General features: G+C 39.4%; 3 protein-coding genes and 1 non-coding gene across 4 annotated transcripts in view; all 4 read right to left on the bottom strand.

Annotated features, from left to right (window-relative positions):
* Positions 1 to 830, bottom strand: part of LOC120538833 — a 30,221-nt gene extending 29,391 nt beyond the window's left edge. Inside the window, exon 1 of the mRNA XM_039768357.1 lies at positions 740 to 830. The gene's annotated coding sequence lies outside the window, so the exon portion shown is untranslated. The remainder of the gene's footprint in view (positions 1 to 739) is intronic.
* Positions 831 to 21,462: 20,632 nt separating this feature from the next.
* LOC120538832 (serine/threonine-protein kinase 10-like) lies at positions 21,463 to 111,200 on the bottom strand. The gene is made up of 18 exons (XM_039768356.1): positions 110,365 to 111,200; positions 79,934 to 80,098; positions 79,501 to 79,549; positions 72,361 to 72,510; positions 71,366 to 71,438; positions 67,649 to 67,843; positions 60,355 to 60,562; positions 56,670 to 58,562; positions 55,471 to 55,503; positions 53,594 to 53,724; positions 46,163 to 46,286; positions 42,525 to 42,704; positions 38,962 to 39,091; positions 35,097 to 35,221; positions 32,997 to 33,182; positions 30,082 to 30,207; positions 25,931 to 26,044; positions 21,463 to 22,483 (listed from the first exon to the last, which is right to left on the bottom strand). Exons 1-18 carry the CDS (start codon positions 110,512 to 110,514, stop codon positions 22,355 to 22,357), a joined length of 4,161 nt encoding a protein of 1,386 aa, XP_039624290.1. The 5' UTR covers positions 110,515 to 111,200; the 3' UTR covers positions 21,463 to 22,354.
* Positions 41,259 to 41,363, bottom strand: LOC120539858. Its single transcript, XR_005635713.1, has one exon. It is a non-coding gene; the product is annotated as a U6 spliceosomal RNA (small nuclear RNA).
* A 12,070-nt stretch (positions 111,201 to 123,270) lies between the features above and the next one.
* Positions 123,271 to 139,812, bottom strand: LOC120538831 (E3 ubiquitin-protein ligase NEURL3). Its single transcript, XM_039768355.1, has 4 exons — positions 139,694 to 139,812; positions 130,323 to 130,853; positions 130,094 to 130,213; positions 123,271 to 123,709 (listed from the first exon to the last, which is right to left on the bottom strand). Exons 1-4 carry the CDS (start codon positions 139,722 to 139,724, stop codon positions 123,516 to 123,518), a joined length of 876 nt encoding a protein of 291 aa, XP_039624289.1. The 5' UTR covers positions 139,725 to 139,812; the 3' UTR covers positions 123,271 to 123,515.
* Between the last annotated feature and the right edge of the window lie 2,628 nt (positions 139,813 to 142,440).

Below are 142,440 nucleotides of genomic sequence, written 5' to 3'. Positions count from 1 at the left end.
ATTGCTTAACGAAGAACGAATGGAATAACTGGTGTGTGTTCTCTAACGAGCTTGCTTTTAATACAAGTTCTACTCGTGACCCTGTAATGGAAAAGCTGGCAAATGTATTTATTTGTATATCTGTATCGTTCCGAAATCAACATAACTCACCGTTAACAGCAAGATGTCTCGATCAACAGAAGCAACGATACGAAATGTATTGGGGAATCTTTAAAATATTACAAGTAAATACACTTTATTATTTTAAAACGGCGCTGACTTAGGATGGAACATATTTAACTGGATTCTCGCTACCAAATGACAACAGTATTCAGATAACGGCATATCAAATTAACTTGGTCGAATGACACAGTTCACCAAACACGGGGGACACGGGCACAAGGCTTCCACGCGCAAATGAGGAGACAGTCAACCGCAGCAGGCGTGACGCTGCCTTAAAATGGCGTTTCGAGACCCTAATGCGAAACCTGGTTTCCCAAATGAGACGCTTTATTTTTGTTTTCTTTGTCCACAATTTATTGTAGCCTACTATCTTCAATATTTGCGCGTGAGGTACATCGTTTCCCATCTTTTTTATATAAGTCACTTACTTGCAAGAGCGCATTTTGCATTGCTGTAGACAACAATAACCCCATATACTGACGACCTGTCAATGTACTTTACTTCGTGTGTGTTTTCCCTAGTCTATTTGCTACGTAACAATGTGTAAGATGTATATAAAAATAAAATAAAAACCTACCTAAGCAACAATGGATCACAAGTGGCAGCTTCGTTAGTCCTTTAATATAAGCTCAAAAAGCATCGATATTCCAGCATTTGCCTTCACTAAACCTCGCCCACTACTCGACCAGCCAATAGGCGGCGGCGCGGCTTTAACCAGTCTCACAAGGGGTTTCCGGTATTCCCTTTTTCGCGTGCACCACACTCATATGACGTTTAATCACTCCCCCTCGCTTTGTTGTTTACTTCGTTTAATCCTGTTAAACATGAGCCTTTTAAAACAGTGTAAATATAATACCTTTTTACATGCTAAGATTCCTGATATTTGTAAATGTAATTCTCTGTAAGCATGAAGGATGAACTGTAATGTGCACTCATCTCAACAGTAGATGATGAAAACCAACTAACGGGACTGGCATCCCGTTATAATGTACGGGCCCGACCGCGCCCACATTTGTGGCTAAAAAAGAGAAGTTGAACGGGCCATAGAGTGACCGAAAACAGGGTGACTGTCTGCAGCTAAACACCTTTGGACCACCGGCTGCATCACAGTTTGCATATCTGCTGCGTATCTCTACCCTATTAACACTTCTTTACCTTTTACAAAGGTTTCTTCAACGGGCGTCGGAGATGCGGATCGAACTAATTAGTCTTACTTATACTTTAAAAATTTTTAATAGAAATTAAAGAGTTTTTTTCCAACATCCAAAGCCGTGCTAGCTTGATTAAAAGCCATGACTAAATTTGTCTGAAACGATTGTAGGCACGAGTGTACAGGTACTGTTGTCTACTGGGATGGACTTGGATTCTCCACCAACCTGAATTGGACAAATGGATTAGAAAATGGATGGATGCAATAAACGCCTCAGAAATTAGCTAATAGCATTAAAAGAAGAAAAAAAAGTTCTATCCATTTCTTCATTCCATCTCAGAATCTATTACTAGGTACAAACTAAAAACAATCTCTGGGCTGGACGTCAGGGCATTGCTACGCACACATCCACACTCGCTCGAATTTGACCGGTTCTTACTGACCAATTAAATCTGCATAGTTTTGCTAAGTGCTAAGAAATCTGAGAAAAGTCTAAAAATCTAAGGAAATGCTAAAAAGTCACAGGGAGCGGACTAGGACCAGTCTAACCAGCATTGGATAGACGGTTTTAGACGGGGGCCAACAGCCCTGTTATGGCCCCTGTGCTGAAGATATACAAATTTAATTAATTACTTACGGTGATGTTCTGTGCCCCCATGAAAAAACACTGGCCCCACCCTGGCCCCCCTGGTAAATTTTGTCTGAAACCACCACTGATTGGGAGCAAGTCAGGAACCAGCCGCGGATATAACACCGAGCGATAACAATCAAATGCCAGCACGCTGGTGTCGGGCCAATTCAGACGCTGTCCATCCATTGCATGGAGTTGAATCTTACCTTTATAGCGTTAGACGATGAGGAAGGAAATCTGACAAATATCAATGGTCATTCCTCGCAGAAAATATGGGTAACAGGCTGAGTTTGTGTGTGTGTTTTGTTTCCTTCTCTGCGCATATTTAGGCGCGGGCCAAAACAACGTCATAAAACAATGAAAAGCTTGTTTTTGAAACGCTTTGTTCTGTTCTCGCTGACTCTACAGTTTTTACTTGTTTCATGGGCGGCTTTTCACATCGATGTCAAATTAAGTTTTAAACGGATGTTCATCTCTATAAATAGAGAAAAAAGATCGACGGTGAACAAATTCACATACTACAAAATTATGTTCGTAATTTGTTTCAAATACTTTACTATTTGCGTTTATGGCAGGATCTACCATCAGGGTGATCTTGATACGCACCCTGTGGCACTGTGCCTTGGCATATGCGAGAAAAAGAAAATGCCAGGAAAAATCGCCGACAGACAGGCACGCAGAGCGATTGAGCAATTACCTATCCATCTCACACCGCTACCACACATCAGTCCTCATGATTATGATCCTATCCAATCAGACATAAACATACTGTAAAGCGCATAACAGTCCCGATTGGCTGATATGGACGGGGCACGATTAGAGCAGGTGTCTAATAGGTTACTTTTATGAGACAGTACATTGTGGTTGTTACTGTGCCCACCTGAAAAGTTTGCGTGAACTGTCTTTCAAAAAAGGAGACAAGAAAAAAAAAAACAGCTGACTGTTTTATTGAAAACTATACTTGAAAAAAGATAAAATAATAATAACGATTTCAGAAAGCCGTAAATGCTATGGCTGAAACAAGTGAGATAGAACTTGTAGGTAAGGAAACGAATGTTGTCACCGCTTCTAACAGATTTAGTAGCAAAGTGATGTCCGATAACACTGACATAGAAGCGAAGAGTCGCTTGGCAGAGGACCCGGTCATCGCAGGAAAGAAGACTCACCAAGCAAACTCAAAACACGGCCGAAGGATTCCCCTTCCAGTGTTTAATTTTATTTTTTGCAAAAAAGCTACCACAGGATTCTCCGTTACATATCATCCTTTTGCTACAAAGTGACATTGCCTGTTTAAAATGTGTAGCTGATATTTGTTAACTGCGCACTTACATTACCGTTATACTGCCCATTTGAAAACAATATACTGCATACTGTACACAAAACCATCGTTATCTAAGCAGGCCAAGAGTATATAAACGGAAGTCAATAGTTCATACGCGAACAGATAGCATACAAGCGTAATCTAATCCAAAATATAAGAACAAATAATATTAGTTCATATGCAAAGCAGCAGTATACATTTGCAAACCGATGCACACAGAAATTGATAATACACGGACACGACCCAATGTAGTTCATACGAATGAAACCAATATTGTACGTGCGAAAATCCATAATGAATGCACACGAATCGATAGGAAATACTAATAAACCAATAGCGTGAACTTCCAAACCAATAGGTAACACACACAAAAATACTGTATATGCCTCTTTGGCCCTTCATACGGGGCAGAGGCAGAAGACAATATTTTATGTAACAAGAAGGACGCTCGCCTGATTAGCAATGCCATATTTTTATTGAAATAAAGTATGTGATGGCAAAAAGGAAAAATTAGTTACTCAAAGATATCAAATGAATAATAACACTTAATGAGTATTTCGGATATGCCAAAATTTTTTGTCTTATTATAGACAGTGATGAGTATCGCAAAACAGATACCAACTAAAAGTTGTGTTTAACTTTTAAGTATAATTTGTTTTCTTACTGTGTTTACTGTGCCATGACCTCTGATGTCGCCAAAGTTCTCAGCTTTTGGGTGCCCACCTAAAACCCAGAAATGCAGCCATCTGTCAAAAGTGACAGAGAATTCAACTTTAAACAGCCATCTCTTTTTACAGCCTGCATGGGAAAGAAAAAGAAGAAATTAACACAGAGAAAATAAAAGGCTCTTAAAAGTAAAGTTGTCAAAATGCTTCTTCAGAGCGATGCCATAAGGAAACAATTTTTGGTTCCCAAAAGGCCCATCTGCATGAAGGTTCCAGAAAAAGCCTTTAGTTATTTAAATCCATAACATGCTCCAGACAGTAATTACTGATGAATAAATGGTAACAGATTTGTATAATACCAACGAGTTTAAAAGGACTCTTGCTATGTACAGTAACACAGGCTAAGTCCAGGTTTCCTTACTCTGTTATTGTCCTGTATAGGTAGCCTACCACACAATGCAGATTTCAGTTTTTCCTTAATATTAGGATGTTTTTCAAAACACAAAGAACCACCTTCACATGCAAAGAACCCTTCCCAGAATGGAACAGAGCTTTATTAAGCAATTGTTCTGTGAAGAATCACACAACACAGTAAGGAACTGTCAAATACCATCAAAGAACTAGTATGTGTAAGGGTGTAATTGCAGATGTGTGAACTAACAAAAAGAAATTTAGATAGATAGATAGATAGATAGATAGATAGATAGATAGATAGATAGATAGATAGATAGATAGATAGAACTTTATTTGTCACCAGTGGCAAATATGGCTTAGTGTGAAGAAGTGAGGCATTGTAAAGAGAGGAAGGATAGGAAGAGTGCGCCCCCTAGTGTGTGACTCAAAATGTAAGTACTTAAAGGCGTTCATTTTCAGATACATTTACACTTCTGTACTTGAATTTACACAGTAAATGACCAAATTCTATGTATTTTCAATAAAAGCTTTTTTTAAATCATTATGATTATTGATCCATTAGGAGATCAGTATAATTTATGCAAAATAGAAAGTGTATTCACAGTAACCATATCAGATTACACGAGCAACAAAAGTTAACTTATTTTGTTACTTGAATTAATATAGGTGAATTTTTCAGTATTTCCATGCTGAATTCAAATATCTGATTAGTCTTTCTCTATCACACAAGCACTTAGTGGCACACAATTCAAATGTGCGATTAACATATCCATCCATTAATTATCCAACCTATCCTAACATAGGGTCAAGGGTCTGCTGGAGCCAATCCAAGCCAACACAGGGCGCAAAGCAGGAACAAATCCCGGGCAGGGCACCGGCCCACTGCAGTACACACAATATTTTAAATAAAAAACACTCTGAATTCAGGGCACAATTAACATATAGTTTTACAATAGCAACTTGCTGGGTGTGCCTCATCTAAAATGTAGGAGTGTAGAATTTTCTAATTGGCCTCAGGAATATCCCTCTTCAGGGTCCAGCAGTAGTCAACAAGCATACAGGGACTCTGCTTATGGTACCTTGGTATCACTTTTTCCATTTCAGAAATGTCCTTATGAAACCATTCGCTATGCTTGTCACTGACCACTCTAAAGATACTTGGGAAAAATCCACACTTTTGAAAATAACGGTTCTTCAATAGAACTTACTGGGTTGTGTGGTTCCATTGCTTACCAAAGCATCATTTCATTCTAGGAGACATTCTTTGAATATGAAGTTGGATCCTTGTGCTTTGAAAAGGCTCTTAATAGGTGAACAAAAAAGAAGCTACCTAGAAGGACACTGCAGATGAAGAATCCTGAAGTGAGCCTGCATTGCTGTGTGCAGCAACAGGCCTTGTGACATTGGGTATTTCACATGTCTGCTGTCATTGTCTATTCATGATTATTTATGGAGCATGTTAGCGATCATAATAAAAGGTTCTTTCTAGAACATTCATGGGAATGATTCTTTTAAAGGCTTTTTGAATAAGCCTTGTGCAACTAATGGATAATTGCATCTGTAGTGCAAAGTTTTATTTATAACATTGGTTTTCCCTTTTCTTGTGAAATACTTAATACCATAAATATAAAATGCAACATTTTTAATTCCAGGTAACAGTATATTTTCCCACCTTAAAATAACATGTGGTTCAGTTAAAAGGCAACTGTTGCAACACAAATACACCTCAATGTGTTTACATGTGCTGTCTGTCCTCGTTATCCACAGTTTGTAAAATGCCATGTAAACCCTTATTCTGGTTATTGGTTTCTGAGAATCCCAGTTAACAGAAGTTAATTTCTCTGCAAGTAACCCCATTATTTGGCCACATAAAGCTCTAAACGGGTTACTGTTAAGGATTTTGAAGTCAGTGTATGTCCGCTGCTCTCTGTCAGCCTGTTTTAGTTAGCTTTGTACATGCTTCTAACAGCCACAGGCAGAAGGCGGTGGAAACAACAACAACAACATTTATTTATATAGCACATTTTCATACAAATAGTAGCTCAAAGTGCTTTACATAATAAAGAATAGAAAAATAAAAGACACAATAAGAAAACAAAATAAGTCAACATTAATTAACATAGAATAAAAGTAAGGTCCAATGGCCAGGGGGGACAGAAAAAACAAAAAAAACTCCAGACGGCTGGAGAAAAAATAAAATCTGTAGGGATTCCAGACCATTAGACTGCCCAGTCCCCTCTGGGCATTCTACCTAACATAAATGAAACAGTCCTCTTTGGATTTAGGGTTCTCACGGAAGGACTTGATGATGATGGTCACGTAGACTTCTGCCTTTTAATCCATCCATCATTGTAGGAGCATCATGAAGCTTTGAGTAGGTGGTGGTGGCGCAGGCCACCACCACAAAGAAACCGGAAAAAGAAACAGAAGAGACAGTAGGGGTCAGTACGGATTTTAGAGCCACCATGAATAGTTATTATGAAGAATTGAACATACAGAGTATCAGTATTAAGTTAAAGTGAAGTTATAAAAAGGCCATGTTAAAGTAATATGTTTTCAGCAGTGTTTTAAACTGCTCTACTGTACTAGCCTGGTGAATTCCTATTGGTAGGCTATTCCAGATTTTAGGTGCATATCAGCAGAAGGCCGCCTCACCACTTCTTTTAAGCTTTTTCCTGAGGCAAATGCTCCAGCAATTGCATTATTCTTTCTTCAGATTAAAATACTCTGTCTTGGTATTTCAGAAACTGATTTATCTGGATGAACTGGACATACAGTGATAAGTCCAGCAGGAGAATCTTTAGAGTAGTAGACTAACACATAAAAGTAACTGGTACTAAGCAGTCCAATTACTTTTTAAAGTACTGAGTAACCTAACATAATACTTATTATACTGAAGTAACAATACTTGCATTATTATTATCCCAGCAGAAGGCAGAAGACAATATTTTATGTAACAAGAAGGACGCTCGCCTGATTAGCAATGCCATATTTTTATTGAAATAAAGTATGTGATGGCAAAAAGGAAAAATTAGTTACTCAGAGATATCAAATGAATAATAACACTTAATGAGTATTTCGGATATGCCAAAAGTTTTTGTCTTATTATAGACAGTGATGAGTATCGCAAAACAGATACCAACTAAAAGTTGTGTTTAACTATTAAATATAATTTGTTTTCTTACTGTGTTTACTGTGCCATGACCTCTGATGTCGCCAAAGTTCTCAGCTTTTGGGTGCCCACCTAAAACCCAGAAATGCAGCCATCTGTCAAAAGTGACAGAGAATTCAACTTTAAACAGCCATCTCTTTTTACAGCCTGCATGGGAAAGAAAAAGAAGAATTTAACACAGAGAAAATAAAAGGCTCTTAAAAGTAAAGTTGTCAAAATGCTTCTTCAGAGCGATGCCATAAGGAAACAATTTTGGTTCCCAAAAGGCCCATCTGCATGAAGGTTCCAGAAAAAGCCTTTAGTTATTTAAATCCATAACATGCTCCAGACAGTATTTACTGATGAATAAATGGTAACAGATTTGTATAATACCAACGAGTTTAAAAGGACTCTTGCTATGTACAGTAACACAGGCTAAGTCCAGGTTTCCTTACTCTGTTATTGTCCTGTATAGGTAGCCTACCACACAATGCAGATTTCAGTTTTTCCTTAATATTAGGATGTTTTTCAAAACACAAAGAACCACCTTCACATGCAAAGAACCCTTCCCAGAATGGAACAGAGCTTTATTAAGCAATTGTTCTGTGAAGAATCACACAACACAGTAAGGAACTGTCAAATACCATCAAAGAACTAGTATGTGTAAGGGTGTAATTGCAGATGTGTGAACTAACAAAAAGAAATTTAGATAGATAGATAGATAGATAGATAGATAGATAGATAGATAGATAGATAGATAGATAGATAGATAGATAGATAGAACTTTATTTGTCACCAGTGGCAAATATGGCTTAGTGTGAAGAAGTGAGGCATTGTAAAGAGAGGAAGGATAGGAAGAGTGCGCCCCCTAGTGTGTGACTCAAAATGTAAGTACTTAAAGGCGTTCATTTTCAGATACATTTACACTTCTGTACTTGAAATTGCACAGTAAATGACCAAATTCTATGTATTTTCAATAAAAGCTTTTTTTAAATCATTATGATTATTGATCCATTAGGAGATCAGTATAATTTATGCAAAATAGAAAGTGTATTCACAGTAACCATATCAGATTACACCGAGCAACAAAAGTTAACTTATTTTGTTACTTGAATTAATATAGGTGAATTTTTCAGTATTTCCATGCTGAATTCAAATATCTGATTAGTCTTTCTCTATCACACAAGCACTTAGTGGCACACAATTCAAATGTGCGATTAACATATCCATCCATTAATTATCCAACCTATCCTAACATAGGGTCAAGGGTCTGCTGGAGCCAATCCAAGCCAACACAGGGCGCAAAGCAGGAACAAATCCCGGGCAGGGCACCGGCCCACTGCAGTACACACAATATTTTAAATAAAAAAACACTCTGAATTCAGGGCACAATTAACATATAGTTTTACAATAGCAACTTGCTGGGTGTGCCTCATCTAAAATGTAGGAGTGTAGAATTTTCTAATTGGCCTCAGGAATATCCCTCTTCAGGGTCCAGCAGTAGTCAACAAGCATACAGGGACTCTACTTATGGTACCTTGGTATCACTTTTTCCATTTCAGAAATGTCCTTATGAAACCATTCGCTATGCTTGTCACTGACCACTCTAAAGATACTTGGGAAAAATCCACACTTTTGAAAATAACGGTTCTTCAATAGAACTTACTGGGTTGTGTGGTTCCATTGCTTACCAAAGCATCATTTCATTCTAGGAGACATTCTTTGAATATGAAGTTGGATCCTTGTGCTTTGAAAAGGCTCTTAATAGGTGAACAAAAAAGAAGCTACCTAGAAGGACACTGCAGATGAAGAATCCTGAAGTGAGCCTGCATTGCTGTGTGCAGCAACAGGCCTTGTGACATTGGGTATTTCACATGTCTGCTGTCATTGTCTATTCATGATTATTTATGGAGCATGTTAGCGATCATAATAAAAGGTTCTTTCTAGAACATTCATGGGAATGATTCTTTTAAAGGCTTTTTGAATAAGCCTTGTGCAACTAATGGATAATTGCATCTGTAGTGCAAAGTTTTATTTATAACATTGGTTTTCCCTTTTCTTGTGAAATACTTAATACCATAAATATAAAATGCAACATTTTTAATTCCAGGTAACAGTATATTTTCCCACCTTAAAATAACATGTGGTTCAGTTAAAAGGCAACTGTTGCAACACAAATACACCTCAATGTGTTTACATGTGCTGTCTGTCCTCGTTATCCACAGTTTGTAAAATGCCATGTAAACCCTTATTCTGGTTATTGGTTTCTGAGAAACCCAGTTAACAGAAGTTAATTTCTCTGCAAGTAACCCCATTATTTGGCCACGTAAAGCTCTAAACGGGTTACTGTTAAGGATTTTGTAGTCAGTGTATGTCCGCTGCTCTCTGTCAGCCTGTTTTAGTTAGCTTTGTACATGCTTCTAACAGCCACAGGCAGAAGGCGGTGGAAACAACAACAACAACATTTATTTATATAGCACATTTTCATACAAACAGTAGCTCAAAGTGCTTTACATAATAAAGAATAGAAAAATAAAAGACACAATAAGAAAACAAAATAAGTCAACATTAATTAACATAGAATAAAAGTAAGGTCCAATGGCCAGGGGGGACAGAAAAAACAAAAAACTCCAGACGGCTGGAGAAAAAATAAAATCTGTAGGGATTCCAGACCATTAGACTGCCCAGTCCCCTCTGGGCGTTCTACCTAACATAAATGAAACAGTCCTCTTTGGATTTAGGGTTCTCACGGAAGGACTTGATGATGATGGTCACGTAGACTTCTGCCTTTTAATCCATCCATCATTGTTGGAGCATCATGAAGCTTTGAGCAGGTGGTGGTGGCGCAGGCCACCACCACAAAGAAACCGGAAAAATAAACAGAAGAGAGAGTTGGGGTCAGTACGGATTTTAGAGCCACCATGAATAGTTATTATGAAGAATTGAACATACAGAGTATCAGTATTAAGTTAAAGTGAAGTTATAAAAAGGCCATGTTAAAGTAATATGTTTTCAGCAGTGTTTTAAACTGCTCTACTGTACTAGCCTGGTGAATTCCTATTGGCAGGCTATTCCAGATTTTAGGTGCATATCAGCAGAAGGCCGCCTCACCACTTCTTTTAAGCTTTTTCCTGAGGCAAATGCTGCAGCAATTGCATTATTCTTTCTTCAGATTAAAATACTCTGTCTTGGTATTTCAGAAACTGATTTATCTGGATGAACTGGACATACAGTGATAAGTCCAGCAGGAGAATCTTTAGAGTAGTAGACTAACACATAAAAGTAACTGGTACTAAGCAGTCCAATTACTTTTTAAAGTACTGAGTAACCTAACCTAATACTTATTATACTGAAGTAACAATACTTGCATTATTATTATCCCAGCAGCACTGGGGGTAAGGCAAGAAGGAGAAAGCTGGAGCAGAAGTTGCAGAACAACAGTATGAAGGAAGTATGGGATGGGATGAAGATTATCACTGGCTGCAGCTCGAAGCGGGGTGCCGCCATCGAGACAGACGTGGAGAGAGCAAACCAAATGAACAACTTCTTTAATAGGTTTGATCACAGTAACCCACTCTCACCTCAGAGTACTGCATCCTCCAACCATCCTTCTGCTGATACCAGCATAGGTGAGACATCCCCACCCACAATTACAGCAGCCCATGTGAGCAGAGAGCTGAAAAGACTTTGTGGTCCAGATGGTGTATCGTCACGATTGCTGATGGTCTGTGCGTTGGAACTGGGGAGTCCTCTACAGCGCATCTTCAACCTGAGCCTGGAACAGGGAGAGTCCCGAGGCTTTGGAAAACATCTTGTATCACTCCTGTCCCAAAGGTATCACGTCCTAGTGAGCTGAATGACTTCCGGCCTGTTGCTCTGACGTCACATCTGATGAAGACCATGGAGCGGCTGCTGCTTCACCACCTGAGGCCACAGGTCCGTCACGCCCTCGACCCTCTGCAGTTCGCATACCAGGAGAAGGTGGGAGCGGAGGATGCCATCATCTATATGCTTCATCGATCCCTCTCCCACCTGGACAGAGGCAGTGGTGCTGTAAGAATTATGTTTTTGGACTTCTCTAGCGCCTTCAACACCATCCAACCTCTGCTCCTTAGGGATAAGCTGACTGAGATGGGAGTAGATTCACACCTTGTGGCATGGATTGTGGACTATCTTACAGACAGACCTCAATATGTGCGTCTTGGGAACTGCAGGTCTGACATTGTGTGCAGCAATACAGGGGCACCTCAGAGGACTGTACTTTCTCCGGTCCTGTTCAATCTATATACATCAGACTTCCAATATGACTCAGAGTCCTGCCACGTGCAAAAGTTCGCTGATGACACTGCTATTGTGGGCTGCATCAGGAGTGGGCAGGAGGAGGAGTACAGAAACTAATCAAGGACTTTGTTAAATGGTGCAACTCAAACCACTTACACCTTAACACCAGCAAGACCAAGGAGCTGGTGGTGGATTTTAGGAGGCCCAGGCCCCTCATGGACCCTGTGATCATCAGAGGTGACTGTGTGCAGAGGGTGCAGACCTTAAATATCTGGGAGTGCAGCTGGATGACAAATTGGACTGGACTGCCAATACTGATGCTCTATGTAAGAAAGCTCAGAGCAGACTATACTTTCTGAGAAGGTTGGCATCCTTCAACATCTGCAGTAAGATGCTGCAGATGTTCTACCAGACGGTTGTGGCGAGTGCCCTCTTCTACGTGGTGGTGTGCTGGGGTGGCAGCATAAAGATGAAAGACGCCTCACGCCTGGACAAACTTGTTAAGAAGGCAGGCTCCATTGTAGGATTAAAGTTGGACAGTTTAACATCTGTGGCAGAGCGACGGGCATTAAGCAAACTCCTGTCAATCATGAAGAATCCACTGCATCCACTTAACAGGATCATCTCCAGGCAGAGGAGTAGCTTCAGTGACAGACTTTTGTCACTGTCCTGTTCCACTGACAGACTGAGGAGATCGTTCCTCCCCCACACTATGCGACTCTTCAATTCCACCCGGGGGAGTAAATGCTAACATTAATTTTATTTTAATTCTTTTCATTTTTATTACTATTTAATTTAATATTGTTTCTTTGTATCAGTATACTGCTGCTGGATTATGTGAATTTCCCGTTGGGATTAATAAAGTATCTATCTATCTATCTATCTATCTTAGAAGGAAATGTAATGGTACACTGATTCATTGCAGGGCTCAATTGGACAGCCAAGCAGATAAACGTTTGTTGTCTGCAATACAGTAACAGAAACATATTAATAAAATAGTAATATTTATAAAGCACAAAACAATTATCACCAGCTTTGGTCTTACTTTCAGATTCATGATGGCCAATGATGATATTTAATTCTTTTTTGCACACTTTAATGATCGTTGGAGTGTTTTGCCAAAGGAGAACTCCAGAAGAGTCCTTGTGCTTATAAATGCAGACATTTAAGAAACCAGACGTCTGCCTTAAATGGGTTGCTCAACTTATCCTATTTATGTGTATGCATGTAAAAGTGCTGAACCAATCTTTTGCAAGTGTGAAACAATGATTGAGGTAGGTGACTAAGATAAGGACAGGAACTGGGGAGTTGGGGAGTTGGGGTGGGTTTATGATGGGTGCTAGTCATTACATTGTGCTAGTCGGGCCCCCAGAGCAAAACATTGCCTAGATCCCCAAAATGGTTAAGCATGGCCCTGAGATAAACGTAATAGTCCAGCATTTCTCAACTGTTTTTTTGAAACCCTAATAAAATTTATTCCTATATTTTTTGCTGCCGATACACTACAACAAGTTTTATTATACCTACTTAACTTTTATTGACATTTATCTAACTCTATATTTATTTTTCTAGTATCAGAATGTAGTTTAAGTTAATTTGTTTTGGCTTCAATAGATGTATTTTTCATATTTTCAATTCTTGTTTTTTTTTTCAAATCTATTCACGCCCCCTTTTTTGTTACACCTCACAGGTTGAGAACCACTGTAATAGTCCAATTATGGAATAAGGATTACAGAAGTGGACTCATTATGATAAAGAGCTGCTGGAAGCTGCAGGGGACAGGAACACACAGGAAAGGAGTAGGAGATAAAAAGAGATGTTAGACCAAAGCTGCAGTGTGTGTGCTTGTCCTTGTCCTTCCTCGTGGCTTAAATTGTTTATTTGGTTCCAGTACTCTTGGCAACGACCTTGGCTCGCCTTTTATGACTTTGCAGACATCAGCTGACACCAGCTCTCAAAATAACTGCTGCCACCCTGCACAGTAGATGCAGGGTCTACTGACCAAACTCAGAGTATTTTGTTCTGCCTTTACCTTCCCAAAGAATAAAGCCCATATAATGCTGGGTTTGATTCTAATGCTGATAAGCTATGGACCACAGTCAGTGCATGTTCCAGGGCTGCAATACCATAACAATGTTTGAAATTATAGTCATGTTGCAACAATGAGGTGCTTTTGAGCCACAACACAGGACAGACGATAATGCAGCCACCTGAGCCAGTAACAAAGGGGGTTATAAAATATCTAGATATACTGTGAATAAGTTGTGTTTGTTTTTCTTCCATTATATCTTCAACTGAATGGCCAATGTGCTATTTTTTTCATATTCATCCTAATAAATGTGCCATCCTTCTTAAAGCATTAAGCAGGTTGCCACAATACTAATATCAACATTCAGGTTTGGTCAGGTTGGGGAGCATGCGCTGGTACAGCATGTTGCCACATCCACCACATGACAAAACAGCTCAGGATCAGAATCACACGCATTCCAGTCCCCCCACCCTCCGGAAATTACCATCTATTTGCCACCTCCAGGTATTACATGGATGGCCCGGTCCAGCTGCTCGGGTCCTCAACAGTGAGGATCCTGCCATTCAGATCACCCCTGGTTGAACTGTGCCCCAATGTCTGTGGTGCCATAATTAAAAATTCCTCACAATGCAGGTAAAGTACAGTACCTCATTCATGACTCATTTGACACAAAGTCAAACCAGCAGTACCCAAGGATTCTCCAAAGAGACACAGTACCAATGGAGTCCAGTCTTCATCTCAGATCACTGGATAGTGCCCATGTCTCGCAACCATATAGCATAAAAGGAAGCACCAGGACTCTGAAGACTTGGACCTTTGTCCTCTTGCAAACACCCCTTTCCCGCAACCTCATGATCCCCCATGCTCTCCCAGTCTGTCTACTGACTTCATCAGAAGAGTCACCAGATACATGAATGTTGCTACTGAGGTATGTAAATCTCTCAACGCAGTCAACATTCTCTCCCCAGATGGACAGATGCTGAAGGCTGTGCCCAAGAGGTCATTAAAGGCCTTGATCTTGTTTTTTTATCCAGAGTGATGGCAAGAGCAAAGTGTGGAGGTGAAAAGGAACTGCCCAAGGTTTAAAGCATACCACCTGCTTTGTTAAACATGGTGGTGGGCAGGGCTGTCTTAACGCATAGGCACGCTGGGGGCCCAGTTGCTTGGGGGCCCCACGAGCATAGTGGCCCCATGCAAATCTATGTATGTTGTGACTTGGTGAGTGGTTGTGTAGGTAGGGGCCTCAGTGCTCTGCTTTGCTCGAGGGTCAATAATGCTGTTAAGACGGCCTGGGTGGTGGGGATGATATGACTTGTGTGTAGCTGCCATAGGTATATAGTTATGATTAAGGAGTTTCCAAACTTAGTCTTTCCACTGTATCACAGACCTTATTTGATGAAACAAGAGGTAAACAATGGTTACATACAATGTTTAATTCTTAATGTGCTTTTACTTTCTTTCTTTTGACTGAATATAAAGCTTTTGAGTGTCTAATTGCTCACAAAGGTACATTAACATTTGAATTAAAATTCCTCTCTGATGATTCCGGTCTCCAGGTGCACTTTGGAATTAATAAACTTGCTATTTTTATAGTCAATAATGAAAAATGAAAGAGGAAACGGGAAAGATCAGTGGCTAGAGTTCCAGTAACATACTGTAGAACTGTGCGTTCGATCAAAACAATGTGCTCATTCAGTAACTTCATTAATACACGGATATCATTTTCAGGATGAAACAGCTTGCTGATAAGAGATATACACTTTTTGAAGAGTGGTGTGCTCAGGTGTGGAGGTCCTACCAGCTACCATATCTTCTTCCATACACACTTTGTTTAACAAAATATTGTGGAAGTCAAACTGAATTATTAACAAATTAACTGACATTGATAGTGCTAACTTTACACAAGATCCAAAAGACCCTGGCCCCATTCAATGGTTTGCAACATTCCTTCTCCTTCCTCACCTCATTCAGTCTACTCTCATCTTCTTCCAAACTTAATTAGCTGATACCATCCTTGAGCTCAACGGTCTGACCATAACCTTGGTGGCTGAGTACTGTGCAGCCCACAGATTTGATTAACCCCTTAGCTTACATTCAACCCCAAAGTACTTTCAAATGCTGCCAAACAGCTTGTATTCTTTCTGACTGTTGGACCAAGAAGTCAGTAACCATTGTGACAGTCATGTATGGGTGGTTCCTTCAGTTGAGTTGGCCTGAAAATAAGTGCTACCAACTTGGAACATGAACCTTTTCCTGGTCTCAGGTGTCTTATCATAGTCTTACCTTGAGCTCATCATAACAGTACTTTGGTGCCTCTGATGTGATTGATCTAATGTGAACTTAACTTCAGCCTAATCCAAATAACCAACATACACTGATTCAAGAAAGATCACCAATTATTGTTTCTGTTGTACACGTTACCCAATACTCAGCATACTTTTCACAGACTATGTTTGGTTCAATTCTGTTAAAATAAAGTTATTTTGCCTACTAGGCAGCACAGTGGACCCACCTGTGCTTCATCCCTGGCTCCATCGTGTTCCTTTTTTGTAATGTCTTTGTTCACTTTGCTTATTTTTGTTAAGTGTTTTAAATGTAAATATGTAATGAGAAGTCTAGCAAAATGACACCTTTTATTGGCTAACTAGAAAGATTACAAGTCCGAGGCAACTCAGGCCCTTCCTTCTTCACACTACATCCATAATCATAACAAGGTACAGCACCCTAGTACTATAAATGTAAATATGTTTACATATGTTAATAGTATGTGTTTTTTTTTTGTAAGTTACCAGAAATGAGATGATGGTGAGTGTTGAACAGGTAGGGATGTTCTAAGAGTATAATGAGAGTTGTATTTGAATCTAAACAAGTGAGGCCAACAGCTTCACTCATATGCTTAACCACTTCCGTTGAGCTCTACTCCATCAGTTTGTTTGTTCTCATGAATTGACTCCCATGATTCCCTGAAAAGAATAGTTCAAAGTGAACACATTGTTTATGATTTGCTAATCACTAGGAAGAAGGTGGGAAGAAAAAGCACCCTATGGTGTCCCGGGCCTTTACTGTATCTGTTATCTGTTTCTGCTTTTCTTTGTGCTTGTTTCCCTTTGGTATGTTATAGGTTTGGACTTCTATTATATTGTGTCTTTTGTAATATTCTCAGTTGATTCCCTGATTATTGGTTTAGCTTTGAACAAATCATACATGCTGCAGTTAAAACAAATCAGAATCACCTTACAGAAAAGGAAGAGGCTGACATCTTTAGCTGCAACATGCAATGCAATTGTGCATAGTCCACAATGTGGCCACTGCACAAGGTGAGATGCGCCAAACAACACCAATCGCAAATGAAGGATCTGACTTATGGCTTTTAATTTTATTTGGTGCCCCCAAATGCCCTGTTACAAATCAAATTTTTGCAACAAAGTGGCCTAGTTTTCTAAAAATGCTTAGCTGATGTTTGTTAACTGCACTATCAGCGTAGTCCGGAAGTACCATCTGTTACATACAGTATATTTTCTCATCTTGGCTGGGGATTTAAATGTTTTATGTCTGTTTTGTTCATTCTTGTTTCTTCTATTTATGTTAATGTTACTTTTGTTGATTATGTGCACTATTCTTTGTTTTTGATTTTGACTATCTACAAGTGCCAGTCATAAAATTAGAATATCATGACAAAGTTGATTTATTTCAGTAATTCCATTCAAAAAGTGAAACTTGTATATTAGATTCATTCATTACACACAGACTGATGTATTTCAAATGTTTATTTCTTTTAATTTTGATGATTAAAACTGACAACTAATGAAAGTCCCAAATTCAGTATCTCGGAAAATTAGAATATAAATTAAGACCAATGCAAAAAAAGGATTTTTAGAAATGTTGGCCAACTGAAAGGTATAAACATGAAAAGTATGAGCCTGTACAGCACTCAGTATTTAGTTGGGGCTCCTTTGGCCTGGATTACTGCAGCAATGCGGCATGGCATGGAGTCGATCAGTCTGTGGCACTGCTCAGGTGTTAAGAGAGCCTATGTTGCTCTGATAGTGGCCTTCAGCTCTTCTGAATTGTTGGGTCTGGTGAATCGCATCTTCATATTCATAATACCCCATAGATTTTAAGGTCAGGTGAGTTTGCTGGCCAATCAAGAACAAGGATACCATGGTTCTTAAACCAGGTAGTGGTAGTTTTGGCATTTTGTGCAGGTGCCAGGTCCTGTTGGAAAATGAAATCTGCATCTCCATAAAGTTCGTCAGCAACAGGAAACATGAAGTGCTCTAAAACTTCCTGGTAGACGGCTGTGTTGACCTTGGACCTCAGAAAACACAATGGACCAATACCAGCAGATGACATGGCACCCCAAACCATCACTGACTGTGGACACTTTACACTGGACCTCAAGCAACGTGGATTCTGTGCCTCTCCTCTCTTCCTCCAGACTCTGGGACCTTGATTTCCAAAGGAAATGCAAAATTTACTTTCATCAGAGAACATAACTTTGGACTACTCAGCAGCAGTCCAGTCGAGATGCTTCTGATGCTGTCTCTTGTTCAAGAGTGGCTTGACACAAGGAATGCGACAGCTGAAACCCATGTCTTGCATACGTCTGTGCCTGGTGGTTCTTGAAGCACTGACTCCAGCTGCAGTCCACTCTTTGTGAATCTCCCCCACAGTTTTGATTGGGTTTTGTTTCAAAATCCACTCCAGGGTACAGTTAGCCCTATTGCTTGTACACTTTTTTTTACCACATCTTGTCTTTCCCTTTGCCTCTCTATTAATGTGCCTGAACACAGAGCTCTGTGAACAGCCAGCCTCTTTAGCAATGACTTTTTGTGTCTTGCCCTTCTTGTGCAAAGTGTCAATGGTCATCTTTTGGACAACTGTCAAGTCAGCAGTCTTCCCCATGATTGTGTAATGAAAAAGAAAAGAAAACATTTTAATAATAACGTAACATGATTGACATTGTCATGAGTGTTGCTGTCATATATATATATATATACATATATATATACACACACACATAAACATATATATACATATACACACATATATACAGTATATATACATACAGTACAGGCCAAAAGTTTGGACACACCTCCTCATTCAATGTGTTTTCTTTATTTTCATGACCATTTACATTGGTAGATTCTCACTGAAGGCATCAAAACTATGAATGAACACATGTGGAGTTATGTACTTAACAAAAAAGGTGAAATAACTGAAAACATGTTTTATATTCTAGTTTCTTCAAAATAGCCACCCTTTGCTCTGATTACTGCTTTGCACACTCTTGGCATTCTCTCAAAATGGTTTTATTTCAGGTGACTACCTATTGAAGCTCATCGAGAGAATGCCAAGAGTGTGCAAAGCAGTAATCAGAGCAAAGGGTGGCTATTTTGAAGAAACTAGAATATAAAACATGTTTTCAGTTATTTCACCTTTTTTTGTTAAGTACATAACTCCACATGTGTTCATTCATAGTTTTGATGCCTTCAGTGAGAATCTACCAATGTAAATGGTCATGAAAATAAAGAAAACACATTGAATGAGGAGGTGTGTCCAAACTTTTGGCCTGTACTATATACATCCACATATATATACATATACTGTATATATATGTGCACAAAACCACGCTTTTATCAAGGCTTCCGTCGGGTAGTCATTTGAAATAAAATTTTCCTCCAATCAGTCATAGCAACGGGCTTTCTTCCGACTGTTACATTTTTGTAGCTCTGATGTGTGCATCAATGTAATCGTTGTACCAGGAAATCATGCATTGAGAGAAGTTCCCCTTTGCTTGGAATGCAGATTGTGATTAAATGCGTTATTTTTTAATGCGCTATGGAGCACATGCATCGAAGCTTCTCAGCTGTGCTTGTGCTAAGAAAAGGAAACATTTTAAAAATAACGTAACACGATTGTCAATGTAACCTTTTGTAAATAGTGCCTGGAGGATTCAGAGTGTGGAGAAACTCTAGAGACAGTGTGTGTATTAACTTGTGGATTTTTTTGTGAGTATTTGGTGGCAGTGTCACAAAGTTGGTTCCGCAAGACTGCATTAGCTGTGGAGCTCAGCTCAGAGCGAAATGAGGTGAAAGGGAGGGGAGATGATGACGTGACTCCCCCACCCGCCTTAATTGTCAATCCCCCCACAAACACAGTCTCTCGGAATTTGCATAAGCACAGCCCCTCACCAGCAATTTTAACTTAGTTACAAAGTGATCAAAACTCTCGTTTATATCCTGCGTCCTCTCATTAAACTTGTATCCCAAATTAGCTGTGGGCATGACAAATGCCAGCGGCAGCCTGTCTATGAGCTTAATTTAAACTTTAGGTTTACACCATGCTTTGTTTTTGAAGTAGCTGCACTCATGAATATGCTTGTATGTGTTTGACCGATGTTGACTTTCTAATTTTGGTCCTGAAGCCAGTCATTTGATCAGGTTTGGGCTGCCGACGCCTTTTGTTGGTACTCGAACTGCTACTGCTAGTGCTAACAGCATACACAGTTTCTGTGTTTGCTATAACATGTTTTGCATTTAGATGGTACCGTAAGGTTGAAGTGCTTGGGTGGTATGGAAACTCCTTTTTGCACAGTTTGCACAAAACCACGCTTTTATCAAGGCTTCCGTAGGGTAGCCTTTTGAAACGAAATTTTCCTCAAATCAGTCCTAGCAACGCGCTTTCTTCAGACTCTAACATTTTTGTAGCTCTGATGTGTGCATCAATGTAATCGGTGTACCAGGAAATCATGCATTGACAAAAGTTCCCCTTTGCTTGGAATGCAAATTGTGATTAAATGCATTATTTTTTAACGCGTTATGGAGCACATGCATCGAAGATTCTCAGCTGTGCTTGTGCTAAGAAAAGGAAACATTTTAAAAATTGTCAATGTAACCTTTTGCAAGTAGTGCCTGGAGGATTCAGAGTGTGGAGAAACTCTAGAGACAGCGTGTGTATTAACTTGTGGATTTTTTTGTGAGTATTTGGTGGCAGCATCACAAAGTTGCTGCTGCAAGATTGCGTTAGCTGCGGAGCTCAGCTCAGAGCGAAATGAGGTGAATGGGAGGGGAGATGATGACGTGACTCCCCCACCCGCCTTAACTGTCAATCCCCCCACAAACACAGTGTCTCGGAATTTGCATAAGCACAGCCCTTCACCAGCAATTTTAACTTAGTACCAAAGTGATCAAAACTCTCGTTTATATCCTGCGTCCTCTCATTAAACTTGTATCCCGCATTAGCCGTGGGCATGACAAACGCCAGCGGCAGCCTGTCTATGAGCTTAATTTAAACTTTAGGTTTACACCATGCTTTGTTTCCGAAGTAGCTGCACTCATGAATATGGTTGTATGTGTCAGTCGCTCACTTCTTATTGTTTTGCTGCCTTCTCAATTGTATAATGCATGTTTTCTTCAGCGCTTTTTGGAGCTCTTACTTGTTTTCTACGTACTGCGTTGACAGTCAGTTCACGTGATTACATGGGAGGCGTGATGATGTCACACGAAACTCCGCCCCCACGGCCATCGAGCTCAACTCCATTACAGTATATGGAGAAAAGTAGTTTGAGTGAGACTGAGTGAGTCAGTCAGTCAGTGAGTGAGGGCTTTGCCTTTTATTAGTATAGATTCAAAACAAACACCTTCTAACTTCTCAAGTGAAATGATAACTTATTTAGGGGCTTTAATGTAATACCCACTCATAAGACAAATTTTCCACTTTTTCAATAAGGGACAAATGTAAACCTTTGCTTCTTCCCTTTACCCATAGATGATCTATCCAGCCATGAATTAAAAAAAGGAGTGTTGTTTAATTTGATTATTAGTCAGCTTCCTGATCAAATACAAGCTTCAAATTTTATTTCTGAGATTAAAAAAATATAGGACATTAAAGGTTTTTCTATTTTTTCCAGGTAGCGCAATGTTAATCTAGCTATTTACAAAAGTGAATTACGAACATTTTTAGTAGGAGATGATGTCACAGACTTGCGGAGGAAATTAACTGAAGTTGACAGTGGGGATGAAAAGGCCATGTTCAGCTCCAATGATCCTCCTGGAGTCGACGAATGTTCTTTGCTCACCTCACTTGCAGTTTCACTAATGCTCTCGGCTGGAGCCGATGCTGCCATGTCCAGTCCTGGCAGGTCCGTACCTTCGCCTGTCTGGGAGGCCGTACCATGAACTTGAGGCAGATTTAGACTTTGATGGGGCTTTTGCTGCCTTATCCTTTTCCTTTTCCTTCTGAGCACTTTGCTTTACACTCATGATTATTTGTACTTGCATGTGTATTATTAAATCCCCTCTGGATAAATAAATACAGGATATCTCAAAATGATATATAAAAAATGGTTAAAATAACACCGCTGCTAATGGAGCCCCCCCTACATGTCCATCTCCAACAATAGATGAGACCAAAATTATGAACATTTTTAAATTTAGTAATCATATCTAAAGTGAGTATTAAAAAAATTGATAATAGGGTGCAGGTGCAGCATATCCAGACTCATATAATGAGACACAAGTTTTGGAGTTAGGTTTGATTTGATGTTTTCTACTCCGAAAAGCTGAGGCTGGGAAAGAAACGGGATAGACTGTAATTGGAGCGGCTCTCATGCTCACTGCTCCGCCGAGACGTTTTTTCTTTAAATTTCCGCCGTCGAGCCAGGTCTTCCTCTAGCACCTGAACAAAAATAAAAAGTGACTAAATTAGTGCACAAGTATAACGTTATAAATCTCAAGATACCTGACTTTTCAAATGTTTATTGCCTCCAAGTTTTTGTGTTGATCTCCAGGGAAAGAATCAAAAGGGAATTGGAGTAGACCATCTTAGCACAGTAGCTGTTCCCGAGGTGCTATATTTTGAGGTAGCCACTCGTCAGGCAGCCAAGAGATGCCTTAGATGTTTCAAACATGTGGAGCTTGTGAAGAAGGCAACCACTACAGTTAAACAGTTGATACAAATGGGTATAACTGTTGTCTTTAATTGAAATACTTTGAACTACTTTCAGATACAACTGAGTGACTGTCTATTTGTTCATATAACTTTCATCACATGCATGAGCTTTAGGGACAACTTCAGGGCTCTTCCAACGCTAATTCTACTCAGATTCATGGTGTGGCTCTGTATATAACTGTCTCTCCTCTTCTTCTTACTGCAAAGCAGAAGATTGATGGCCAAAAACCTTCTGGTGCCGGACCTCCTGAACGCACCCATTCTGCTTGCTCAGCCTCATAATCAGCTGTATTGCCATCTGGATGAGGCAGTTGAGGACTCAGATCTGTGATGACGCTCCACATAAATGCGTGTCATTTGCAATATTATCTTTTTGTTTTTCCACCAGTTATAAAGGGTCACCTGTGGTGCCCCAACTCTTCTTGATCCTTTTGTTGTCTTATTTCTACACTATTAATATAATTGTTAGTTATTTTCAGTTTTTGAATTTTTACTATTAAGCATATTTGCTGTCTTTTATATAACATCCATAGTTTTTCTGTGTTGACCTATGATTGCTCCATCTGCCCTGTGACTCTGCCCTGGGTAGATAGGTTAAGAAAATGGTATTGTGGTTGTCTTTATGACAGAACATACTGCCTTAGAAAGTTAGACAGTATTAATAAAGACCCCCGTCACTCTGCAGGCACTCCTTCTCCATTTTGGAAAACAATACAGTATCATTAGCACTTGTATCATTAGAGCCAAGAAAGTTTTATCCTCAGGTCATAAGGATTTTCATCTCTTCTATGTTTCTTCTATATGTTTATTATCTTATGTGGTATTCACTATTTGGTGTTATACAGTATTCATTGTTTGATGTTGGTATTACAGTCTGTGGGAGTTATTGTACTATTTATACAAGACAACAAAACTTTTGTTTGAACTTAAGGCCACCATTTGACTTATTTTTTTAGTTATCTTTCATCCCATCAGTGGTCACACAGATGATGTCACAAACGTGTGCTTAAGGGGCAGCCAAAGGGCCCAAGTGTAAGTGAAATATCAAGAGATGGGGGTTTGGAACAGAGCACTAACACCTTTCTTCCTCTTCCAACAGACCATCGAAGCATAACTACCGTTTTTCACTCCAGTCCCTTTTCAATAACATCATTTCCAACTCCCCTTTGATGACATCACTTCCGGCTCCACCTGATGACGTCACTTCTGGTCCCCTTCTGATAATGTCACTTTTGGTCTCCTTTTGATGATGTCACTTTCAGCTTCCTCTGATGATTTCATTTCCACTTCCTCCTAATCAGATTTCCTTCCTGCCACCATGACATAAAAGATCTGTTGTATTGTACTTAGCTGTTGAGTGTATTTTCTACAAAACAACCCATACCAGTCCTGTTTGATTACTTGTCATCCCGGACATTATACAGGGAAACTTCCTCAAACGTTTATTTCTGCCTTATTGTCTTTTGTGTCTTCACAATGCTCAGTCCTATCCTGACAGCAAAGTAGGAGTTGTTGCAGCTCTGCTGGCATGCCCATACACTCTAGAAATGTTAAAATTAGTATAACTGCCATGGAGGAAAGATGGGCATCCTGGACAGGAGGAAGGATGATTCCTTGTCCGGCCACAAGGCCATAATGGATGGACCAAGTGAACATGGGCATTCGGAGCAGTTTGTTCCCTCACACGGCATGTGGCAGTGTTCCTCAGGGCTGAACCCAGTTAGGACACCCACAAGGCATGCTGGGAATTGGACTTTGGAAATGACCTGTCAGTGTCCATAGGTGCTGCCAGAGGATGCTATTGGGGGGATGATGCCCTGCTCTTCACATGACCCTAAATTGAAATGGACTACTTGTGTGCGATACAGGAAACAGTTCCCAGGTCTAATTCAAAAGAATAATGATGTACTAAATGTAGTCTGTTATAGAATCCTCTTTGCTATCCCTGGTGAGTTTACTTGTTCACAATTGGTGATGACTGCCACTGACACTTAAGTCCAACTCTAAGATGTCATCTCACTCAGGCCTCGATGTAATAGTACTCGGAATCCCTGCTAGTCTGAATTAACCAAAAATTAGGGGATAATTGTGGCACAGTTAATAGAACTGCCTCTCAGGTTTAGAGTATTTTGTGACCGGTGTTGCTGCCAGTTAGCTGCCCATAATGGCTCTTAACTCTCTGTTAAAAAGTAAACCAATAGCAAAGAAGCTGCCCTTCAGAAACTCCCTCTTAAATAGTATTTCAATGGGAAACAAACACACTCTTACCATCCCTTTTGCAGGATTAGCTGCAGGGTTACAGGCTTACTGCGCAACATGCTTCTCACACGAGGTTTAGAACATTTAAAAGACCAGGGTGCCGGCCCACCTAATGGCTCTCTCTCCTGTCCTTTCTCACTCAGTCTGCATCTGCTCCAGTTGCTGCTTCTGAGTCGTTGAATCTGCTTGATGAGGAGAACTGTGTGTTCTTTTGACCTAGAGAGGGGAGCTGGTCTGCCATGTTTAACAGCTGCAACTTGTGTGCTGTTCTGCTGCTGACAAATCCCTTCTGAATAACGTCTTGTATTTGTACCTGCCAGGTCAGCAATAAAGATTGTGTGCCTTGGAAACCTGATCCTGTCTCCTGTGCAACTCTGTGACCCAAGTCTGACAATGTATATAATTGAAATGGTGAGATTTAACAGGTGAACTTACAGTATAGATTTACTTCTTTGGTTTTAGGAAGTTAATGAATTTATAACTAATGTTTATCTACAGTTTGAATATGGTTGGTGTGGTGGGGCAGTGACTATGGCTGGTGCTTCATGGATTTAGCATTCCTGAATTTGACTCCTGGTTATGATGTTGTCAAGGCAGTGCTTGGACCTTCTCTTCATGTCTGCCAGTTTTTTTGTTTTTGTCCCAAATCTCAATGATACACAATTTACATTAATTGGTGATGCTAAATTGGATTTGTACGGTTGTGTAAATAAGCAGATCCTTAACTCATGCCCAATAGGCATCACCACCTAGAACTCTGATGTGGATTATGTGAGCTTGAGAATGTTATGTTGTCAATTACAGCGTTTGACATACTGTAGGTTAATGCTAAGTTGTGAGCTGAAACTGTTTAGGCCAAACCCAATTCCATCTAACTGGTGTTAAATGATGTATTTAAGGCTGAGTGTTATTTACCTCCTTGCGGCTGGATAAGCGGTCTCTCCATTCTTTCAACTCCATGTTGTGCTCCTCATCTAGAGCTTTCAGTTTCCTCTTTTCAAGTTCCACCAGCATATGTAGCTTTTCATTCTGCAAGCAAAAACACAGATACTGTGTATATTTTCTGTGCTTATAACACTTTTATTCTTTTTATAACAATTGCTCTGTGTTTAGATCAATATTTTAATTCACTTTGTTGCCTTCCTGTCAACAATCAACATCATGTTAAGACATTAAAAACACCATCCTGTATAATAGCATTTTACAATTTATGCCAACTAGCTATTTCTAGGTCTATTTAATTCTAGTAAGGTGGTTGGTATCCACAGCCTATTATAGTTGCAACCCACAAAAGACACAAACTGATCCTAGCCAGGATGCCAGTCCATCACAGCAACACTCACACTCTTAGCTAAATGTTTAACATCACCAATTAACAATTAAAAATTAACTCGAAACTTCCAATTTCAATTTGCTAATTAGACTGAAATGATATCTTTAGACAGCAAGGGTAAACCACAGTACCCAAATAAAACTAAAACATATTAAAACAACTGTAATGATTAATATGATTTTAAACTTACACAAAACTTCTAGTATCTAGGCTATTGATACATCCATTTCCTGACGTTGCTTATCAAATTCAGGTCATAGGTATCCTAAACTGGCATCTTTAAGTGGAAAACAAGACCCTGCTCTGTACTCTGTGCCAGTTCATCACAGTACACAATGACTCACATGCCCATTCAGAACTAATCTACTCTCATTTGTCATTAATACATTTGGGATGTGGAGGGTCTGTGACTAATTATTCGAATTTATTAAAAATAACCTTTTAGAAAATAGTGTTTGGAGAAGAATTAAAATTTCTGTAGCATTCAAACTGTGCAAAACACAACTTACTGTATATATGTACAGATAAGCAGCACAAGCGCCAAGGAGAGCAACTCTTCAGTTTCCACTATGTTGGAATATGGTTTTATTCCTTGAAGGGTGACCAATCAGAGAATGAGATGTATTAACGAGCAGGATCCAATCAGAGAAGGGCTATGTAGTAAGCACAAACCAATCACAGTCTGTGTTTTCAGAAGTGTAGGTTTTTACCTGTGTACATTGTAACACTGAGTCAGTGTTTATATGCTCTGGAGAGCATTTTTAAAAGTCTCCATTTAAAAAACCCTGGGCAGTGTGGACACAAGAGATTAATGTCTGCATTTTTAAACAAAAATTTAGTAGTGTGGACATTGCCTAAAAGGAGGTGAAGACAGAGATATTAATGAAACTGACATGTGAGCAAGCCACCCTACAAAACAGACAAGGCTTTTCGGCCCATTTCGGTGTGCTCAGAGGGGATACAGCTTTTTTGTCTCTTTACATTATATTGTTTTCCCTTTGTTTATCCATCCCTTGTGTTCTGTGGATAATAAACAAACTGTTTTTGTATACTTCGGCAATATACAAGGTGAAGGGATTGTATTAAGAATCCCATTATTGTTACAGCATGTTCATAGGAATTTGCTAGAAATGTTCAAATTATTAAGCAAATAGATCATAGTGAATGTATCTGTCACGAATGAGACACAAGATGTCATTTAAAAAAATGAATAGGCAAGCTATAGGCAGGCAATAATGTCCCAATGTTTTGGGTACTCTTGTTAAAAATGAAAAGTTTGCCAAAGGGTCACATGTTTGAATCAATACAAGAGATGAAGAATACCATAGCTTTGTGGGCACTGCAACAAATTGTGCAACACATTGGGCCATATTGGGCCTACACTTCTTCTGTGGAGAAACACTTATCTTTGACCAGATTTTCATTGTTTAAAAACGGGACACAACTTATTAAAAACTTATAAGAGTGAATGGTGGGCTGGGGGGAATTAACCTTTCAGCTTTGTGCACATTGTTAGGTGTATATAAAATCAAAGAACTGGGGGTAAGTTAGAGTCTGCACTATGTCTGCTGCACAACATACAGTATCTTCATAAAAATGATCAGCCAGTTACAAACGGTGCATTTGCCAATATTCCAATTTTTACACGTGAAGCAAGACATGAGACCAGGGGCCTCATGTATAAATGCTGCGTACGCACAGAAACATTGCGTAAGAACTTTTCCACGTTCAAATCGCGATGTATAAAACCTACACTTGGCGTAAAGCCACGCACTTTTCCACGATACCTCATGCCTTGTCGTACACAAGTTCTCTGCTCGGTTTTGCAGACTGGCGGCACCCAGCGTCAAAGCAATGGTACTGTTCCTGTGTGATTACACCTTATTTTCCTGACGCTGCTTTATAAATACACCGAAACTAACCGCATATTGTTTATTAGTGTAATGCATCTGATTGTAATTAACTTGTAACAATATAATGGTAGAGGGAACAGCCATAGTATTCCAAATACCATAACTGCTTTAGTGTTGTTACTCAAACTGCACCTTCAAGCACACGCTGTCTCAGCCACTGCAAAATGTTTTAAAGCCTTTCCTGTACGGACCTCGCGGTTCAGAAACAGAAACGATATCATTTATAAGGTGAAATTCAGCAAAATATGTTTATTAAATTATACAGATAAAACTTTAACTTCATTTAAATAATCTATATTCTTCACGGGGAGTGTCGTTAAGGATAGAATAATTAAACATGTACTACGAAGATATTTTAATGTTCTTTAAACGTTTTGAAGAATCGGCGCTAAGCTTACAGATGGCTTAACTTCTATTACAGAGCTGATTGTGTGGCGATCGGTTACTTAGGAAAAGAAAAGCACTGACTGCAGTGACGGCTACGCCAATATATATTGAATATAAAACAGAAAGAGAAAATAACAACACAGCTAAAAACACAGCGACAAATTTCGGCAAAAGTTAAATGCTTGTGTCATGAGCACGAGGCGGCTATGCAGCCATCCACTGTGCATAAGCTACCTTACTGACGGGCGGGCGGAAGGAGCCACCGATTCTTCCTCTGCCCAGTGCCACCACAAGCCTAGAGCCTACCCTGATTGTACTGCTGCAGTAAATTATTTCATCGAAGTGAAACACATGTTTAATAACGTGCTTTGCAAAAATACATCTCAGTATTTTAGTTATTCAGAGAACTGTAATATCACGAATGTCATGGATTCTGTGTCCAGTTGGAAGAAGAGAGCCAGTTTAAAAAGCAAGTAGTGATTCACACACATAGGCACATAGAAGATCAAATACAAAACAAAGCATTTAACGTGCTACTTTAATTACGATGTGATTTGAGAAACTGGTTAATTAAACGATTTTAAGATGAAGTTTATGATGTTCTACTTTAATGACAAAATAAACTACGTGATTAAAGTGGAAATGTCGAGATTGAAGTTGACATTTCGTGCTTTTTCACCACTGTGTGCCTTTTTTTCTCTGTACCCTAATAAGCTTTCATATGACACTCAGACAGTGGGCTTACAACTCGGCTTTTCACGGCGACTTTGATATGTGACTTCTTTTTTATTTCCGGCACTGTGCAATTTATGAATGTGAGCTTTCAAGTTTCTCCAACACGCAATGTCACTCGATCAAATTCCTTTTGTTGATTATACCACGGTTTATTTGAACAAATAGTATGTTTTTCATTTGCCTCCACTTGGTATTCGCTGAAATTCTTATATTTTCCCCCGTGCTTTTCCCATTGTCTTTTCACAGAAGGCTGCGCTTAAGGGCGATTTATATTGATTTGCATATTCAAAGAGGCGTAATTCTGGGAGGATTTGGGGCGTTACATAATCCGCGTGCACGAGCGTTAGTTTTCACGCCGATCGGGATTTATGTAACGGAAGGACGTGGAAGTTGGAGTACGCACAGATTCCTGCATCTGGATTTTTCTGTGCGTAAGCACATTTCGGCTTTTGTGCTTACGCCATGTTATAGTGCGAGTTCTACGCACGGCGTTATACATGAGGCCCCAGGTCTGTCTAATCTGAATAACCAGAATCTCATGGTCCAAGGTGTCAGGGGATTTAACACCTAATGGAATAGATTATCTGTATTTGGTGGCATCTTCTTTTATTTCAAAAGATTGAATAATGTTTGGGAACAACATGCAAGACTTGAAGTATTGTTTTGACGGCTTGCATTGTTTGAATTTTAGATTTTACCTGAAGTTGCTGCAGTTCTCTGCTGTTGTTACTGCATTCCTCTTGGAGTGCTTTCATCTGTTTCTCATGGTTTTCCTGTTGACGAGATTTTTCTGCTTTCTGACGAGCTTCTTCTTCTGCCAGGAACTGTGGCACCAGAGAGAGAATATAGGACTTATGTTTTAATAAGCAGCTTCTCTACAGTACATTGTCTTAGAAAAACTGGCACCACTTTAAATGGGTTCACCCCTGAATGATGCAGAATGTTCATGGTTTGTTACTGTAGTTAATCAATTAATCCATAAATAATATAGTACATTTTGCAAGGTGTGCAAAAAGTGCTCTCCAAAGCAAAAACGAGTTCAAGTTCCATGTACTATGTGACTCATTCCATTAATGCTTCCTCTCTTATTGGCTCTTTAGCCATCCAGTATTTAGTTTTTTTTATTCTTCCTGAATGTCATGTTAGATCTGCTCTTGTCAATAAAGAGTTTCACAGATAGTGTCAAGCTCATGCAGTTTGAACAATGCTAGAATCTGGAATAAGAAACAAGCCAAACCAATGGTTTCTAACAAATGCTAATCATAATAAATCTCCTGTAAAATAATGCATTTTCAGTTTTGAAATTTTCTGAAATTTCATTACAAGAAGAAGCCCTCATTCATTACAAGAAGAAGAGAATCTAATCTAATTGAGAACTGTGGAGAGCTGAATCCTGTCATATCAGCATTGGGCACAAAGCATGGAGCATTAATGAACCACATCCACATAGGCCAAACCTTCAGTTTCCAATTAGATTTAACATGCAAGTCTTTGGGACATGGGAGGAATACTGTTACCTGGAGAAAACATCACTTAGACAGGGAGAACATGAAAACTCCACAAAGTCAGCTACCAGACATGAAAATGGACCCCAAGGTACTGGATCCATTAGGCAACAGCACAACCACTGGACCACCATGCCACCCAAATTTGATTTTAAATCATTAGAACAATCTCGACGAGAGCAGGTCATTCAGCCGAACAAAGCTTGCCAGTCCTATCCACTTACTATAATTCTTCTAAAAAAATCAAGTGGAGTTTTAAAAGTCTCTAAAGTCCTACTGTCTACTACACGACTTGCCAGCTTATTCTGAGTGTCTATGATTTTCTGTGTAATAAAAACTTCTTTGAGTTTGTGCAAAAGTTTCCCACTAAGCCCCCATGCTCTTGTTGAACTCATTTTAAAGTCACAGTCTTGATCCACTGTACTAATTACCTTAATAATTTTAAACACTTCAAACATGTCTCCTCTTAATCTTTTTTTCTTAAATTGTAAAAACACAGCTCTTTTAATCTTTCCTCATAATTCATCCCCTGTATCCCTGGAATAAGCCTAGTCGCTCTTCTCTGGACTTTTTCTAACACTGTGATGTACTTTTTGTAGCCTGGAGATCAAAACTGCACACAGTACTCCAGATGAGGCCTCACCAGTGTGTTATAAAGCTTGAGCAGAACCTCCTGCGACTTGTACTCCACGCATCAAGGCGCTATATAACCTGACATTCTGTTAGCCTTCTTAATGGCTTCTGAACACTGTTGAGAAGTCGATACCTTAGAGTCCACTATGACTCCTAAATCCTTCTCATAAGGTGTACTTTTGAATATCAGACCTACCATTGTATATTCAAACCTGACATTTGTACCTCCTACATGTAATACTTTACATCTGCTGACATTAAAGGTCTTCTGCCACAAATCTCCCCAAGCCTTTATCCTGTCCAAGCTCCAGTATAATGTTTCAGTGGATTCTAGATTATTTGTTAATCCACCTAGCTTGGCATCATCTGCAAACTTAACCAGCTTGTTACTTATATTTTTCTTAGCGTTTTCTTCAAGTATAAGAGAATATCTCAGTTATTTATACTCTGTCTAGGCTGCTTTAATGAGCAGTGTGGCCAAGTCATTAAGGTAATGGACTATACTGTATAATATAAGGTTGCTAAGTCAATTCCTGCTTCAGACAGTGTGAGTACCAGTTGTCTGTCGCATACAAGTGCTTAGGAGCATCAAAACAATGTGACCAAGGCAATAATACAGACTACAGCAACCACTAATCACCTCTTCCCTATTCTGTTACTTGTAGGGATGATGATAAAAGTTAAATTATGCATTATTATTTTGTATGCTGTTGAAAGTAATTATTCTTCTTTGTATTGATATTGAGTGTGTGTTTATGCAATAACAGTTGTCAAATGTTGTGTCTTTGTTGATCTCTGTAATAATGTCTCCTGTTTTTGTACTTAACTAATGCAAACAAATTTCCTTCTGGGAATAATAAAGTCTACATATTCCCTGCAGAACAAAGGACGACTCCTATTAATGGTCATAAAATCTCTTCTGGTGCAGTTCTGGTGGATCTGGCCTTTAAGTCTAGGGAGCTACTTAAACACCCAAAATCCCTGCCCACTTTGAACCTCGCTCATGCCAAGATCAGAACTCCATAAAGGAGTTCTTTTTGGGTTTTTGATTTACTTTTGTTTTTGTTATTAAATGGGGTACCTGGCTGGTCTTCAACCCTTTACAGAATTACACTGCGAAAATCATTTAACCTGCCAGTTGTTTTACAATAGAAAGATGGAAACAAATAGATTTTAAGCTGCTTTCAATTAAAGTGTTCATCAAATAAATAAATACGTACAATAGAAATGAATGGAATTGGGTCTAGTGGTTAGGAAAATGACTATTCCATTTTGGTTTCTCTGTCTGTCTTTCTACCCACGCAAGGAAATCAACAGAAAGATATATAAAATGCGCATGAGCACTCGTAACAAAGGTTTTCCAATGAGTCTGACGAGTTTGTTTCTTTGCCATCTCACTTCTCAGAAAGGTATATCTTACAGTAAAAGCAAAACATGAAGCGCAGTCCTCAGAATTCAACTCACTAATCCCATACCTTTGCAATGCGCTGTCTTTGCTCTGTACTGCTGACTCCTTGAATTTTCAGGCTCTCCTTGAAAAGGGCCAGTCGAGCTTTGGCATCATAGCGCTGGTTCTTTGGCAGTCGTGAACGCTCCTGTGCTTGTTGAGTACGCAGCTCATCCACCAGGAACTGATGGTAACGATTTGTCCGTTCCTTCTCCTGTGATATGTAGGGATAATGATGAGTGTCAGTGTTATAAATAGATTTTTACCTTTAATAAGACAAGAATTTTAACAGTCTTGGACAGCTGATGTTGTGTTTCTCCATCATTAAAGTGTTATAGACACTAACAGAAATAAAGGTGCTAAGTAAAAAAATAATAATAAAATTATAATCATATAAAGATGAACACTTGCTGCTAGGCTGTTTATTCAGTTTCTTAACTTGCCGTTACTCCAGCTGCACAAATACTGGAAACATGAGCAACTGAGGGTATTTAGTGCACTCTAGTAAACCATATTTTTAGCCTTTATTCTTCAAAATGGTTTTAAAACTGTTTAAAGTCACACACTTATGCACAACACACAACAGCAGTGTTGATGATCACCATTTATTCCAAACGGCATGAGGCAACCGGCCTGTATTGCATGCTGCTTAGGTAGTGAATCTTACTTAAGTCTGAGCAACTTGATGCCCAGATCTTTAAAGTATAGGATGACTGTTTGTTTTACTCTAATTGATCCATTGGGTAACGAAACATTGCTCATTAGACGCATAACCATACTGTTGTGATTTGGAGTCCCAAACATAACAAAAAGGGAGTGAGGCCTCCTAAATTGACCCACAAAAGTCTTTAGTGGCGAGGCCAGGACTTGTTTGCCTGCCTGGAAAAGCCTCACCCTAGTGGGGCTTAATCCCAATTCCAGTAATCAGTGGCCAAAAGGGATTTTAGCATCAAAATAAACTTTAAGCGTCCCAAAAATATTTCAAAAAGCCCCATAAGTAAGAGGGCAACCATAAACCTCAGCTTGTGAACAATGATTTATTAACAAAAAAGAGAAAAATACAAGGTAATTCTCAAACGAGCAAAACAGATAAAAAAGAATCACTTAAAAGGCAACCCTAAATAAACAAAGTCCTAATATGAAATCCAGAAAAATCGAATCCTTAAGAGAGAGTAAAAAAAAATCAGAAAACACAAGTAACAATAGTCAAAATTGCAAAGATAATGAAATGCTTGGCTACTGAATCTTCTTCAGCTTCTTTTTTATTGTCAGTTATTACATTCTGTGGTTCATTACTGCCATCTTCTGTACTGGAGGAGTTAATGCTCTCTGTATCCTTTTATATAATTCTGGCAATTTAACACTTTATCATTTATCTCTATTCTTTTATTAGATCTTTCTAATATATTTTTTAAACTTATGTATTGGAAACTTAAAGAAGTTAACTACCTTTTCAGCCAGGCTGCTTCTATTTCATATTTGTTTCACTGTAATAAAACATATACAACTGATTTTGCTGCTAAACATTCCTTACAATTCCCATCTGGTATTTTCCCAATTAATTAATTTTAGATTGACTTTTAAGCCACATTGACCTATTCTTGATCTTTTTAAAACAATGCCATCCCTTCTGTGCTGGTCTGTAAAGATATTCCAGTAAACTGAATTTTGAATCTGGAATAGATCATGAGCTGTATTTTCCAATTCCACCTTTCTTCTTTCTGTAATTTTGGGTACTTAAGCCTGCTTTTGGTTCAAATATAAAGCCAGAAGAAGGACTCAGCAGCTATGATATCAGGGTGGCTTTCACCTCTTGGGAAACCATCCAAAGGGTGTTTAAATATAGAGTACACCAATACATAATCATATATGCAATAAAAAACAATAAAGACATGAGAATAATAACTCAAAACTAATAATGAGGCATAAAATACACATAACTCAACCCCAATATGTGACACATCTAGGGGGCTGGGGTGGGAGGAAGATCACCTGTTGTATAGATTGTTTTAGCATGGGAACACAAGCAGGTTATGTTGCATATATAAACAATGGCATAGAGTGAAACATTTATGGAATCATGGCACAGGATAAAATTTGCTCAGACATACCAGGATGCCTTCCTCACCTTTGTATGCTTCTTCAGTAGCTGTTGCCTCTGGAGGGAAAATTGCTCCTTCTCTTGTTGCTTGAACAAATGGTACTTCTCCTGCAGGTGGCGCTGTTCCAGTTCCCAGATCACAGATTCTCGTGCTACGGAGAAAAAGGATATGATAACAAATAAGAATCTGGTAAGTTAAGATTTTCACCTATCTTGGTAGGTCCTAGTGGGAACATCTGTCTAGTGCCAGATGTAATTTAGAAGACCCTAAATTATTTGAGGTATGTGTTCATCATGTTCCATTTAGTATGTGGTGTTATGTTCATCATTTGTGTTGCATTTATTGTTTGTTGTTGGTACAGTATTGTATTTCTTGTCTGAGGGAGACATTCAAGCATGAATTTCAATGTACCATGTCCAATAAGGATGAACCTGAAACATTTTATTTTGGTACAGAGACTGACTTGATGGCATTACACAACTCCTGCAGATGCTCCAGCTACTCATTCATGTTGCAAACCTCCCATTCCACCTCATTCCAGAGGCACTTTATTGAACTGAGATTTAAGTATTGTGCAGGCCATTTGTGTAAACTGAAGCCACTGTCAAATTTGGAACAAGTTTTAGATGATGTCTGTTTTGTGATATGGTGCATTATCATGCAGGTATCCATTTTAAAAATGATAGATGGTGGCCATAAAAGGGAAAGCAATATTAGAAGCACCATATTTGAGCATTTCTAGGATTTCTGTTACCTTGAACAAGTCTGACCATTATCCTCTTTCATTACTAAGATGTTTTTATCACTTGCTGAATGTTTCCAGTTTATTGCACCATTCTTTGTAAAACCCTAGAGTGCATGTAATTCCCAGGACAGCAGATATTTCTATGATTTTGAACCTGCACATCTTATACTAGCAACAATTCCTCCATGGTCAAAATTGCTTAGATTAGCTGTCTAAAACTAACCCTCTTTACTGTATCTGCATGCTACATACTGTATATTGAGTTGCAGTCACCTGAATGTCTGTTTGGAAGAGTAGACTGTGTTCAAGTGTAAGTCTACTAGTATGGTGACCATTGTGTGCCAGGTCTTGATATATTGCACTTGTATTAAAACCAGTTTGTATACCATACAGTAGTGTTTCCCAAACCAAGACCTGTAGCACCACTCTAGATTTTGTTGTTTGTTCCAACCAGTTTATGAAAAAATTACTAATTACTCCCTGTTGGTAAGATGAACCTCCAACTAGAAAACAAAAGACCCTTGAAGACAATGCCAACTCGAATGTCCTATAGAGTAAACACATACAAAATCTTTCCCAAATTCTGCAAAAAAAGTAAATTCAGATCATGAATTTCTGAATTATTTTATGAAATGTAAAAATAACATAATTTGTTCAATTTTATTAGGAACTTGGTTACAGGCTGGAGTTGGATTCTGATTAATAAGGCAGTTGGATGAAAATACATTCAGGGTTTATCTTCAAGTACAGGGCTACTGGCTCACTTTTTTCAGTCTCTATCTTCCTTGATTAAAGTAAATCAGGCACAAGCTATGTTGATATATGCCGATCTGTCAGAGCAGGAAGAAGAGGACCAGTACTGTAGTGCTGCCTTCAGAAGAGGGCAGTATGTGGCTTTAACCAGGCAGCCCATTTAAATTGTCAACTAGCAGAGTTGTCTTAGAAAATATGACTATTCAAAGACTGGAAGGTGGTGAAAGTCTATCTAAGAGGCCACCAGAGGGCACTGTGGCCTGAAGGCCCTGGAAATTGTTTAAAAACGTACTGATCTCCAGCAATGATTCAGCAACGGGATTTAAAGTCATCTCACAGCCAGAGCTTACTTATCATGCAAAAAGTGTAATAATATGATAAAAATAGGTACCGTACTTAAAAAATACTTTAGAACTTACAACAAGTTAAAACTAGCATTAAAAAAATCTCAGAAACTGACTGGTATGCAACCTGGGAGAGTACAGGCGGGCTGAGATGAAAGGCCATTAACAGGCTAGTATAGCCTGAAATAGAAGTGATAAGTAAAATGTATGACAAACCGCCCCCCCACCAGGAGGAAAGCATGGGGCGATGTGGGTTGAGTTGTGCTGAAATAAGATGGGAATGAAGTAGGGAGTCACCTCGATATCCCATTGGTCCGAAAGGTACATCAAGGAAGTTGGACTGAGATAAATACAGATGTCACTCTCTCTTTCTTAGCAGCCATATTCAGACAGGCCATGTTGCCTGTCATTCCATCCAAAGATCAAGTAGGACCTGAGACTAATAAGACAGACAGCCACCTGATAGCCTATTACAAAGCTGTATTATTTTAACCAGCACTGACATTTGTATTCTGTTCATATTTTGGGTATCCTCTTTAATAAAACCCATATGTGCATCCAGGTGTCCGTGTGTGTGTCTTCTGGTGAAGTGTGCATGCACGGAGCCACACGACACGTGTTTAGTCTCTTCCTGTGTATTCCCTGTGTGTGCAGAGAGAGAGACACACACAGGTGCGTGCATGAGAGACACACACACACATACACACAGGCGTGCGAGAGACAGACACACACACAGGCGCGCACGAGACAGACACACACACACAGGCGCGAGGGAGACACACATACACACACACACACGAGAGAGACAGACAGACACACGCAGGCCCGCGAGAGAGACACACACACACAGGCGCGCGTGCATTGTTGCAATGTTACTTTTCCTGGTTGTTTATTAAATTACAGATTTTTCAAATGTTTGTTTTTTTCCCTGTGCTTAAAACTCATTAAAAAAAGTGTTTTTAGCGAGTGGTTCGTAGCGCTATAGCGTGAACTCTTGCAGTGTTAGTTTTCTCTGTTGTTCAAGGTTTTCTCAGTGTTATTCATGTTTTTACATTTAGTTTAGTACTATATTTGTGCTTAAAAACTTAAAAAATATATATTTACATACAGTTCATAAGGTCTGGAACGGATTAATTGTATTTAAATACAATCCTATGGGGGAAATTACTTCGGTTCAGGACCAAATCAGGTTACAACCAGAGTTTTGGAATGAATTATGGTCGTGAACCGAGGTTCCACTGTATTACTGTCAGACAAAATTACAGGCATTTTCCGGAAATACAAACCAGTATTACTGGGAGAGAAAATTAAAGGCACACAATACAGTGACGCATATTACAGCCACATACAAGGTCCTTTGTCATTTAATATAGACTGTTCCTACTAATGTTTATGCACTACTGTTCTAGTGCCCATTATTGTAACAGGCTTAATGTCTAGTATTATCTATAATGCATTTGTCTTTTGCTTGTTCTGGTACTCTGTCTAATTGCTTAAGGTTATAGACTATAAACAAAAGAGGGAAGTGTTAACTACAGAAGCAGTCAGCCCTGACATGGTGGTAAGAGTGTGGGATCTGGGACATTTTGTGAAGGTCTAATGTAATAAAGAGTATAAAGGGGAATATTATCACAACAGAACTCTAACACAACAATTTACTAGTGAATGTAGAGTTTGGGACAAACACTAGACTAGTAGAAGTAGGGGGGATCGAACGATAGTGAGATGGGAGACAAGTCATGTTCATCCGTCCTTGATTTATTTTGTATGTTATCTTTCTTCATTCTGAGAAAGGGGCCACTGAATGAACACCCACTCCTTTAAAGTGAAAACTACTGTAGTTTGTCATGATAGAGATTTTTAGGAGTAGTGGGATGGATCAGTGATCATCAATATGTTCACACCACTCTTTTTTCCACCTAAGGGTTATACTGTTTAGTAGATGTAACTTGTGAACCGGTTTGTTTGCTGCTAATTGGCTTTTTATAAAGTAACTACAGTGCTGAATTTTGTGGAGATTCCTTTTTCAAGGTCCCATACTAGAAATACCTCTTTTAAGCTGCTGAATCTTTGTTAAAGTCTCCCATTCATGGGCTGCAACCTTCTTCTTGTACTCCTTCACTGCTTTTTGCAAAGCCTCATTCAGCTCCTGTTGCTGCCTCTGGAGGAATGTCTGCTCCTGGTGAGGGAGAAAACTAGTATTAGAAGAACCATCAATAATTTTGCAGATTAGAGGTGCCTACACAACCATCAATTTCACCTTATTAGGTAACAACCAGGTTGTCTCAATATGTCATCCTAAAGCTCACTTGCAACGGAGCTGCTAGTTTTAATGCCACAGTCACTTTTAACTGTAATGGCCCTCCTGTTACACTAAATTTTAATATTTGGGTTCTGAAAATGGCTGTGTGGTTCTGAAAGAGGCCAATGAGAATGAAGGTTATGCTTTATTGCAGGTGAAGCATGGTAGATGGCAACCCAAATCAACTCCAGTCCTGTATAGCTGGTTAAGGAGCACAAATGTTCGAAACTGAAGACTGGAATTCCTCATCTGCTGAGCCACACTAAACAGAGTATCAGAAGTTCACAAAACCATTTTACTGGCTATCAACAATCCAATGATGGCAAAAGGAAATCGTATGGTGTGTGTTTTCATAGCATACATTGAATTACTTAATAAAAGCAGAATACTGCTTGAAAGCCAGAGAATATTCTGAACATCAGTAATAATCAGGTGGCCACCATGGAAATAAGTGCAAATAAATGCTAAAGGGCTTTTGAATAAGTTCATGCTCCATGCCATAAGACTTGAAAAATTCTGGAATTCAAGAAGAGTTCCACCATCTTGAGTAGTCTGTTTTTAGAGTCTTGTGTCTGCTACTGCATTTATTTTTCTTTTAATGAGTTTATAACTTGCCTTTCCTTTGAAATAGAATTTCATTGAATTACTGTGTTGTTGTTCTGCAGGAGTCAGTATGGACAGCAGTAGGCATAAGTAATACATACTAATATTGGGCTGAAATTCACTCTTTTGAAGTCAAAAAAGACTGCAAAACTAAGATAAGTAAAGTTCTTGGCAGGCTGGCAATATTTTCAGTTATCACACAGCCTGCAGTGCATTGGTTTGAGCTGTTGCTGGGCGGAACATCTGCGCTTTGGGTGATCACTTAGACTCTCATACGCAGCATGGCAGCCTGCCAGACTTATTATGTAATTTGCTCCATGTTAGCTTAATGCACTATATAATTCCAGTCAATAAGTGTGATGATGGATTTAGTGCAGCTTGTACAGAGCTAGGCTCTCTAGACCTGGAAACATTGTTTGAGCCACAAGTGCAGGATGGGATGTCTATGCCTGTTTATTATGAACATGTTTGCCAGTTTCATACTTTTTTCTTCCCAAAAGATAGTAATGTGGTAACTGCAATATTCTGAGCAAATCTAAAAGAAAGCCATCACATTTCTCTACTAGTTTGAAGAATATTTCCTTCATTTTGCATCAGATTTGACTATATTCCCCCATACATTTTCTGAATACAGTGTTGAGGAATAGGTCAAGGTTTATCCCAGCAGCTCCAGGAATAAGGAGTGAGTGACAGTCCATCATAGGTGACACTCGTTTACAAAAACTTATGTAAGGCCAATTTAGAGTTCTCATTTATCTGTTTAATCTCATTTTACTGTTACGTAGCACACTTAACTCTTACTTAACCATAACTCAATCCTGTGTCTTATGGGTCTTTTTGGACCCAATTCTAACATCTCCTGTTACGTGGTGTCACACTCATGTGCACTGGGGGCACCTTAAAGACTCAGATAATGGTTATTTCCAACTGAAACACAAGAGGGCACTGTTAACTAACACCTTATGTCTGCAACCCTCTGCAGAGTGGCTGTAACATCCTTGACGTCACTTCGGGTGTCCGTCTGCCTGAACCCACCTCTTCCTGCCTGAAGTCCTTATTAACAAGAGCTCTGCCACCTTGAGTAGTCTGTTTGTGAAGACTTACATCTGCTATGATGTTTTTCCTTTTCTTTTAATTCATTTATAACTCGAGTTTTCTTTTAATCATATGGGGTTTGCCTACAGGTGCCCCAACTCCTCACAGCTGTCTGTGTTCTTTTTTATAGTGGATATTAAATATCCAACCCTAGTTTATAATTATTACTAATTTTTGGCTGACACCTTTGTATGACATTGTTGTTACATTGCTTACATTTCTTTTGCTGTTCCAATTGGAACAGAGGCCAGGTGAAGTGAGTTAGTCATGGCAACCCAGTGTCAGCAGCGGGATTTAAATTCACATCCTCAGTGAGGTCTGAAGTCCAAACGTACTTCCTGTCTGAACAAAGAGGAGCACTTTCACAGTTTTGTATATCATTCTTGCATCAGGGGTCATGCTAATTTTCTCAGTATCTCTCCAGCTTTAGTGTTTGAACTGCTTGTTTATCTGACCATCTTAACTTGTAGTACCAATTATACTAACTTTCAGAAAAGATGATTTGTAGAATGTTTTTATGGGTTGTGAACATATGAAGTACCTTATATACAGTTGAATTTCTTTGTGGCAGTGAGGCAAGTGAAGATTCAAGATTGGTTATTTGTCACATACACGATTATACAAGTACAACACATAGTGAAATGTGCCCTGAATCGGCCATGAGACCGTGTAATGAAGTTAACAAACACATATATTAGATTTAATTTAATTTAATTTAATTTAAAAGGGTAGAACAGAGATGATACAATATATAGAAAAAGTACATATCCATATAAGATTTACAACTATAAACAATCCCTGGACAGCTTGCAAATTTAATAAAATAGAATATCTATGTACTGTAAGTGTAGTGTGCTAGTTTGCTTGTTAATGTTAATAGTCTTAAGTGACATGGTGGCAACTGATCTAAAAGAATTTCTTTAGCATAAATACAGATCAAATCATAACAAAATAGGTAAAAGTATCACAAAATCTGTATTAAAAAAATTACCAAATGGCAAATTCATAAATAGCATTGAAACAATAATGTCAGTCACAAAGGTAGGAAGGCAAAATGCTTGAGCACCTTCCTTTATATTTGTTTCATATCTATGCTATGTGACTTCTACATATTAAACTATATAAAAAAGGTAGGTGTCAGAAGTAAGCAAGGAAGGAAATAACAGACATAGATATTAAGTGGTTTGGAGGAATCAGAATTCATTGTGTCCATAAAGATAACTAAATCTGAGAGTTTCAGGGTTTGGGTGCTATATGTTTCAACTCCATTCCATTGAAGTTTATTTAATGCTAGAATTGATCTGACAGGTTAGATTAGGGTGCTAATTTTCTAGAAAGAAGGAATGACACCTTATAATTTTTGTGGCAAGGTAGGTGACTCTCTTTATTGTACAGAATATTTATAAAACATTTAAGACAACCCAGACTTGATTCTTAGTAAGGTAAATTTTAGCAGTGTCTTATTTCAAGAGATATTTAATTGTAAATCAATATGAGACACAAACTGTATCGTTATTACATACAAGCACACTACAATTATTTACATTTCACTTTTTTTCTAACTTGCACAATGCTGACTTTTGAAAATCTTGTTTAAATGACTTTAACAAACCTCTTTAGAGTTGGCCTTGAAGCCCTGAACATGGCGGGTGTATTCTTTCTCTTGGATCGATTTGAGCCGACGGGCCTCATCTCGCAGCCTTACAGTATGCTCTTGCTCCAGGCGTTCAATGGTCTGCCGGAAACTTTGCTCCACCTTCTCAATTTCATGGTCATAGTATTGCTTCTTACTCTGTCCCATTAGAAAGAGTGACACCATAGTTATAACATGAAGAGCAAGGAGAACCTGCACCACTGTTTACAAGATTAGTGGAGTGATCAGTAGCATCACAGAAAGTGCACTTACGGTGAAGGAGCTCAAGAACTAAGGGACACAAAATGGACAAGGCCAGAGAAAACCTCTAGCAGGAATGCTAGCCAAGAAAATTATGTTTGAATACCCAGATGAGGAGAGGAAAAGCAAAGTGTAACAGACCCAACAGTGTTACTGTGAAAGTGAACACCAGGAAAAAGTTCAAAACATGAGAGAGACGGCATTGTGGCAGACCACACTCACCTATCAACAACACAAGGAAGTCCATAATGAATCAGAGAAAAGACAATAAAAACACAAAGAAATCAGGTACTTAAGTAAGCTGAGAAGTCAAATGAATAAGCAGCCCTGTCTGAAAATCTCAAGGCTTGTGCTGCGAAGGAAAAATACTGATAGCTGCAGTGTTGTGTCATCCAACATTACACTGGTACTGTAAGTGCTGTGCAGAGTGGATGCAGAACCTCTGCATTTTTACCAGTTGATTCTGGGGTCTATCAGGGGTGTGTTGTTGCTCCTACTCTGTTGGGCAAGGTCGTGAGGTCCAGTGGCTGTGGGACATCTGTTTGCAAAGAAAGATTCACGGATCTTGACTTTGCCGACAATGCTGTGATCTTTGTGGTGTCCATGGTGGCTCTGATTGGGGCTTTTGAGAGACTAAGCGAGGAGTCTGAGTGTCTGGACTTGCCAGTGTCCTGGATTAAAACCAAGGTCCAGGCCTTTAATGACCCCTTGGGCACAGCAATCAGCAATGTGTCTGTCTGCGGAGAGAGTGCCGACGGCATCAAGAGGCTTACTTACCTTGGCCGTGACATTCATGTCTCTGGTGAAACTTCCTATGAAGTCAGTAGATGGAGGGGTCATGAGGTCACTGGAAAGTTGTGTTGGTACTCCCAATATCTTTGGAAAAGGACAAAGGTCCAAGTCTTTAAAGTCCTGGTGCTTCCTGTTTTGCTATATGGCTGTGAGACATGAACACTATCCAATGACCTGAGATGAAAACTGGACTCCTTTGGAACTGTGTGTCTTCAAAGAATCCTTGGGTACCGCTGCTTTGACTTTCCATCAAATGAGTGGTTGCTCATGGAGTCCCAAATGAGGTGCATTACTTGCATTGTGAGGAAGCGTCAGTTACAGCACTTTGGCCATGTGGTGTGATTCCCAGACGGGGATCCAGCTCACAGGATTCTCACTGTTGAGGACCTGAGTGGCTGGAACAGGCCAAGGGGATGCCCACATAACACCTGTCTATGGCAAATAGAGGGTCATTTCCGGAAGGTTGGGACTGGACTGTGTGTCTGCCTGGGGGCTTGCCAACCAGAATCCCGAGCTGTTTAGTCATGTGGCGGGTGCGGCAACATGCTGTACCTGTGCATGCTCACCGACCGGACCTAACCTGACCTGACCTGTATCCATATACCGTACACCCCCAAAATTCACGGGGGTTATGTTCCTAGAGCACCCGCGAATTGTGAAAAACCGCTACTTTTGGATGTGGTTAAAAAATGCCTTTTAAATGGCTATTTTTATAGTTTAAACCCTAAATACAGTATGCCCCTAAAGCACTTTAATTTCGTTGCTTAATACATTAATACATTACCTAAAAAATGACCTTAATACATTACCTAAAAACAGAATGTAAAGGTAAACCCGTATGCTGTACAGTACTGTACTGCTATGTCTCCTGCGGTGCTAAATGTAAAATACTAATGTTACCGCTATACATACTGTAATTCATGCAAGCGCGTTTTCTTTGGTATGCGCTATCGTTTTCTTTGTTATAAGTAGAGTAAATACATAATAATTTCATTTAATTAAAATACAGTAAAATGTACGGTTACTCACCAATGATGAATGATATTGATGATGATGATGAAGTCCTTAGGTGGCGCCCCTTTTTCAGGTGCTTCAGGAGGAGTCGTATCTTTGGACGGGTCTTCTTCTGCTGAGGTTTCGTGCTGGCTTTTCTTTATAGGTTTCAGGAACATTGTGATGGGAAGTTGCTACAGTTTCTTCTGTAGCGAACTGCTGGTACAATTTCCATGCTTTCCAATGGATGATGTTACCATCCAAGGGGGTGTTTTTCTTCCTGCAGTCAGTGATCCACAATGCTAAGGCAGATTCCATCCTGACGATATTTTTATCCCTAACGGTCGTAACCTTTTTGGTACTATAACAGAAACGTATAGATACGGTACTCTGGATTGCTGCCTCGTTCTTCTTTATGTAGCGTACAGTGCTTTGATTAATGCCATAGTGGCATGCTACTGCAGCATAACTTTTTAGTTCCTGGAGCAAATCCAGTAGTTGAATCTTCTCCTGGAGTGTTTTAAACTGCTTCTGGCGCTTAAGCTCAGAGCCAGAAGCCTTAGAAGGCGCAGGGCGTTTCGGCGACATCTTGTGCATTTAAGAATAACAAAATGGAAAACACGAGGACACTCAGCTGGAGTTGCGTCACAGGGCAACACTCAATTAGGAGCAAGGAGAAATGAATAACGCTCTCGGATTGGCTACTTTCACCATCCCAAACCGTGTTTCTCTCAGAGGTTGTTTCCTGTTCTCTCTACAGGACAGTATTGCCATGAAAAAAGCCATAAAAATTGCTTAGGATATTTGGGCTTTCTGCTAACAATTAATAGTTAGGATCTAAGGAAAAATCTGCGAATGACTGAGTCTGCGAACCCTGAACCATGACTTTGCGAGGGTCTACTGTAGTCAAAAAGCACCAAGCATTACAAAGAACCAAGGATTTGGTTTCCCACAAACTTATTCATAAGTAGGACAAAAACATGGCTGAAACTTTCTTTGCACGTTGTGGAAGAGTTAGAAAAGTCCCCAGATCATGACCATCAGAAATGCCTGGTGCACACCACTGTAGGGTCTGGTGTGAGTGTACTAGATGTTTAAACCTGGCCAATCTGCTAGTTTCCATGTAAATGTAACACTTATCTCCAGGTGCAATAGTGCAATATAATAAATAAATAAATAAATAAATAAATAAATAAATAAATAAATAAATAAATAAATAAATAAGGCTTTTTATGGTTCCTTTGTAAATCACCCACTAAGGGTGCTCACTATGAAAGATGCCACATGAGGTACCGTTTAAAAACAGAGAAACAGGAAATATCAAAATAGAAAAAAAAGACTTATGTTCATTGCAAATGCTTACATTTTCTGTCAAATATATTAACCACTAAGTCACAAAGCCTACAAAAAGACGAAATTAAAAATAAAAGGAGGATCAAGGAACGAGAAAGCCTGTCAGAGTCAAAAGTGAAGACCTCCAGAGTAATGGCTACCAAGCAGAAATATTCAGAATATGAGTGCACTGAACAGTGGCAAGTTTATGCCTTCTGTGCCAGTAGAGTGGACCTTACCGTCATCTCTTGCTCAATGTGCCGGATCATCTGCTCCCGTTGTTGCTGCATGCGTTGTTCCATTTGTGACTGCTCTCGCTGCTCCTCTTTCTGCATCATTCGAAGCTCACGTAACTCCTGCCGTCTGATGAGATGATTATAAAGAATCATTCATACAGTAAAGTAGAAGTTTTTAAAGATTCTGCAGGTAAATTTATCATAAAATTTTGAGCTTAAATTATATGTATTTAAAGTTAACTTCTTGTTATTTAATATGGGTAGTATGGTGGCACACTGCCACCTTACAGCTTTAGCGTTCTGGTTTGAATCCCAGCGCAGTAACTTTCTTTGTGGAGATAGCATGTTCTCCTTGTGTGCATGTCGTGTCTTCTCTGAGCACTCTACTTTCCTCTCACATCCTGAAAATTGTGTGTTATGTTAATTGGATTGGAAATATTTTGTGTGGCTGTTTAAGAAGCGTAGTGCACAGTTCTACTAGGTCATGAAGGAAAGCTTCAAAGTGAAACACATTAGTGAATGATTAAGCATAGCCAGCAAGGATACATGTGTGTGTGCTCTGCCACACTTACACGTATGTACAATGGAAACTTCTGTGTGCTTTGCAACTCTTCAAATGTGATGCTAAGTTATATACATTATATCCCAAACATCTCATCTTTAGTAGTAAAAGAACAGTTAAGGAGGAGGTCAAGTTCATCAGGAATAGTAAAGGGGAATTAAAAGATACAGACAATGAAATAGCAGATGCCCTAAACTTACATTTTTCTGAGGTGTTTACAAGTGAGCAAGTGGATAACCTGCCAGAGGTAAACGCAACTACTAAGGAGGTACTGAGGGATTTGGAAATTGTAGAGGGAGAAGTGCTGCTCAGATTAAATAAGATAAAATCAAACAAATCACCAGGCCCAGATAATATTTATCCTCGTGTTCTTAAGGAGGCTAGTGAGTACATATATAAACCCTTGACACACATTTTTAGGAAGTCACTGTGCACTGGAGAGATTCCAAAGGACTGGAAAATGGCAAATATCATCCCATTATATAAAAAGGGTGACAGGGCAGATCCAAGCAACTATAGGCCAGTAAGCTTAACAAGCATCACAGGAAAATTAATGGAAGGAATTATTAAGGATAAGATTGAGCAACACATGACAAGGACAGGAGTTATTCTGAACAGTCAGCATGGGTTCAGAAGGGGGAGGTCGTGTTTTACTAACATGTTGGAATTCTATGAGGAGGCAACAAAAGGATACGATCAAAGTGGAGCTTATGATATTATTTATCTGGACTTTCAGAAAGCATTTGATAAGGTGCCACATGAGAGGTTGGGCATCAAGTTAAAAGAAGTGGGAATTCAGGGTGATGTTTTTAGATGGGTGCAGAATTGGCTCAGACACAGGAAGCAGAGGGTGATGGTGCGAGGAACCTCATCAGAACTGGCCGATGTTAAGAGTGGTGTTCCACAGGGGTCAGTGCTAGGGCGCTGCTATTTTTAATATATATAAATGATTTAGATAGGAATATAAGTAACAAGCTGGTTAAGTTTGCAGATGATACCAAGATAGGTGGATTAGCAGATAATTTGGAATCCGTTATATCATTACAGAAGGACTTGGATAGCATACAGGCTTGGGCAGATTTGTGGCAGATGAAATTTAATGTCAGTAAATGTAAAGTATTACACATAGGAAGTAAAAATATTAGGTTTGAATACACAATGGGCGGTCGAAAAATCGAGAGTACACCTTATGAGAAGGATTTAGGAGTCATAGTGGACTCCAAGCTATCAACTTCCAGACAGTGTTCAGAAGCCATTAAGAAGGCTAACAGAATGTTAGGTTATATAGCACGATCTGTGGAGTACAAGTCCAAGGAGGTTATGCTCAACCTTTATAATGCACTGGTGAGGCCTCATCTTGAGTACTGTGTGCAGTTTTGGTCTCCAGGCTACAAAAAGGACATAGCAGCACTAGAAAAGGTCCAGAGAAGAGCGACTAGGCTGATTCCAGGTCTACAGGGGTTGAATTATGAGGAAAGATTAAAAGAGCTGGGCCTTTACAGTTTAAGCAAAAGAAGATTAAGAGGTGACATGATTGAAGTGTTTAAAATTATGAAGGGAATTAGTACAGTGGATCGAGACTTGTATTTTAAAATGAGCTCATCAAGAACACGGGGACACAGTTGGAAACTTGTTAAGGGTAAATTTCGCACAAACATTAGGAAGTTTTTCTTTACACAAAGAACGATAGACACTTGGAATAAGTTACCAAGTAGTGTGGTAGACAGTAAGACGTTAGGGACTTTCAAAACTCGACTTGATGTTTTCTTGGAGGAAGCAAGTGGATAGGACTGGCGAGCTTTGTTGGGCTGAATGGCCTGTTCTCGTCTAGATTGTTCTAATTCTAATTCTAATTCTAACATTCATCCATCCTCTACCAAACCCATAAGGTTTGTACATGACTATGTTTTACCTACACTTACTGTATATATTGAAAAAAATATTAATGCTTAATTCTAAGATAAACTGGAACCTGCAAAAGCATTTAACTGTGTATTTTATCTCCACCCATCCTTTCATTTTTTTTACTGTGGGGAACCTTAATCTATAACAATAGCCTTGGGCACAAGGCAGAAAACAGACCTTGATGGCTGTTAATCCTAGACAACAGTCAAACTCTCAAAGCTAATTCTCACCATATTTCTATTAGTCTATTGCACATCCCTTTAAGATGTTGAAGAAGGTCAGAGTACTTTGAGAAAACCATGCTGACTCAGAGACAATGTGCAGATTCCACTGATATTAACTAATTTGGGGTTTTACAGCTCTGAGCCAGCTTAACTAAACATTGTGCTCCCACAGCCACATTAAAAAGATGTCTTATTTCTGAAAATGCAGATCTGACTTAGGCACAGGTTTCAGTTCCAGGAACACAACTGTTATAAATGTTCAGGACTAACACAGTTCAGGAAAGACCAAACAGTAAGTTAACATGGTAACATTTTTCATTTATATTAATTAGTTTCTACTTTGGTCATGACATATTTGAACAAATCTGTATCCTCATATGTGATAGTTCTGTATTAAGTGAGTGGTATCATCTATTCTTGCATTTTACCTTGTAGTTTGTACTGCTGTATTGTATCATTGCATATAAGCAGCTCCAAATCTACCAAGTCAAATTACTGTACATTAAGTACTGCTGAATAAAAGTGATTCTCATTTTGAGGTGGCAATGATAGATTGGCCATCTAGTTCTGTGAAAGGGATAACTTGTGTTCTGTTTTCTGTGTTGTATTTATCCCATTTTTTGACAACCATTGCACTCTCTAAATCATCTTTCCCAAGATTTTTTCCATTTTTTTTCCCTACAAGGGTTTTTTTGGATTTTTTTCTTGTTTTCTTAGGGAGTCAAGGCTGGGTGAGCTGCTAAAAAACAGGGCCTATTAAAGCCCATTGAAGAATTTCTTGTGTGATTTTGGGCTATACAAGAAATAAATTATTGTTGTGTGCCAGCTACCCACATAGGCGAATTGGGATTTTCTTTTTTTGTTGTATAAGGTGCCACTAGTGTTTTATCAGCGTAAGGCATTCTTATTTCTTTTGCTTAAGCAACTAAAATTAGGAAAATGTATTTGGTTGGGAACATCTTTCAGAAGAAATATTGGCTGATTTTAAAACAATTATGCATATACAGTATATCTTTGCTATGTGATACAGTATCTGCCAAATAATGCAAAAAGTACATGACACGTGTTTCACCTACTGTACTCCCATCTTCATCTTGTCAGATTAGCAAACCAGCCGCCATGGCGCAATTTAAGAGGCTTCGCCTCAGGTGCTGACATCTGAGGTTTGTATCCCCTAAGGGTGTACACCTGAAGAGCACCAATAAGGGCGAAACACGAGTCGTGTACTCTTTGTATTGTCTGACAGAAACTGTATCACATATCTATGAGCTTCTTCTCGCAACTGAGAGGACGTGGAGGATGTCTATCAACTAGCTGACCAACCACAAACATTCCCTGGTAGGTAACCACCTAAATAATCAGACTGCAATTCAGAACTTCAGAACGGTTCTTAGAAGACAGCCAACATCATTTCCTCTTCAGGTTCTCAAGAACCCACCTCCTTCTGATGTAATTTGCGGTTCCCAGAATACTCTTCTTCCATTACATCACTTCCCATCTGCTGAATATATATGGCAACCAGTTTGTTTTGAGCTCATGTATGTAAAGACCATATCTAACCCAACTTTGGAACCCCAAACCTTTAACATCATTTTGTGCATTCTTTTATAATATTTACAAGGGACGTTCAAAAAGTTTACACATTTTTATATTTTTGTTGGAAATGGTGAAGGTGGGAGGAGTAGTAATTGGGCATTAAAATGTTGGTAAGACACTGGGAAAATTGCATCGCAAACGAAGGTGACTATTTAGAAAAGTGATGTCATTTGTTTTTTAATTCTTAATAAATAGAGTTTATAAAGTGCAGAAACCTTTTGAATGTCCCTCGTATATTATACAAAGAATATATATATATATATATATATATGAGGTGAGACACAAAAATAACCAGACCGAGCTTGGGGCTTTCCTGGAAAACCATCTGTAGGTCGGCAGGACGTGAATCATAGAACTATATCCCCTCCTACTCGCCCTCTCAACCGCCAACCGGCTGGGCATATCCTGTGAATAGCCCAGTCGGTAATTTGCACAATTGCTACATGAGTTGCCACTATAATATCTGGTGAAAAAAGCAAACAGTGAGAAAAGACAATGTTCACAATCATCCTCCCTATTCACCCGATGTAGCTCTCTGTGATTTTTACTTGTTCCCGAAAATCAAAAGTGACCTGAAGGGAACACATTTTTCTTCAATGGATGTAGTGAAGAAAAAAACGCAAGCCTGTTGAAGAGCCTCAAGCAAGAAGACTTCCAGCACTGTTTCAACCAATGGAAGATACGTATAGAGCAGTGTAGAGACCGGGAGGGGGAGTATATAGAAGGTGACATTGTTTAGAATACTGTAATTCATCACAGAAATATATGCTGTATTTTTTACCAATACGGTTATTTTTGTGTCTCACCTCAGTATATATATATATATATATATACTGTATATATATATATATAGTATATATATAATATATAAATGTAATATACATAGTTAAAAAATACTGTATGCATATTTTATACACTAGCATTCAAAAGTTTGAACACACACAAAAACTGATAACACTGAGCTGCATCATCTGTATGAAAATGTGCTATATAAATAAATGCTCCTGTTGTTTTTTCCAAGATATCATTAAATTTACTTAAAATACAGGAAAGACATTACTAGTGTTTCTAATGGCTACTGCTGCTTGAAATGATTTTTAATTCATCATTCCAATGTAACTGCAAAGACCTATTTTCAGCAGCAATTCCTTCAGTGGCCTAATAGTGAACTCCCTTAGTTTGTCCTTAATTCGTCATGTTTAAATGCTAAACGGTTATGAGATAATTTTTTCTTGCGGTAGCATCGCTGGAACATTCCTTTCAATAAAACAAGTAAATGGTCTCACTTGGTGTTGCAAGATACTGACATTCATAAAGCTCAGATCTGGGTTCAGAAATGGCCAAAATGACATGGCTTTCTCTAAAAGCACAGACTATTGTTGTTTTTCAAAATGAAGGTTACTCCATGTCACAGACTGCCAAGAAGTTAAAGATTTCATACAAAGGTATCTATTACTGCTTTAGAAGTTCAGGGTGAGCTGGATCTAACCAGGACAGAAAAAGATGGGGAAGGTCCAGATAGCAGAGGTGGGTAGTAACGAGTTACATTTAATCTGTTACATTTACTTGAGTAACTTTTAAAAAAAAAAAATTGTACTTCTACGAGTAGTTTTACTGCACCATACTTTTTTACTTTTACTTGAGTACATTTATGAAGTAACGCTACTCTTACTCCGCTACATTGAGCAACACTCGACTTTTTACTTTTTTCCATTTACACATTTATATACGCTATATATTTTAGTCAGAGAAAAGTCACCAGTACTGTACTGAATGACTGTTTCACTAATCAGACATGGCAACAATAATCACATGACTCTGTTTCACTAATCAGACGTAGCCATGCAATCACATGACCACACACAAACTTTCTGGGTCTGCAAAGTGTAAGAGACATTTTAGTCATACAGGGCTCCTGATCACTGCTAAATGGTCACAGCTTCACTGCAGGAACTTTGAGAGCCTGCTGAAGCTTAAACATCTCTTCACTGAATGAAGAACAAGTACGTTTTAACCAAACATGCACAGACAGTCATGGTAAAGTGAGAGTTCTTGTACGTGCACAAGCTACCTTGTTCTAATGTTATTTTCTATCAGCTGTGCTATTTGGAGGGCAAGTGCATATGCAGTATTATACTGTCAATGTACAGTGTATCTTGTCACTGTAAGTAGTTTGCACTGTTCAGACATACATGTTACCTACTGTAGGTATTGGCTTCAAAACCTTTGTTGTGAAAAACTGAAATTTGGAACTTTGTGTTATTTGTGCATCTTTATTTTGTAAAGATGTTATTTATTTTTACTCATTTTTTATTTTGTTATTTGGAAATAGCAGAATTTGCACATTATTTTATATTTTTGCCTGTCTTATTACATTTCTAAAAAATAAATCATTTATTATGATCAAACAGTTACTCGGTACTTCAGAAGTCTTTTCATCAAATACTGTTTAACTCTTACTTGAGTAGTTTTTTGGATGACTACTTTTTACTTCTACTTGAGTAATATTATTTTGAAGTAACGCTACTCTTACTTGAGTACAATTTTTGGCTACTCTACCCACCTCTGCCAGATAGGCAGCTGCATAAGAGGATAAGGACATCAGAGTCTGTCATTTGAGAAACAAACATCTTACAGGTCCTCAGTTGGCTTTTTCCTTAAATGTACATCAAATACCAGTGTCATCTGCAACAGTCATGTGTGAATAATAAATTAATAATCAGTCATTTCAAGCAGTAATAGCCATTGGTCCATTAGAATTGTATTCACTGTATTTTTAAATCAATGCAATGGTTCCTTGATAAAAATGGAATCAATTTCTATCCAAAAAGTGGACATTTCTGGGAGATTCCAAACTTTTGAACACTTAGCTATATATGGGGTTCAACAGTATCACATTTACATGCCTTTCTGTTATTCATGCTATATTACTAATACTATATCTAAAGCTCAAATCTAGGTTCAAAAATGACCAAAATGAAACAGCTTTCTGAATAGTAATTACTATTGTGTGATGGTATCTTAGAAGAAAGTGCAGGAATAAAGTGAAATTAATTCAATTGATAATATCAAAATGGCTGTGTATTGCTAGTTGGACTGGCAAAGTGTGACTTTCTAAATCAACTTGGTGCTCCGATGTCCTCTCACCTGATCCATCTCATTTGCTCTCCCTTCCTGTCATTTTCAAGGACAATTTTGGAGGTGGTGACACTCACTTCCTTCCCATTCACAACAAATTTCCGGGTCTTCTTCACAGTCTTCCTGTGTATTGTCCCCTCCTTTAAGATGAAGATAAAAAAAAATCACATATCAGTGCCTGATATCAATTTATAATTTGAATGAAGCAAATTGCAAAATGGCAAAAGAACGAATGGATGAGTTTAACGTTGAGGTAGAACTTGTAAGTTGTGTTACAAGATGCACTGCAGAGATACCTTGTCATCTGAAGAAAACAAAAATGAAATGGATCACCCATGTGGCCTAAAGTGGATTTAATTGTCATTCTTATTTCGATAATACAAGCAGCAGTAGGCACAAGGCAGGGTCAAGTTTCAAAAATGAGATAAGGAAGCCTGCACAGTGGGATTTAGTGAGTGCACTAGTTAGTTTGGTATGGTGCTTAGTGCTCTAGAATGGGTGTGCAGTGTCTGTCCTGGAGGGCCACAGTGGCTGCAGGTTTTTGTTCCAACCCATTTTATTCATCAGAAGTCAGTTACTGCTGATGAAGCACTTATTGCTCAAGTGACATTGTGATGCTTCATTTAAGGTCCACCACACTTAATTGCTTATTTTAATCACGCCTTGACAAACTGGTGAGGACGGTAGGCTCTATTGTAGGCACGGAGCTGGACAGTTTGCCATCCATGGCAGAGCGACAGGTGCTGAGCAGGCTCCTGTCAATCATGGAGAATCCACTGCATCCACTGAACAGAATCATCTCCAGACAGAGGAGCAGCTTCAGCGACAGACTGCTGTCACCGTCCTGCTCCACTGACAGACTGAGGAGATCGTTCTTCCTTCACACTATGAGACTCTTCAATTCCACCTGGGAAGGTGGGGTGTAAACGTTAACATTATACAAAGTTATTGTCTGTTTTACCTGCATTTTTATCACTCTTTAATTTAATATTTTTTTATCAGTAGGCTGCTACTGGAGTATGTGATTTTCCCCTTGGGATTAATAAAGTATCTATCTATCTATCTATCTATCTATCTATCTATCTATCTATCTATCTATCTATCTATCTAAACAGCTGCATTCAGTGTTTTAATGGCTCCTTATTAGCAATAAGATGCAAATGATAAAGGAGCCTGCAGTTCTCCATTTAACTTGTTTCCATTTACACCTGTGTGGATTCATTATGAACTATTTAGTTTAATAAAACACTTAAGAGAAAATGTGAAAGACTGAAAATTATACATTTTAGGCTTCAAATCATTTCGATGATATCCTTGGAAAGGAAAAAAATCGACTATATAAGAACTTAACATTGCAGACTAACAAGCCATGAAATTAAATAAGATCTGAAATTGGCAAGGATTGGTTTCTAATTAAGCAATTGGGTTGAAATGAAAACATGTAGCCACTGCAGCCCCCCAGAACTGATGTTGCCCACCCCTTCCTATAATGACCAGCAAATCACTAATATATGGAGTGGTGGATGAGAGAGCCAGAAAGATTTTTTTTATTGTGTTGATCAGATCTTTGAGATAAGCATTCATCCATCAGAACTTTACATATTCCCCAAAATATGGTACCCTACCCTGCAGCCCCTTCTTCAATCCATCCATACATCAATTTTCCAACTATCCTCATCTAATACTAGGCTGCAGGGAGCCAAAGCATATTCCAGCATCAACAAGAAACATTCTGGAGCCAACTCTGGACTGGGTCTCAAGTCCACCCCATGTCTAAAACTACCTCAAATATTTTGATTGTCAAAAAGAAAATGGAAAGAAATGTAATCAGATTAGGAACTTTGTCAGAAATGCTTCAGCTATTAGAGACATGAAAATGTACTCACCCCTTCAGACACTGCTTCAGATACTGCTGTTTTCTGGAAAAGGTAACAGAAATATCATTAAGAAAAGATGAATGAGCACATTTAGTAAGACCATCTTTGTGGGAAAGCCTGCACTGATGACCCCTGATACCATGTATGTGAAAACGTTTCAGCTGGAGGGTGAGTGTGAAGCCTGAGGAGGAGGTGAGGAAGGAAAAGGCAGGAAATTGACACAGAACTAATTTTTTTGTGTTAGGTAGGCTAAAACTGGAAGTTATTTTTTATTTTTGTCTATAATTTTGCTACTTTGTTTCTTGCCAAATTTCCCCCATCCTTATATCAAGAATTGCTTTGATAAATCATCTCTTTTTTATAATTTATGGTTCTCTGGAGTTTTTTCTGGATTCTTTGATATCAAGAACCCCCCCTACAATTTATGCTAGAAACAGTAGATACACTATACAATTAGATACAAAGGAAAAACTCACATAAAAGTAAAGATATCAAAGTAAATAACTAAAATAATAAAAGGTGTAAGAGATGGCCGGCAGCTCAACCCGGCCGGAATGCCCCGAGAATGGAAGGAAGGGGGAAGGCAGCTACTTTTGGACACTGCCTTCCCCAAGACACTAAATGGCAGCTCCCCTGGCGTATAGTGGTGCCCCAAAATCTTCACAGGGTGTCTTGGGACTTCTCAGCCATGTTGGGTGCCATGGGTGCCGCCAGGGGGTGCTGTGGAAGGACCGGGGGAGTCATGTTTCCTTTATAGCCTGGAAGTACTAGGAAGTCACGAGGACAGGAGCCCCGAAGCACTCCAGGGCTGATTAAAGAACTTTAGTTCTCTGTCTGACCCTGACTATTTAAAGAACTGCTGAAGACCCAGCAAGAGAGACAGAGTCGGGTGGAGGTGGACAAAGCTTTCTGGGAGGTGTGGAGGAGAAAATAGAGAGAGAGATTTGTTTATTGTGCTTATTAACGTGCTTGTTTACTGTGGCTGTGGTGCTGGGGGAGGACTATTGCAGAAGAAAAGAATTAAAAATACTTCTTCGTGCTTAAAACCTGTGTCCTGTGCATCTGTCTGTTGGGTTTAAAGGGGCAACAACGCCCCCTAGTGTCCACAAAGGATTAAATTCACTAGTTTTGTCAGCGCTTACATGTTTCCCAGCTATGCCACAGTTTCATAAAATTATGTGCCAGATGTTTTATTTTAAAAGTATTACCTTCAGATACAGCCCGGATTCATCTGTCATGGGCCCAGGGAAGTGTCCATTTTCATCAAGGCCCTTTTGTCCTTCTACTTTCCCTCCTGATTCAGGAGGGCAGTGGGATCCTTCTGGGTCCAAATGACCATTTTCAGTGAACCTTTCCTGAAATTCTTTGTTTTTCTCTTCTTCCTCTAGTTGGACTTCATTCTCCATGTTGACTGGAGCCTGACAGACAAAATTCACTCTTTTAACCAGCGTCTCTCCCTTTCCAGACCCATCTTCTAGGCAAGTTTCTCGTATATCTGTATGCTCCTCCTCTTGAGCCTCCTTTACTTTCAGGGGAATTCTGTCTGTATTTACTTTAACATTTAAAATGTCAGTAGGATCACATGTGTCTATCAGTTCTGTGATATCATTTTCAGTACTTTTGGTTACTTTGGAGATGTTTGGAGATTCAGCCATGCTCTTTGAGTTGTCCTGTGTTTCCTCATTATCTTCCTCCTCCTGATGATTGCTTTTCTTAAACTTTTTCTGGGTGACCATGCTCTCTGGCTCAGACTCAGCCTCCATTTCCCTTTTACGAATGCTTATCTTTGCTGGTGTGACTGCCTCCTCTGATGTCTGTCCTCTCTGCACTACCGAGCCTGTGCTATACCAGGTTGCCTTCATTTTACTCATTTCACCCTTTGCTCCCAAGTCAAGTTGGCTCTGCTGTCTAGATGCTGTCATCAAATCTTTATCTTGTTTATTGACTGCCAAGTTCAGGTAAGTCAGTCTGTTCAGTGTCCAGATTAAATCATGCTTTGCAAAAGAAATGTCAGGCAGAGACAATGGTTCCTCTTTAGCGTTGTCCTCACTGGAAGATCTGTCTGAATGAGAGATGCATTGGCCCTCAGCAGTGAAGCTTCCTTCATGGATGTCAGTGGCCTCCCCAATAGGACAGCTACTCTGTGGTAGTCCTTCTTCTTGAACCACCACGGAGGGATCTTCCATTGCTGACCTTGGGGTTTCCTCTGTGCTTTCTCCATTGCTTGATTGGGATAAAGAAATGGATTTTTCTTTGACTTCTGTCTGTAGCACATGGTCATTGGCCTCAGAATTAAGGTCATCCATCTTATTATTTGTTTGTGCCTCTTTACTCTCTGTCTCGGAGCTTTCATCTTTTGAGACCTGATCAGGTACTTGCATTGTGCAGCTCATTAAGCCATCTGTATGGCCAGGTCTTAACTCTGCTGTTATTTCCTCTGAAGTGGTTAGGGTGGCCTCCTCTGGTGTCTCTGGCAGTAAAGCTTTGTAGCTTTGTTCTTGGTCGGACAACTCAATAGTGGCCTTACAGATGTCTGGGTATTGGCCAATGTTTTCTTTCATTTCGGACAACTCAATAGTGGCCTTACAGATGTCTGGGTATTGGCCAATGTTTTCTTTCATTTCGGGGACATCAGCCTCTATTTTACAGGTCAATTCTTCAGCAGCATGTGCTTTCCAGTAGTAAGATTTGCATTTCTGCCATCTTCCCGAAGACTTTCGCAGGAAGGATATGGGATCTGAACGCCGCCACAGCTTCTTTAAACTTGCCAATGGAAGGCCAGTTTCTTGTGGAGTCGTATTGCTCTCCTTTAAGCTGGGCTCATTTTTTTCTTCTTGTTGTTCTGTCTGATCTGTTTCAGCTGTGTCAAGGAGTACTAAATGTTTGGCCTCCATATCTGTACATGTGCAACCAGCATCGGATGGGTTGGTAATTGTCCCAGTTTCTTGGATTTTTGGGCCATCCTGCACCTCCAGGACCATTTCAACATTCACAGCATCTTTACTGGACTCAGAGTTTTGTTGGTCTGCCATCTCTGTTAAGGATTCTTCAAGACTTTCATCTCTGAGATTAGCGACACAAGGCTCACAGTTGGAAGTGATCTAGGTTTAAGTCAATAGAGAAATAAAAAAAATCTTAAGTAATGTATATTTACTTTTATTTTAAATATTTTATATAATTTTCTGGCCTCAGAAATCTAAGTATATACAGTATTTAAATAAACTGTTACTTTGTTGTGTCCTTATATTCAAAGAAATATTCAAAATGAAACAGTAATATGTCAATATACAGTTTTGTTTTTTTACCTAATACAATATATCGTTTTCACCAATTACTTATCAAGATCTGAGGTGAATGTTTTTGTGCAAATTTTGCCATTTTACTCCATTATTTTTGTGCTTGTTTGGACCCTTTACTTCTTTTTCTTTATGTTTTGGTGCTCACAGCATTATGAACCCACCAAAGTTGCTATTTTGTCACCATTATCATTATATGCATGCATGGATTCCAACAGGTAACATCACAGTCAACGTTTTATTTAAAGCTGGTGGCAAGAAGAACAGGTTGTGAAGGAATTGCTCCTATTGCAAAGAACTTCTAGTGGTTGTGTATGTCAGATTTGCTGACTGATGATCAAGTCACCCAGCCACATCAGTTTACATGACTGTCAGGTTTAGCGATTGTGTGCTGACCTTCCAGAATGGTCGCATTCACCTCTTTTTGTGATAGACAATAGCACTCTATCTTTTGGAGATGGCAGTGGACAAAGGGTTAACAGGTATGGGAAGTTCAGTCGCAATCTCTTTTTCTTTTCTTTTTCTCTTTTTTCCATTCTGGTATGTAAAACACGAAACATCAGACAGACTCCTCTTCTATTTGCAAGGTCCAAAATTTCCATGTTCCTTATCACTCGTCACTGTCTTACTTGTACTTCCAGATGAGTATTCATTGTTTGTCAGGTCTTAGGCCACCTCTACAACTAAAGAACGAGTCGTGGACTAGTTGGACTGACTTGCTGGGCATGTCACATTACATGGCTGGCTTTCATGGGAGTAGACCATGGACTGCCACAAACTCACTACAATTATATGAGTAAAAACAATGAGTGAAAAGTCGCCAAGCGTAACATGGCCCTGAGTTTGAAAATAATAATTTAGCACTTGGGAGAAAAGTTTTCTGACATTGGTAAGCTCATTGGTGTGCTTCATAGAAAGGTTTAAGACATATGGAAATCTACAGCAGGTGTGAAACTAAGGCATATGCACCACAGAGAGAACAGGGTCTGAGGAGCACAGTGGTTGGAGTACATGGTTTACTCAGATGTGAAGCGTCCATGAAATCTGGCATGGGTGATACTGTATCTAAATGGATTCAGGATCAAGCGTTTGGAAGGGGCACTGTATGGTCCTAGAATTAAAAAACATAGTTTTTAAGTAGATTATCAGAATATAAGACATAGTCTAAATACACAGTAAGATCGTAAACAGGAAATTGAGCAGCACTTTCAGAACCAAAAATCATTAAGCTGAAATGAAAATCAAACAGGAACTAGCTGAAGCCACTAACATAAAGGGGACCAGAGGTTAAGTAAACGCTAAATGCTTTTAGGGGATATAGCCACACACTTAGATAGAAAATGGCTATTTTTGTAATGAGCACTAAGGTTGCGATCTGCATGACCACATCCATAACAACCGTCTAGCATCATCACAACTAAGTCGCTAAATGGCATCTAAAAACTAACAATAAAATTCAACGTTAAGAAATACATTTCAAAAATGTTAAAAAGAAATAAATACCTTTGAGAAGGGAAAATGCTAATTAATAAGATGAAGAAAATGAAAGAATGAAGCCATCTCATAATAAATACAGGTCAGGTGTGCTAATACATACAAGGGTATCATCCGCCTCTTCCTCACACTGCTCCTCTTCTTCAAATTCTTCCATCACCTCAGCTTTGGCCTCAGCAATGAGCTCTAGGAGAGGTCCATTCCCATTCACACTGGACACAAAGGAGTGTTCCAGCAGCTGCTTGGCTGTCCACCTCAAGTCTGCGTTCTTCTGAAGTACTTTCTTCAGGAAGTCTTTAAAATCTGCAGACCTGCAGGTCAAGAAGAACACAACAAGAATTCAGCAAAAAGAAAAGAAGTTTTTATCAATGTGTCCACTCTGCACCTTTTATTTATTCTTTGTGCGTTTTTCTTGTCACTGAACATACATTATAATGTTATGAAAAGTTTGGATGAAGATGTGTGTTTGGAAATATCTTTAAGAAAAGAATATTAATCGATAACGAACACCAATAAGTGTACAGCACAAGGAATAAGGATTTATGTGTTTAATGTTGATGGCTTTGCATGGGAGTTTGTGGGACTTTGAAGGTCATTTTAAGTCAGACATGAAGACGGTTCACTGAAGTCAGGGTGAGGCTTTTGTCTTTTAATTGCTTTGAAGACAATTGTTAAATTCTGAATTGGGGGAAGGATGGCATGTCGAGGAATGACATGGAAATTGTATGTAAATAATATCAATTTTGTTTTATTTTCTTATTTTCATTCATATTTCATTTTTTTTGTTTATGCTTCTTTTGTTGAGCGTTTCGAGTCTGAAATCACTGATTTCCTTGACTTGTTACAGGGTTTGTTAGAGATTTTGGCAGACTTGTTGTATGAATTTATCTGATCTTTGGTAAGAGAAAAGTTGAAACCAACAAGGGACTGATTTTCTTCAGTAACTTATTTACTTATATCATTTACTTGATTTTGGACTATAGCAACACTAGAGTTTTGCTATGGTATTTAATACTCACTATTGATCTCTTCTCCTTGATATCCTAATAATGCCTAAGGTTTTATTCTTTTTCTCCTTAAGGTTCTTAGCTAGTCTCCATTATTCTAAATTATACCACTATAGACTATTGTTTGTTATGGCCAGATCTAAATTGTGGCAGGATAATGAAAAATTATTATTATTCACATCTAAGGATACACCTTTTACTATCTATCATCACCCAATCTGTTTATTACTTTTGGCCATGTCTTTCACACAAATCAATATTTTGGCAATCAATGGTTCCAAATATCCCCAAGACCTCTGCTATTTAGAATTGTTGTAGTGTGAATTTTGTATATAAATTGATATTTGTTTGCCTTTATTTGTAAGTCAGACAAAGCAAATGTAATATTAGTGTTTTATTTTATTGATATACTTTCATGTCTAATCCAAGAGTCTTTAGGACTGATTCAGAAAGTGAATTTGGGGAGAAACGACTAAACCAGTTTGGCCAGTGATTCTCTGCAGGACTCTCTCAATCAACCCCCACAGGAAAGCCAAACTACCTAGCTGGCAAACTTCACTCAGCAAATGGTCTTTGGGGGAAGGTATGAAAATAAGCCAGTAAGTGAGTGAGGTGTCACACCAGAATTGACCTAAAGTTGGCTGTTTGGTTTTGAATCAGAAGCCATTCTGTTTCATAATGCACTATTGGCCATAGGATTTGAATTGAAAATGTATAAATGTGCCTCCTTTACCTCTCTCTCTCTCACACACCATCACAATGAAGGAACATCTCACACGCTTGAACTGAAAAGAAGACCACAATGAAAAGCACAACTCGGCAGCCATATTGAGACAGGCATGCGGCCTTTCCTGAAGAAAGCCATAAAATGATGACTTAACTAGAGACATTTAAATTTGTATAAGTGCTACAACTTGATGGACTTCATTTTCCAGCTGCCCTGAAGGGTATTGCCCTCATTGGATGTCTGCAATGGGTGCAGGCGCTGCTTGGGACAAGAAGAGCTGGCGGGAACTTTAAAAGAGAGCCAGCTAAACAGAGAAGGAGCATCATTGTTTTTTGTCATCACTGTTGCCGTTTGCCTGTGTGGATATTATGTGGTTCTCCTGCATTACTGTTGTTTTGGATTTAAGTTTTGTCTCATGCCCATCAGCATTGTCTTCGTCAGAAGGAGCGCTCCCACGAATCTCAACACGAAATGCTTAAGAAACGGTAGGACAAGCTTTATATTCACCTCTACAGTTTACAGGATCTGTCGTCCAAACCCCCCCCCCACCACCACCCCAGCTTCATTTGCATCCGTTGTGTGGGACTGATTCATGGATATTGTTGTAAGTGTTTTTGTTGTGCATTGAATTTGTTATCGCCAAAGGGAAAGGGGAGGGTTTTCTGATTTTTAGTTGTTTATATTTGATTTCCTTTTAATATATTATTCATTTGTTTATTTGATTTAGTGGATTTGTGGATGTCTATGAGTGAGAGTGGATTGAGCCAAGGATGGGTGTGTTCCTGGAATCCCCACCAAAAAAATAAATAAATCACCGTCCCATTGATGGTGTGAATCTGAGCGTCACCGGACCGCTACAAAGTAACTAACAAGTGTGCCACCTGAAGCTACACATCAGCATTTATCAGGTTGTATGGTTGCCAATATTCGAATGTACTTTGCTTATTGTTATTATTTTACAAATAATATCAATAATTTATTATTTAAAGTTGTAACTTAACTCCTGCTTGTGTTTTACTCTATGTAATTACCCTAGGTTATAGATGTAGAAGAGAAGGTGTGCAGAAGTTATAAAGTATAATACCTTATAAACAGTGGTAAGTCTATGGGATTTGAGGCATTCTGACAAATACTACACAATAAAGAATACAAAAGAGGAAAGCACAGTAATGTAGAACTTTACCAAGACAAAACAAGAATAGACCCCAATTCCAAGTCTATTGCTATACTTGCTTCTCTCCTTTCTTGTTTTTTTCACCTTGTTCTTTATTTAGGTTTTTCTTATTTGTAAACTGGCTTTCACTCTCAGTATAAACCTGACCTCAGGGCTAAAGGTTCTTCAATCACTGCTTCCTGTCAAATTACATGCTATTCCAGCAAACGTTCCTGACTAGAAATTTTAGTTCTCAAGTATCTCAGGGATATCCAGATGGTACAAACTGAGACAGAGATATGGATCACTTGGGTGGGAGAAAGCAGCATTGCTCCCCTTGGATGCTGGAGGATAAGCAAACCAGCAGATACCAAAATGAGATGTGAAGATCATTAGGAAAGATTAAAGGATTGATTAGCCAATAAAATACTGCACATAGCCCTACTGCGATAAGAGAAATGATTAAACTGTCCTGGAGATGCTGCTTTCTCTGGATAACTGAAGGCTCTGAGTGAATGAACACCTACAGTAGAGCCCATAGACAGTACTCTAGTCTGGAATCCATGATGTACAAGTAATAATAATTTCGGGGCTTGACCAGAAATTCATCTGAGACAGTGTTTAAAGTCACCATAAACCCAAAGGTTCATGAGCCTTCATTTGCAAGGAAATATGAGGCAGGTTTCTTAAACTTGGTGTTCCGAAACACAAATGTCTTAAAATTACCTCAAAATGCCTTCTAGAGGAGGAAAAGCCATCATAACCCTGCTAGTCACAAAAGGGCAAACACAGGATCTTCATCAATAAAAGATTAATTTTCAGCACAAATGCTGAACTAAGTTTAGATGGGAACAAAAGGCAAAATGAGTTGTCTGAAAAAACAAGGCAATCCAAGACAAAGAAGTTCCAAAACACAAATACCCAGTGAGCACAGTGGTCAAAATCCAGAAAATCAATAATCAAAAAGAAGCAATAAATCACCAGAAAAGTCACTATTGCTAGCAGATGCAAATGAACTGCGACGGACTATGGGTTTTCCCGACCTTTATTAGTCCTTGAGAGTGATAATCAGATGGCACTGCCTCTTGGGGAACCACTCACAAAACACATTAAACATAGCAGAAGATACATAGACACATAGACATTAAATGATTAACAATCTTAACATAAACAAAATAATAAAAAATGAACCAAAAAGAGGCATTTGAACCCCAGCCGCTAGAGCCCTGTCAGAAACATGACAGTAGGGGCTCAGCTCATCATGAATCTGGAATATGACAGATGTTTGCTTACTTTTTTTTCTCCTTCAATTTCTTTCTCTATTTGTTTAGATTTTTATGTAATCTTTGTGGTATGGGAGTTTATTATATTACTTTAATTTTGAGAATTGTTTTTTATTAAGGAGGTAACATTTCAGTATGTATAATTTGCTATCTTGGTTTACAGATGCACAACACTGTTTTGAGTTTCAGTGGTTAGGGAGTGAGGATGGGTTCCTAGGATTGTCTAAGTGTTTGGACTATACAGTATAAAAGTCATATCAAAAGAGTTGAGCAAGTATTATTACAACATTTGGAGGTATTCTTGACAATGATTCTTTGGGTTTCATTTGGCTTTGGTGTACGTATCTTTTGCTCTTCCATGTTTTCACTTTTGCCAGTTGTGTGACTTCATTTTAGGTTTCGTCTATCTTCTGGTCCTGTAAACATCTTCCCATTTTCTGCTTTGGCAGTCAGTACATGACTATTGTAAGGAAGAGACATCAGTGCCTTGTGGTACTTTGAAGGAGGCCAGTGATTGAAACATTACATCTAACAGACAGAGATCAACCCTTGTTAAAGTAGGCCTAGAAAACCAGCAAGGGTTTTTTTTTTTTTTTGCTTAATGCATTTTATTGGTCCTTTGCTTCTTCCTTTGTTTATCGTTCACTTAGTTTGAGTTATTTAATAACATGAATATTTTTATATGATTGCCTTCTTGGCATCACTCTAGACAAGAGATTCATTATTCAAGGCAGGGCTGACAGCAGAGAAAATTAAACTCATTTTAGTTGGCAATGGAGGAAGTAATTTATTTACCTATGTCGCTGAGAAAATCCCCGAGAATGCTAATGCTTATGCTTAGAGTATTATGGAGATGTTCTGTTAGGTTTATGAACTAAACATATGATTGTTCCACTATTCTAAACTTTGCTGATGACTTACCACATCCGACTCCTTTCTTTCATGCTTCATCCAGTAAAGCCTTTCAGATGCCCACAGTATTTTTTTTCTGGGATTCCAGAGTATCCAAAGTTCCACTACACACCTCCCACCCAACACGTTGGTATCTCGTACATTGCGTGACTTTGTCATCCTCCATAGGTCAGTTTGTGATATTCCACTTGTCTCAACACTCCAGTTTGGACTTGAAAGCATTCACATTTGTCTTGCAGTACTGCTTTACACATTTAAACCATTTAAAGCTGACTTCTTTATAGATATTCATTCTCTTGTGATGTCAATCATCTCCTGATTAGATTTACTTTGTTCTTTGGCATTTTGATTTGTCACCTGGGTATTTGGCTGTACGCAAAGTCTTCTTTATTTTTTTTTTATAAAAATGTATTTATTTATTTTTTGATTTGCCGGGTTATTTTTGTGGTTGTTGTGTTGTATTTTTACTCGCTTTGCAATGGAATGGCCTGCACTGGATTGATTAAAGTCAAGCACACTTAAGTTATTAAATTAAATCTAATGATTTTTCTTACACTCATATAAGTTCTCACACATTCCTGTTTATCATGGCATCGGAGAGTGGTAAAAGCATGGTTGGTCACAGGAGTAAGGGTGGTGACATGTTGCCAAGTTGGCCATGCAAGGAAGAATTTCCCCGCACTCTGCACATGTAACAGTACTACTACAACTACATAAGAAATTTGACAAATGAGAGGAGACAAAACAAGAGGATAAACTATTTAGTTAATAGATAATTTGTCCCAATATCTCATTCAGAATTTCTTCTTAAAGCCAGTACTATAAACTACTACTAATTGGACCTGTCATGTTGAGTTCTGAATTGACCACATGGATGGAATTTGACAGTCATCTGTCTGTTAATCAGGTGTGAAACACATATGGCATTAAAGCTTCCTTACGAATAGTAAAGCATCCCGCATATTGTCCTAGATTGTCATATCTGTCCAAGAACCTAGTGCCAAAATAATTTAGCAGTCAAAAAATAAATAGAGAAAGCTATGCTTCTCAACACTGGACAAGGAAGTTGTCAAGTCTGCCAACAAGGTGAAGGAGTAATGGAGTTCAGGGTCCAAAGGTAATGCAGAAGTTCAGGCGTTCTCAGTCCTAGGCCTACAGAGGGATGCAGTCATTGCAGGCTTTTTATTGTTAAGGACAATCTCCTAATTAGAAAGTACATCTTTCTGTGTAGGACATGACACTTACAGTAATTAGATGTTCTGTTCTTTATCCTTCACAAATTCCTTCTAGCCCGTATCTGCATGTTTTTAGAAAATCAACAAAATAAGGTTTGTGAAAAGGAGTAAATTTGATCCCTTGTATTCTTTTAGTAAGTGAACCCCTGGGATGGGTTCGTACGGTGTGCACAACTTCAAGACACCTATTAGTTTACTTTGTACAAAATATGGTCTGTAAAATTTCCTAAAAATGAGGGCAAAAATAGGGGGAATCAGCAACAGCTTGATATTTGGCATAACTAGACATCAAAACAAGTCAAACGATAAATTATATTTGGGAGTTTTCTCATACTGGTGAGTCAAGAGGTTAGACAAAAAAAAATTGAGTGATTTCTAAACATTCATAAGTAGCTCTAATAAGTAGTTTCCCAAGAGATTTGTGTGTGGCATCCTAATGACCAGTAGGCCCAAAGTTGTTGGAATACAAAAGTGAAGTTGCTCCATTGATATTGTAAGTAAATGTGCACAAACATTATTAGTTGTGTGATTAGGGTGTAGCTGTCTTTCCCGAAGATCTGAGTCGAAATTGGGAGTCTTAATAGACAGTATAGTGTAAAAACAAATGCTTATTTATCAGAACTATGGTGATACTGCCACTTCAAAACCTAGATTCTACACATGGTCCATCCTTTTACACAATGCCTTGCTCTAATTCTGTACATCTTGAATTATTACTAGTTAACAATAAGATTTATTATGAATGATGTAAAGCCAAACCACACTGTACAAAAAAAAACAATAGACTGCATCATGGCCTCCACTGTCCCATCCCCAAACCCATGGCTGCACTAATACAACAAGCACTGTGCTCTCCTTTGCTATCTATGGCAGTGTTGTAATAGCACCGTCATGCCCTTCAACCCTATGAAACTGCTGCAGCACACACAGCACCCCTTTTCATGCTCCCGTAATTAAGCAGAAAGACAATGAAGGTAACATTTCACTTTCCATAATCACGTGCCTGAGTCCGATTTTAAAAATGGCCAGTGCTGAACAGGGGACGAGCAGTAGGAAGTAAAAAGACATAAAGGCGCTTACCATAGATGTGGCAGTTTCAAGGATGGGGGTTCAGACTTGGTGATCTTCAACAGCACTCTCATGGGGTTGAGCTCATGGAATGGTGGCTCCATTTCTGCTGCCTCAATTAGAGTGATCCCCAGGGACCAGATGTCAGCCTTGGTAGTGTAAGGAATATCTTTTGATGTCTCACACTGGATCACCTCGGGGGCCATCCTGATCAAAGTGAAGTAAATATTTATTAGATGAAAATTTTAGACAATCTAACCTTTGCCTTAAGAGGAATGCAAAGGCAGTGCCTAGAGTTTTAGCTGCACAGGAAATCCAACTTGCGAAAGATGACACTGTGGTGTCCAAAGTGACACCCAACAAGAATGGTGAGGTTACATGCTCTTTCTTGTGTTTAAACGTATTCTCTTTTGTGTGCTCCAGTTTTGCTCTCATGTCCCACAGGCAAGCAGGCAAGGATAATTTGTGATTTAAAATTGAAAGGATATGGATGTTGGAATGAGCATGAGTGTGTTCAACAGCGGCCCAATGGCCCAGTCCAGGGCTGCTGATGTACGTTCTGTTCCTTAGGACTCTTAAAAAAATAATCTTTGTGCTATAATAACATATTGTAGTCCACACGATCCAAGGGTCTGCCTAGAACCTTGTTGGAGATGTTGTATGAGCAAGCAGCATTAACATAAATAAAAGATGAAGATGGGCATTATAGCAGAGATTTTGAAAATATGAAACAAAATGCATTTACATGTGTTAGTCGTTACTAGTTAACCAACTGATCATCATCTCCATCTCATCCTGGGGCCACACTGTGTTCCAGAGAATTCAGTGGCCTCACATATTGCCATTTCATCTTTTTTTCATCACTGTCAACATATGGGGCTGTTAATGTACACATCATGACAAAAAAATTCAAACTAGAGGGAATTTAACAAGACTCTCCAGGTGTCTTATTTATTTGAGAATATCAATATCAACTAAAAACTTTTTGTGAACTTTCAAAATGCCAAAGACCTTTGCAAAAGGGCAAAATCATTTACATTTACATATTTAGTTGATGCTTTTATCCAAGGTGACCTACAACATTGGAGATACAACTGGTTATGTTTGTTTTCTTTTCTTTTTGTTTCATTCTTATTTTGCAGCTTCCTGAAAATTACATTATGCTGGCTAGACCCAGGTCACATACTAGTTGGTCACTCACATAGACAGTAACCCAGATGCCAATCAAATGGCACTGTTTTATTGCACAAAGTGGAAAATACCACAGAATGAGAGGATGTGGGAAGAAGTTGTTGAGTTCACATGGAGAACTGAAGGCAGATCTCTTAGAAATTCACATTCCCCTTTATGGCTGCAGCAGCTGCAGCACTAATAATAGTAATAATAATAATAAATTCATTACATTTATATAGCACCTTTCAAAGTGGGGAGCCACTTCAACCACCACTAATGTTTAGCAACCACCTGGATGATGTGACAACAGCCATTATGCACTCACCACACGTTAGCTATTAGGTGGTGAAGGGGCGAGAATTAGTTAACCAATCATAAACGGGAGATGATTAGGGGCCAAAATAACCTGTCTTTAATGTTTTCACTCAGTCCTCTAAGAAGTCCTCATACCATACCTCACATTACTGTCATCCATGTATTCATTTGAAGAACCTGCCTTTTCTTGTGTATTTCCAGGTTTCAGTGAGTACAAGAGGGAAAGCAACCTTGGACAATACACCAACCACGGATGGGACACACTCATATATTCGCTCAAATTGGGTTTATGTAAACATATCGATTAATCTAGGATGGGATATAAACCAGAGCAGTTGGAAAAAATACATTTGGATGGGAAACACATAAATGTTATACAAACAGTAACCTGGATGGAGTTTGAGTTCATTGTCCTGTGACAAGCAGCAGTGCTACTACACTCTCAATGTTTGACATGGTCGACCACTAGATCGTCTTTGCCATCTTGGCATCACTGGGACTTCCTTTGAGTAGTATGAGTCCCACCTTTTAGGCAGATCCTACCATGTGTCCCGGAGATATGTCAAAAGTATACTAGGCTATCACCAGGATGTCCCAAGGATCAGTGCAGAGTCCTCTCCTTTCCTCATTATTTACCTCGTCACTAATCCCTATCATCCTGTTCCATGGTGTCTCTTATTAGCGCCATGCTGAAGATGTGCAGCTCTAACTGTTTTTTCAGCCAGAGCACCACACAGTATCATATATCTCACTAATATTGCAACCTGGATAAAGGGACACCATCTTCAGGTCAACCTGGCAAAGACAGAGCTTCTTGTTATTGTAGCTAATCCGTCAATTTAACACTTCATCATTGTTCAGCTTGGCTAATTATCACTAACAATTACCAAGTCAGTTCTCAATCTTGGGGTGATAATCGAAGACCAGTTGCCCTTCAGGGACCATGTAACTATAGTTTCTCAGTCTTGCAGATTCAAGTTATACATCATTTGCAAGATCAGACCATATTTGACAGAGTAAGTGCAAATGTTAAATGAAAAAGAAATGGACTTGCCACTAATGACTCAGAGTCCTGCCACATGCAAAAGTTCGCTGATGACACTGCTATTGTGGGCTGCATCAGGAGTGGGCAGGAGGAGGAGTACAGGAAGCTAATCAAAGACTTTGTTAAATGGTGCGACTCAAACCACTTACATCTTAACACCAGCAAAACCAAGGAGCTGGTGGTGGATTTTAGGAGGCCCAGGCCCCTCATGAACCCTGTGATCATCAGAGGTGACTGTGTGCAGAGGGTGCAGACCTATAAATATCTGGGAGTGCAGCTGGACGATAAATTGGAATGGACTGCCAATGCTGATGCTCTATGTAAGAAAGGTCAGAGCCGACTATACTTTCTTAGAAGGTTGGCATCCTTCAACATCTGCAATAAGATGCTGCAGATGTTCTACCAGACGGTTGTGGTGAGTGCCCTCTTCTACGTAGTGGTGTGCTGGGAAGGCAGAATAAAGAAGAAAGACTCCTCACGCCTGGACAAACTTGTTAAGAAGGCAGGCTCTATTGTAGGAGTAAAGTTGGACAGTTTAACATTTGTAGCAGAGCGACGGGCATTAAGCAAACTCCTGTCAATCATGAAGAATCCACTGCATCCACTGAACAGTATCATCTCCAGACAGAGGAGTAGCTTCAGTGACAGACTTTTGTCACCGTCCTGCTCCACTGACAGACTGAGGAGATCGTTCCTCCCCCACACCATGCGACTCTTCAATTCCACCCGGGGGAGTAAATGCTAACATTACTCAAAGTTATTGTCTGCTTTTACATGCATTTTTATTACTATTTGATTTAATATTGTTTTTTGTATCAGTATACTGCTGCTGGATTATGTGAATTTCCCGTTGGGATTAATAAAGTATCTATCTATCTATCTATCTATCTATCTATCTATCTATCTATCTATCTATCTATCTATCTATCTATCTATCTATCTATCTATCTACCTAATGGGTGCATGTCCCTCCATTGTCCATCTATCAGCAAACCCACCAGATGGGATAACAGTCACAGGGCACCCAACCACAAAGCCAATTTAGAGCAGACATCAAATCTATGACTCATATCTTTAAGATATGAAAGAAAAGCCCACAGGATAGAGAGGAAAACAATTTGTACTCATGACTCTAAAACTGCCATTAAGTGATTCTCTGAAGCATTAAACATAATTCAAAAATAAAGCATACATACCAGTAGGGGGTGCCAATGAATGTAGCTCTTTTTTGGAAAGTGCTGGCATTTTTAGCTGACACCCCAAAATCAGCTGTGAAACAAAGGATAAAGTTAGTGCTTCTTTAATTTAAGATTCAATGTTTTATTAAGTGTTTAAAATAATAATGAGGTTTTCATATTCTAAGGTGTGACTTTTTTTCTCAGATCTCTAGAACAGGGTTTCTTCGTTTTTTAGTCACAACCCAATATTGTACTTCTTGTTGTTTTCAAGACTCATCTCTCTCATCTGAGCTTTGGGAGCATGATCAAGGATGACTATGGGGAAAATGTTGATTGCTTAATCAACCTGCGGGAACCCACTGCTACCCACTTTGCAAAACATCTGTGACCCATTCCCATTAATACAATAGTGACTTGCCACCAAATCCAAAGTTTAAGAAACCCTGCTCAAGAAATATTTTGGCATTTTCTGACAATGGACATTACAAAGATCTCTCAAGGTCAGACTAGCCTAGAACTCAAGAACAAACAGGCAAAAACATTGAGAAGATTAAGAGAATTGTGAGGTCAGAAAAATCTGTCAAGTAGTCTGGAAGCCAAATAAACATTTTCTAAGATTTCTTCAGTTTAGAGTAAGACCAATTTTAGAGTAAGGGTCAAAAATACAATGTTTGTCCATCTGCAGTTCAAAGACCAATGTCACTTGTAGGGAGCATGTGTTCCATCATGGCAATGAACACATAATATGACATAACCATGAGAATAAATGATTGAATCAAACAAATAGTGTCCTGTGGTACAAACAGTATGAAGATACATAAGAGGCTCAGTGCCTTCTCAATAAGGAAATGTCAGCTTTAACATTTTCCTGCTGGCGTAGACTTAATGTTAATGTATTATAGTTTAAATCACAAAATAACTGGCTCAGAGTCAATTACAGATAGACATTAGAATTGGAATCATATAATGTGATGCAACGGGACTTTTCTGTGCCAACATTGACATTCACTCACCTAGTTTAACATCTCCTTCCAAGGTGAGTAAGATGTTTCCTGCTTTCAGGTCTCGATGGATGATCTTGTTGTTGTGAATGTAGTCCAGGGCCTGGAGGGTCTGCTGGCACACCACTTGAATCTGAGGCTCACTTAACCCTCTTTCCAGCTCTGTGATGGCATATGAGATACAAACACAAATGGCTTTGGTATTACAATGAGACTATGAGACACTGGGAGATCTCTATCTAAATGACTGAAGAGAAATGTACACTATGTACTGTTTGTATGCAAGCACACACATTCACACACAAACACTAGTACAGTCATTCAAACACATATCCTGTATATAAACTTGATTAGGCCCACAGTTCTTCTTAAACCTTTTTTTCTTCTGACCAAATCTTGCCTTTATTAGTGTGTTTGATACCTATGATGATCTTGGAGCCATTTGGAGAATCTCTACCAATCGTTGGAATGTGGGTGGGTCCGCTTTGGAGACTCACAACACAAAAGCAGCAATTCACAACCCAAACCTTTAAGAAACTCTGGATTAGGGATACATGTTCACAAGCAATCACAACTCAGTGCATACCTTTGCAATTTTACTACTTAAATCAAATGCACGCATGCACTGGCAAAATGTCAACAACAACACATGCACATATGAAAACAACCCACATGCATTTATACACTTGTAAACATACACACACATTTACACATATGTATCAGATATGAATATGTGAGTACATCATACTGAAATTTCACAAATAGTACTCACACATACCTGTACACATGTACCACCATGCATACAAATACATACATAACCATGTGAATGTATACTCACTCATGTACTCATACATTTGCTGGCATACACATATATACTGTACACATTTATAAACACATGTATGCACACATCCACACATACATTGACATGCAGTACATACTAGCAAATGCAGACGCACATACATTTAAATATACTAAATTTCACTAAATTCACACACATACTGTACATACACACATTCAAACACATATATGAACATACTGAAACAAGTTTGCACACATGCAACAGTTTGAACACACATTAAAATTTACTTTTACATGCTGTCTGTTTGCAAGTGATTATCTATTTTATATATATAAAAGGGAACACCTCTTAATTCTTTGGATTTTTATTTATCATTGGCTGAGCTTTCAAAGTAGTAACTTCCTGTTAATATACTGTATAATATGCCTTATGGAAACAGTAGTATTTTAGCAGTGACATTAAGTTTATTGGATTAACAAAACATATGCAGTATGCATCATAACAAAATTATACAGGTGCATAAATTTGGGCACCCTGACAGAGATATTACATCAATACTTAGTTGAGCCTCCTTTTGCAAATCTAACGGCCTCTAGTCACCTCCTATAGCCTTTGATGAGTGTCTGGATTCTGGATGGAGGTATTTTTGACCATTCTTCCATACAAAATCTCTAAAGTTCAGTTAAATTTGATGGCTGCCGAGCATGGACAGCCTGCTTCAAATCATCCTATAGATTGTTGATGATATTTGAAGTCAGGGGACTGTGACGGCCATTCCAGAACATTGTACTTCTCCCTCTGCATGAATGCCTTTGTAGATTTCGAACTGTGTTTTGGGTCATTGTCTTGTTGGAATATCCAACCCCTGCATAACTTCAACTTTGTGACTGATGCTTGAACATTATCCTGAAGAATTTGTTGAGATTGGGTTGAATTCATCCGACCCTCAATTTTAACAGGGGGCCCAGTCCCTGAACTAGCCACACAGCCCCATGGCATGATGGAACCTCCACCAAATTTGACAGTAGGTAGCAGGTGTTTTTCTTGGAATGCGGTGTTCTTCTTCCAACATACAAAGCACTTTTTGTTATGACCAAATGACTCAATTTTTGTCTCATCAGTCCAAAGCACTTTGTTCCAAAATGAATCTAGCTTGTCTAAATAAGCATTTGCATACAATAAGCGACTCTGTTTGTGGTGTGAGTGCAGAAAGGGCTTCTTTCTCATCACCCTGCCATACAGATGTTCTTTGTGCAAATTGTGCTGAATTGTAGAATGATGTACAGATACATCATCTGCAGCAAGATGTTCTTGCAGGTCTTTGGAAGTGATCTGTGGGTTGTCTGTAACCATTTTCACAATCCTGCTCATATGCCGCTCCTGTATTTTTCTTGGCCTGCCAGACCTGTTGGGTTTAACAGCATCTTTGCCTGTGGCCTTCCATTTCCTGATTACATTCCTTACAGTTGAAATTGACAGTTTAAACCTCTGAGATAGCTTTTTGTAGCCTTCCCCTAAACCACGAGACTGAACAATCTTTGCTTTCAGATCTTTTGAGAGTTGCTTTGAGGATCCCATGCTGTCACTCTTCAGAGGAGAGTCAAAGGGAAGCACAACTTGCAATTGACCACCTTAAATACCTTTTCTCATGATTGGACACACCTGTCTATGAAGTTCAAGGCTTAACGAGCTAATCCGACCAATTTGGTGTTGCAAGTAATCAGCATTGAGCAGTTACATGCATTCAAATCAGCAAAATTACAAGGGGACCCACATTTGTGCACAGCCAGTTTTTCATATTTGATTTAGTTTCATACAACTAAATACTGCTTCACTTAAAATCTTTGTTCTGAAAACACTCCAGTACTTAGATGTTTCTAGGAAATGAAAGACATATCACTGTTATCTTTTTTGTTGAAAGTAGAGTCAATTATTATGCAGGCTGAGAGGGGTTCCCAAACTTTTCATATGACTGTATGTGTGTGTATATATATATACATCATACCGACCATGGAAGGACTAGGGGAAGAGAGTATTTTCAAGATTGTTTCTCCTCTGGACAGAGAGAAGGCAGCCCCGCATGGAAGCTCAACTCTGCTAGGGCCCATGACCACCGCCAGGGGTCCCCTGGACGTTTTCAGGGCCCTATTTGGCAGCACTTCTACCACTTCCAGAAGTGCTGCTGGAAGAATCTCGTTGGGCACCTGGAGTCCTTCCGGGTGCCTTATAAAAGGAGCCAGCCACTGCCACTCAATGGCCAGAGTCGGGAGGATGTGGACGAAGCTCGTAAGGAGGAATGGCGGTGGAAAGACTGGCTGAGAGAAGGCACTGTGTCTCACTATGCTGGGGCTATTATGTTAATATGGGGAGCACAGAAAAGCACTCCCCGACCGTAAATAAAACCTTGTGCTGTGTGGAGAAACTTGTGTCCAGCCTGTCTGTGCTGGGCTTAGGATGGCTGTACACGCCCCCAAGCTTCACAATATATGTATATATACATATATAGAGAGATAAACTCCTGTAGAATAATCTCTTGTGTTTGTTCCAACCTATTCAGCAATAAAGTTAATCTTCTTGGAAACCCTGTCCTTGTTTAACAAGTGAGGGTCACTGACATTTTTCCCTCCTCATCTTTTCTGACTGTTTTTTCACTAGTTTTGCATTTGGCTATGGTCAGTGTCGCTACTGGTAGCATGAGGCGATACCTGGACCCTACAGAGGTTGCACAGGTAGTCCAACTTCTCCAGGATGGCACATCAATACGTGCCATTGCCAGAAGATTTGTTGTGTCTCCCAGCACAGTCTCAAGGGCATGGAGGAGATTCCAGGAGACAGACAGTTACTCTAGGAGAGCTGGACAAGCCTGTAGAAGGTCCTTAACAAATCAGCTGGACCGGTATCTACTCCTTTGGGCAAGGAGGTAAAGGATGAGCACTGCCAGAGCCCTACAAAATGACCTCTAGCAGGCCACTGGTGTAAATTTGTTATGACCAAACAATCAGAAACAGACTTTATGAGGGTGGCCTGAGGGCCCGATGTCCTCTAATGGGCCCTGTGCTCAATGCCCAGCACCGTGGAACTCAATGGGCATTTGCCATAGAATACCAGAATTGGCAGGTTCACTACTGGGACCCTGTGCTTTTCACAGATGAGAGCAGGTTCACCCTGAGCACATGTGACAAACGTGAAAGGGTCTGGAGAAGCCGTGGAGAATGTTATGCTGCCTGTAACATCGTTCAGCATGACCAGTTTAATGGTGGGTCAGTGATGTTCTGAGGAGACATATCCATGGAGGGACACACAGACCTCTACAGGCTAGACAACTTGACCTTCATTAGGTATTGAGATGAAACCCTTGGGCCTATTGTCAGACCCTATGCTGGTGCCTCCAGGTGCACGACAATGCCAGCCTCATGTGGTGAGAGTATGCAGGCAGTTCCTTGAGGATGAAGGAATTGATACCATTAACTGGCCCCCATGCTCTTCTGTCCTAAGTCCAATAGAACACCTCTGGGACATTATGTTTCAGTCCATCTGACCCCGCTAGGTTGCACCTCAGACTGTCCAGGAGCTCAGTGATGATCTGGTCCAGATCTGGGAGGAGATCCCCCAGGACACCATCTGGCATCTCATTCAGAGCATGTCCCACCGAGGTTATCAGGAATGCAAACAAGATTGTGGGGGACTATACAAACTACTGAGTACGATTTGGAGTTGCTGCAATGAAATTTCGGCAAAATGGACTAGCCTGCCGCATCATTTTTTCACTTTGATTTTTGGGGTGTCTTCGAAATTCAGCCCTCTGTAGGTTGATAATTTTCATTTCCATCAAATGATGTGGCATCCTTTCATTCCTAACACATTACTATATCAGTCCATATCAGTATAGATATCCAGCAGGATTTTTTTCTCATTGAGATCTGATGTGTTTTCAAAGTGTTCCTTTAGTTTTTCTGAGCAGTTTATTGTATTGTAACATGCATGCACATTGGAATCAGCTTAATGGCTCTGGTGATGGTAATTTCCTGGTGCCCCAGGGGTTAATGCTTTGTGCTAATGCCTTTTCTCTTCCTCCCTCTGCAGACTGGAAGATTGACAGCTACAGTGCATTCGGAAAGTATTCACAGCGCATCACTTTTTCCACATTTTTTTATGTTACAGCCTTCTTCTAAAATGGATTAAATTCATTTTTTTCCTCAGAATTCTACACACAACACCCCATAATGACAACGTGAAAAAGCTTACTTGAGGTTTTTGCAAATTTATTAAAAATAAACAAACTGAGAAATCACATGTACATAAGTATTCACAGCCTTTGCTCAATACTTTGTCGATGCACCTTTGGCAGCAATTACAGCCTCAAGTATTTTTGAATATGATGCCACAAACTTGGCACACCTATCCTTAGCCAGATCCGCCCACTCCTCTTTGCAGCACCTCTCAAGCTCCATCAAGTTGGATGGGAAGCGTCGGTGCACAGCCATTTTATGATCTCTCCAGAGATGTTCATTCGGATTCAAGTCTGGGCTCTGGCTGGGCCACTCAAGGACATTCACAGAGTTGTCCTGAAGCCACTCCTTTGTTATCTTGGCTGTGTGCTTAGGGTCGTTGTCCTGCTGAAAGATGAACTGTCGCCCCAGTCTGAGGTCAAGAGCGCTCTGGAGCAGGTTTTTATCCAGGATGTCTCTGTACATTGCTGCAGTCATCTTTCCCTTTATCCTGATTAGTCTCCCAGTTCCTGCCGCTGAAAAACATCCCCACAGAAGGATGCTGCCACCACCATGCTTCACTGTAGGGATGGTATTGGCCTGGTGATGAGCGGTGCCTGGTTTCCTCCAAACGTGATGCCTGCCATTCACACCAAAGAGTTCAATCTTTGTCTCATCAGACCAGAGAATTTTGCTTCTCATAGTCTGAGAGTCCTTCAGGTGCCTTTTGGCAAACTCCAGGTGGTCTGTCATGTGCCTTTTACTAAGGAGTGGCTTCCGTCTGGCCATTCTACCATACAGGATGGATTGGTGGATTGCTGCAGAGATGGTTGTCCTTCTGGAAGTTTCTCCTCTCCACAGAGGACCTCTGGAGCTCTGACAGAGTGACCATCGGGTTCTTGGTCACCTCCCTGACTAAGGCCTTTCTCCCCCGATCACTCAGTTAAGATGGCTGGCCAGCTCTAGAAAGAGTCCTGGTGGTTTCAAACTTCTTCCACTTATGGATGATGGAGGCCACTGTGCTCATTGGGACCTTTAAAGCAGCAGAAATTTTTCTGTAACATTCCCTAGATTTGTGCCTCGAGACAATCCTGTCTCGGAGGTCTACAGACAATTCCTTTGACTTCATGCTTGGTTTGTGCTCTGACATGAACTGTTAGCTGTAGGACCTTATATAGACAGGTGTGTGCCTTTCCAAATCATGTCCAGTCAACTGAATTTACCACAGGTGGACTCCAATTAAGCTGCAGAAACATCTCAAGGATGATCAGGAGAAACAGGATGCACCTGAGCTCAATTTTGAGCTTCATTGCAAAGGCTGTGAATACTTATGTACATGTGCTTTCTCAATTTTTTTTTATTTTTAATAAATTTGCAAAAATCTCAAGTAAACTTTTTTCACATTGTCATTAATGGGGTGTTGTGTGTAGAATTCTGAGGAAAAAAATGAATTTAATCCATTTTGGAATAAGGCTGGAACATAAAAAATTTGGAAAAAGTGATGCACTGTAAATACTTCCCGGATGCACTGTATACCCTTGATGTCCATCCACCTGGACCCTCATCTTTCTGCCACAAGGACTCATAACATTTTGGTTCAGTTCTGTTCTGGACTTGCGTCTGAAAAGATGTTATCAATCTTGCTCTATCAAGAGTTATTTACTTGGTTGTTTTTCAAATTATACGGGGTCATGGTGCTGCCCAAAACTTTTTCCTGTCCTATCCCTTTTAATATATATATATATATATATATATATATATTAACATGTATATATGTTATTTATTAACAGTTACTTTAAGTTTACCAGCTCTTTAACACAAATAGCCTGCTCCTCCAAACAGCCAGTCTTGTAGCTCAACCTCAAAATATACTGTACAGTATAACATACAAACATGCTCAGGTTGATTAATTGTTGCATTAGCCTTGCATACCTAATAAAGTGGCCAATGAGTGTTTATTTGTTTAAAATGTATTTTTGTACATTCACATCACAGGCAAGTTAAGTGACTTGCTTAGAGTTTCACAATAAGTGAGATTTGAGGATGGAACTTGCAGTCTTTTTATTTTATAGTCCACTTCCATAACCATTGTAGGACATACAACATATTGAAATTAAATAATATATTTAACAGCAACACACTTACCCAACATTATTGCATCTAATGCTCCTCCTGGACAAAACTCAATCATAATCTGTAGGACAAAAGAACAATTAAGCTTTGAAGTGGAAAGTTTTTCCAATACTTTAGCATAATGGATGAATCAGAAAAAATAACACCCACCAGTCCAACATTCCCCTACAAACAGGCTCACTTTTTTTCTTTCATAAAGCTACAATAAAATAATTGATGCCCATTTTCACATACTAACTTTAAAGGAAGGAAGCATTTTAATGCCAGACTCATCAAGGTTAAATATTGCATTAAAGTGGGGGTATTGCATTAAACCCCACTTGTTGACACTCATTATGGTTCTTCCTTTAGACTTGTTTGACCCTACTTTTTCATATCTGCTAGTTTAGTTCCATTACCTCTCTCAAGTTCGATTAAAGTTTGATTAAATGTCTTCTCCACTCACCCAAAGCTTGCTTTCAAAAAAGAGTGCACCCAACAATTTGACGATGTTACTGTAACAACACAGTGCCAGGATATCAATTTCTATGACATGGTCCTCTAGCTCTTCTTCACTTTTCACCTCAATCACTTTGGCAGCTGCCAGGACTCCTGATGACTTTTTGCGCACCTATGCAAAAGAGAGAGCAGATACATTCTTATGTAGCATACTGAAACACCTCACTCCAAGAGTCTAAGGAACTGAATGCATTAATAGATGTGTGTTTATCCACAGAGCTCCATCTAGCAGTAAAGAATCCTTAATTCTGCTGTAAACAGGACTTACAAAAGGGACTGACTCGAGCATTTCTGCTGCCCTAGATGAAGCTCTAAATGGCACCCCATTAATCTCCTTGCTTTGGCAGAAACATCACTGCCAGACCTGTAGCTACAAATCTAGAGAACGAGAGAGGAGCTAGGACTGGGAAGAATGAAATATTAATACAAAACAGTGGATTGACAGTTGGAAAGTGTTGAGGGGGACATTAATTATTTATGGGAATGTCTGCTTACAAGACTCTGTCAGAAAACTCTGAGCTGTGCCATTCCAGAAAACATTTAGGAATTGGGCTCTATTGACATGCTTTCTTTCTTTCTTTCTTTCTTTCTTTCTTTCTTTCTTTCTTTCTTTCTAAAAAAAAGCAATTATATTATACAGTCAAATTTTCACTTTAACCATATGAGAGATTTGTAGCTCTCCATGTAAACCTCTACTCTACAGATAACTAATGATAATGGTGACAGTCTAGTGTGGTGTATGGCCGGCCATTTATCCCGGCCAATACCCCCAAGCCGCCAGGTTGAGCCCTCCTTGCAGTATGGAGGTTCCCCGAAGAGCAGCAGGGCATCATGGACATTGCAGTTTTTATACACAGCCCTGCTGGATGCCATGGGAGCCACTAGGAGACGCTGCAGTGAGGAACAGTGTTTATTTACGCCCCAGAAGTACGTCCGAGTCACATGGACAAGGGGAATGACATGCTTCGGGGTGAAGAAAAGGATTTTTTATCTGACCCGGAAGTGATAGGAGATCACATGGACTGGGGATTGGAACACTTCCTGGGTCAGGGACAATAAAAGGATTGTGGGAGCTCCCAGACGGCGAGCTGAGCTGGGTGGTAGGAGGGCAACGCGTCTGGGAGTGGTGGATTTCTTATTATTGATTGTGATTGGTGAATTAATGAGTATTGTAGAGGAGAGGGTGCTTTGTGCACTGTTGATAATAAATAAAGTCAACATTTGGACTTTTATCTGGTGTCTGGGGATTTGGACAAGGGTTCAAGGCATCGATAGCGCCCCCTATCTGTCACACTAGTTATACTTATTTCAAAGCTTTCATAGCTCTAAAAAGTTTTACATTTCATTTTGGTCACTGAAATGAATGGATAAACTTGATACAATGACAAAATTCAATGAAACTGAAGTATAATTGTTCTCTTTAATTATTTACCCATGATTCCTGTTTGCTGATTGTTCATTAATGTATGCAAAACTTGGGGGCTTTGCTCCCTGCTCGCTTCGCCCTGTGCCAGCGCTAGCCTCTTTGTGGTTCTCTCGCTCACGGATGGGGATGCAGATGTACAATTTACTAGATATTTTACATTACAGCAAGGAATTAACCATATTATATTAATACATAATAATTTGAATGTAAATTATGTTTCATGTTGCGCTAGAGTTATCCATTGCGTAATACAATTTTATTCTGTTTGGGTTTGAAATTAACACTCAAAAACTTTTTAAACTTACACTTTCACTGCACAACTTAAATTAAAACAATTTTTTGAATAAAATTTTTGTCAATATCGTATTGAATTACGATTCTTTATTTGGACTTTCATCGTGACAACACAACGTATAACTGCACATGATTGAATTTTGTTTCTTGCTCTCTATTGAGTAAAACGACTTTTTCAAATGTTTTGCTCTGAGATTTGTAAATTGAATATGCAAAAGCTATTCTAATGGGAAACTGTTAATGTTTTAATATGAATGGCATATCAAGACCTCCTTTATTGTCTAATGTTATCCCCTGAAGATGTACTACATTACCTTTCTTGGATACATCCTTTATTCTACAGTAATTTGTGCAGTGGACGACCGGACGGTGCTAACGGTTGTAGATATTCTTCGGAATATTGTAAGTTGATGTTTTCATGTTCGTCATTTTTGGCGTTAATTCGTTTGATTTCATCATTTCTTGGTGCTAGGATTGCCCTTTTTACAGTTGATAACCCTTTGTGATGAAATGTCTTGTCATTTACACGAATGAGAGGTGAGAGTACTGTGTGCGTGGTTTTCTATGGTTGAGAGGATGGCGTGACTTGAAAACAACTCATAGCCAAAGTCTCAACTCATGGGACTTGAAAAAATCTTCCAAAAAGTCTTGTTTCGTCACAGGATTATTTTATCATAATTGAGAGAAATGCAATATAACTTTCCAATCAATATACAACCTCGCAGAGCTGTTCCAGTGACATTATTGTTATTATGATTTCTCTTTTTGGATTATTATCATTTACAAAAAACAGAAATAAAGCAAAATGCTTAAAAGAGCAAAAAAGATGTGCCTAAAAAGGCAATCCAAGGCAAACAAGTCCCAATATGCAAATCCAAAGGCAATCCAAGAAAACAAAGCAAGAAAATCCAGAAACCATCAATAATAAATGAAAAATCATTACTTAGAGAAAACATCCAATACAAGCTCAATGGCCTGCTGCTGAATCCTTTCTCTATGAGACTCAACAAGCCTCGGTTAGAATCCGGCAGCAGTGACATCAGGGTGGCCCCGCCTCCTGGGACTCCATCCACAGACTGCAAAAAGTTACAACACATTTAAGGATGCAGAACACACACAATAAATGATAAGCGAAACTAACAGAAATAAAATTCTGTAACACCACAAAATCCAACTATAGGCTCACCACCCTAAACAAGCTGCTAGGGCACAAAGAACTGAAAATCAGTAAAACTGATAAGGTCATCGGGGAAAATATGATTTTTAATTAGAAACAGTAAAGGATAAGCGAAGAGCAAATGGTTATGTTAGGCATGGCATGGACTACTCACCCTGCATGATACAGTCATCAGTCATATGTGAGCTGTAACCACAAGGGGGCACCACTGAGCCTCAACCCACGACACAAGAATGCCCAGCATGATTCTGGGTTCAAACAAAAGAGTTTTATTCATCTCCAACACCTTCTTTAAATAAGCACCAGTTACAATACTGAATTATAAATCATCTCTTTCCACCTCCAGTAGAGTGTCACCCGCTGCCTCCCAACTCTTACTCAACAAAGTGTGACTGTGGGGTCCCTTTTCAATCAAACTTGGGAACTGCTTCTGGTGTCACACTCAGGTCTTCCCCCAACAGCACCATCTGGCAGCCCCAAATGATCCTGACATGGCTGCATTTCTAGACTCCAATTCCCTTGCAACCCTGTGCATGTCCTAACTGGGTTCAGCCATGTGGAACACTGCCACCTTTCAAGTGGGGGAATGAACTGATCCCAGTATGCCTATTTGCCCAGTCCATCCATTATTGCATCCTGGCCAGGATGCCTGTCTTTCCTCCATGACACCTACAGTGCTCAAGCATGTTCAGTCCTATTCACATGCATACATGGCCCCAATGCATAGTTTTACCCACTGATAATTTGCAATAAATCTTTACCCATTCACAAAAATAATATGGCAACCACAATGTAAACCTAGAAAAGAGCTGCACTGCTGACTCTTGCTGTACTATGAAACTATGAAGAAAAGAAAAAGGAGTAACCAGACACACAAATATTTTAGAAGGTGCGGACAAAAAGTCTGTCTATATCACAGACAAAGTTGGATATGTATAATCAATGTAATTTACTACTGTGTGTGTTTATTTTGGGTTCTTCCACTAAACATTTTTCTCATTGGCAATTTAGTTGCCTGTATGCTGCTTTATGATAAGTTGAAATCAAAAAGGTGAAAATGAACACGACAGCAGCTTTATCCAATGTTCGAAGTCCGGGCACTACTACAACATACTGAAATACAATATCAATCAGTTGTCACTGCTGTTTTAATTGTTCTCTTCAAAGTCAAATTCATCTGGCTGACCTGTTGAAGTAACTGATACTTTTAATCATGGTGTTAATTTCTTTTCATTGTTCTTTTCATAGACATTGTGATCTGTAACAAGAGTAAGGAGCAGGTTCAGGAGACTCTGCAGAGGTGGAGATGTGCTCTAGAGAGGAGATGAATGAAGGTCAGTAGGAACAAGACAGAATACATGTGTGTAAAGGAGAGGGAAATCAGTGGAATGGTGAGGATGCAGGGAGCAGAATTGGTGAAGGTGGAGGAGTTTAAATACTTGGGATCAACGGTACAGAGCTATGGGGATTGTGGAAGAAAGGTGAAAAAGAGAGTGCAGGCAGGGTGGAATGGGTGGAGAAGAGTGTCAGGAGTGATTTGTGACAGACGGGAATCAGCAAGAGTGAAAAGGAAGGCCTACAGGATGGTGGTGAGACCAGCTATGTTATATGGATTGGAGACGGTGACACTGACCAAAAAACAGGAGACAGAGCTGGAGGTGGCAGAGTTAAAGATGCTAAGATTTGCATTGGGCCTGACGAGGATGAACAGGATTAGAAATGAGGACATTACAGGGTGAGCTCAAGTTGGACAGTTTGGAGACAAAGTCAGAGAGAAGTGAGATTGCTGGATATATTGGGAGAAAGATTTTAAGGATGGAGCTGCCAGGTAAGAGGAAAAGAGGAAGGCCTAAGAGGAGGTTTATGGATGCTGTAAGAGAGGACATGAAAGCGGTGGGTATAACAGAGAAAGATGCAAAGGACAGGAAGATATGAATTAAGCTGATCTGCTGTGTCGACCCCTAATGGGAACAACTAGAAGAAGAAGAAGTTGAATTTCTTTTCATGTTGTATTACAGATGGATGACATGAAAGGGCGTTGTGACCTTTGCTACACAATGAATTTTAGGAAAATTAAAGGCGATGTTCAGAAATTGGCTTGTGAAACTACTTATACTACAAGACAGTTGGATGAAGTTTCTGACATGACAGAAATTCTTCTGATTCTATGACAGGCCAGCCATACAATGTAATCAGGCATTGCAATCTCTCTCATTCTGCATGTAAAATGACAGTTGATAAAGCTGAAATTTGGGTTAAAGTTCTTTCAGAAGTAATGATTCGATGTACAGCCTGTTGTGATATGGTGAGGGAAGGTTGCCCAGCAAGCTCTTGGCTTCTCTTAGGTTATGGAGCCCCTTGCAAAGGTAGCTATCTCAGTGAGAAAATATCAGTAGGGATAACCCTTGAGGAGGATCTTGGATTTTACTAGGGCATTCTGCAGTGTAGCCCTTTCAGTGGGAGCAATCTGAAGATGGATCAACACATTCGCACATCCCAGAAGTGACACCTTGCAAGCGAGTGACTTCCAACCCCTGGTTAGGTAATGAAGCCGTTGGGTTGTTTTTGCTTTGCAGTTGAAGTTATCTTTACTGACTAAACCTGAAACAGACAGGCCCATGTGAATCAAGACTAAATATTTCTAGTTGTCCGCCAATATATAAAGAATCTTAAAGGTTAATTTGCCTTTTATGAACACTTTTAGGCCACTTTTATAATACTTTATTATATGTGAGGACATCAGGTTTATGCTTTATGTAATACAACATAATTGTGAATGTTCATTGATCAACAGCCTTTTGACACGTAATTTGTAATCCCTTCCTGAATAAACTAATAATAATTGATATTAAATATACCTGATTGGTGATTATCATACGTTATCCACTATATCTTATGGATTTCACTGCATAAAGAAGACAGCAGTAGAAAGATCATATTAAAGCGCCTTCTGTGGGAGGTGACTGTGATATCCCGTATAGTGGGAAAGTTGTCCCAATCTACACTCTGGACATCTAAAAATTCACGAGACAAGAAGGATCAGCGGAGAGAGGAGACACAGATCCAAAATTGAAGGGTGAAAAAATCTATTCTTAGTACCTTCTTACGGTACTTAATTGTAACTTTATAAGTAATTATACTTTCTTTTCTCAGATTCTTTTGATTGGCTGAGGACAGCAACACTTTTACCATTTTGGTCTCCAGCCGTGCTGCTGTGCAGTTCTGTATCAGCATTGCAACATACAGTGTTCTAACTACCTGTATTAAATAATAATAATATTTCTCTGTTGTCTGTATTAAATAAATATTTTCAAATGATTTTACTTTTACAGAATTTATTTTAACTTGTATTAAATAGTTTTCAAATGATTTTACATTTGTTTTCCTCAGAACCCATTAAAATCCTTGCTTTATGTTTTTAACTAATGTCTATACTTTTATATAATATATTGGTATGAGTGTGTGGGGTGCCTGTATAAATTTATATATATAGTAATATAGAGGGAGATTTTAAGAGTGCCCTGTATTTGTAATTTTCTAATCTGGCAACCCTAATTTAGGATAAAAGTGTACCGTAAACACGGGGATGGGGGCGTGGAAAGTGGGTAGAGTCAAAAGAGATGCAGCTGAAAGGGGAGTCATATTACGGGCCTCATAATGTCTCAGGTTACTTAATCTGTCTGAGGCCTAAAATTGTCCTGACTACAGCTGGGCCTTATATCGCCCGCAATAGGCAGGCTGCAAGGACACTGGCATGTGAAACTGAACACCTGCGGAGGAGCCCGTATTGGCCATTATACCAGCTCCTCTGAGATGGCCCCTTATTCACGTAGCAGCGTCTTTAACATATAAACAGTAAGTGCCCTTCCTTTACGCTGGCGTACTTTTACCGTTAAAAACAATAATGTTCGGTTTAGTGTTACTTTAATTTAAATTGGTAATGCACGGTGGCCTGCACTTCCACAGTGACTTCCCCTTATAGACTCAGTTCAATATGTTCCTCACACTGTAAGAGGTGAGTAGGATAGGCTTTAATTCATGGGAAAAATTAAACATCTTTGAACCTGAGGAGTAAGCTAAAAACTGATTGGTTTCAGTTTTCAATATTATAAACCAAGATCCAGGCTTTTAATGACCTCTTGGGCACAGCTATTGTCAGTGTGTCTGTCTGCAGAGAGTGTTGGCTGCGTGGAGAGGTTTACTTGCTTCGTCAGTGACATTCATGTCTCTGGTGACTCTTCCTATGAATTAAGCAGGTGAATTGGGAAAGCATGGGGGGTCATGAGGTCGCTAGAAAGGGGTGTGTGGCGCTCCCGATATCCATGCAAAAGGACGAAGGTCCAAGTCTTTGGAGTTCTGGTGCTTCCTGTCTTGCTATATGGTTGCGAGACATGGATGCTATCCAGTGACCTGAGATGAAGACTGGACACCTTCAGTACTGTATCTCTTTGGAGAATCCTTGGGTACTTATGGTTTGACTTTGTGTTGAATGAGCGGTTACTCATGGAGATCCCAAAAGAGGCACATTACCTGCATTGTGAGGGAGCATCAGTTACAACACTACAGCCATGTGGCGCATTTCCCAGAGGGTGATCCGGTTTACTGCGGCTGAACCAGGCCGAGGTGACGCCCACGTTACACTTGGCTGTGGTAGTTTCAGAGGGTGGGACTGATCTGCGTCCGCCTGGGGAGGTTGCCAACCAGGATCACAAGCTGTTTGTTCATGTGGTGGGCACTGCAACGTGCTGTACCAGTGCATGCTCCCCAGCATGACCTGACCTGTATTTAGCCAAATGCACGGACTGAGGTGTTGACAGAACTTAGTGTTAGTTCATGTCCTGTGCATTCTTAGATATTTATTTATTTATTTTATTTTATTTTCTTTGGATGTAGAAAAATATTCTTGATACATGAATGTTAGGTGTGTGTCACCATTGCCTTGTTCCTAAGTAATTCCTATGAGACTGGCACCATCTAACTGTATAAAAGAATATGGTGTGAGTGTTAGTAAATGTTCCTTATTCGAATCATTAATTATAATGGAAAAACTCTTACTGTGTTTTCATAATAAATAAAAAAATCAATCTGTGAATTTCAGGTTCCTCAAATTGGCCCATTTTTCAATATGGGGAAGTACCTCAAACCAGTTTGGCAAGTGTTTCTCTGCTAAAGTCTCTTTCTCAACCCCCTGCAGGAAAGCCAGGCTGCCTAACTGCCAAGCTTTACCTTAACATATGGTCTTGGAGGGGTGGCAAGTGTTAAGATGTTCTATTCCCCCATTGGTCTGAAGTATGGCTGTTTGGAACAGGCTTGTATCAGAAGCCTTTAAGTACCATGATGTCCTATTGGCTCTAGGGGTTGGACAGAAAATCTATAAATTTGCCTGCTTTACCCAGCTTTCCCTCTCTTACCAAACTGATGCATGAACTGAAAAGGACAACACAATGAAGAGCACAGCTTGGCAGCCATATTGAGATAGGTATGTGGCCTGTTCTAAAGAGAGCTGACCACCAATGATGCCTTAACTAGAGACATTTTAAATAACTAACAAGTCTGTGTGCCACCTGAAACTACACATCAGCATTTAGCAGGTTGTATGGTTGCCAATATTCAAGTGTACTTTGCATATTATTATTTATGAATATTATCAATAATACATTATTTAAAGTGTAACTTAACTCCTGCTTGTCTTTTACTATACCTAATTGCCTGAGGTTATAGATGTAGAAGGGAATGTGGGGAGAAGTTATATGGTACAATACCTTATAAACAGTGGTAACTGTGTGGAATTTGAGGTATTCTGACAAAGGCTACATATTAATAATACAAAAGGGGAAAGTAGAGTAATATATTTCTCTACCTAGACAAAACACTAACAAAAGATGGAAAAAGTTAATGTGTGAATTCATCATCCTGTTAAGTTCATGTCTGGTTGGTCCGGTCCAAGCTCCTTTATCTTATTTTTTTTCTTCAAGTGAACAAATTATCTTTGAACCCTGAAGTTCCTCTTGAAGTTTCCATCAAAGTCTTGCTCACTCATTTGTAGTTACGTAATGTTATGGGCGAGTGTGAACTGTGAACAACTGATGTTGTCGTAACATCGTGAGTCAAATTAGATAAAAAGAAAACTTAAACAATTCTATTTCGCTGCCAATAAATGTGAGAGTGTTCTGAAAGCAACCAATTAAAGGGAAGCCTCAGGTCATCTGCTTGCCAAAAGTTCAAGGAATTTCTCATTTGGCCAGCATTCTTCACTCTGGAATATAAGGTATTCATACCTTAATGAATTATTTTATTCACACAGAAACTAAACAAATACAAGTTGGAATTAATTTTTAATGAATGTTCAGACGCGCTGACATCCAGCATGCTCATTTAATTTTTTTTCATGATTATTTCACATTACCTAATTAATGTAAGTAAAGCTTTTAAAATATCTGGGGAGATGGCAGCCAGCACCCCACATTACAAACTACCAATGCTCCTGGTTCTTAGTTCTTTCTTTATTACATCTGGGAAGTCCATCTCACCATTAAGCTCATAACAGACATTTTTTTTTATTACACAGGCTTGAAACTTCTTAATTATTTACTTGCTATTTATTCATTTATTCATTTTCAAAATGTACTGGGGTATGATAACAGTAAACTGTCATTCTTTCATAAAGTTAGATATAACATCCGGCAGGACTCAGTTCTAGAACCAGTTCTTACTTCTATCTTTTACCTTTACGAGATGCATCCATTATTTACTAAACCCATCTAATGTATTAATAGGGTCACTTGAAGCCAGTGCCAATCCCAGAAGGGACATGGCAAAAAGGAAGAGCAAGTGAGCATGAAATGTGTTGCTGAGGCTGCTGATATGAAGAAGAACAGCAGCACCATCTGCTGAACCTCAAATACTGGATACAGAATGCACATGCGGCTAAGATATGCTCCTGTCCTCACAACAAAGTGATTATGATGATCACAAAATACAGTGCTTCTTACTGTCATGGCGCCTAAAAGAATCTGAGTGGAGACATCTCGTGAAACATCTAGCCAAACACAGGAGGATGAAAAATGATAAGAGGTAAGCTTGAATATTGAGCCAGTGAGCAGCTGGGTAATGTTATGGCTCATTGATATGCTGGACATACTCCACGATACAGAATGACAGCGACAGAGAAATGTATGCCCGCAAATGAGGAGACTTTCGCCCACATGTAAACCTTACTTGTAAATTCTTCCATCAATGTTTGGTTGAAGAGCACTGCTTAGAACAGTTACATCAGAGATATGCTCACTGAGGGGTACTGTTGCTTCATACTAAAAAAAAAAATGTCTGGTCAAATGGACATGTTCAGCTTGCTCAATAAGATGTGCTTTTACCTGAGGACCAGAAGTCCACGTGTTTCTTAGTTTACTATAATAAGATAGGCATTAATTTAAATTATATTCACTACTGATAATCTAATTAACATTGTGTTTCTAAGAACCACAGATGAGATGGCCCAGCATCCACCTTCTGTCTGCACATCTTAAAACTGAGGTAAGTTAACATTACTGTCAAATTGGAAATGACACGTGCCATGCCAGTATTTTAACTCGTGTTTCTTAGTGTATTACAATAAAACAGGTATTAATCTATATTTTATGCACCAACTGTTAATCTAGTAAACACTATATTTCTTTTCACTGTTCTAATAGTATAGTTATTATTTATTATTATTAACCATAATCTTTATACAGTATATAATATACTACTGTGGCTGTTCGTTTGTCTGTCCAGGATTTTAAACCACCTGCAGCTCGCAAACCGTTTGAACTATTGACCTGAAATTTGGTACACTTACACTACGTGGTGTCTACTATCTGCTTTCGAGGTGATGATTGACCTCCAAGGTTATTCCTTTTTTTATTTTTATTTTATTTTATTGTAGAATCAACTCTCGGCAGCAGCTAGCAGTGTGGTCATGTGACGTATGCTTATGGGCGCCATTTTCATCCCTACCATCTTCGCTGTCACTTCCCTTACCTTTTCATATCTTAAATCATTCTGGAGACAGATTGAAGACTTAAGTGCCAGCTTAAGTGAAAAATTAAGGAAAACTTACTGAGTAATTGCAACACAAACACCGACTTAATTGGTTTTAACGTGAAAAGATGCAGGCGAAAGAGGAAAAAAGGTAGGCTGCTAGGGTGGAGAAAAGAAGAGGTGCTCAGGAAGCAGCAAGCACATCAACCTCTGAGCAAACGAATGGTAAACGTACAGAGAAAGAGGATGAGAACTAGGAATGCTCAAGTCAAGTGAATCCATTCCACGTTATCGTGCAGTGCTCCGTTACTGGTGTATAATATGTAGAAAATCAAGCACAAAACTCTCATTTGTTCATTAAACAGATTAGAGAAAGACAAAAACGTCTTATTCACATAATAAGCTGTTTTATGTTTTTTATTAAAAAAATTAGGTTATGTATTTTAGTAAATTCTTGTTTTTCAATGCATTGAAGAGTTGTGACATGTTACATGTTTTTCAAACATAAAAGTAAAAAATTAACTGTATTTTATAAAATGACAATTCTACTACTTCTACTCAGGCAAGCTCCCTCATACACTCATAACAGTCTCTAGTCAACCAAACATTCATTGAATTATCCATGGAGAAAAACTCCATAATTACAATCCTGCTGTTCTGGAGCAATGACCACTGTGCTAGGCACTGCACCACCATAATGCACACAAGTTGTCTTAGTGGATGTAAAGTCTGAAGAGAGTGAGACAATACTGACAGCTCTTAACTTCAAAAAATAGAAATTTGGCTTTGCTGTATTCAAACAAATGCTATCTATGGTGAAAATCTAACTCTGAGTCATCACATTTCAACACTATCTAGCCTTCTTTCTCAATGTTTAAAAGGCAGAGAAATTAATGTGTTTGCTTATTATGTAAAAACTAGTTTATGCATCTGTAAAGAGCAGAATTGGTTGCTGCACAACTTTACTGATATACTGTTTAAATTCCCTTTCTACTGCTGAGTTAATTTACAATATATGATGACAGCTAGAATTAGGAAGTACTAAAGTTCACTTGAAATAAATCACAGCATTAACTTCCAGTAAATTTCAAAGCAGTTCTGAAAATCATACAAAGTTATTAATGGCATAGCCAACTTCTTATATTAAATCTATATAATATATAAAAGTCAATATATTTGTATGTATGTTCCAGCATCACTTCCGAACGGCTGGAGCAATTTTAATGAAACTTGCTACACCTGTTCCTCATTGGTTGACTAAAAATACTGTAGGGCGAAATCAACCCTAACCCACACCCCTCTGGATAGGGTGGGGGGTGATCTTGCGGTCTTGTATGCATGTTATCAGCCAGTTGACACTCGGAATGACCACCAGAGGGCGAACTGGAGGTGACTGCCAGCATCCTTTATGTTTAAGCAGCACTGCGCCCCTGTTGCTTTTGGAATTAAATAGAGTTGGCCAGTTCCGATCATCAAGTGGATGGTAACATACATATAAAATCGCAACTTTTTAAAGTTGTGTTTTTTTTTTTAATTACTAGGGGGCTTTGCCCCCTGCACACTTTGCTTGCCAACCCCCATTTTTGTTTTTCCGGATACACGCTTTTAAGATTTTTTTTTCTTTGAATTGTTGCTATCTCATTAGTTTTACTTTTATTTCAAAACTTCTGTAAAAACAATATTTTGAAATCTCAACGTGCTGAAACTTTTTAATGAGGTCAGTGAGACATGTGTTTAATGACTTTGTACCGTAATTCAGGATAGGTTTCTCTGTTTGGAATTTCAGCACAGACAAAACAATGTACATCATCAGCAGTTAATCATTTTTGTTGCAAAGTAACCAATAAATGCATGTGAGGTAAACTCCGTTTTTGAAATTCTGTTGACTTAAACTTCAAAGCCTTACAATATGTACATACTTCTCACATATCACCTATGTCCATATATTCCATCTCTATTCACCTTTTCATTATTTCTCCGAGTAATAATTTCTCTGTCTTTGCGCTAATGCGATGTTTACTTTCTTTGTTTTTTTCTGCTTTCATATTCTGTATCTTGTTCTGCATGTGTTTTGCTCCTACATTTTTTTTTGAGTCTTTTGAATTTCAGTTTTCACATCTCTAACCTGCTCTGCATGTGTTTGGCCCCCTTGTTTTTTAACCTCTTTATGACGTTTTACTTTGTTCTACTCTGTCCTTTATTTCTGACCTCGCTTTGTCCTACTTTTGTTTCAATGACCCCTGGTCTGTGGTGATTATTTTCCCTTTTACAAGTAATAATTTCCTTTTGTTTGCGCTACTGCAATCTTTACTTTCTTTTTTTTATACTTTCTAATTTTCCTACTTTCATATTCTTTAACTTTCTCCACATGTGTATTGCACCAAGGTTTTTTTTTTTGAGCCTTTTGAATTCCACTTCTTTCATAATCTCTAACCTGCTCTGCATGTGTATAGCGCCAACTTCAGGACTGGACGTGCTTTTTTTTCAAATCCACTTGATATGGGCTGATAATTACTTTCTTATTCTTTTTCTTTTTTGTCTCTCCAACGCTTTTGAGTCTCTTTTCTCCACGCTGCTTTCTTCTTCACTTAGTCGTCGACATTTCATTTATAACGTACTGTCCTTATACGCTTTATATGCGCTGAGAGCCCTGGATCCGTGTGTGCTCAAAGCTTAAACATGACTGAGTGTGTTGCTGCCCATGCTGTTATTTGGTTGTAAGTAGGGCGTGTCTTGCAAGAATCTCATGTTCTACGTCCCGCGAGACGGTCCTGGGTCAATCTCTTGGCACAAAGTCTCATGTTTAAGGTCCCCGCGAGATGCTCTGTGGCCAATCTGTTTAGTCTTGCGGGTCTTTTAAATGTCTACTGTGATCTTAACATGTTTCTCTCCAGGATTTTTTTTATAATAGAAAAGAAACAATTAAAAAAAATAACACTTTATTTTCCTCCCGGGCAACGCTGGGTATTTCAGCTAGTGACCTATAAAAGTGCAACACAGGATGGATGGGCATCCCGAACAGGAGAGGGGAAGGTTCCTTACCTCGATGGGAGGCTCCAAGTGGACAGAAAGGCATCCTGGCTAAGAGAGAGAAAGGTGACGCACCCAAACAAGACTCACCAGGGGGGTGGACAGATGTCCCAGATAAAGGAGAGGAAGATTCCTTATCTGAACGGGAATCCCCAGGCAGATGATCAGGTTTCCTGGCAGGATATATTTGGAGTACCTTCCCTGACCAGGATAAAAGCGCAGGGCAGGGAAGGAAGGACTACAACTGGGGGTTGTTTATTTCCCCAGGAAGAATAATGGCAGCGGCCCTGGATATCAGTACCTGGTCGGAAACCAGTAAGGCATTCCTGCTGGGTGCTGCAAAAGGGCGCTGCAAGGAGTTACACTCCCTACTATCGGGAACTGTATAACTATTGTAACAAAGGGTGCTATATTGCGCCCGACCCGAAACAGACTGGACACGGAAGCATGTATAAAGACCAAGAAAGTTTTATATTTCTTCACCTGGAGGGCACGTCTTCCCCGTAATCCCCCCAGCCACAACACAGTCCTAATTACTAAACACTAAAGTCCAAACAGTCTTCGCTTCTACCACCACTCCTCCAGGAAACCTTGTCCTCCTCCACCCAACTCTGGCCCCTGAGTGGTGGCTGCTGGCTCCTTTATAGGGAACCCAGAAGTGCTCCAGGTGTTTGATTGCCAACCTCCGACTGCACTTCCGGGTGTGACGAATATGCTGCCCAGACCAGCTCAGGAGTCCCAGCTGCAGCACCCCCTGGCGGCGCCTCCGGAACCCAACAGGGCTGCACAAAACTCCAAACCCCATGAAGCCCTGGGGGAGTTCAAGGTGCCGCTGTAACCCAGGGAGGCTGCCATCTAGCGTCCAGGGGGAGATACTGGGTTACCCATCGTTGCTTCCCCGGAAGATATGCTACAGGGGTGTCCCAGCCGGGCATGGGCCCTGGCCACTTGCCACACTGAACTGCACTGCCTTGTCCAGGTGAGTCGGAGCTGGGAGGAAGGAAGGCAACACTTGACTGGAAGAGAGCAGAGAGGAGAGAGAAAGAGAGAGAGGTACAAGGTATTTGAAATAAAAAACCCTTAATTTGAACCTGGGGTAGTCTTGTGTGTTTGTGTTCTGGGTTTGGGGCTCACTGGCACCCCCTCACCTTCACACCTATTAATGCCTATTCTCCTGAGTGCTCTCCTGTGTCAAATGCAGGCTAGTCTTCCACAGCCAGACATATAATATTACGCCTGTAGACAACCATGGGTGAATTTTGTTTAGAAGTGGGAACAATCAGACGATCCACTGATTGTCAAATTTCTAAACTAATATGGCTCCTCATGAATGTGGTGCTGTTCACAGTTATGCTAATAGTGCAGAAGTTGAGGTAAGGTTGAAAGAACTGGCAGCTTCACTAGTAAAATATGAAATGTAAAATATGGATTTTGTGATAAACTGCCATTGATAACAACGAGCCACAGGAGATGCAGATTAGGTACTCAAAACATGTGACTTTGTAAATTTGACTAAGGACATTGATACAATTCCAGCAGAACCACAAATTAGGTTACCCAGCATCCACCTCCTAAGTGCACATCTAAATGAATAACTAAGTTAACAATATTGTCGAACAGGAAATGACACATGCCATTCCAGAGTTTTAATACGCAGTATGTCTACAGACCACAACGCTTATCTAAACTCGCTTGCTGTTATTATGTCATATAGTGATGTAATTGCCAAAATGACAGATATCATAGCAGACAGTTCTAAAAAGCGTGGGGTCAAGTACCAGTGATGGTCTGTGTGTGTCTGTCTCATTTGTTGCCACACTCACTGCACTATAAAAAAACTTAAGCTTCAGTTAACCTGAGCTCCTGAATTGATTTTAGAAATTCTAGTTTTTTTATTTTCTCTCTCCATCAAGACATGTATTCTCATTTGACAATCACATCTGGCTCCTTGAGATGAAATGCACGTATACATAAATAAAACTACTTTGGTTACAGGACCTACAAATTCTGAAATGGATTACCCTGACAGTATTAGCAAATATCCCTTTGATGTTAGCCTCCAAATTAAGGAGGGAAATGTATTATTTTAGCATGGTGCACCACTGGGGGAGTTGTAGTATTATTTTTCGTAGTAGTAGTAGTAATATACTATATGGAGGAAAAATCTGTGGACATCCCTCCAGATCATTGACTTTAGTTGTTTCTTCTGCACCCATTATTACTAGGTTCATAAAATCAAGTAGTACGTAGCCATGTAATATCCATTGACATAATTTGCAATAGAATGGGACATACTTAAAAGCTCAGTGACTTCAAATGTGTCATTGTTATTTGATGCCATCTTTGTCACAAGTTAGTATGTGAAATGTATGCTCTACTAGACCTGTCCTGGTTGACTGTAAGTTCTGTCATTGTGAATTTGTAGCATCAAGTAGCAACAGCAAGCTCAGTCATGAAATGGTGGACCATGCAAACTCATAGAGTGGAAAAGTCGAATGCTGCAACACATAGTGCATAAAGACTCTGTTGCATCACTCAGAACAGAGTTCCAAACTGCCTCTAGAAGCAACATCAACTCAACAAATGTGCATTAGGAGTTTCATGAGATAGATTTCTATGGCTGAGCAGCTGCATACAAGCCTAAGAAGACTTGTGTGCAATGCCATATGTTGGCTGGAGTGAGGTAAAGCCATTGGACTCTGGAGCAGTGGACATATGTTCTCTGGAGTGATTAATCACACTATCTGGCAGCCTGATAGACCAGTGTTTCCCAAACTTTTTTCTGTGGTGGCACATTTTTTTGTAACCAAAAACATCCCAAGGCACACCACTCTTATACTAACCACAAACATGTCATATCTCATACACATACTCAACTGTCCAAAGGGGCAGGACTCTCACTTACCTTTTCTATCAAAAGTTCCTGAGCCTCCCAACTCAACCAATTACTTAACTTCTAATAAATTGATGGAACCCTTTCCATTTGGTTTCAGGGTGCAGCAGAGCTGTGAAACTGCTCTGCTTTGGATAACCAATGATTTGCTTATGGCAGCAGACTCTGGACAAACCAGCATATTAATTCTGTTAGACCTCAGTGCAGCATTTGACATGACATTCTGCTGTCCAGAATGGAGAACATCCTGGGTATCTATGGCACTGCTAAGTCCGTTATGACTGACAGACAAGAGTTTGTTAGCCTTGGCACCAGCAGGTCCAGCTCAGCACCGGTCAGGGGTCTGTCCTTGGCCATCTGCTCCCCTTGGCCATATCGTTGGTAGCTTTGGACTGGGTTATCATTTTTAACCAGATAATACTCAACTCTATTTCAATGTTAAAAGTGAAACTTCATCATAGTTTTCTTAGCTCATAACTTGCTGCAGTGAAATTAAAACCTGGATGGAGCAGAACTCTTTAGAATTAAACTGCAGCAAAACTGAACTCCTGCGAATTAAAAAAAGGAGCTCCTTTTCAGTCACTCTTGACGGTGATTTCATCAGACCTTCTTCTGATGCAAGGAATCTTGGTGTCATTTTTGATTCCTCCCTTTGTTATTCCACCCACATAACCTTTCTTACTTCCACCTTCATTATATATCCCATGTTCACTCATTCCTCTCCTTTTCCAATGCTGAGAAACTTGTCCAATGCTTTTTTTACATCCCGCATCGATTATTATTACTCCCTACTGGCGGGTGCCACTTCTAATCTTATATCACAGTTCCAGCTGATTCAAAATTCTGCTGCTAGAGTCCTAACATGGACCAGCAACAGCGAGCAAATGACAGCCATCCTGCTTCAACACCACTGGCTCCCTGTGTCTTACAGAATTAAATATAAAATTCTATTATTAACCGACAAAACTTTAAATGGCAGACTACATCAGTGACTTTTTCCATCAGTAGGCTACTGTTCACCCACTAATGTCCTCTGATTCTGGGAATCTCGTTGTGCCTCATATTAACCTGCATCTATGGGTGACAAGGCCTTCAGTTTTATATGGCCCAGACTTGGAGTGACCTCATGTAATTAATTAGATCAGCTGACTCCATTCGTTCTTTTAAAAGCCAACTTAAAACTCATCTGTTCAGGAAAGGTTTTAACTGAACCTGACATTCTGCCCTCTCTTTCAGTCTTCCTCTCTGTCCAGATGTTCAGTATAATTAATTAAAATTAAAAATGAGCATGAGCAGTTTGGTGGTGGGTTAATGATTGTCTGGGGAGGCATATCCATGGAGGGTCACACAGACCGCTACAGGCTTGACAAAGGCACCTTGGCTGCCATTAAGTATCAGGATGAAATCCTTGGACCCATTGTCAGACCCTATGCTGGTACAGTGGCTCCTGGTGCACGACAATTCCTGGCCTCATGTGGTGAGAGTATGCAGGCAGTTTCTGGAGGATGAAGGAATTGATACCATTGACTGGCCACCACACTTTCCTGACCTAAATCCAATAGAACACCTCTGGGACATTATGTTTTGGTCCATCCAATGCCACCAGGTTGCACCTCACCCTGTCCAGGAGCTCAGTGATGCCCTGGTCCAGATCTGGGAGGAGATCCCCCACAACACCATCTGTCATCTCATTAGAAGCATGCACCGATGTTGTCAGGCATGTATACAAGAACACAGGGGCCATACAAAGTGCTGCGTACAATTTTGAGTTGCTGCAATTAAATTTTGACAAAATGGACTAGCCTGCAACATAATTTTTTCACTCTGATTTTTGGGGCGTCTTTGAATTCAGGGCTCTGTAGGTTGATCATTTTCATTTCCATCAAATGATGTGGCATCCTTTCGTTCCTAACACATTACCCAGTCTATATCAGTATAGATATCCAGGAGGATTTCTTTTTCCCATTGAGATCTGATGTGTTTTCAAAGTGTTCCTTTAACTTTTTTGAGCAGTTTATATATATATATATATATATATATTGTGGAAGCTGGCCCAAACAGACAGGCGGACACGTTCATCTCACCCACAATCACGTTTATATACAATAAAGTCACAAAAGTGCACCACAAAACCCCCAAAGTCCCCAAAAGTCCTGGCCACACAATGCCTTCTTCAGATTGCCTCCTTCTCTCCTCTTCAGCTCAGTCCACTCCACTCCAGACTTTCGCACTGAATGAAGGGAGGCGGCCCCTTTTATTATCACCTGGATGTGCTCCAGGTGGGCTCCGGCAATCACCCACCGACACGCCCCTGTGTGGCGGAAGTGCTGGCTGCATCCCCAGAAGCACTCTGGGTGTCCCTGCTCTTCTTCCCCCCAGCAATTCCTGGTGTGGCGTAAGTGCTGAGATCCAGGGCTCCCAAGTCATGGGAACGCCCCCTGGCGGCGACCACGGGCCCCTACAAGGTGGAGCTTCAAAGCTCTGTGCCCGTGGCCCCCAAAGCAACCAGGATGGCGGCCCCCACGTGATCCAGGGTGCGCGTAGACCCTCCTCCGGTCCCTCAAGGTGTCCCGACTGGGTCATTGCCCCTGGCATTCCTAACAATATATATATATATATATATATATATATATATACATGTATTGTCGCGGATGCCAGGGGTGACGACCCGGCCGGAAGTGGCCGTGTGCCCATCAGGGATCACGTGGGGGCCGCCTTCCTGGTTGCTTTGGGGGCCACGGGTTCAGGGCATGGAAGCCTCACCCTGTAGGGGCCAGTGGTCACCGCCAGGAGGCGCCCCAATGCCGTGGGGACCTGTTGCCCCAGCACTTCCGCCACACCAGGAAGTGCTTTGGGGAAGATTTAGGATGACACCCGGAGAGCTGCCGGGAGGACAGCCGGCACTTCCGCCACGCTGGGGCGTGGCCAAGAGAGGAATGCCGGGAACACCTGGTGCTCATCCGGGAACTGGATAAAAGGGGGCGTCTCCATTCATTCAGGGCTGGAGTCGGGAGGCGGAAGGACAAAGAGCGAGGAGTGTGGAGGCAGCCCGATGAAAAGGCATTTGTGTGGCCAGGACTGTGTGTTGGGGTTTGAGGTGCACGGGACTGAGTCATTGTGACAAAAATAATTGTAAATATTGTAAATAAACGTGTGGTGGTGATTAGGAACATGTCCGCCTGTCCGTGTCCGGGTCAGCTATGCAAAAGATCATCAAAAGACACAGATTTAGTTGCCAGTTTAAATAGATACTGTAACTATAGATTACCTAACACAAGTGTAGCAATAATACAAGGGGTTTGATTGTCAATTTTTTTAAAGAAACGTTAAAAGCAATACTGTACATAAAGACTACTAATACATCTCAACTTCTGCTTATTTTTTGAAATGGCTCCCCTCAAGAGACATATTTTTCTGAGACAATCTTGTAAACAGACATTGCTATAGCTTGGCATTTTCAAATTGTGATGTCAAGGTCGTAAATACTTTGCTGTCTCCAGGTCTGAATGTACAGGTTCTGACTATGATGATTCCTCTCCAAACAGAGGGGGTGGCAGGGCACCATTTACAACTTCGCCGAGGGGAGCAAAAGCTGACTTTACTGTTAGCTAAATGAACGAGCTTGAATGGTTTCCTCTCGGTTGTTAAATCTCTTACGTTCTCATGTTTTTAAGAGACTCTTTCTCCTTGCTTAAATAAGTACAGGACAAACATGAATATTTGATGTGCATTTTTAAACAAAATTATGTTTATTGTGCTCTTAAATTGAATGGACCCAAATCAGAAAGTTATTGATGTTTTTGTAACTGACAATGTTCTAAAGTGTTGCCAATTTGTAATTTGTAATATCTACTAGACATTTTGGAAAATTAATATAATTTTGTTGTGCAATTCCTTGATGGTGGTCCTTTTTAGAGTAATTATTTTTCACAGGCAACCAATCAGATTTTCTTGATATGTTTCAGATTTTGCACAGCAGTACAGTGCTTTCCCATGCAATGCACAATATCATGCAGGAACAAAGTAAAGCGACTTACCAGTGATTGGTTAGAGCAAGTTCTAGCACATCATAACAGAGGTACTTTTTGGTGAGCGTGTGCTTCAGCCTCATCATCATCTTTCATGTTGGCAGGAAGCAGTGCTTTGTATTCTGAGCAGTTTGAGAGAGGATATTAAACAAACCACAGAGCTGAATTTGTGGCTTTTCAGCAGCTTGTATTTCAGTTAATGAACATCAATAGGTAATGGAGAAGGTAGCTGCCTGAAGTCTGTGCATTTGCTTAAATGCTCTGTTGTGTTTAGTGTAACAAAAGGACAACCATGTCAGAGACCACTGTAAAGAATGAAATCTGGTGTGGACATATTCTAATAGCTTTATAGTGCCTCTTATAGACAACAAACAGAAAGGAAATGGATTCCTACTGAAGAATGCAGGTCTGCATTAATACAGTATGGAATCATGGGACCCATTTACATATTACAAGGTTATGTGAATCCATACATCCCACAAGATATAAGTCTGTCTAATAAAACTGCTTTTGAAAATGCCCATTCTGAAGTAGGATTATTGAGGGCTACAGATGCAATGGGTGGAAGGCAGGACTCAACTTTAAATGCAATGCCAGTCCATGACAGATCAAACCCATTCATACTAGGCCAAATTAGAGTTGTCAATCAACCTTAACATACATGTCTCTGCTCTCAGAAAACATTTCCATAAATACTCATTTAAAGCTTGGTAGAGAGCAGCATTGTCTTGGCAGTTATGATGTGTCGTATGGGGAAATCCTGCAAATAGGGCATGAATGTTTTACTCGACTCAGAGATGTGACGTGCCGTTTTGGAGAGTCAGTGTCAAATATTTTTTTCATTCATACCATCCTAAAACAGTGTGCAAGTTCCCAAAAGTTAATACGTTGAACGAGACATAGAATACTGCACTTAAGATAAATAAGCCAAAGATATTCATTTTACTGCAAGGCCTAAATGAATTTAGCAAAATTGCCTTTCAACAGGAAGACTTTAAACCTATGATGAAGCATGATGTTGAGTGATTGGAGTTAACTTGGTCAGATGTAAATATCACAATATATCACAGATAGATAAATGGATAGATAGATATTCATTTTAGTATAGTCGGCAAGATCACAACATTAGATAGATAGATAGATAGATAGATAGATAGATAGATAGATAGATAGATAGATAGATAGATAGATAGATAGATAGGAAAGGCACTATATAATAGATAGATAGATAGATAGATAGATAGATAGATAGATAGATAGATAGATAGATAGATAGATAGATAGATAGATAGATAGATAGATAGATAGATAGATAGATAGAAACTCCTATGGACCAAAAGGGAACTTATTTTAAGTTTCGAATCACAAGCTGAACTATAAGACGACACTGCATGAGCAATAGGTGGCTTTTTGATTTTGTAAGTGGTAAGTGTATGTCAGAGGTAGATGTTGAAGAAACTGGAAATCATCTCAGCTGATGACAGACACCCATTACATGCAGAACTTTCCTGCAGTAAAACAAGAAGCATAATCACTTTGCAGACTCATACAAACCTATCCAGAAATTCCTTTCTTCCTAGTGTTATACCACTTTTTAATAAAGAGTATCAAAAAAAATACAAATTCTAGAAGTGTGGAGTTTTTCTTGTCTGATGTGTAACTGCTTTAAGTTTCACTGTTTCACCATGAAATTGTTAGAAGAAGTTAGTAAAGTGCTGCTCTTTCAAATGATGCAGATGTTTCAGAATGTTTGTGTATCCTTTAACTTGTTTGTCGGTGCTTTTACTTTTGCCTGTTATTGGATACAGCTGAGAAGGCAAATTTCATATTTTCTTGTGTAAACCATTCTCTTTGGAACCATTTCTTGAACTATTCTATTTGGAGAAGGTAGCTGACCCACCCTTTTCAAAGAAGGAATTAACTTTCCTAGGGCCTGGAAGCTACTCTTAATTAAGTTTTAGAGTAGTGGGAACTGAGCTACCTCTAAGATCCATTCTTCCAAGATGCAGTTCTGGGCCAGTAGTTGATGCCAGTCTGAGAAGTATCTTTACTTCAAGAAATAGCTTCACTGCCCGACCTCTCCTGCCAGCAAGTGTCAGGCTTTTCCCAGTGAGGTTTCAGAGGACGCAGCAGAAAATTCAACAGTGTGCTGTGCACACCACAGACAAAGAACCTCGTGGCCAAGACAAAAGTGAACTCCACCAGAAGCAACGCTCTTTACTTAAACCTGAGAAACAGCACTTAATATCTTCCTTAAAGGCCTGATATCATAAAATTGTCTATCTGTGCCAGGGTAAATGAGAACTCTAAGAAGCTAGTAAACAGCCAGATAAGGGCCTGCTTTTTAAATACTGTGTAATAAGCTCATAACAGTGTCAGGTAAATGTCTAGTTTTTACATCAAGTTATTGAAAAACTTGAAAACAGCAGCTTTAAATCACAGCATTTTTTACCCCATTCACACCCAACAAGGACAAGCTGAACTAAAGAGTGTGTACAACCAGCCAAAAACAACAAAGTGCAGAGAGTCTTCTCTGTGTTACGTGTCTGCTTGTCTCTCTTGCATTCTGTTTTTGCTGTTGAGATGTAAGCAGTTAGCATATTTCTGTTATCCTCTAGTTTATTAATAAATTATACAATTCTGTTTCTGGGAACAGTTAACATGATATAAGTCTATTACTCATAATCCCAACTATGAGACATAAAGTAGGAGCCTTACATAATTGTCTAATGAATTATTTGCATTACCAAAGGAAGAAAAATTATAAATGACTAACTTCAATCAATTCTACTCACCAACAATTTCCTCTGAGTTTTCTCCAAAGCTTTCAATGATCCCCCAAGTGGCCAAAAAACAAATTGCATGTGTAAGTAAAAAAGGCCGTGATAGGCATTTTTATTTAATGTGGCTACCCGGAAGGACTACTGCACATATGGGGTCAAGGAAATTAGAAACAAACTGTAGTCACATTACTCTAGCATAACATTTATATTTTTATTTATTTACTTAGTGACTTACCAAAGAGATCAACATAATCAAGTAGACATCAGTCTGGGGGATTGAGATCAAGCGTTACAGGACAAGAGTACAAAATTGAACATCACAAGTGAAGAGCTCAGAACAAAATACAAGCAAGTTACAATTCCTAGGTTACAAAAACCTAACAGCTGTGATGGAACCCGGGGCGTCAACGAGCCCCAAACCCACAAACACGATCACACCAAGAGTCCCGGGTTCAAATAAAGGAGTGTTTATTCAACACACTTCCACAAAGTAACAAAAAATTTAAAGCACCAATATCCGTTCTCTCTCTCTCTCTTTCTCTACAGTTCACCTCTCCTTTCACCACCGCACTGCCATCCTCCAATTGAGTGTTGTTCCATGTCCTCCCAGCTCCGACAAGCATGTGTGGTCCCTTTTATTGAGGACCCTGGAGTACTTCTGGTACCATGGCCACTGCCTGATGGGGAGTGCGTCTCCTGACACACCCCCTTTGCGGCAACCATGGTACCCAACAAGGCTGTGTTGCTGGACAACATCTGTCAGCATTCCCTGCTGGTTCCCAAATGGGCACCTGCTGCCATCTAGCATCCTGGAGGAATAAAGAGTTCCCAATGACACCTTCCAATTGGCTGTCCATCCTTCCACTCTGGCCATTACTTCTTGGTCTGGCTTCTTCCTTTCTCCTGGTCGGGATGCCCATCTGTCTGCTCTGAGCCTCCCGTCTGGGTAAGGAACCATCCCCTTCTCTGGTCTGGATGCCCGTCCAACCCATGTGGCACTGATACAGCTAATATCAGTTAGACAGAAATTCACCAGACAAGAGTCATCAAATGCTTCTTGAACACACTGAGAGATGACCATGTGAGAACTACACAAGAAAAGAGTCTAGATTAAGATTTGATGCTTTGCAGAGGTGACATCATCTAATGCTATTCATTAGCAAACACGTGTGGACAAGAAGGGGCATAGAACCTCACCAGTTTCTTCATAAACATAGGGGGAGACTCACTGACTACTCTTTAAGCAAATAATGTGGATTTGTGCTAAAAATGTGTCACTACAAGGAGCCAATGGACTGCTCTGAAAAGAAGAGTGACATGAGTCCCTCTCAGACATTCCACTACATTTTGAATCATCTGCAGCAGCTTGGTAACACTTGCTGGTACTTCCGTTAGCAGAGAGTTGCAGTACTCCACACATGACAATACCAAAACCTGGATCAGGACTTGTGCCACGTATTCTGTCAAATACAGTCTGATCTTCAGAATATTGTATAAAGTGAATCTACAAGACTAAGCAAACCTTAGCAACTTCACCTATGAAGGACACCACACTGAAGTTGTGTGCAGACTTCACCAAGCCAAAATAAACAGAGATGTAGTGTAGAATAGATGGATGAGTTGGGATAACAAGAAGGTCCATCATTGCCATTTTTAGCTGGAGATGATTATCATTCATTCAGTTTCAATATTAGTGAGACATGCAGATATTCTAACTGATACCATGTGGTTCTTTGGAGGGAACAACAGATATAGTTCTGTATTATCAGCATAGCACTAATGAGAAAAACCATAGGACATGATGATAGGGCCTAGTGAGAAGGTATAAAGAGAGAAGAGGAGAGTGTCCCGTGCCAATCCCTGCATGGGGTACCCTTGACACCTCTCCTTGCCAGGACAGAGATTATGATCTTCCCAAGATGTTGGACTCAGACTACCTGAGGCTGTTTCAATGAAGCCAAAGTCAGAGAGTGTGGAAAGGAGGATTTATGATTGACCACGTCAAAGGCAGAGGAGAGATCTAATGGGATAAAGACAAATGACATGTTTGTACTTCCAGCCAGTCAGGTGTGTCAACAATGGTACATAGAGCCATCTTGGAGGAATGGCCTCACTTGATACCTTACTGATTAGGCTTCATAAAACCTTAAAGCTTTTAAAAAACATTTAACTGAAAAATTGGGTAATCCTGTACACAGAATGAGATATTTGATGATCTTGGCAATTCAATAGGCTGAATGTACTGAACTGCATCAAGTTGCTTGTGGAATTTATTATGTTTTCAGACAAACTGTCAATGTTAAACCTAACCAATGTGGATATTGATGCAGTGTGGAAAATCATATATTTTTGAACTGGAAACTGGTCATATTAAATTTTAATTATTTCTCCCAAACAAACATGGATGAACTGAGTTTACAGGACTTTAATTAGAGACAGTGCAACCATGCTCTATTGTACATTCTTCCTGTATAATATAAGTAATTTATGCATCTGTTCCAGTCGGTTTCTTTTTCAATAAGTTTATGACCTGGGAATGGGAAATAAGCACAGATGCCACAGAACCTGTTTTATTTAATTTATAACCTTGCAGCGGATGGATGCCGTAGGAATAGGAATTACAGAATTAGTTTATAGCTTGAGAAAGGAAAGAGTATGGAGGTACTTAAAAGACTAATCAGAGGGACCAAAAAACACAAACGACAGAAGGCCAACGACACAGGAAACAACATCAGAGATCAAGAGATGTGATTTGGACGTCAGAAAACGCAACCGTGTGAATAACAACATTACTAAATCAGAAGCCACACAGAACAATATCCACTCCTAGACATTTCAGATTTTCAGTAAACTTTTCTAAGACTGTTTTTTCCAGACTTGTTTACCTATTTTATTTTCTTCTATTTGCTATTGTTATACACTAATAAATACCATATTTCTTTTAAATGTTCTATACTTTGCCTTTTGTCAAGAGTGATTGAAATGATAAGAGGGCACCTAGTGTGGGGAAGACTGCTGCTATTTTGCCCGTAGGGTTTATCAAGGCTATTGAGATTGCTCTTCAATAATTAGAACTGAGTTAAAAGTAAAACATAGTTTGGTTAGTAAGTTGCTTATAACCAAAAGAGTTGCACTTTTATGTGTGTTGTGATGACACCCACATGTTGGTTAGGGCAGGTGATAGTGAGTCCCAATGTAAAGAATCCTATGCAGAATATTATGAAGTGACTGGCAATTGTCAATACCCAAGACTTTGTCTGGATATGATCGCTATTGTGTGTGTTAATCGTCAAGGGTTGGGATAAACAAACCTAATAGACATTCCTGGTAAGTCACACAAACCTCACGATAATACACCCTTCAATAGTTTTGTGTAACATCCAGGAGTTGAACCCATCATGGCTACAATAAACTTTGTCCTTTTGCACTGAAGAGAAGAAAATGGTGTGTGGGATAAAGGTTTAAGTCATGTGTTCGCAAAAGCTCTATACTCACGACTCAGGCAAGGAGCTTTTGTCAGTCTGTTCTGTAGCCTAGCCTTATTAAATTCAAATACATATCACCAATTCATTTTGGAGAAAACCCTTGCAACTACTGGGCCTAAAACTGAACTAAAAGTTTAAAAGTAAGTGGCAGACAAAGTTTTTTCATCAGAATTAAACCAAAAGGCCATATCCTAAAATTCTGATATATGTTTGTCTCACTGTGAAAAGCCTTTTTAAGGTGTTTATCAGTACATTGTCAACTAACCCAACCCCAGAACAATGGGAGTCAAAAGACTGTTTGGTATTGTAAAGAAATTCTAATTGTGGGACAAATGGAGAAATGGCATTTATATTTCAAACGTCTGATTATGTTTTTAAGCTGTTGTAGGCAGCATAGTGTTACAGTGGCTAGCATTGCTGCTTCACACACCGCAGAAGACTGGTTTCAAATTTTGGCGTGGTCACTCTCCATTGTCTTTATTGTCTTTTCTGTCTCTTTGTGTTTCCTGAGATATGTGGGTTATGTTAATTGACAACCCTAAACCAACCTGCTGTTAGGGTTTTGTGCCCTGTCATAGGTTGGCACACCTTCTAGGTTGGCTGCTGCTTTTATATCTGGTTCTGCTAGGATATCCCTTCGCTTGATATGATCCAGAAAGGGATTAAATGAGTTTCTGAAATGGAGAGATCAATATAGTTACTTTATTTTCCATTTGGCCTAAATGGCACCATTACTCGATCTGTTCTTAACTCTATTTTTCTTTTTGTAAAAACTTGATTGCTTTGTATGAAGTGTAATAAAATTAATAAAAAAAATAAAATAAATAAATAAATAAATAAATAAATAAATGGCACCATTACATTTGAATTATTTTGTAACAGTCTGAGCATTACTTCATCAGGAAAATTCTTAAGAATGTAACACAAATCAAATAAATGATGGAGCTTCATCTACATCTTGTTTAGTTTTCAAGGTCAGGAATATTTTTAAAATTTGGAAAATGAATAGAGTATGTATTTTGTAATATATATGCTGATGTCAGAAGTGTGCTATTATCTTCTGACCCTTTAGCTCTCTGTACAACATTTTGATCCACCATTGAGATGAAAGGTTTAACAACCTTTGGCCTTCCGATTTTCATTATAGGATCAATGATTTGACAATGAAGTAATCAATCAGTCTGTATTAAATCAGTATGATGCCTAAAGGAACAAAAAACCATCAATGGCAGCTAAACTGCATGACATGAGGGCATGATTTTATTGGGGAACTCTGTCCTTTATGAATGAACAGATTACCATGACATGGTTTGATGCCATTCAGGAATGTGCCACGTGCATGGATGTGGACTAAAAGGTTTTTCACTAATCTGTGGCCACCTGTTCTCTAACACGATGAGGACACCTGCAGATATATGAAAGATATGTGAATATGTACAAACATATATAGTTTTAAAGTCACTGTCTGAGGTGGCTGGACATCCTGAGCATCCTTTGCACTACCATTAAAGCAGAAGTTTTCTCTCGACAGAAAGGCAAAGCAAGATGCTATATATCATTCCTTCATATTATAGGTAGATTCAAGCCTTGTACTTCTTAGACCACCTTCCCCCACTTATATTACAAACGTTAGTGCCTTTCACCTTGAGTGGCATTCCATCCATCCATCCATTAACTAGCCTGCTGATCCTGGGAAGAGTTGCAGGGAAACTGGAGCCTATCCCAGCAATCACAGGGTACACAGCAGGAATAATACACTCACACTGCAATTAATTTAAGAATGCCAATCTAACTAACCTGCATGTCTTTGAATTGTAGGGACAAACCTGTGCTCCTGGAGGAAACCCACATAGATATGGGGAGAACATAGAAACTCCATGCAGGCAACACCTGGGATGTGAACCCCATCTCTTTACGGCAAGGCGGCAGCACTGCCACTGCACCACTGAGAGCCTTTCCAAAATGATTCAATCAAAATACAACATGACAGTGGACGATTACGAGGAGGTTGCATTGCTGACACTCTAATGGATGGCTCTAGAGATGCGGATGAGTTGAGAATGGCTTAGCAGGTCTTTAGATGAGTCCAATAGTATGAGTTAGAATACTCAGATTGAGTAGTGGTACTGATTGTGGTCATTAATTGTCAGTCCATTTAAATTTCTAGTAAGTCGAGAGGTGCATTTCAGTTCTCAATCTTCTATTTCTGACTCTTGAGTCCTTCCAAGAGAACCCTAAATACAAGGAGGACTGTTTCATTTATGTTAGGTAGAGTGCCCAGAGGGGACTGGGCGGTCCTGTGGCCTGGAACCCCTGCAGATTTTATTTTTTCTCTCCAGCCATCTGGAGTTTTTTTTTTTTGTTTGTTTGTTTTTTCTGTCCTCCCTGGCCATCGGACCTTACTCTTATTCTATGTTAATTAGTGTTGTCTTATTCTAATTCTTACTTTGTTTTTTATTTCTCTTTTCTTCATCATGTAAAGCACTTTGAGCTACATTATTTGCATGAAAATGTGTGATATAAATAAATGTTGTTGTTGTTGAGTGTAGCGGCTAAGACCATGGACTTCAAACCACACAGTTGACATTGAATGCCTTCCTCTGGCTCTCTTTGTGACTCAAAGTAAGTCACATGATTTGACCAGCCTGGCCTCAAAATGTACAAAATGAATATAAATAATTACAAAGTGTTGTGATCTTGCAAGCTCCTTGAGCACAATGACTTGCAAAGCATTAGGTTCTCTTAGGCTGGCAGAATAATTGTTGTGCCTGAGGGTATATTCCATTAGGAGAGCCATCTAATCACAGTCCATCACCTAAAAGAATCACAACATCAAGTGACAGGGACAAGTACAGACGAGCTCGAGTAAGCAAACGGGAAATGCCTGTGGTTTCTGAATCACCTGCTCCTTGCAGTTTCATACCTGCTACAGCCTGAGGCAGAAGTGTAACACTCATGTAGGAGGAAATACATTCTGAGCCTTGCATGACCAGTGAGACTTCATATCTCATATCATATCATATAATGTTGAAGAGTTATGCAAAGTTCCCTATGGCTAGTTCCCATTGTCTACTGCAGATACCTTTTTTTTAAGCCTTAATGGTAGAAATATTTTACAGAAAAACAACAAGAAAGGGATAATTCTAGCAACAGGCCACAGTGCATGAAAGCCACTACATATAGGCTTGTGTCGTGAGACTCTTTGGTTTTGGAAAACTGAAAAGTAGAAGCTCAAATCCTTACCTTGTAGACTTTCCCAAAGGCTCCATCTCCCAGCTCACCCAATGTCTCCCATTCTAACTGAGGGTCTTCATCACGTTGGACATTCTCATAGTTTTTTATTTTTTTTTTTTCTCCTCGGAATTTAAACAACTTCATCAGCAAAGACGCCATGGACTCCACTAATGCACTCCCTGTGATCTCCCCTTCTTATATCCCACTTTTTACACCAGCAAACCATGCATAGACAGTTACTTTGACCTTGGAAACAGGCAGACAGCGATGTCAAGTTGAACTGGCTTCCCTAATAGTCTGTTGCAATACTTACTAAGTATTTAAATGAGTCCCAGCACCAACAGTGAATCCCTGTGCAGACTGTGACCAGTACCAAAGGGATACAGAAAGGAGGATGATCATTAGCAGAGTGAGTTCAGTCAAAACAAATTCAAATTAGCCAAAGCAGAGAGATCAGTGCCAGGTTCCAGTGTCTCAGTAAGCCATTCACCAGATGAAGGATGCAGCAAGCTATGAAATGAAGGAATTGGCAGCTGGCATGGACACCATCATGAGGTAGATCTGTTATTTTTTTGTCCAGGTGACGCCCCTCTCTTCAGCCAGCTTAACAGCAGGTACCATCAAAGGCACGGTCAGCTCTAAGGTAGCATCCGGCAGTGACAGGAACTTTTTTCTTTTTCATCTCTCTCTCTCTTTCACCCTATGTCTTTCTTCTCCTTTCGTTTTTGTGCAAAAAAACAAAAGTGAAGGCCAGGTTTGCCGATGACGAACTTCTCAGTGATGACTGGAGCCAATGTAGGACGCTTTGTCTGAATGCCTCGTCTTCCTCTCCCTCCCCCCTTTTGCATCTCTCTCTGCACACTGTGACAGGAAGAAGCTTGGTTTCAGAGAACAAGCTGCTTACTCAACATCTGAGACTGCAGAGGTGGTGCTGGGGGCCACATGGTGTGGCGAATTCTATCAGGTGATATGATAAGGGGACATATGCTGGGTTTTTGGATTGAGTTCTACCACTAATTTATTAATTTATTGATTGATTTGGTTGATTTGTACAGTTGCTTTTGATGCTATAGCAAGCACTGTGCCAGCACGTAGTGATTAGATGGGAAATAAATTATTTGCTATGTTTTTTTGACTAAAAAGGATGGATGAATGTGAGCTGATAGAGTTAAATTGGAATGATTGACTATATTCCTCATAGATTATATCCAGCAGTCCTTTGGACTTTCTCCTGTGCTGTTTTATCTATTCTGCAATATGATAACTGCATGGTCTGAACATATTCTAGATGAAATGCTTTGTACAGTTTGAAGTTAATGTTTTGAGGAACCATAGAAGTTCGGGAACTCGGCCCATTTGTAATTCCTGGTACCTTTTTAGCTCCTACTCCAGGGTATGTATGTTTTGTTCAACCAGGAACTATTGTGGGTGGGGCTTGTGTGATGAGTTGTACTGAATGGTTGACCACAAGCACTGATGCCATCTTGCAAAACTGTTAGTTTGAACTTTGGAGAGTTATCAGTGAAGGTGGAGCGCCAACTTCAAACTGCATCACTCTTTATAGCTGCCTCTCTGGTTTGCTATGCCATGTTCTGCTGTGAAGCAATAATCTTGTGTGAGAAGTTATGAGTGATTCAAAGTAATAAGGAGCAGGAGGTCCCCTGTGAATTCTGGATCATGTTGCAATTTTACACAGCATTATTCTTCATATCCACTTCCCTGATGCCCTACGGTACACACTGCATCAAAACAATAGGGGGTGTCCCTGTGAATTCCCGAATGCATCTCGCTTCGCATTGTATGGCTCTTCTTTGCACATCACATACTTTGCATAAAGATTACAGTTCCTGTTGCGTGATAGGAATGCGACACACAAAAGTGGCCAGGGACCACTGGTGACCCAGGGTCTGCATCACACAGAACTCATTGGTTCCTATTGATGTATCTTAAGAACCAGTTTATAATTATAGGGCCATTCATCCTTTGAATCTCCAACACCTCTTGTTCTTCATAACATCCCAAAGACATATGGACTAAGCTAGTTGGCAACGCTTAACTGGCCTTTTAGAGAGAGCGTAGGTGTGTGAGTATATGCTGAAAATCACAGCTGCTCAGTTCTGGGTTCATTCTTGCAGACCACCTGCTGCAGGGATAGACTGGAAATCCATTTAAGCATACAACTGGATCAAGCCACTTTAATAGATGGATGGAGGCCCAATGATGGATTTATTCATAGAAAACAATCTCCACCCATCCATTTTCCAACCCGCTGAATCCAAACACAGGTGTTTGCTGGAGCCAATCCCAGCCATCACAGGGCACAAACTAATCCCAGGCAGGGTGCCAACCCACCGCAGGACACACACAAACACACACTTGGGCCAATTTAGAATCGCCAATCCACCTAACCTGCATGTCTTTGGAAGGAAACCAGAGCGCCCGGAGGAAACCCACGCAGACACGGGGAGAACATGCAAACTCCATGCAGGGAGGACCCAGGAAGTGAGCCCGGGTCTCCTAACTGCGAGGCAGCAGCGCTACCACTGCGCCACCGTGCCACCTACAAAACAATTTGACAGACCTAATTTAAGAAACAAAACCATCTCACTCTGTGTGCACTGACTCATAGCAATTTATAAAGTGGGAAACAGCTAATGAAGTTAAGAGCACAGTTAAAAGCAGGAACTGGCCAGCAGCTATAAATGACCTAACATTAAAGTCTTCCAGAACCAAAAAGGTGGAAATGGATGGGTGACTCTCGGGAGCGACTGTAAAAACTTGGCAAACACCACACTGCTTTTTTGTTCTCTTCTATGAACATTGATTTCTTTGAAGAAATATGATAGCGATTGGTTTCAGTGTCTGCGCAGCAGAATAAGACAAGCTGTGGGACAATGTGTTTACTTCTTACAGATTTCCAGCTAACAGAATCTTTGGTTTTCTCTGCATTTGTGTCTTGCACCCCTGTATGAGGTAGGAATCAGCTCTGTAGTACATTTTTATAGTCCTTAGTAATGTCATCATTTATGACATTTCTGAAAAAAACATTAAGGGACCTTAATGAATGTAAGAATGTTGATTAACAGTAGGACATAAGGTCTATCTTTAGATATTTGGATAGCCAAGCTGTTAAGGAATCAAAAGAGCTTAATGGACTAATTTTGTGAAACATTTTTAAAACACAATGTTTTTGAATACAAAAATACTCAATAAGTACATGAAAATATGAACACATCTACAGACTTAACAATAAAATGACCTCTTAATGTACATAAATATTAATAATCTAAAAATATAAAATACCAAGTGTTGTCTGTCTGTCATGCAAAAACTTACAAACCACTGGGACTTTAACCTTAAAAATTGGTCTTCATTTCCTTCTCACAGCAAGTGGCGGGATGGCCAAGCACATTGGCTCACAGAAAAAGAACCGTGACATCTGCTGATAGTTAAGCACTTTGTGCAGGCCGACTGATTGTTTCCATTTTAAGTACAAGTCATACACTCCAAGATCAAAAGAAAGTCATGCATGAGCAAAGAATTGGAGGTGCTGGCTACCTGAGCCATGTAGTTACACTTCAAGTCCTTCTGCCGCGGCATGAACATGCAACATGGATGACAAGAAAAGAACATTTGAAGCATTTGAAATCTGACGACAGTGAAGCACATTGCTTTGTTTTCACCACAAACATAAACAATACATTAAAAAGACAGCCATACACACTATTAGGGCACAAAAAGGTGGTGACACCCTCCACAGACTGACCTGGGGTACTGAGTTTTGTAAGAAGCAAATAAAAGTACTGAAGGTCCAAGTGTTTCTTGTTTAAATCAAATATTATTATGATTATTGGAAAGATAAAGAAAAAACGATGTTCTAGTCTATGCCAGTAACATCTTTTCTTGGATATTTTGTCATCCAGCCAATTCTTGGGCACTGCAAGAAATACACATAAGTGCCGATGTTGGATAGCTGTGTTGACAAATCGAATCTGGCCAATTGTGGGCATGGGTGTGAGTGTGACATTTGACGGACCACCGTAGCATCCCATTCAAGGCGGATTTCTTCTTGGCATCCAATGTTGCTGGGACAGACTTTGACTTTTGGCAAAACCCATTTTGTATAAAGTGGAGTCAGATACAGAATGAATGGAAAATGCAAATGTTTTAGAAAATTGAATCATAAAAAGCAGCATTTTATTTCATTCTGTGTACCATAGCATACAATTTTCAAATACACTTATTCCGACTGAGGGTCCAGGAGGGCTAGACACAGTCCCAGCAGTATTGGGTGTACAGAACCTCTGAACATTGCAGGCCCACTCATGCACACAACCACACTAAAACTTGAAATGATCAATTAACCTAATATGGAGTACCGTGACAAAAGTCTTACAGACAATCAAATATGGAAGTTTAACTCAGGATGCTGGATCTGTTAAGCAGCATCAGTAACCTCTAAGCCACCATTAATTTACCACTTCCTATGTTTTTAATGTAGCATAATTTTCAAGCACAGCCCAGCAGATGGAGCTAGAGATCAGTTTTAAGGATTTTTTTCATCCCTTCCTAATCCTAGTTTTAATATAATGTCTACAGACAGTTACTGAAACATGCGTCCACAGATATTTAATGAAGGACAGGGACATTTTTTTCTGAATCTACTTCTACACCCAAATTGTGCCTGACTTTCAATCTGCAGTTGTAACAGAAAAGGTATGTGAACACATCATGTTTCGGAAGGTCTCTATCATTTCACTGCAGTGGGCTGGTGCCCTGCAAGGGATTGTTTCCTGCCTTGCGCCCTGTGTTGGCTGGGATTGGCTCCAGCAGACCCCCATGACCCTGTAATTAGGATATAGCAGGTTGGATAGTAGATGAATGGATCTATCATTTCATGCCTTGTCTTGTGTTAACTGTTTGCATGTGTTTTGCTTTGCTTCTCATATCTTGCATTTAATGATAATGACTGCTTGGCTGACTCGGGCGTATAAGGTTCAGTCACCTTGCCAAGGTTAAGTAAAAAGAGACAGGAAGCAGTTTACTTTTTTATAGGTGAGTTCTGACAATATCTGTAACCCTTGGGGGTGGATCAGATGCATTACATTGATAAGCTATGTGATCGGAAAAGATTTTAGGAATGCTACCCAATGATGTGATTCAGAAGTCCTCCTTGAACTCATTTGCTTGAGAGGAAAATCCAAAGTTCAGAGCTGTCTGCTGTTTCAGGAGATGCAGTAGCCCTGGGTAAAGGTGAAGGTCTGCCTGTGAGAAAGGAAACATGTTGTGGAATAGAGTGAACTAGACATGCTCATTGACCCAAAAAGGAAAATGGTGAGAATATTTTAAGAATGGTCAGCCTTAATTTGTGAAGGTGGAGATGGTTCTGGAGTACTTGGGCAGTGAGCTGAGAATGTTTTCTTTTGTGTATACTGTAGTTGGATTCCATAATTGTTATCATTTCTTACTAGCTTTGGAACCATGAATGCTACTTCTTTATATTTCCTATCTTAGTGTGGTGTCACAGATAGATGGTTAATCCCATCCCAATGGATGGCTTTTTGAATAATTGATTCAGTAGGAGTGTTTTGGAGGGGACTGGGTTTTTACAGACTTTGCTGCAAATATCCAAATTATTTCAAGAGAGAGAACCACTGACAGTGTTCAATAATGTTATAAAGATGATTCAGACGTGTTTCATTCAAAGCTGACTTAAAATTATTTCAAATCACAATACTATATGGGCATCAGAACCTAAAATTATAACTACCTTACTCTAACTACCAAAAGTTATTAACACTGTCCGGAATTGTTCTCTTGCTACGATATTCTGAACAAAGACTCAGCATGTGTATTTCATCCTGTTGCATCATTGCTTACCTCTGATGCACTTAGAGATAGAATGTAAATGAGTAATTGCATAGAGTCTGTCCAAACTCTGAACTGAAGAGCAGTACTGAGCACACACATAGTCACTCATGCATTCATCCATTTTCTTAATATGCTTATTGCAATCAAGGCTTGCAAGAGGTAAGCTCCATACTAGCAGCACTGAGGACTTGGCAGGGATCAAAACCAGACTGAAGAGGTATCATTCGTTCAATCTCTGGACCTGCTCACTCCAATATGGCATCTTGGAGAATCAGATGCTTTCCAGCAGCACTGGGTTCACTGCAAAAAATGCATATGCAAAAACTAGAAAACAATGTTGTATTGCTTTTTTGTATCAAGCAAAATTTATTTGACAAGATTTCTTAAAATACGCTAAAATAATCTTAATTACAAATTTCTTTATAAGTCAATAAATCTTACAATAAGGAAAACAAGATCTAATGGCTTGATATAAAAACTTTTCATTTGCTTAGATTTCATTTTTTCTGTGATTAACGTAGAAACCATTGTCAGGGTTCAATGTCTGGGTGGAATACTGGAATACCCTTCATTTAATTCTTTCAGATGAGACCCTGGTAGTTCGTAACCGGGATTCAAGTCAGGGAAGGTTGGGGAGCATGCACTGGTACAGGGCGTTGCCGCACCCACCACATGATGAAACAGCTTGTGATCCTGGTTGGCAACCCCCCCCGGCAGACACGCAGTCCATTCCCCCCCACCTGGAAATGACCCTGTATCTGCCACAGCCAGGTGTTACATAGACATCCCCTTGGCCTGGTTCAGCCATTCAGGTCTTCAACAATGAGGATCCTGCGAGCCAGATCAAGCCATGTGGTCATAGTGCCGTAACTGACGCTCTCTCATAATGCAAGTAATGTGCCTCATTCAGGACTCCATGAGCAACCACTCATTCGACACAAAGTCATACCAGTGGTACCCAAGGATTCTCTGAAAAGACAGTACCAAAGGAGTGCAACCTTCGTCTCAGGTCACTGAACAGCATCCATGTCACAACCATATAGCATAACAGGAAGCACCAGGACTCTAAAGACTTGGACCTTCGGTCCCTTGGGTGGCTCACAGCTATTTGGAGGATCAGCCTCAAGAATCATGTACCCAGAAATATCCAGCATCCTAGCCGGAGGATTAGCTTTAAACAGCTGCTCAAAGTAGCCAGCCCAGCGGGTCACAACTGCATTGTCATCCATAAGGACCATTCCATTAGCTTCCCTGACTGCGACTCTCTGAGGAACAGATTTGGATGTGAGTAATGCTTTGATTCTTCTGTAAGCAGGACATGAGTTGTTAGATCACAGTTGGTGTGTCATTTGCTAACAAACGCCTGTTTATCTGCCCTCAGAGCACTTGCAGCCATCCTTCTCAGTTCCCGGTACAGACCAGAGTTGTCATCAAGCCGTGCGCTACGACTCTTCTCGGTGATATCCAGAGTGCCCTGTGAGATGAAACACCTCCTTCAGGGAATACCAACACAACCCTCAGCAACCTTCAGGGTCTTGTTATGGAAGGTCCAAGTCCATAAGTTTTTCACACAAACTACGTGCAAACTTGTCAGAAACAGCCTGATCTTGGAGTCTGGCCAGGTCCAGCCTCATTTTCCAAGTAGATGCTAACCTACTGGACCTAAGCTGGATCTTCAGAGTAGCAACAACGAGTATGTGGTCAGAATTCACAAACTGAGCAAGTGAGAGACATTAAACAGATCTTTTTATTGAAAGGTGGGTACAAAGTTTATTGTGCAAAAAGGCAGGTCAACAATTAAATGATCAAATAGTTGAAGAGAATAAAATGGGTAAAATTCAACAAATAATAATTTTTTCTTTAAAATTAGTCCCTGTTTAAAATGAACTGTCCATCATGGGAGAGTACACACACCACCATACAGCAAGTTCACAGACTCCAGAAGAGGCAACCCCTAACGAACATTACTAGAACTTTATTCCTGTGTTGTGTTCCAAGTGGGGCTCCATACATCCCACTTCACGAATGCTCAGATGTATTCCTGGTGGGGACCTGCTGCCACAGCCTCACTTGCTCTCCTTCTTTCAGCGCTTGTAAGTCCATCAACAGCCACAACTCCGCAATTCCTTTTTTACTTATTTACAGTTTAACAACAGGCAAGGTGAGAGGTGGGGATGGAAACCAAGAACCAGTATCTAGAAGGGACCATAAATCATATATTTTTGTCCATAATCTATTAACTTATATGTGAACACTGCTGATTTATTTTCATACTAATATATTACATAAAATATATGATTAATGGCCTTTTTGGCCCCTCATATGTTATCAGTGGATAGAAGACTGCTAGAAATAGCCTTTATCAGCAGCATATACGAGGTGAGTACTCTGCTGGCATAGATTGGAAGATGGCTACTGGGAATACCTTGGAGGTCCACCTGAGTGCCTACTAGCACATTGGAGTGGGCAAGCCTTGTGCTTTCAACCCTAAGATCACATCCGTCATTTTCCTCATTCTAAACAAAACTGTTCTTTTTCCAAAAGCTGACTCCCCTTCACTGCTCCTGTTGCTCTTTAAAGCTCTTCCATCCTCATAACCCCTACCAGCTCCACCTGCTCCATCAGAGGGTAGTTTTGCAATTATTCCCTTCATCTGAAACTGCTAAGGGCATTGCACCTGCAGCATAACACGCACCTCCATACAAACACAGTTAAAAATCACGTCAAGGTCCCGTGCCATCACTTGGCCTTCTGTTCTTCAAAGTCATATTCTTTGTAATGAGACAATTAACTTAACCCAAATTTTTATCATAATGAAATATTCTGGATTAAAAGGTGTTAGTGAAGCCAGCTAGGGGAATTTACCCTATGGTCTCTGTGTGGATCTCAATGCCCCAGTGCAGTCACGGGGACACTGTGCTGAAAAAATGGTGCCAATCTTTGAATAACCTTGACTCAATGTGGGCATAGAAGATCTCTGGGCATCCCACCCAATGTCCTGCCTAAAAATCCCAACACAGCCTTGCTATTCTGGCCCACTGACTCTAACTGGCTAACTATCTCACTCTCATTCTGGTAGGCCAGACAGGAATTCCCACATTTCCGTGAAGGTGTTTAGTAGATTCACTTACTCAAAGTCATTTCCAAATGAAGAGCACTGAAGAATAGAGCCGTCTATTCATCCATCAGGTTTCTGGACCTCACAGAGCATGGATTTGAGTTTGGCTCATTCCTCAGTCATTGTTTGCATTTATATATTCTCAACTTTTTCATGTAATAATAGTAATTAATTACATTTATATAGCACTTTTCTAGCAATTCAGAGTGCTTTAGATAGACAAGGGGGAGCCAGTGTAAACCTGGGTGAAGTGAAAAGCAGCACTTCTTACGCTAACCTGAGCCCTGCCTTGGTGCACCGAGGCTCTCTGTCGGTCTGTTTGGCAGACACCAGTCCTGTCACAACTTGGCTGACCCTGCCAGCGGTCAGCGCTCTTACATTCTGACTCAGGTCACTCGCTTCTTCTTCTTTGGACTGCCTGCTGCAGGTGGTTGAGTGAATGAGCACATGCAGGGCTGTCTTTAAAATATGGGCACTGGCTGGGGTCCCCAGGAGTAAAGGGGCCCACAATGTTTCTGATGCCTATGTATGTTTCTGTTTTGCTATCAAAACAGGGCCCCCAACATACTACTTTGCCCGGGGGCCTATGATGCTGTCTCAGGCAGCAGCTGTTTCACTCCTGCGCCTTCTCAAAAATGTCAGCTGCTCATAAAACACTGATAAGAAGTACAAACCGGAAAGGAGAGCTGCAGAAATAATAAGAGGAGGTGTGTTAAATTCCCCGCTTATCTTCTCCATGCTCAGAGACAGCCTCGTGAGTTCAAGGCAGAGCTGCAGTTTCCCGTAAATGACCCACCTTGAGGAGGTCAGGGATTGTAAAATGTCTTTCACGGTTATGTTTTGACTGCACCATACATCACATGACTCAGAATGAAAGAAAATGACACAGGTAAAACAAATAAATAACTACATCTTTATTTACAGTATATTATTGTATATTGTATATTGTATTGTATATTATTACAGTATTTACAGAAAACATTGACATTTTGCAGGTTCGGCAGCTGTGGGTTTGTGTCCATGTGCCAGCATAAGAGCGATTCAGCTGAACTGAAGTACGCCATCTATTTGGCTTCTCAGTCTGTGTGATCATCTGAGTTTCACATTGAGAGCACCCAGTATAAAGTGGGTAATGCCAGACAAAAGAGCACAAAATGATTAATGTGTGTGCATGTGATCTGACAACGTCAACTTCGACAGACATCTCAAGGGCCACGGCCTCTTAAAGCCTTCTCATTCCAGCCATTAGCAAAATCAGTGGTTCATGGTGTCCCTGCAGGAGTTTTTTTTCCAGTCATCTTGTTTTTCAATTGTATTCCTAGCCTAATTAAGTAAGCTGTTATTTTCTCTGTTTCTGCATTTTGAGGTCATTGCAGAAATTACAAAACTGTTTGGTAAATTTTATTAAGATGTATTTACTGTATATAGGTTCTTTTTTTAAGATTTTCATCATTTTCATGCTACTTTTCCTTGTGTTCTGCTTATTTAATGCACTGTTTATGAATGAGCACTTCATGGGTCTGACGCTGAAATACTTGCAGCCTTTCTTTGCATGCACGTCTTCTCTCTTGGTTGTTAACTATCATTATTAAGATACAATTAAGAGAGTTAATTACCCAGAAAAAGAGAAAGTTAATATATATATATATTTATTTTTTTTTAATTTTAAACTCTATATTAAAAATACAAATTTCTAAATGTCTCATAAATATAGAAATCACACTGTGGTGTTTTTATGAATGCAGAATAAGAGAAGACAGGGAGAAAAAAAATAAAAAGACCAGCTAATTAGACAAGATCAATTTGAGGCAAAATGGTCGCTGATTGTGGAACTGATTGAAGCACGGGGTCCCAAGGGCCGAGATGGAGAATCATCAGTCTTAACGATGGCTGTGACCTGGAGGATTTGGGCACAAGATAGAAATTAACCCTGGATGGGATGTTATTTTTCCAACAATATGCTAATACCCCAGGACTGAGACCCTTAACAGCATGTGTTTTCTTAAGATGAACAACTAATTTGAGTCAACTCTCATCGTTTCAGATTGAGGGATGGCATGTCACCTGTTCTGTATTTGGGATTTCCAGTGGTGAAGCTACATACTTAACTTGCAGGAGGAGAAGTGTGTCCTATAAAATATTTTATAATGAATGAGTAACTAAGCTGGAGTAGCTGGGACCATGGAATGATGCCCTACCAAAGGGGTTTCCATGTTTTGTCGTGCCCAGCCAGACTGCAAGTTTTTTGATCAAGCCAATTTCACATTCAGTGAGTCATTTTTGTCTATAATTGATTTTATTGTTTAATTAGCTGACCTTTCTCCTACTCTTATTTTGTATTCAGAAAAGTGCAGTAGTGTACAAGTCAATTTTACAAGAAATGAAGAATTGTTCCCATAGCCTTAAATGTTTAACTTTGTTTTGTTGTTTTCTTTTTAATTCACCTTCTTCTGTGGCATTTGATCTTGTAAATGTATCCACATACTATAATGATCCATGGAGAGGACACAGGTGCAAATAACACAGAATGCTAAAGGACTACAGCTGTTTCATTGTTATACACTTGTGTATTTATTAGCAAACAATGGCTTTAAAAACCTGAACATTAAAAAATAAGGAATTTTAAATAGCAAGTTAAGTATAAATTAATCCCTGTTTAATAAAGAAATGCTTGCTTTATCTAGTAAACATTTAACATAACTAGTTTACATTTCTGGAGTAAGACAATAAAACACAGACGCAGGGAAATGGCAGCTTGCTTAATGGAGTAATGGGGAAAATGCCAGGACTGAACTTGTAAAGCCCTGCACTAGTATGTCATATGGCATGTCCGCCCCGTGTTTATACAGCGTTCCAACAAGCACAACCCAAAGACGTGTTAGCATGTTGGGTTTGTGTGCTCTGCAGTGGACCCAAGTACTGTCCAGGGTTGGTTCTGCCAGGGTAACCTAAGTATGCCCCTATTGAAAAAGCAGGTAGACAGATAAGGCCCGCATAATATTTTTACTTTGTGTCCTCCCCCACCATAGCCTATATCAATCGGAGAGGAGCAAAACCTTTAGATTTGTCAAACATTTCGATCTCCGATTTTTGACGGATCTCAACGTTTTAGGATCCCCAGATACCAAAAACATCAACATCTCAGTGATAGGTGTGTGTCTGTTTCTTGAGGATAGTCTTGAGCTAACTCAAAACTTAAGCTTGCTATGAGATGATGATGTGCTGATTAGTTTTTGACCCAAATTGTGCAAGACAAAATTATGAATTCTTCTCGTCAGTTGCTATCGTAATGACCTATTTTATGATCAGAAAGATCAGCATCAGAGAGGTAAATAATTATTGAAATGTTATTTTTCTTTGACTTGAAATGTTATGTCAAATATTTATTCCAATAATGTCATTATGAGACAAAGATGACTAGGGTCAAGTATGTTCGAATGTGGCAAACAGGTGAATGCAAATTTTCCCCAAACTCTCCAGCCTAATAAAACTTTGAGCCGATTGACTCCCAATAGTCCATTCTTGCCTTTAACACCAGGACTAGAAATTATTCCATGTTGTTATGATGCCATACAAGATGTCATACAAGATTTAAAACTTACAGTCATTATTAAAGTGCACAAGGGACGAAGAACAGGGGTGATTTAAAATTTCTAGCTTGGTTTCTTGACCTCTGTTCATCCTCACATTACCAATGACACACTTGGAAATGTTAAAAGGTGAAAATCTGCTCTGGAGAAGAGCGAGTGGCTGAGGAAAAACTGAAACCTTCTCATTGCTCCACCATATCTGACTGATACAGACTGGCTATGATGGCCCTACCAACTTCGCATTTATGGGTTATCTTCATAGTAATTCCCCTGAGAGTCTATTATCACCAAATGAATGATTTCCAGTTCTTGTGTCTGTCTCTTTTTTCAAATAGCTCAACATGAGTCCAGTGAAATCAAACCTTAGATTTAGTTGACAATCAAAGAACAGACTCTTTGCCTTGTAACTTCCATTCCTTGCCTTTTTTCTTCTATTGAAGAATTCAGGAATACTCATCTCATTCTCCCAAATGGGACTCCTTGACAGGTTTCTAACCATCCTTCAAAGGCATGCAGATTATCTTCTGGAGAATCCTAACATTCAGGTAAGGAGTTGCTGACTAGCAGACATGGTGTTCGCCTCAAACCACAAACGACTTTGAGGAAGATGGGCATCTTTGGGAGATTGTCAAAATGACCTGACGACACAGCGGACACACACCAAACCTTTCCTTGATGATGAGAGCACACGAGGTGCACATGCATTGGTGGCCACATGTGAGAACAGTGTCAGCAGCCATTGAGAAGCACACTAAGCAGTCTTCATCTTCTTGATCTAAAGAAAAGGCAGAAAATGATGCAATCAGCATATGATATTCTTCTTTCCATCATCCATAACTTTATGATTTTAGTATTATAATCTGAACACATTAACTCTTAAAACCACTGTAACACCAAGAGGAGCCAGAGAAAACTTGTGGTGCCCAAAGGCTGTGATACGTCTGCAAAAACATGATATGCATGCTTAGAACCTTAATAAAGTTCTAAAATATCTTTCTTCCCTTGTGAAAAACCAATGGGTTTATGATTTCCCTTTTAGATAGATAGATTATACTTTATTTGTCCACGAGGGGAAGTTAAATTTAAGCTACACATCTAAATGCACCTGCAGCGACCCACACCAGACCTCTTAGATAGGACTGGCACAGCACTGGCATTAAAACTCAGTGGTAACTTTGGCAAAGTGGAAAAGTATAGATGACTTGGATCAACCTTAGCAGTGGATGGAGCGTTAGATCTAGAAATAAAATGTACTGTAGAATACAATCAGAGAAGATAGACAGAGACATGTGAAGGACACGGAGGCTGGTTATTTTAAATGTTCTTATGTCTGCTTGACCAATATGGTTAAAACAACAGTCTGTCATAAATAATGAGAACAGGTGAAGGAGTTATTTGGGTACAGGCAGCCTGTCTGGCAGTTGATCACATCTGACAAGAATTCTATGCATACGTAGATATGTGAGTGGTTATAATAATGAGGATCCGTCACAAAGCCAGAGGTGTCTCCATGCTGCCAAACTTTCCTGCCGGATGGGCATATAGTCTCAGCATTTCCCCACTTGAAGAACTTGCCTTCTCTCTGGTCTTGATATGTATGTATAAATGATTATGCATTGTATTTTTGTGAGAAGGAAAGTTATCTTTTACAATAAGTGAAATACATATATGTTCAAAAAGTTTCCACACTTTTATATTTTCATTGGAAACGGTGAAGGTGTGTCTGAGTGTGTCATATGACTGTCTGGCATGCCGGCTGCCCTTGTATAAGAGTTTAGTATTAGAGTTGTTATGCTGTGGTGAAGATGGCTGTGAATCTTATAAATTGCACCAAAGAGGAACAGCGTTCTGTTATACATCTTTTGTGGGCAGAAGGTGTGCCAAGAACACAAATTCATCTCCACATGTGTGCTCAGTATGGGGATAAAGTTCTCTCTTGTAGTGTCATCTGTGAGTGGACTGAAATGTTGGAAAATGGCCGCACTAGTGTGACAGATGCAGAGTGCTCTGGACGTCCAGCTATAGCCACGACCACAAGGAATGAAGAGAGAACCCTGACGTGAAAGCAACGGTGCATCAGTGGCTACGCACTCAACCGAAAACATTTTTTGCTGATGTCATTAAAAGTCGCAAAGGAAGGTGACTATGTCATGTTTTTAATAAATAGATATTAATAAATAGAGTTAAAAAAAGTGCAGAGACTTTTTGAACGTCTCTTATATCTCTTTTTGTACAATATTTCTCTCGTCTGATTATTTCTGACATGGTTACAATAGGGATGGATATTGGCTCTAGTGTGTGCATTAAGAAAGGACACATCCCGGATGAAAGAGCACCCACTGCTGGATACACAGCGGTATAGTCAAAGTTGTGGAAATCTCAAAGAGAATCCAGGAAAGAAGGTCTAGTGATACAGCATGTCATGAAAAGAGAGGTAAACAATGGAGGGAGGTGTGGGGACATGAAAGAAAAGGATGACAAAAGAGAACATGATTGAACTTTGTGACCAGAGACCAGGCAAGGACATATACAACAGATGCAAGTGGAGGAGGCTGGTCCAATTTAGCAGCATCTGATGAAAATGGGAAAAGCTTTAAAAGAAGAAGATAATTTGAGTAAAGGCTGACAGACAAGGTTTGTAGAAGTTGCTGTTCACTGAATTGTAAATGTGATGTTAGTGTGTCATATAATAGGCAAACACTGAGATGGCACTGTTAGTAGGTGTAACATTAAGTGAAAGAACAAATTCCAAAAAGGCATTATTCATTGTGGAGTGTACAGCAGACGTTCTGTGAAGCACATGGGAGAATTTAAAATTGAGCAGTTGAAAACGAGTCAACACCATTTGTTGGCCAGGAGGTTTAAAAAGAGAGGCGTGTACTTTTCTCGTGGCTGTGGTTCTGAGTAGTACAGTAGCAGCGATACGGCATGCTGGGTACACCAATATTGACGACTCCTGTTTATATCTTGTTTATTGAAAGTCTCTTCAGGTTTTCCTAAATTCTGCCTGCTAGTTACTTTGTTCTGCTGCCACCCACTGGAACCCACAGCTACAAACATGACACTCAAATGTATTTGGCTTCCTAAAACTGACATTTTTTATTACTATAAATTGAGCTTTTGGCCCCACATTATGCGTATTCCAAGGACAGCTACCAAGCAGCATTTGAAAAAAAATACAAAATGGATCAAGTGAATTTTGGAGATATACAGTATATATATTCAAACCACGAGCTTGAGGCTGTCTCTTTTATTATAAGTGGATTGTCTGATTTACTTGCACTGACTTTTTTCAGTTTTTTTTTTTTATTTTGCCTTAAGGGCTTTTTTGTAAAATAAAATGTTATCTGTCTCATGGCATGAGCCTCTGACATATTTCATGTGCATTGCTTACAGATTTCATCAGGAAGCTATTTGCTTTCAAATTCAAACAATAACATGAAAGCCTAATGGGGTAGAGTTTCATTTTCGTAATGACTGCATTGAATTAATTTTCTTAATGTAGCATTCAGACCTGGATGGGATATCTGTGTGTCACTGAGCACACACGGTTTATTTAGTGTTTTCACTCAATCAAAGTTGTATGTCTTTGGGATGGGGAAGGAAATGAGAGAAGAATGGGAAGAGTATTCAAATTCCACAAAGAAAAAGACTATGGCTGACAAACGACCCCAAGTCCAGGAAGATGTCAGGCCATGAAAAGACAAAAGCTGTCCACTCTCCTGGCCTCTTTTTCTGTTGTCTTCTCATATCACCTTGAAGCCACTGACTTTCTCTTTCTCTCTTCCTCGTCTGACTAGTGGTTCTCTAAAGCTTCTCCTTAAACACACCTCAGGCCTGAACCTAACTGTGTTGCTCTTTTCATTATACAAATAAGTATCATGTAAAGGCTGATTGTTCCCCTATTGTTTGGTTTTGGTTATTCTCTATGTACTCTTGCTCCTTTTAAAATTCCAAGGTTGTGTAGGTTAACAACATAAGAAATTTGAAAAATGAGAGGACACCATTCAGTCCATCAAAGCTGCTTGTTTAGTTAATAGGTAAACTGTCCCAATATCTCATTCAGATTCTTCTTAAAGATTCTCAAAGTTTATGTTTCAACTGCATGTCTTGATAGTTTGTTCTAGAGTTTTGCAGCTCTTTGTGTAAATAATTCAGACGTGAGCTTTGTGCCTTAGGAACCAAATTACCTGAACTATTCTATAACATATCAGTGATTATTTACCGCTCTGATGCTGATCTTTCTGATCATACAGTATAATAGGTCATTACAATAGCAATTGATGAGAAGAATGTATAATTAATCGCAGTATTACGGTAGTTTATGGTTGCCTCTCTCTTTTGCACGACTTGGCTCAAAAACTAATCCACACATCATCATCTCATAACAGGCTTCAGTTTCAAGTTTGGTATTTTTCTGTCCAGCGTTTTTAGTTCTAGACCATCCTCAACAAACTGTGACACACACCCATCATCGAGATATCGATGTTTTCGGTATCAAGGGGCCCAAGAACGTCAAGATCCGTTGAACACCGGAGATCAAACTTTTTGACAATTCTAAAGCTTTCTCTCCACCCTCATAGATGATAGGTTATGGTCGTGAAGGGCACAAAGCAGTAACGTACTTCCACTTAATTTCCATTGGTATCCTCAAGCATACGATTCACCCTTAAACTAAAAGTTGTTGCTAGATTTACTTTATCAATGTCAATTGTAAAGACTTGGATTTGGTCTCCACTTAGTCTTCTCTGCACAAGTCTAAGCAGCTTTAGTTCTCTGAGTCTGTCAGAGAGGACATGTCCTTATGTTTTGGGATGCACCTGGTTGCTTTCCTGTAGTGTGGAGACCAGAACTGCATACAGTACTTGTGATGTAGCGGGTCCACGGCTCAGAATAAAAGGCCAGTTTTTAAATAAATAATCGCCACACTCTCGGCTTAAAGAGGGGGCATGGTAGTGTGGCCGGAGCAGTTCCTGGACGCAACGTGAGGTGGGCATTTCCTTGCTTATGTGAACAGGTGAGGAATCGTTTGCATCTGTAATTGAAACCAGGAACTGCTTATCGCCACACCTGTGCCACATCCTCGTAATAAATAGAAGAAGCGCAAGGCGGAAGGGAGAATGGTAAAAGAAAGGAAGAGCAGACAAAAAGAAAGGAAGAGGCAGAGAGCAAGAGAGCAGCATTGGGGGAAAGAGACTGCACGAGCAAGCCAGATGGAGCAAGTGATTGGCACTCGTGGGACAGGATTGTGTCCACTGAATTAATAGAGTGGGTACAATCAGGGACAAGTCCGCCCTAGAGTGCGAGAAGGAAGACGGGAGGACAACCGACCCCGGGCAGCCAGGCATACGCCGGAGGAGGCAGCCAGAACGGGGGTCGGTAGTATGAGGACCGCGGTGGCTGAAGTCTCTCCAATTGAGCATACCTTGAAAGAGCTGGAGAGACTGGGAAGGAGCTTAGCTTGGCTGGTGTGACTTCAAACAGCCAATCTTGTTTTAGCCATGTATTAAACATCTGGGATTTTTTACCTTTTTATTAAATTATTTTTTTAATATCGTTTTGATTGCACTGCACTGTTTATTTGGACACTGTGTTGATTCTGTTGTTTTTAATAAAAGCACTTTGCACCTTATTGCACTATTCCCTTGCTTTGTGATGTCTTCACTGTTCAGCTCATCTGGTTACATTAATGAAGGTGTCAGGTTCAATAGAGATGGGAGCCTGGAGCAGAACACACATCTTCACAGTACTCCAGATGTGGTCTGACTAGTGCATTAAACCCAAACAGCTTTTGTTGGCTGGGAAACGAATCTGAATCAGATTCTGGACAGCTATTCCAGTGGTTCTCAACCTGTGGGGCGGGCCCCCCTAGGGGTGTATGAAGTAACAAAAAGGGGGGCGTGAAGATGTGAAAAAATAAAACAAGAATCAAAAATATGAAAAATACGTCTATTGAAACCAAAACAAATTAACTTAAACTACATTCTGATACAAAAAAAAATAAATATAGAGTTAGATAAATGTCGATAAAAGTTAAGTAGGTATAATAAAATATGCATCTATGATATATCATTAATTAAATAAGAACAAATTGGTATTAGTGGGCTCCTTTCAAAAAAACGTTACGGGGGCGCGATTAAAACTGTTATGAAAAATCGGGTTGCAAATACTTAAAGGCTGACAAACACTGGATATGCTAACTGCTATACCACTAACTCTTAAGGACTGATTAGTAACTGAGCCCAGAGAGAGTAAATAAGCTCTGGAATGATCTGGCTTCGTGTGTTGAGTTGATTCCTGACTTTCATGCTTCATACAGCTTTCAATGACTGAATACATTATTTTATGAAGTATGTATTTTAACCACAAGCAATTAAAGAATCTAATCATATATTTCTCTCTGACTGTCTTTAAAGCTTTTCAAAGCAAAACTCTAGAACTTGTCTCATCTCAATGGTGAGTTTGTTAAATTATTTGGAGATCCGGGATTGGCCCCAAATGTGCAGATCTGACCTATAATGTCTACTCTCATTTGTCAAATGTCTTATGTTTTATGTTCTTAAGATGTATTTCTTTCTAGATTTAGGGTTGACCCCTGCTTTGTGTCAAGTGCTTCCAGGATTGGCAACTGCCCTCAGAAATGTAATGTTGGATAAAGAGTGAGAGATAATGGATGGGTGAATGTAAAACATCAGGAGTCATTCTTTGAAATACAACATTTAATGTTTTACTTTAACTTCATCAACTGCCTTTCTGCAGCATTCTGAGGACCTGCTGTGAAAAGCAATGTGTTATACTAACAAGACTGGTGTTGATAACTTCTTTTCTGTGATCATAAGATTTGTATCTCCTCTGAAGCTATAGATGTCATCCATCATGTCTAATTTTAAATATGGTTAACCTGGCTGTTTCGTGGATTTTTAAAGATGTGAAACCATTGAGAGTTGAGAGGAAATTTCCTAGTGGCCCTTTAAAATGCCACCTCAGACACTTGTTTAGTGGTGGAGAATGGCTTCAGACATGATTTAAGATGAATGGGGATTAAAGGGAGCTAAAGATTACAAAAAGTAGCCTATGTGGTAATTAGCAGGTACAGTGAATTGATGGTATTCATTTAAAATCAAAGAGATATAGAGAAGAGTTTCATGGAAGCACCTACCTGTTGAATCTGGAGGTCTTGGATTAATGTCAGGAATGGGTTTCTGTGGTTCCATGTCAGGAAGTGCCTCTGGAGGGCATGACACTTTATAAGTTAGAAAACGACCCTTCTTTACTGAGCCTATAAAAGAGAGAAAACTAAACCATTAGAGACAGAGCTCTGAAGTAACAGAAAGAGTAAGAAAGCTACAGCTGCTAACATCCAAAAATATTCAAAACTCTCCACTCACCCAGCATCTTGATTGCAACTGTCTGCCCATATACATCAATGAGACCCCAAAGAGGCTTGGACACGTCCACGTCTTCTAACAGCAGGTAGTCTCTGCCATCGTTTACCCTGTAGTGGATCCTTCCTCTTCTGCTCACCCAAAAGGAAATCATGTCCCCTTGGCGGGCACACTCCTCTGGCAAGGGAGCTACCCAGAAACCCAACTGTCTGTCAAGGTCAGGGCAGGCGTATGGAGGTAAAGTACACTGGCTTAAGTGTGAAGGGCAAAAACTGGTGAAGCCCAAACGGAGAGCACCATGCCACATGTTCTCAGTGCGCTCAATTTGGAGCTGCACCTGCTCCCTCACAGAGATGGCTCGGTTCGTGAGAACGATGCCATTATGAAAGCTGACTTGACGCTCAGCCATACGATGACTCTTACTCATAATGATGTGGAGCCCCTTAGTTGAGGGGTGAAATGACAGAGGGCCCAGACAACATTTGGTGCAGGAGTGGGTTCGTCTTGTTTCAGGAACATGACTTTGGCAGGTGTCTAAAAGAAGTAAAAAAAGTAAAATGAAGTTAGAAATTAAAAAACTGCAACCGTGTAACATCAATTTTACATGATTAATGAAGAACAAGGTGCAAGGAGGAGATCTTTGTTATATGAAAACGCAAATGGATTCCTGCTAAATGAACTTAAGGATACAAGCAGAAGCAGTGTAGCACAAGGGTCATCATCACTGTCCAATAGTGTCGGAGTCTGTGCTAGCATAGCCTCTGTGTGTGTATAGTTGACACGTTCTCCATCTCACTGTCTTGGCCTAATTTTGAAGCTCTGGAATCCCTACCTTGCCCGCATCTCTTATGGTGCAGGGTCAGGCACTCCACAAATCTGGGTAGGATCAAGCTGGCACAAACTGTAGAATATGATTCTCTTGTACTGAGGAGCCTATGCCTTATGATGCAGGAGTTAGAAATTACGTTACTGTACAGACTGAACCATGTCATTGTCCATTGTGACTTTTTAATGACCTATCCGAGAACGAAACATAAAAAGACTAAAACATCTATAAAAGGTGGGATTCAGGGTATTAACACACCGCTGAAGCTGACACCCTGTCACCCTTATGTGGCCTAACTACAATGGCTTTCTGTATAATTTAATTCCTTCATTTCCAAAATGTATTTAATACTTACAGCTATCTTTAAATTCTTTAACACCTTTATACTTTATCTGTTAGTCTATCAGTCATTCCAATTGTTTACTTTCTTGACTTTCTTAAGTATCATTTGTTAGAAACTGGAGAAGCATACATGTATACATATATTCTGAAATCTTCATAATAAAACTGAAGGTCATGGGTGGCCTTAATGTATACAGTAATGATGGACACAATGTGGAAATGTAACCGTCTATGTCAGTGACCACATATGCAAACACTTATATGCATACTATCAATGGGACAGTTTGTGTATATATATATATATATTGTCACAAACATGCTTTTGGGTGGCAACTTGAGGGCTTGTCAACCTGTAATACCACTCTGTGCCGAGGGTCAGCACTGTCACCTTTCATTCTACCTGCAGATCCAGTGATCGGCAGAGGGCTTGTGAGTGACATCACTCATCTTCTGCATTGCACACCTTATAACTGGGACTGCTGCTATCATGGAGTCAGTCTAGCTTAGGCCTTGTGTCTGGAAAGACATTATCAGGTTTTTGCTGTAAGTCATTTTATTGTTTTGTTCTTCAGTTGTACAGGGATCACCAGAAAGTACCTTTATGATCTTTTTGTCCTTTTGTTATTTAGATATATATTTATATATATTTAATATATGTGTGTGTGTGTGTGTATTGTGATACATAAGCACATGGGAAACCACCATAGGGCTCTGGCGCTGTGGTCTAATGTTTTCTCTCTTCATTCCTCTGCAGAATGGGAGACTGACAGCTACTCCGCTGCTGATGTCACTTCTGTTATTTGTCTCTTTGGACCAGCCCCTTCATGCCGAGTGACTATATAACCCAGGAACTGGCCATCTTGTGCTCAGTTCTGTTCTTATCACATATAAGATAAGATAAAATAAGATAAGATAAGATAAGAACTTCATTCATCCTGAGGGAAATTCTTATGTCATTGGCATGTTCAGTGCAACAAGAAAAATAAAGATAGTACAATAAAGATTTAAAAAGAGAAAAATAGTAAATGTGCAAATATACACAAATATGACAGTTGTGCAAATGTCCATCCATCCATCCATTTTCTAACCCGCTGAATCCGAATACAGGGTCACGGGGGTCTGCTGGAGCCAATCCCAGCCAACACAGGGCACAAGGCAGGAACCAATCCTGGGCAGGGTGCCAACCCACCGCAGGACACACACAAACACATCCAGCACACACTAGGGCCAATTTAGAATCGCCAATCCACCTAACCTGCATGTCTTTGGATTGTGGGAGGAAACCGAGCGCCGGAGGAAACCCACGAGACACGGGAGAACATGCAAACTCCACGCAGGGAGGACCCGGGAAGCGAACCCGGGTCTCCTAACTGCGAGGCAGCAGCGCTACCACTGCGCCACCGTGCCGCCCTAGTTGTGCAAATGTACAAAATATAAATATAACAGATTATTATTAAATAAAGATTATTAGTGTAGGTTATGAAAAGTGACTTAGTACTTGTGCCTCAGTAAAATGAGCTAGCCACTTGTGATAACATTAATGGGACTAACATACCACCACAAAGGCTGAAAAGATATCTGGAAAGATGTCTCTGGAAATTATTGCGTGTTGCATTATTGTGCATTCCTTCAAATCATATGGGGTCACCAAGGTGGTGTCCCAACTATTTAACTTTGTTGTGTCTCCTTTTCACTAAATATAGATATACTATTTTACTGGTGCTTTTATCCAAGGTGTCTTACAGCAGTGGAGCACAGCCAGGAGAAGTGACTTGCTCAGGGTCACACAGTGTCAGCAGTAAGATTTGAACCCACAACCTCAGGTTTTTGAGTTCCAAACCATAACCACTACTCCACGGTACCTCCTATCATTAACCAGCCTAACATGCATATCTTTGGGGCTGTAGGAGGAATGCCACAGACACAGGGAGGACATACAAACTCCACACAGTGCCACCCATGGAAAGGCAGCATTTTCAGATTTCGGGAATTTCTGTAGATGCTGGACAAGAAATTGTGGCACATAGTAATTAGACATGCTGACCTGATTTAATCTAGTATTTGGTTTTTAATTATCTTTCTTCACAAAGTGTCATTGTCATTAAAATATATTACTGATGGACTTGAAGATGGCACAGTGATAAACACTACTCCTTCACAGCTCCAGCATTCTAGAGTCACTCATTCCATGTCTGTGTATGCATTCCCTCTCCATATTCTGATTCCTTGCACCACACTTTCTGAAAAGTTGTATGTGGGTGTAAAAAATGATGTGTGTGTGTGTGTGTGTGTGATATTGTGTGCTGTGTTTGATTGCTGTCTAATCCGGAGCTGAGTTCTTTGTTGTGCCTAGGGATACTGAGACAGGCTACAGCCACCGCCAGCCTGAACTGAACCACTGTTTGGGATGGATAGGAAGACAATGTGTTAATAACTTGTTTAGTCTTTTTTTTTTTTTTTAACTTGTAATATTAAGTGCAGCAAACTGTTTAAAGTAACTGACTGGTATTTTTATATATGGTAAGAAAAATTTGAGTCTACATTACAGTTTACATTCAAGCTGGGTGCCAGGACCCCATAATGTGTAACCCAAAAATCAACTGAACCTCCTCAAGTCAGTGACATTTGTCTGAGTATAACTGCCTCTGTTCATTAAATAGTAACACTTCAGCCTTAGGAGTTTATCAGCAGGAATAGTCGTAAAGATGCCCTGGATGGAAAGCCACAGAGCATCTCTCACTAACAGAGCCATGTTCTAGTGCAGTGTAAGCAACTACCCAAACATCAGGAGAAAATGGAGATTCCACACACAAAGCATACGGATTTGAAACTGAAGGGGGATTTGAACATAACACCTAATGCCCAACTGCTTCTGAATCTAGCAGAGTAAGCAAAATTAAAATTTAAAAAGGAAAAGGCAAGATCAAGTTATTATATTTGTATTTTATAAAATGTTCTTTAAGATCCATCCAACCTGTTCATTATGTTATTAGGTTAGGGGTTTAGCTGGAGCCCATTACTGTACACAAAGCTAGTTTGAAGAAGTCAGATAACTTAACATGTGTGGTTCAGAAATGTGGAAAGAATCCACAGTCCCTACAGAATTAATACCTCACATAGTCACTGGTAGAACTAACAAACTCCATACTGACAATAACAAAGCTGGAATTTGAACCCAGGACTCTAATCGCTGCTCCTTGGATAAGAGTAATAAATGGAATATAAAATGTTATAAGTAAACTCAGTTACTGCATTGAGTGTGTGTGTGTGTGTGTGCATATTCTACATGTGTGCTCTTCTTATCTGGATGCCAGACTGCCTCCTGTTTTTCAGTTTTCAACTGTCATGCAGCAGCATATGATGGGTCATTGTGACACAATTATAAAAAAAAAAAAAAGAAAAGAAGAAGAAGGAGCCGTTGTTACATTCAGAGTTTCTTTTTGAATTACTGCAGGCATTTGACAGCCATAGTGTAACTTTTATGATGATATACAGCATGATGTCCTACCACAGTTAAAAAATAATAGCTGCATACTGGCATAAAACACTGAATGTGTTATCTTATTTTTGCAGACTCCTTTATTTTCTTATTTCTTTATCATAAAAATACACTTTGAGATCCTAATTAATTTTTTATACTCCAACCTTTGAAACATGTTATAAAGATTAAAGAATGGTGCTTACAAAAAATCAAGTGAAAACATTTTTCTGTTTTAAGTACTTTAGACTTCAGATTTGCCCATTTGCTTGGGACTTGTTCAGAACTTAAGGTTTACTTGTCATCTGACCTTTTAAAAAAGACGGCTTGCTACTTTTTAAAAAAAAAAACAAAAAAAACACAGTTTCAGAACAGAAATCGCTCAGGATGAAGTAGGTGGCTGTGTCAAAATGACTAGAAGAGAAACACGTGAAACTGAAGTTCTGCAACCAACAGAAGAGCACATCAGGCCAAAGGGTAGCAGAACAAGTGAGTAACTTCCTAGTGTGCTCCTGCGAAGCATGATGATGAGAGATATAGTGACCTACTAGACATGTCAAAGTGAGTAATAATGACCTCTAGGTGGACACTTTGTGCTTAGGAAAAGAGACCTACACATAGACATTTTGTGGTGAAGGATAGTGAGCTTATTTTACAATGATTTATTGAAGTCAAAGATAAGGACCTGTGTATGGACAAATCAGGGTGAATACAAATGACCCTCAGAGCAATACTGGAATTAATGATAATGACCTCATGATTGACAATTTATTATAAAGGACAGTGATCTTCAAATAGATCATAGTAAACAAAACTTACTTTTAAAGAAACAAACAATACTGAACTCTAGATGGATGCATTAAGAGGAGGACAGTGAACTCTAGATGGTCATATTAGTATAATATCAAACATTTAGAGGTTAGGGACATTGACCTCAAGATGAGCATATATTGGTTACGTAAAGTGATCTCCAGAGAGGAGTGTTTAAGATTAAGAGTAGGATTTATCCATAATTGTTTCATTTTCTCTTTTAGACGGAATATAAAATCATCAAAAGGAAGAATGGTGACCTTCAGATTAGCACAACAAGGTGGATGACCACAACTATCTGAGGATAAGTTGGAGTGGACTCCACAAGATCACATCAATGTGAAAGAGTGACCACCAGATACAAAGACAGACAGAAAAGGCACACATAGATAGATAGATAGAGAGAGAGAGAGAGAGAGAGAGAGAGAGAGAGAGAGAGAGAGAAAGAGAGATTAAATGTACTATATGATAGATAGATAGATAGATAGATAGAGAGAGATTAAATGTACTATATGATAGATAGATAGATAGATAGATAGATAGATAGATAGATAGATAGATAGATAGATAGATAGATAGATAGATAGATAGATAGATAGATCCCCAAAGGGAAGTTCATAGAATAACACATCAGAATGATTCCCAAGGGATCCCTCTAGTTCTGCATTTAAAATTGAAGAATTTCGTGATCTGTAGATGGACACATTGCGGTGAAGGAAAGTGGACTTCAGAGGGACACTAGAATATAAATGCTAGTGATCTACAGAATGAAATATTAATGTTTATAAAGTGGCCTTCAGAATGTTAAATGGTGGTGAGCAATTGTAACCTTTAGATGGACACTTTAGGAGTCGGGCAGTAATCAATCTAAATTCTTTCAGTGACCCTGTTGAAAATAAATATCAGGTGACAAAAACAAGCCTCAGTAAATGAAAATGAAACTGCTAGTGATAGAACTGAATGACCTTCATCAGGTAAAGAAAAAAAAGAAAAACATCAGATAAGGAAGGTGCATGTCTAGTGTTTATTTTGACAATGATCTATTAGAAGTTATGAAGCTTCACTGTCTCACCAGCCTTACTGCTACACACATTATTTTTATTTTTCTTATCTGTTTGATGTACAATGCCTTTTGTCACCGATCATAATGCCAGGTGTCCTAAACACGCAGCCTCTCCAACTCACCCCCATTTCTCACTGTTTAATGGTAACCCACTTTTAACTCCGATATGCCCTCAGCTTGCCCAGCAGGTTTGATTACACATACCATCATACAGTATGTTGAGTAAAAACACTGAGCCAAAGCAACAACACAAGTCAAGGCTCAGTAGTCCTCCACCAATTTATGAAGGTGACATTTATGGAGTAAACACTGCAACTCACAACTGTCATGACTTCACCACATCTTTGACTGAAACCAAGTGGTGAGCTACAAATACCTGGGGGTTTACATAAACAACAAACTGGACTGGTCTGACAACACAGTGGCACTGTACAAGAATGGCCAGAACAGACTGGACTTGTTAAGGAGACTCGGGTCTTTTGAAGTGTGCAGCAAGTAACTGAAAATGTTCTACCAGTTCATAGTAGCTAGTGTAGTGTTCTACTCTGAAGTCTCCTGGGGAAGCAACTTGAGCTCAAAAGAAGCACCATGTCTGAACAAACTTATCAGGGAAGCCTGTGGCATCACAGGGAAAACTCTGGACACACTGGAACCTGACGTGGAAAAGGGGATGGTGGCAAAATTTGATGCCATCATGAAAAATCCCCTTCATCCCTAGTGCTCTCTTGGAGAACTTTTAGCCTCAAATTTATACCACTACAGTGTGCTAAGAAGTGCCTCTTGTGGTCTTTTCTGCTCATTTCTACAAGGCATTTCAATGCTTCCACCTGACGTACTCATTAAGTTTATTTATTTACTTGTCATTTGATTAATTGATTGATCGATTTGCCGTATTATCTGTCCTGTGAGTTGTTTTTATGTTTCTGCTGCTGCATGCATTTGAATTTCCCCTTCCCTTTGGATTAATAAAGTTTTATCTAATTTATTCTGAATAATCCTATTAAAGGCCACTATTGGCTATGTTCTGCTGAAGAATAAGAAAATGGTTCATTATATGCTGTTTAAAGATCATATCCATCTGAAAATAAATTTTCTACCCATATGTTGTATATACGCAAAGCCCCAGGCGTTCCTAAACTGCACAAACAGGTTTGAAAATGCTGGACAGAGTTAAATATAGAGAAAAGTGAATGATGTGATTTGTTTACATTGATATTTTCTTTTTAAATATATTAGAATATTTGAGTGTCTGCATTTTAATTCAGCAAAGTGTCAAGTACTATCAACTAATGTTTATTAGATTGTGGGAGTGCGGCCGTGGTTTGCGCTGCTGCTTCACAGCTCCTGGGTTCACATCACAGCATGGGACCTGTCTTCGTGGAGCTAGAATGTTTTCTCGGAAATCGTCTAAATCCGTGTTACTTTAGTTAAGAGTCATATAGTTAACATACATTATACGCAACAAGGCCTACAGTATGTGCATGACTAAGCGCACTGATGATCTAGGGGTCTTTCTGAAGTTGGTTCTTTCTTTATACTCAATGTTGCAAACGTTTAACAGAAATAAAAAGTTCAGAAGGTTAAAAATCAGTATCATTCACTATTAAAAATAAAGGTGTCAGTTTTGGTTCCCAAAGCAAAAACATCTACATGAAGGTTTGAGAAAGAACTTTTATTTAGATCAGTATTAGTCTCCACAAATAGCCATGAATAGATGATAGCAGATTTTAAAAACCAAAACCTTCCTGGTTTTAAAAGGACTCTTGCTGTCTCAATACGGGTTATAAGTTCAGGATTTTCTCATCTGTCAGTATCTTACTTGGTACCATACTATACATTAAAGGTTTCTTATTTTTCCACATAATAAGAACTACTTCAAAGCCCAAAGAACCAATTTCACATGTAAAAAACCCTCCAAAGAGCAGAATGGTGTTTTGTAACCACACAACTCAGTAAAGTGCCAGCGTAGAGCCTTTAGTTGTAAGAGTGTGCAGAGTGAACAACACAACAGCTTCGCCTGCCCGTGGTTTAGAAGGGGCATTGCACCCATATGCTGTACGTGTTGAGCATGTCAATAGGCAGGGGTGGAAAGTCAAGCTTGGAAATTCCCTTTTTGTAATCCTTCAAATAACACAAATAACCCCCCACATGCACAAGTGTGGTTTGTACTACAATGTGCATTATTTGGTAGAGTCAAAGAATTATAAACAAACCACAAAACAAAAAAAGAGGCTCAACATTTCACTTTTCAGAGCTGCTGCCATAAGAATGGCATCAACAGCTATAGTTAAAAATTTCCTGGTCATTCTTAAAAAAAAAAAAGCATATTGTTTTTAATAAAAGCATAACATTTACTGCATTTCACATAGTTAGCAATGAAGTTGAAAAACTAGTTTTGCTCCTTTATTACTATGTTGCTAGTAAAGTTCTACTTATTTCTCATTAAGGAGGAAATAAACATCCGAAATGTGTACAAAAAGATTAAATTTAGATTCTACTATCATTTTGAAAATAATGAATCAAGGTCTACTGCAAAGTGTGATATTCATCATTTACGTTCTCCAGTTATTAATCAATTAATGTGCTACAATCCACTCACAGTGAGCAATTTAATTTTTTTTTTTCATTTACATATAGAAATGTGTGCGTATATGTGGCAGGAAAAATGCATTAACAAAAACTAGTATCACATATTTTTCATTAAACGAATAATACCCACATTGCACACGCATGCATAGAAAAACGATTTACTTAGTATTAACAATTTATAGTTCATATGTTGAATGTATTAAAATAGAGGATATTAAATTAACTGTTCTCCTATAACGGACAGCCCTTTGTGTAAGCGCACTTACCGCATTTCATCACGCTCGTCAGGTGTCCCATATCGGATCCAAATCAGTGAGCAAGGAGAAGAAATCTGTTTCTGTTGTGCTGGAGACCCGCTTTTATTTCAACTATAAACGCTGGTGTGAGGCGCTGGTGGGAGGCGCTGGTGGGAGTGGCCTGACCTGTTAGAGGAGGCTTGTCAGTCATGTGCACAGGGAAGAGAAGGAAACAGAAACAATACATCATCATGGGAAAATTTCCCAGGTTGGGAGGAAAATACACAAACCAATCAATTATAAACTGAAATTAAACCTTTCATACATGTAAATACAAAAGATTAACGTGATTTAATGCATATCGAATGTCTTACCATTAACATTATAACGCATACTTATAAACGCATACTTTTGTGATTTAAGACTGGAGAAATTGCAAGAACTAACTAAAGGGGTTTTTAAAGCTTGGAATACAACATGTAAAATAATATTAAGGTTAAATAAGACAGCGTCAGCGGGTAATTGCCAAAGCAGCATATTGATGCTTTCATCAAATTTATAAGGATTGCAGATGACACGTGTGTTTTGTGTGTTTAGTAGTCACCAATAGCGCAGCCTGGAATTCCCCTTTAGCCGTTTCTGTATTGCTAGGCTGGGAGGCAGAAAGGGGTTGTAGGCGCTGCTTAAAGGACATCCTTTATGGCCTCGTAAAAACCAGCGCTGGGGCAAGATCATTTTAAACTTTCTTTCTTTCTTTCTTTCTTTCTTTCTTTCTTTCTTTCTTTCTTTCTTTCTTTCTTTCTTTCTTCATACTGTAACATATTAATTTTGTCACACAGTGAGGGAATGCCCAGAATATGATTTGTAATCGCGGAATGCCCAGAGTCTTAGATGTGTTATTTGATCCAGTGTTTATCCAAATTGGAAGAAGGGAAACTCCTAGGAGCCACGTGTGTAGGTCCAGCTCTTTACTTTCATAATCTCCTTGCTCCGGCAAATTCAATGATTTACCAGTTTATGTAAACCATGGATTTTTAATATTTTTCAGTTAGCTATTGGCTTTAAAATAGATAGTCATAGACTGAACTGTTCGAGCTATTGGTCAATAATTAAAGATTACAAAGAAATATCAGAAAAAGATAAGAGGCTCCTTTATGCCAATGACAATACGCCATTTAGCCTATACTTAGAACTTTTCTTTCATTTTAGCAATTGTGTTTTTGTTTGTTATAGTATTTATATGTTAATTTAGTTACTTACTTTTTCAGCTTCTGTGAGAAGTCCAGTTTCCCTGTTGGGGCAAATAAATTATCTATCTATCTATCTATCTATCTATCTATCTATCTATCTATCTATCTATCTATCTATCTATCTATCTATCTATCTATGATATAGTGCCTTTCCTATCTATCTATCTATCTATCTATCTATCTATCTATCTATTATATAGTGCCTTTCCTATCTATCTATCTATCTATCTATCTATCTATCTATCTATCTATCTATCTATCTATCTATCTATCTATATATATCTATTATATAGTCCCTTTCCTATCTATCTATCTATCTATCTATCTATCTATCTATCTATCTATCTATTATATAGTCCTTTCTATCTATCTATCTATCTATCTATCTATCTATCTATCTATCTATCTATCTATCTATCTAATAGCTTTTGACAATAACGAGAGGAGAGATGAAAACTGCAGCAGGGTGATCGATTGGCTCTTCCTCACAACTTTCTCGCGCTGAATCTCCTAAAGAACTTAAAATTCCGAGATACCTCGGAAATTCACTAATGTCAGTTATTATTATTACTACATTATTCAGAGCCTCCTTATTTTAAAAGTGACACTAACAGATTTAGGAATAACTCTGCCACAAGTACCATTGAAAGGCCGTTATTTTTAAGAGTCTAGAACGACAGTGGTCGTAGAGTATTTTACATTTGAGTTAATAGTGAAAATGCTGAGAAAGCAAGCGACTTTGTTGTCCAGTTATGTCGTATATTGTCACCCACCTTTTTGAAGTGGACGCTCCCATTTCTATTATGCTTCAGGATATGACAACTGACAACTGACAATCACTGGGGAAAAGCAGCGCACCTTCAGATAGGGTAGGCACCCACACACTCAGTTCTGTTATGTGATTAATTTGTTTTATATAAGCTGGAGCACCTGCTAGGTTTAAGGTGTTATTTGTTCACTTTTACTTATACGTTGATTTTTGCAAAATATTCATCCATGTTTCCCGCACCTGCTTTTGTCCACAACAGGGTCTCGTTGAGAGCTGCAATGGAATTCACCTGCAGGTTTAATGAAGTGTTTGAACCAGTAGATTGACATATAACCATTTGTAATGATAAATCCCGGGGATCAAAGAGAATCCATGAGTTTCATAACTGTTTACTATTCTGATGCACCTTTAAAGAAGACATGCGCAGTTGCATCCTCGTTAGTCAGTTTAATGTGCGCCTATTGACAACACAGGCAGCTGGCTTTTAAAGTGAATAATGTTTACCGTTATAGTCTAGTGCGTAAAATAGTAATAATAAAAGAGACAAAGCGAGGTTTTCTATAAATACATTTCAAACAAGCATATTAAAAACAAACTGAAAAATTAAGTACAGTAATACATGGTTGATTTGTTTTAGAAAAGATGGACTAAAGAGTTGTCAATACGTCCGTAAAATGTAAGCGGACAAAAATAAGAGAATTCGTATTATTTGCTAACTATTTTTATTAGACAGTCGAATGCGCTAAACAAATAATTCT

The sequence above is a fragment of the Polypterus senegalus genome, chromosome 11 (assembly GCF_016835505.1).
Source record: "Polypterus senegalus isolate Bchr_013 chromosome 11, ASM1683550v1, whole genome shotgun sequence".
NCBI lineage: Eukaryota > Metazoa > Chordata > Cladistia > Polypteriformes > Polypteridae > Polypterus > Polypterus senegalus.
Note: the sequence above shows the minus strand (reverse complement) of the source record. Positions and strands in the feature narration are given on the sequence as shown.

What these genes read in the sequence shown, in the direction of transcription:
- LOC120538832 (XM_039768356.1), bottom strand. Translation starts at nt 110,514, where the DNA reads ATGGCGTCTTTGCTGATGAAGTTGTTTAAATTCCGAGGAGAAAAAAAA. An exon ending in AAGAGGCGGATGATACCCTT is followed by an intron (nt 58,563 to 60,354) that starts GTATGTATTAGC and finishes ACTTAAACCTAG; the next exon opens with ATCACTTCCAACTGTGAGCC. An exon ending in TACTGAAGAAGCATACAAAG is followed by an intron (nt 33,183 to 35,096) that starts GTGAGGAAGGCA and finishes TACATATCACAG; the next exon opens with GAGAAGGAACGGACAAATCG.
- LOC120538831 (XM_039768355.1), bottom strand. Translation starts at nt 139,724, where the DNA reads ATGGGACACCTGACGAGCGTGATGAAATGCG. An exon ending in AGTTGCAATCAAGATGCTGG is followed by an intron (nt 130,214 to 130,322) that starts GTGAGTGGAGAG and finishes TCTCTTTTATAG; the next exon opens with GCTCAGTAAAGAAGGGTCGT. An exon ending in AAGACCTCCAGATTCAACAG is followed by an intron (nt 123,710 to 130,093) that starts GTAGGTGCTTCC and finishes CCTTTTCTTTAG; the next exon opens with ATCAAGAAGATGAAGACTGC.